At 47.2% G+C, this 144,179-nt stretch overlaps 1 protein-coding gene and 1 non-coding gene across 3 annotated transcripts; both read right to left on the reverse strand.

The window, feature by feature from the left end:
* Window positions 1–8,707: 8,707 nt before the first annotated feature.
* LOC126522250 (uncharacterized) lies at window positions 8,708–93,383 on the reverse strand. Of its 2 annotated transcripts, none has more exons than XM_050170976.3 (14): window positions 92,155–93,383; window positions 89,814–89,943; window positions 87,467–87,628; window positions 69,944–70,038; window positions 66,246–66,294; window positions 60,399–60,511; window positions 59,105–59,188; window positions 53,264–53,408; window positions 47,770–47,858; window positions 44,981–45,028; window positions 35,231–35,455; window positions 24,048–24,299; window positions 19,488–19,667; window positions 8,708–9,057 (listed from the first exon to the last, which is right to left on the reverse strand). In XM_050170976.3, the coding sequence occupies exons 1-14, from the start codon at window positions 93,295–93,297 to the stop codon at window positions 8,848–8,850; spliced, it is 2,925 nt and encodes a 974-aa protein (XP_050026933.1). In that variant the 5' UTR covers window positions 93,298–93,383; the 3' UTR covers window positions 8,708–8,847. The 2 variants fall into 2 exon arrangements, with proteins under 2 accessions (XP_050026933.1, XP_050026932.1); XM_050170975.3 differs by having other exon boundaries at window positions 60,399–60,517.
* Window positions 89,037–89,109, reverse strand: TRNAS-UGA (transfer RNA serine (anticodon UGA)). The gene has a single exon. It is a non-coding gene; the product is annotated as a tRNA-Ser (tRNA).
* Window positions 93,384–144,179: the final 50,796 nt, after the last annotated feature.

A 144,179-nucleotide genomic window follows, 5' to 3' on the forward strand; every position in this document is an offset into this window, starting at 1 on the left:
CATATAATGGTGTCCTTTCTACTCTGGATATTTCAATAGACTAAGTAAGAACAAATAAGTTGTCATCCAGACGCCTACCAATTCTGCGGTCATTGTGAACCTGATTCTCTGAATAGTTCTCCGAATATGCCTTTATTCTTGTCCATGCTTGCAGTTTTAATTTAATCACCTGCATTGCAAACCTGCATATTACCGATGTAATGGTTCACGTTCTATATGAGCTAATTGTATTCTTTTCCCCCTTTCATTCATAAATTAAATTCATTCTACCTTGTCGCCAACTGTCTGGTATTCGCGTATCTTGTAAGCATTTTTCTACTAGCTAGTCGTGCAAGCTCGCATGAGGTCACCAGTCAAAGTACGCCACCCTTGTGCTATCTAGGAGGCGTTGGCGAAGCGTCTGAACGCACTCGCTTGCCCGCGACGAATTCATAACTCGAAGGACCGTTCAGCGGCGTTCAAATGGAAATTAATGATTTCGCATTCACAACTCACAAGAAGTGCTTAGCTGTCCTCGATTTCTTTTTTTTAACTGATGAGTGAGATTCTCGCCTCCTCGTTCGTGTTTTGTGGTGTCAATACGGAGTGCGGCATTCACGCACCGCTGCAACCACTTTATTTCGTTAAAACGAAGGAAAGCGTTTTCTGTGGTTTACTCGAAACACAAAGCACGGTACAAATTACGTTGTATGCTTACAACTTTCTAAGAATGTGGAGGCGAAAGCTTTCGCCGTCGCCAGGAGCCTCCTGATCGCCCCCGTCGGTTCCTTCACCTCTCAAGGCGGGTCACCTTGAACGAGCGGCAGCCGCCTCTCTCCACGAATTCTGCATTCCTAGAAGGACTGCGTCGCATTGGGGCAGTATGTTTCACTCGTCGAGCCGCTGCCGCAGCTTCATCCATACCCGCTTCCTTCCGACGGCGGTTACGACGAGCGGCATTTGGAGCGCTTCTTCCGTTGTGGCGTACGGTCTCGGTCTTCCCAGCCCTCGTCTTCCCTGCCCTCGGTCTTCCCCGCCCTATGGCTGACCACGCTGTGCGTGGTCAGCCATAGCCATGTGGAATAAAGCTGAGAGCACACACAGCGACGAACACAAGGCGCGCGAGTGCAATGCGAAGGTGCTAACGCCGTTTTCGGAATGGTCTACGGGCGCCGCCACTGACATTTACCTCCTCCATCGCACTTTCCGATAACCCTCCTCCGGCGTCACTGCTCCCCTTTCACAGCAAGCGCCGTTTTTCTGTACCTCACAACGCGACCTTGAAACCCAGAGATCTAAGTTTGTCGCCTTAAAAATGTCACGATTCTGGCAAACGGAGGGTTCGACAGTCACACATCGCACACTGGACAAGGGCAGTCGCTGACCTTACTTTAGGGCAAAAACGGCTGCGCAAGGCTGAATGCTTCTGTACATCGTGAAACAATGCATGCCAGCTTTAGAGACCGTGCTACAAACCACAGAATAAATGGGCTTTAAACACATGCACGCACATGTAAACACGCAGAGTGCTGCAGGTGACGTGCGGCGCAATTCACACTACGCGTGGTTCCGCCAGTGCCCGCCAGGCGGCGACTCTGCTCGGCCTCGTGGCCTACAACAATGGGAAGAGAAATGAAATTTGAGCTTGTCCCATAGGAACAACAAGTCCATTGATAGGTTGAGGACTCACCGCGTGCTCCACGTGCGGCACCAGAAGCGGTCATCATAGTTTTCAGAGCTGTCGTACAGGAGTGATCCTGTCTGTAGATTAAGAGGAAACGAAGGAGGTAGAATTTCTGTATGTTTTAATTAATAAACACACGTGTGCAGAAACCGTCGAAAATGATTGTTGAGGATCGTTAGCACCTTGGAAATCAACTGGAATTCTGTTCAGCGGCATTGTTTATAAACACTCCCAGAGGATGAAGCAAGGGCAAAGCGTGCCACACGTCCGGCGACAGTGGCGTGACAAGCAGTGACTCCACCAGGTGACCTAAGCGACCGTCAGATTGTTTCTCTTCCCTTGGAGGCAACCCGACCCTGCGGACGCGCCAAATCGTGGTGAGGAAGGCAATGAAAGCGTTCCTTTAATAAATAAATGTGCACCTGAGGGCATATATTCCCGCATATATACAACAGTTTTATTGCACCTGGTGCTGCTTCCCTTCTCTTCTCACCCATACTGTAACTCTAATGGTCCACAGGTTACCTGCGTTACGCATTACATGACCTGTCCAGCTCATTTTTTTCTCCTAATGTCCACTAAAATGTCGGTTATCCCCGTTTGCTCTCTGATCCATACCGTTCTCCTTCTGTCTCTTAACGTTACGCCTTACATTTTTATTGCGCCAGGCGCAGTTTTTCTGCCGGTATCACCGTGATGTTCTGTATGAAGCCCAACCGCAAAAACACCGTCGCCGCGCGTCGTATGCTGCATGTGCGAGTGAAAGCGCGCGAGGGAAGCCGAAGATCCCGGCTCAATCTGCCGCGCGCGAAGGAGAAAGCGGACAGCAATCGTGCCGTCTTTCGTCGTGCGAAAGGTCGTGGGCAGATGGGAGGGAGGGAGGGAGAGAAGGAAGGGGGTGGCGTCGTGCTCCGGCAGCAACTGGGCATTTCGCGAGCGGGCGCAAGGGGAACTGACGATCGTGGCTCACTCTCGAGCGCCATACATGGAGGAAAGTGGGAGGCAGCGCGGCAGGGTGGGCGGAGGCGGCTTCGACTGCGCCAACAAGTGCGTACTTAGCCAACGCCTCCTAGATAACACAAGGCCGGTGCACTTCGATCTGTGACGTCATGCTACCTTGCCCGACTGCCATAGTATCTAATGGGGACGCTCCCGATCGAGCCGCGGTGGTTTTGGCGTCATCGTCTTCGTCACGCTGGGCTTGGCAATGGAAATTTCGGTCCAAGTAGCATGATGTCACAAATCGAAGTGCACCGGCCTTGTGTTATCTAGGAGGCGTTGACTTAGCACGGTCGCGTGCGCCGTCTCTTCAAAGGGATCTGTAGACGGCTCATACCTTTACGGGCGCTGTGCTAGCCGCTCTTGCGTTGAAGCGATAGACTGCAGGAAGGTCACTTCGCTCGCTGCTGCTGCCGCGCTTGCTCGCACCAGCGCTTTGACAGCGAGTGTCCGCGCTCATCGAGTGTGATATGTTCCTGCTTGCTTGTGCGCGCTGACACCGTGCTTATTAATTCAGCTGGTAAGCGAATGTTTCCGAGTTTATAGGGCCGGTAAAACTGCTATCCTTACTTCGCATAGCTGTCTGCTGATTTGCTATCGCAATCGATGCTTGGCATTTCGGGCGAAACTGACACTTTTTTTTTGTTTCATCGCTATCTTTAATTTGTTCTCGATCTTATTTGTTAACCTCCAAGTTTCGGTTCTATATGTTAGCACCGGCAGAATGCAAAGATTGTACAGCTTTCTTTTCAAAGACAGTGGTAAGCTGCCTGTCAGGATTTGGTAGCGCCTACCGTACGCAGTCAACCCCATATTTTATACTTCTGTAAATTTTCTTCTCATGATCATGGTCCCTTGCGAGTAATTTACCTAGATAAACGTACTTCTGTACAAACCCTGGAGTATGATTGCCAATCATGAAGTCTTGTTTCTTTGCCAGGCTATTGAAGATTACCTTTGTCTTCTGCATATTAATCTTTAACCCTACTCTTACACTTTCTCGGTTAAAGTCCTCAACCATTTGTTGCAAATCTGCCTAGGTGTTGTTGAAAAAGACAATGTAATCTGCAAACCAAAGGTTTTTGAGATATTCGCCGTTGATACTCGCTCCTAAGCTTTCCTAGTCTAATAGCTTGAATACTTTGTCTAAGCATGCAGTGAATAGCATTCAAGAGATTGTCCCCTTGCCTGACCCCTTTCTTGATAGGTATTTTTCCACTCTTTTTGCGAAGAATTAGAGTAGCTGTGATTTCTGTTTATATTTCCCAAGATATTTACATATGCCTCCAGTACTCCTTCAATACGCAATGCCTCCATGACTGCTGGTATCTCTACTGAATCAAATACATTTTCATATTCCATGAAGCCCATATGGAGAGGTTCACTGTACTCCGTATATTTTTCAATTGCCTGATTGATGACAGGGGCGTGATCCATTGTAATATATACCTTCCTGAAGGCAGCCTTTTCCCTTGGTTGATTTATGTCACTTGTTGTCATGATTCTATTTGAAATCCTCTTGGTGAACATTTTATAAGATATTGAAAGCAAGCTAATGGGCCCACAGTTATTCAATTATTTAACATCTCCCTTCTTATGGATTAGCACAACTTTGGCATTCTTCCACCTCTCTGCTACACTTGAGGCCGTAAGTGATCGCTTATAAAGGGCCGCAAGCTTTCCAAGCATATCTCCTCCATCTTTGAACAAATCGACTGCTATTCCATTCTCCTGCCGCATTTTCCCCAGACCTGTCTTGAAAGGCCTTTCTAACCTGATCTCTAGTAAAAGAAGGAACCGCTGTATTCTGTTCATCACTACTTCCAATGGCTTTGGCGTGGCTGTTCTTGGTACTATACAAGTCAGTATGGAATTATTCTGCTATAGTTACTATATCATCGAAATGGCTGAAGACATTACCCTGCTTATAATTCACTGCGTACATGTTGCTTTGTCCTATTTCTAGCTTCCTTCTGACAGATTTCATGATTGGGACATATTTAAACCGCTTCCTCAATCTTGCCTACGTTATACTTTCGAATATCGCTTACTTTCTTCTCTTTAATTAGTTTTTACTGTTCAGCGAATTCTGTGATGTGTCGAGTAAGACACTTTCATGTTTTGTCGTTTCTTCAGCAGGTCCTTTGTTACTCGGGAGAGCTTACATACTGGTTGCCTTGGTGCCCTAGCTACCTCGCACTTCAACTGCTGCTTCTAAAATCAGCCTAGTCATGGTTTCATTCTTTGTTAGGGGTGCCTGAATATCGAAAACTTGCGAATAGCAAATCGAATAGTGCCTGCCCTCTTTGATTCGGTCTTTGAATCGAAAAGTCACTATTCATAAATGCGAATATTTTTCTAATGCTTTCAAAATATTATAAAACGTCAGCTGCGCCCAAAAAACATAAAATTGGAGCAAAAGTACAGTAAATTTTCACCCCCGTGGGCATAGCATAGACATAAATAATGAGAACATGCGTAATATGGCTATTTAACAGGCTTCACCAGTTAAGTAGCCGTACTTTACAGGCTGTACAGCGATCATTCGCACTATCTGAAGGGCACTGTGCATGCGAAAAAACTACTTGTTTGCTCCTAATACTTCATTTCTGTTTTAATAAACAAGACTTCATAATGTAGTATGTAATGACAGGAACTTGATAACTTTAAGAATACCGGAATGTGAACATCGTTTTATATTATTTGTGACAACGGCTATTCCTTATTCGAACGCTATTCGAAACGGATTCAATATTCGATTCGCTTATGGCCCTATTCGATTCACATTGGATTTGGTCTCCGAAATCACTACGCGCACGCCCCTATTCATTATCTGCAGGTATCTTCATCTTCCTGTTCTAAAGTTGCATGTTTGTTTGCGAGCACTAGCCTGAATTCGTCTATTCTTACTTAGTGTGTCTAAGTTGGTCTGTTACTTCTTTGTTAATTGTGCCCTTTCTCTATTCAAGTTGACAGCAATCCTAGACGTCACTAACCCATGATCACTGCCCCTTTACCCTACCTAACATTTCTACATCCTGACTATGCTGGGATCGGCAGAGAGTACGAAATCATTTACGAAATCAAACAATTTTATTTCTTGTTTCTACAAATGCGTTCAATAAATGCGTATCCAAATAGAACACCAATATACAGGCTGATCAATTTTAAATTTTGTGTCATTTTTAAACATAGCCTGTTCCAAATAAGATCACTTTAGTCCTGGAGCTGTATTATTTAGAGAGGTGGACATTACTTGCACGAGAAATCGAAACATATTCAACTAATTAACAGAACTTCACTAATTACCTTCTGAATTATTTTATGGCACCTATGCAATTTACGAATTGTAGCCCGTTAGTTGGCGAGGTGCGTCCACTTGGAATGAATTTCCAGAATAATTGTAGTTTGGAGATATGTGCCATCAAACTTGCCCTAAAAATGCACTGTTGTCCACTCACTTTTCTAACAAAATGCTCTTTTATGCATTGAAGCACTAAAGTAACTGGAGGGCCCATGTATTTCGTCCCACACTTCGGGAAATGATCCTATGAAGCACGGTTCAGACGCCAATAATCTCCCTCCAGCATTCACCTCCAAAGACAGATTACTTACATACCACGACATTTGCGGGCATTACCGCCTAGGTCGCCTAACCCTCCCTCCTTTAATGATTCGGTCATCACGCATACACGAGGTACTATGGCGTAAACTACAGACTCGCACTTTTCTATCTCCTGCCTTACGTCACAAAATTCACCCGGGAATATACCCTACTTCAGCCTGCAAGTTTTGTCCTGCTAGCAGAGCGGACCTTAACCACATTATGTGGCAATGCAAGAACCACTCCCCTCCTCCTAATCTTTGTAGAGTTTTAAGTAGTAGGGTGCTGTGGGAGGCTGCCATGCGCAGCTACAACCCCGAACTTCAGGAAGCTATCCTGAGGTGGGCTGAGGTGGTAGAGGAGGCCTACCGCGAGTAGGATAACCTCCCTCGCCTTCTTCCCGCACTTCCTTTCCCTTTAAGATGGGATAAATAAAGTTGTCTCTCTCTCTCTCTCGGGAAATGATATGTCGAAACTGGTGTCATCCTGGAAAGGCACTTCAAGTGGATACATCTTGCAAGCTCACGGGATACTGTTCATAAATTGCAATTTCTGCCCTAAAGTAATTAAGAAGTTGATTATTGAATTTTAATTAGTTAAATATGTGTTTCTATTTCCCGCGCTAGTAATATCCGCCTCTTCGAATAATACAGCTCAAGGACAAGAATTATGCTACCTGCCACAGGCGATTTTTAAGAATTCTGTAGAATTTAAAAATAATCACCCTGTATAGCCCGGTCTCATACCTTACTTCAGTGTATTGGACTGCACGACAGACAAAAGCGGGGGGGGCATTACGTCACTCGATCGGCACCACTCCGCACATGTCGACCGTGGTCGGCGCCGACGGTAGAGTTCTCAAATCGGGAGACCCACGGCAGTTTAGTGCGATGTGTCCCACTCCCCCCCCCCCCCCCCCCCCTACCCGCTCCCTTTTCGTTTGTCTGTGTAAATCTGTCTGCAGCCGCGGGGTCAGCGCACTGTCAAAAGTTATTTCCAAACCCGTCATGTAAATTCATAGCTAGCCTTGTCTCAAAGCTACGAACAGGCCATCATGCACCTACACACGAATGGCGTTAGGAGCGATGGGCCAACGCACGGCATTTCGCAAGGATGGCCGCGAACCTCCAACTGACGGTCATCCCGCGCACCCACTTTTGTTGGTGAGGCAGTTTTGTCGGCTTCCTGAGGGTCGCGTGACCGCTGTGAATAGACCTGCGCTGATTTGGTAACCGTTGCTTTGGTCGCAGACACCCGACGAAGCAGCTCCAAATAAGCCTACTGGGCTAGACTGCGGCCAATGGTGTGGCCGATGCGATAACGGCTCCCAAAACGTAGCGAATGTTCCTATAGGTGGATCGTCAGTGATCTGGCAAGAAATGACGCGTAAGGGTTAGATGATGGCCGTTGAAGCTGCGTTCGGGTTCACCGTCCGCGGTCGACCAGCTGGCAACTACTGCGAGCACGCATGCCAAGCTCGCCTGCGTGCTCGCGTTCCGGTACATATACACACACATGTATGTACGTATATATGTATATATATATATATATATATATATATATATATATATATATATATATATACACGCGCGTGCGCACACACACACACATTACAGGGCGTTTCAGCTAACTTTAGCTGGAGTTTAAAAATACACCGATGCGCTCCAAGACGACGAGCCCTAATGCCGGTTGCTCACTTAGTAGCGTGTCACGCTATATTTTGTATTTTGCTTAATTCCGTAATTAGTCCTGATTAATTAACCAACTTCTGAAGCAATGAAGCTAAGAAAAAAATTCCAATTAGAAAGTTGCAGAACAGCTTGTCAACAAGTTCCAGTCACTCGCGGCTGTGGGTAGTTTCAATTTATGCAGAACTACTTCACAGATCTGTGATGATCGTGTAAATCAGCAGCACACACAATTTTCCACCAAAAAGCAGGTACACTGAACTCTCATTTTCGATGGCATCAGCATCAAACATGCAAGATTCTGGTGGCTAATCAGACCGTTCTTTGCACATGCTCACATGCTTTCCATAAACGCTGGTGTTGTAGTTCCCCCTCTCCACATCCCGTTATTTGCTTCGATCGGTATCGTCAACCTGGATGAACTTGTACCGACTGAGATCGTGTGCCGTGGGAACCTTGCACGTGTCAAGGCACCGACCACAGCAAGGTCATTCACCGAAGGTACCGATATGCAAAAAAAAATCAAATATTCTATATTTGATCAGCAAATAGAATTATTCAAACATTCATGCTCGATTCGAAATAGAATGTTTGCATACCTCCAATGCATAGTCCTGTTGCAACATCAGCCTGTAATTTTTTTTATTTTTTCCCAAGATGGTGACCAAACTGGTGGACTGACCACTCTGGACATAGTATGGCTCACACAACATCACCACTCCACAATTGTTCAGAAACACGCTTACCACTGGATGCACACCACAAGGCCTTTATTGAGGTGATGTCTATATGTACAGCAGGTGAGAGCAAAGAGAAAGCAATGTTTCTAGCCATGGGGAAAGGAGGAGATGCTGTGCATAGGCCGGAGACAAAGGTCTGGGCGACAGCACTGCTCAGTAGCGACTGGCGCCACCGCCGCTTCCGCGCATGTGGCTCAGAGGTGGCAGGCCGAAGCCCGTCGGCCTTGGTGCAGTGGGGCCCAGACTGCTTTTGCGATACTCGTTCATCCGTGGACCACCACTGCCACCAGGACCGCCACCTCCAAAGGAACCGCCCATGCCGTAGGAGCCCTTCCGGTCATCTCCACCAGGTGAATAGGAATCCTGGGAAAGACAAACAACAGGAACATGCGGCAACTTGTCCTCGTCTAATCCTGAAAAAGAACTATGCATGGTCACCTTCCATTATATCACTATACTGATTGTCTTCATCTTCATTTGTCCTTGTGTCATTGTTTTGTTGTGCTGTACTTTTCCATTATATCGACCATCACAGGACCAAAGAAACTGATCCAAGTTATTCGGTGGGTTGAATTAAACAAGATACAGAAAAAGAACCGCCGATTCATTTCACCACTGATTCATTTGGCAGTATTGCCAGATTCTAATGCACCCCCAAATCAAATGTGCCCTTTCTATGTGCCCAAGTTGAAAACTAATGCAGTAATGCCATTAAAGCTCCCAAACTAAGGATAAATCTAACACACACCCAATCTTTTAGCAAAAGAAACTGTTTAGAATGGTGGCGGGTTTTTCTGAAGGCAGCTTCACTGCAGGGTCTTTAAATTAAGCTTTGCCGCAATACATCCGTGTCATACGGCAAAGCATACGATCGTTGCGACGGCTGTTTAGGTATAGTGTCCGATTGCCCCACCAGGCAATTTACCACCCGATTCTCCCCCCTCCACCCCCCCCCCCAATATAAGGTGCACGTTAGAATCGGGTAAATACCGCAATGAGACACTGGTGCACCACAGCTAATGCTTTAAAATTTTCCTAGGGCAGGTTGGACATAGGCGTTTTCTACAAGAGATGACATGTTTAATGCAATCACTGTCTTCCAGGCTCTGCTGGGAAAGACGCTGCCACTGAAGGGGTTGCTATTGAGGACAGGCACATGCATGCTCACTGGACAAATTAAATTATACAGCAAAGGGCAATTTTATGATTGAAATAACAAAGACTTCGTTCCATAGAAATGCATGGGCATTGGCTGGAACATTCTGCCAAGATGGAATAAACCGAAACATTCAATTAACCAGACCCAAATTAATAGAAGTCTACTCTGCGTTTGTACAGCTCTCAGAGACAAGTTCAAGGATATGTATTCAAGGACTTTTAAGACCCTGTAACTTTTTTCAAGGGTGCAGAGTGGCATGTCATGTAGCAATTTCTTACAATCACATTTCTAAAACACTATACCTACACTTACACAGTCGCTGAGCGATAATTCGGACACTGATATTCTGGACAGCTTCACGATACCACCAATGGCCTCACAGACATGACGTGTAAAGACGACCGATATTTCTGACAACCGCCAGCTCCACATTTGATTATCCGGACTCCGTCCATGGCTATAGCGTATGCTGACTCAGCCCCCATTTACTCCGCTGGCAACCTCGACGAGGCGTTAAGTATGGCCTCAGGGATCACATGCTAGATGGTAATCCCCAAGGCCTTGCCTTGGTCACAGTACTCAGCCTCAGAGATTTAACTGCAAAAGCCAATCTTGGAGGCTTTGCCTGAATTGTGAGGTTGCACCAAGATTGTGATCCATCATATCCTATTCTGGCACCAATGTGCATGGCCTGCTCTTGTTCACTGAATTTGCCTTCTGGATAGAATTCAGACATTCTGTGTTGTTTCATTTAGTGCTGGCTCCAAGAAGTTTTTTCATGAAGTTCTTGAAAGTTCGTGTCAAATGGCACCAACAGTGTCCTCGCAGTCTGACTGAATTAGTATAGAGTCGCAGTTCGAATGAGCCCGGCTCCGAAACTGAAGAGCCTGAACTGCTGCCTACCACAACGAGGTTAAATGCGGACATCATTGATAACCTGCTAGACTGCAGTGTGCCAATTCCTTCACAGACTTCACAGACATTGACAGCGCGGTGTCGTCGTGTGCCAAACTGAACTAACATGAAACAATTGAGCAAGTTCTCCCACTGTCAAAGTGCAACTCTGACTCGGAAGATGATGTGTGGTGTGCTCCGGAGCCATCCACATGCGAATCCGACTCGAGCCTTTGCAGTCCTTCCTTGCATTGGCGAACAGAGACAACACAAAACTGGCAGAAATACAGGTGGACTTGGTCGCATGTAAGCGGAAGTACGTGCTGCACTGAATCGCCCACTTCTTCCTTGCACAGGAGCCTTAAGACGTAAATATCTCATTTGGATACATTCATTTTTCAGACATTCGCTAGTTCGGACTTATTTACCTCCTCCGTAGAGTCCGAATTATCGGTCGTCTACTGTATTAACGAAGTCAGTAAAATGGGCACTTTACTTTGTTATATCAAAATGTTGTTATATTAGAATTGGACGTTTTACGCATGTAACTAATATTTTTTTGCATTGGGGTCACACTTTTACACGAGGTCACAACGCCTAACACTTTGAGAATTATCGCACAAACAGAAAATAATTTCACTGAGGAAGAATAGTTTTGTTGAATTTGAGGATCTGCTACTGAAGATATGGTTTCATGCCATGTCGATATCTTACATAGATGGTACAAAGCCTGCAAAGTTTTTGTGTTCATTCCAGCGGCTGATACCATCACCCACTGTGAGATGGCGCTATACAGTGACGCTACAGTGGATGGCGCTATACAACCGTCTTGGCTTACAGTCTTTGTATCCGCTGCCAACTGCCTTCAAGATAAAACACAGACTCATGAAAAAGAAAAAAGGTACAGAGGCACTATATCGACTCCTTATCTGCATTGACTCCTATCTATAGACTCCTAATATCGACCCCTTACCTGCATTGAATGCAAAAGCATTCAGACTCTTACACATGATACTTTTCACTTGGTCACATGCTCTAAATTGGGCAAAGTCTATTTTGGGAGTGGGCCAGGTTGTTTTTGAACGGGGGTCAACTCAACTATCAAATTGGCCAAATTCAATTTTCTCGGGGTGGGCCATGGCATCCGTCCCAACACCGTGGCTGTTCGCCATACGATTTTTCAGTGCGAGCTGCAGCAGGTCCAGCGCCAAGAATGTGACGTCATCCCTTGGTCGCATGGGTTTTGCAACCATCGGATGTTAATGCCGGACGCTCGCCAGATTTTCCGCTTCACGGGGCATATGCTTTCACATTAAGGGGGGACACGGGTCTTAAAAGGCTGAAAATCGCGAAAATATTGACTTTTTGAAGCTGACATTTTCGGAATCTAGAACCATTTTTTGCACTAATTTGCGAAGTTTCTAGCTTCACTTATCATTATTTTTGCCACAAATTCAATTTGTAGCACACCTGTGAGGTGAATCTGAGTGCAAATTTAATCAAAAATGGCACTTCTTCCGTGTCGAACGGTTGCCGTCGCACAAGGGTTATCATGGCCGCCTTGGTCTCGTTTGAAAGAGCCGCCCTTCACCTTCAATGTCCCGCCGTCACTGGCTGTCCTTGCTCATTGGCTTTCTAGAAAAAATGCGTCATCGAGCCGTACCAACGCGCGATTGTATTGACTGCTTGGCGCACATGACAAAGTCTAGGCACCCGATTGGCCTGGCAGCCTTCCCGTCGTCTGCTTCACGCTGTCGAGACGCGCACAAATACGCGCCATTTTGTCTTGGTGTTGTCGACTGACTGCAGCTACGGTTCGGCCGATCAAGAAGTTCAGCACCAAGAACAAATTTGGGAAGCGAGTGAGGCGATCGCTATTGGAGAACTTCAAGAAGTGTCCCACGACGACTCGGGACAATGAGGATGACGACTTCGCTGTGACTGGCAGTGCAGACGCTGAAGCGGTCGCCACTGCCGCCACGGTAGGCCTAACGGACGCTAGACCTACGAGCTGGTAAGCTGCAGACAGCATCGCGGAGAGCGGCCGTGTGCGTCTTGACACGCAAATTTTGCTGCCACAACAGTTGGAGGATGAGAAGAAGGAAGCAGAAGAGAAACTTCGGGAAATGTCATCCGTCGCGGCGACAGAGCGGAAGCGAAATCTTATCGCTAAAAGCGCCGACGCCGTGGTTCCCTCTCCTGACGAAACGGCCTTCACCATCGTGCACTTGGAGGTGGTGAACGCATTGATATCGCGTTTACAGTGCAAGATTTGTAAGGGAGATGCGCAAATCATGAGAGGTCAGCGGGAATACAGTCTTGCCATCAAGATTCAGCTCGTGTGTACGAACTGCGATGGCGTATCGTCAAAGTGGAATTCGCCGCACGTCGATGGAGATCAAAAGATCAACCTGCCAAAACCAAAAGCGCACCTTGAAGAAAAGGCACACGGGCACAAACAGTGAATCTGACTACATGCCTGGTGCATATTAGCCCATTAGGAGTGTACATACCATGATATTTTTAGATGTATAAAGCTAAATAAAGTATCAACCATTTTTTCTCGTTTTCTCAGAACACAGATTTTGGCCACTTTCTTTGTTTGCTGCTTTGATATCTTTGGACCTAGGACAGCTAGGGCTATAATTTTTTTTGCAGCATGAAGCTAAATGTGCAGATAAAGCAGCGCTTCATTCAGAGCTGGAAAAAAATTTTTTTAGTTTAGAAATTTCTTGTTTTTCATTAAGTCTATGCAGTTTCATCTAATTTGGTTAAGAAATACGTGACGTTATCTTTATAACCCATGTCCCCCGTTAATTGAGGCATCGTGATGAACTGAGCGAGTTTCGCAGTCGGCACTTCCATGCAAACAGAGGAAACGCATAAAATTGGAAGAGAGATGGTGAACTAACCTAAGCACAAGTACTGCAGCAAGTGGAGGAAGCTACGGCAGCTAGGCTCGAAGCGCGTACGAGGCAGCCATATTGAAATGCCAATGGCGATATGGTAACACAGATTTAGGGCTGCACTTGATTCTAACGTGCACACAATTTTTCGGGCGGTCTTTGTGAAAAAGAATGTGCCCATTAGATTGAAGTAAATATGATGCATCCATTATGTAATGCCCCCAACACCGGTGCCCTTAAGAGGAAGCTTTAGCTTGGGTGCTCCTATCTAAATACATGTAAAAGGAGAATTCGTTTTTCTCGGCAACCACTGCACCAAATTTGACGAGGTTTGTTGCATTTAAGGGGGGATGAGGGGATCGGAACTAACTTTTTCATTTTTTATCTTAGAGTGATGAAATTTGGCATACAGGTTCGAAATAGCATCAAACAGACAGCTGCAAAGTTTCACAATCATATCTTCAGTAGTTTTTATTTTATCATTATTTATATATTGCTCACATGTTGCTTGCTCGTGGAAAGCCTAGCGTGACAGCAAAATGGGTTATGGGTCTGTAAATATTTTTAATACCGTAAAAACCGGACTATAGGTCGGACCGGAATATAGGTCGATCCCCCAACTAACGAATCCTCAAAATGAAAAAAAAAAATATCCTTTTCAATGGCAAAAGTACCGAAAGACATGACACCCTTACCTTGAAACAAATGCGGACTCGGGGGGTTGCACAATGGTGACAGTATTTATTTAAATGCTGCTCGCATGTGCACCCGGCCAAGTTTTTAGCGGTTTCGCGCGATCATCGACACGCGTGCTTGTCAACACCTTATTAATGGCGCTGAGCAGCGAAACAAACGAGATACGCGCATGTGTACACATGCCCTTACTTTCGCTATTTCGCCGCTCCGTGCCGTGATGATAAGGTGCTGACAAACACGCGGGTCGATGGTCGCGCGATACTGTTAAAAGTTCGTCGGGTGTACAGTACACAGAAGGGCACGAAGTGCGCAAGCGCTACTCCGAATCAGAGCAACGCCTTTGATCAGAGTCGGATGACGAGTGCTTCTCGCTGCCCAGTCCATAGGCGCGTGCGATCTCTACCGCTTTCAAACGGATGCATTCGGCAGTCACAGGCAGCGATCTTACACGCAGCTCGCGGACGGACTCCGCAACCTTGCCTTCCAGTTCTGCAGTCCACTGCGATCCGGCACGAAATGACGTTTTCTTTTGGTTGCTGCAAGTTGTAATACGTTGCTTTTGCCTCCGCCACTACCGAATGCTCTTTTCGGATACTTCAAGTTCGCGCTGTGCCGCCAGGTTGCCGTGGGCTTCCGCGTACTCAATCGCCTTTTTCTTGAAGGCGACGGTGAATTGACGTCGGCTTCCGCTCCCGCTCATTTTGAAACAAAATGAAAGTGCAGCCTTTAATTAATATAACTTTGCGACAATGGAAACGCAAAATGCCGGTGTGCCACAGCGTCGCCACGCCGCCATGCTGCTGATGGCGATGGCGAAGGCGGCTGTTTACTTTATCCGCCCATTGTTGCAAGACTTCCGTAGTTTTTCCGCCAATGTCCGGTATATAAGTCGAGGGTCGACTTTTCGCGATGGGTTTTTGAAAAAAAGTTCGACCTATATTCCGGTTTTTACGGTAGTTACTAAGAAGTATAGTCTAAGTCAAGATTCTCTTAATTTCTTTTTAAATTTCTCTGCTCTTCTTCTAAACGATATAGTATGCACCTTCTCTTTATGTTTAGAATGTATCATGCTCCAATTATTGTGTAATAAAAAAATGGTGAGCCTAAATGGTAAATCTGAGACTGTCTTGACATAAGGCACACTTCACCAATTGCAGCAAAACAAACAGGATTAAAATCCGTGCTCCCATTGCCGTGCTATGCTTTCCACGAGCGAGGTGATAAGCTCAAAACAAACTTTTGAGAAAACAAGCCTCAAAGTTCCATACTGGCACACACTGTCTAGAATGCTCCTGCATTGTAGAATTTGGTGTCCTTGGCAGCAGGTGACTTCTTAGCCCTCTGTCCTTTCAGGAGATGGACTTTGTGTGCCTTCTTCATTCGCTGGGAGTCTTTCTCGACAGCCCGCTGAAGAGAGAGGGCACCAGGGCGCAGGCCCAATGTTGTGCACAGGTCTGAATAAGCTTTCAGACTGCCCGAGTTGTACTTTGAAATTGCCTCGTGCACTGCTGTTTCCACAGCAAACAGTGAGGCATGCTGGTCTTTTGATACTAGTGACCATATCACTGAATGGAGACTCTCAGCCGCGTTTTGAGTTTTGCCTCCTCTGCACCGGGCCAGCAACTGAGGGTCTGAGAGGCGCTGGTACACAGGCAGGAGTGCTTCAGCAACTTTAGCTGAAAGCTTGTACTTGTGAGCTGGTGCTGGCTGCCCTTCTGCCTCAGCTGACCGGTGGTTGCACCAGCTAAGGGGGCCAGGGGGACACAGCTCATGATGGGGCTCATCATCTGTTGATGTGATGTGGTAGTACGTTGCCATTACTGCCCTTTGCATTTCCTCGACTTCCGAGTGGTTCCGCAGAGCAAGGCCATAGTAGTTTGTCAGTTTTTTGATGAGCTGCTGTGTCAGGCCCCCCTTTCCACCGAGTGGCTCTCCTTTCTTTGCCTTGGCCACCAAAGAGCGAAGTGCAGCCCCCATTCGTTTTTTAACATGATTTATGCAGTCCTCTTTAGATAGCTGCACAAAACCATAAACTTCTTCATCACATAGAGTGCGAAACATGCGGCTGTTCCCGTCACAAACTATGTTTGTGTAACGTAGATCATTTCTGCTCAAGGAGCGCCTGAAGAGCTGTAGTGCAGCCTCAACCTCCATTCTTCCAGAATTCACATCAGTGTTTTTCTGGCACTGGTGTTGCTGCTTCCATTCAGCATAGTTGGGGTCACTTTCTGCTGGCTGTCGGCTGCACCCAAGGCAGAAGTTGGACAGAACTATGCAGTCCAACACAAGCCCTGTATGGAAATCAATTATACAGCCTACGCCGGTATGGGAGCTGTGGCCGCGTGTCAACCATGTGCCATCATACACTACTGTAATGTTCTTTGAAAATGTTGTCTCCATTTCAGTGTACACCTTTTTCACTGCCTCTACAGCATCTGTGAAGATGTTGTGTGCAGCTGCCGCTGCGGCAGGCTTGAAAGTCTTTTTGAGGTGCCCATCATATGTTTTGTGGTGTAACCCACGATGCGAGACATTCATGGTGGCCCAGAAGTCATTAAGAGCAGTTGGTCCTTTCCCAATGCTCTTTATTGCTTGCATAGCTCTGATGTTGACCTCGAAAGCTCTAGAGCCGCTCTTCCTTTGTGAGGACCACTCAGACTGTAGGGTACTACCACAGGAAATGCATGAAAGTACCATCTTCACAGCTAGTCCCAGTTCAGTCTCGCGGTGCACTGCTAGGCCGGGCTGCTGACAAGTTGGGCAAAGCGGGGAACCAATCAGCGAGTTCAAAGCAGCAACTTGAACAAGCATAAACTCCTCTTCTGGAGGTGCGGGAATGGCATTTTCCTGTGAGCCAGTCAGCCCGAACTTGCGCTCCGTTGCTGAAACCGCGCGAAGCGATTCGCGAACTCTCGACGCTTGCAGTTCTGCAGTTTCCGCGGACACAAATCGTGTTTCCAGGTGAGCTTGAATAGTGCGACGTTCACTGGGCGAACAGTCAACACTGCGATGAGCGGCAAGGTCGGCCGCCGGCGCATCCGCGGCAGCGAGCGTGCGCCCGCGTTGCAGCTCCGTCGAAGCGCCGGAACTCGTCGATGGCATGGGACTGCCTTCACTGGCGGTTGCTGGCTGCGGAGACATCTCGGCGTTGAACGACACACCGCGGAAGCGCGTCTCCGATGCTCTGCAGTCGGGCGGCGATGACCGCTGCAAGCTCACTCCGTAATCTGTGCTGGACGAACTTGCGACGGGACGCTCGCGTACGGCGAGACTCACTGGCATGTCGATCGTCACCGGTGAAGTAACACTGCGCCCGCGCTTCGACGGCAAAAGATCATGGTTCGTCTCACTATCGCTGGCTGGTGCTCGACTCGGCGCAAGATCCCGCAGCACGTTGGGCGAGAGATCGCACAGCACGTTGGGCGCGTACTCCGCCGATTCTGAACGGACGCTCGGCTCGGCCGAACCACCTGCTGACAATCGCCGCTTCTTCCTTGCTGTGACGGGCTTGCGTTTCCGCTTCCCGTAGGCATGCTTCGTCCGGTACTTCTTTTCGAACGTGCGCGGATCCATTGCACGTGGCCGACGTCCTCGAAACACAAGAGAAGGAAAGTCCAGAAAGGCTTCCCAGCAGCGGACAAAAGCAGACGCTCCTTGCGCTCCTTGCCTCGGCCGCCATTATGGCGCGGCGTCGACCAATGAGGAGGCGCCTTACAACGAGCCGCGGCGCAGAGCCAATCGGGGCGCGGCAGCCATTGGCTGCTCCGTGCTGCCACTCTCCTGTTTTTCTTTTTTTGTGCGCTTGCTGGCTGGCAGGGAAGGAAGGGAAGGGCTGGGACAAAGAGTCAAAGAGTCGGGCTTTCCAACGATACCAAAATGGCGGCGCTCCGTGGCGGGAAAGCCGAGCAGTCGCGCGTTGAACTTCGCGGCTTTTTCGCGATTTCGGGCGGATTTGTGGACGCCGGCACCGACAAATATATTTATTTTAAGTGCTTAGAGTTTGTTTTTCGGTGAAATATTTCAGTACAAGATAGAAATGATGCTGTAGATTCTGAAAAGCGTACTTTTCAAAAATCGATTTTTTTCGCGAAAATCGCGATCTGATCCCCGCTTCTCCCCTTAAAAGACAAACCTAAAATCTAGTGACTGTTGGTTTTGAATTTTTGAGTTAGGTCGTCAATTTTTTATTAAAAATTGGCAAAAATCGAAAATTTTCAAGAAATGAAACTATCAAGTTTACAACTCTGTAACTCAACAACTAAAAATGATAATACAATTCTGTGAATTGCATCTAATAGTACATCTAAAGCGGACAAAATTGATATGTTACACATGAATATAAAAAAATTTAATCATACGAAAATACAACTTTTGCAAAACCGTTGTAACCAACGTAACAAATTCACGTAAGATGTAAAATGACGTATTGAATTTGTCCGCTTTGAATGATCTAATGGATGCCGTTTAGAGAACCGCGATATCAGTTCTTGATGCAGAGCTATGAATTTGTAAACTTCGTGCTTCTATTTTTTTCAAACGGTCAAATATTTGAAAATCGTTTTAAGAAAATTCAAGCCCTAAATCGAAATTCGGCTTCCAACAGTCACTAGAATTTAACTTTCTCTTTCAAATACAACACATTTCATCAAAATCTGTCCAGGGGTTATCTCAAAAACGTTTTTGCGTTTTACATGTATTTGAATAGGCCGCGTCGGAGTTGGGCCCGAGCTAAAGCTTCCTCTTAAGGAAAAAAACTACAACTGCCACAAGGTAAACCAAATGCTCCAAATCAGCTACTGAGATTTCTTGCTGTTCGGTATAGTATGATAAAGGTTTATGCAAGTTCAATTAGTGAATCTGCAGCAGGTAATCTGTACATAAAGGACATACACCAGAGGCAACGGCACTCCTTATGTTTCCCCTCTTGTTCCTGAGTAGGAATAATTAGAGAAACTAATTAGAGCAAGCAAAAGGTTTGTGCACTTTCAAGCACTGACTGCCAGCTATGAATTTTGTTTAGCCGTGTCCGTTGTCAACCGACACCCGTCCTGTTGACACTGTGCCCTAGCCGAGGGCCCTTCTCACGGAAAATGCATAGACAGTGCTGCACAGAGGGGAGCTGTACTGGGGCCACTCACAACTCCTCCGCCGTACGGTCCCCTTTTGCCAGCAAAGCCGTCCCCCATGCCTCCCTGGTAGCTGGAGCCACTTTCACGGAAAGGCGGTGGGGAGCTGTCCATGTAGGGCCCCGACTGCATGCTGCGTGAAGTGCCCGTGGGTGTGCTGCCGCCCCCATACGGCGGTGGGGAGGGACCAACCTGCGGCCAAGAGGGCGAAACAAACATGAGAAGAAAAAAAAGAGGGGGGGGGGGAGAGAGGAATCAGCTACACACAAAGTACTTAAGCTTAAGTAGCATCCAGCGAGAAAGACAGTGCAGAATACCAAACAAGTGCTGAATCTGTCTTGTTTTCCACTGAAGCCTGTATGGCCATGCTTCTTAGTAGAAGGGACACAGTGCTGATCCCAAAATTTGGGACTGGAGAAGCTATGTAGTAGACTCGCGATAATTCAAAATCTGATAATTTGTACTTTCGATCAATTCAAACAAAATTCAAATTTTTGGTTGGTGCGCTATGTTTTCAACGTAATTAAAAGCCACTTAATTCAAACTCCGTCATTCGGTTAATTCATACTCATTGCGTGTCCATACCGGAAAACATCCGCAAATAGAATAGCCTTCAGAATTAGACTAAAGCTGATTGTCTGCCTGCACTTGACAAAGCGGTCAACACCACGCAGGCCACTGGCACAAAAACAAGGCGCACCATACCGCACGATCGTGCGTCAACATGCCGCGGTGCGGCGAAAACATGGAGGGGGGGGGGAGGGGGGAGTTGGCGGATCAGAGGCACTTTCCACAGCGTCTTTCAAGTGGAGCCTCATCTGCGCTATGTTATAGGTAATGATTGCTTCGTTCGTAGCGTAAGGACACTTGTGTGGCTTGTGTGCCTGTGCCTTCGAAAGCGCTCTGAGAAATGAAAGTCCTTTCGAAATGGCGCAGAGGAAGTTCCGCGGTTCCGCTTGAAAGACGCTATAGAAAGCGCTTCCCTGGCAGATACGAAAGTGATGCGCACGGCATTCGGCTTACTCTGCCTTCCTGGCATGCCGGCCGACTCCGGACCACGTGACCTGCCTTCCCACCTGCTACATGCTGCTACGCCTAGCACGCTGCACATTCCACGACCGACCATGTCGCAGCTAGGGAAGTACCAAACGCTATCCCTCAAAGAGAAATTGGCTGCTATTGAAGAAGTCTACGCTGGAGTTAAGGGGGGACACGGGTTTTAGAGACCAAAAAATCGAAAAAAAAAATTTAGATTTCGAAAATAGTATTTCCAGAATTTCCAACTATTATTCTACCACTTCAGAAAATTTTGCGCATTCTAAATCGACATTTCAGTCGTAATATAAGTTTTTGACACCAGTGTCAGCTAAATACAAGCCAAAGTTTCTGTAAAGAAGCGCTTTTTCCAAGGCGCGTGACAGCCCCCACAGTCGTTCGGTCCCGCCAACCCGTATATTGTTTCGAAGAGCAGTCTCTCGTCTTCATTTTCCCACCATCACTGGCTCCGTCCGCACACTGGCAGTGAAGAAATTCCACCTTAAAAAGAAGTCCCAATGAGTGCTGTAATTGGTCAACGAAGGCACATGACCCTCAGCTAGCCGCACCATTGGCTAGACTGGCGTCTGTATCGCTCCGCGGCCGCTGCGCATGCCAACGAGTTTTCCCACGCTCACAGCGATGTCGACCTCGACTTCAATGTTCGCTACGAGGTATAAATTTGGAAAATGAAGGAAGAGGAACTTGCCCTACAACTTCAAGAAACGACTCTCCGCCACGCCGCTTCCCGATGACAGCGATAACAGGCCGCTCCCGCAATCGAGTGACGCCGGAGGCGTGTTAGGCCTAGTTTCACGAAGCACTCCTGACAGCGGCCGCGTTTCATCGACGTTTCAGCACGATACGACTATGCTGCAGTCAGAAGTAATGCGGTGTATGGACAGTGAAGCCCAACGAAAACTTCAAGCATTAGCATCAACACCTGCTACTGACCAAAAATCGGAACTGCTAGATCGCGTTAACGACACTGCCGGAGGGTCAAACAAGCTGCTTTTTCATCGCAAGTTTCGACAGTTTGAATGCGCTACTGGCATCTGTGAATTGTAAGTGCGCGGATTGTGCTGGTCGCGTCACAGTGCGAAAAAGTGAGCGGGATTTCGGCCTTGCCGTGAATTTAGCTGCTGTGTGTGCACGGACTGCGGCGATGTTGTGGAAGGGTGGAACTCGCCGCGTGTAAGCAGCAAAGCAAAGGTCAGGCCGTTTGTGATAAACATACTTGCTGTGCGCGCAATGCAGAGTACTGGGAACCTACAAACCGCCCTAAATTATATTTTTGCGGCCATGAACGTATCGCACAGCGACATGCACAACAAAATGTGGCAGGGGCATCTGAAAACAAAGCTCGCGCCCGCGGCGACTGAAGCTACAAAAAAGTTGATGAGGACATGTGCACAGTCAGTCCGCGATTTATATTGTGAACTGCAGATCAGCAGCACAAATAATATTGCCATGTCATACGATGGCTCCTGGATGACACAGGGCCATTCGTCCCATATAGGCGTTGGGACAGTGAGAGAGCTGTTCACAGGCTTTGTCCTAGATTTTGTCGTGCTCAGCAACTTTTGTGCTGGGTGCGCACGGGCACTAAAGGATGATGACCCGACCTACCAGGCCTGGAAGGAAGACCCATGTAGGCAAAAAAAAACACTGATAAGAAAGCTGGTGAGATGGAAGTTGAGGCTGCATTGATCCTTTTTCAAAGGTCACTGCAAAAGCATGGGCTGCGGTACACAACTTTGTTATCAGATGGTGACAGCCGCACTTTTCTTGCCATAAAAGAAGCCAGAGTATATGGGTTCATACCAGTTGAGAAAGAAGACTGTGAACCACGTCCACAAGAGAATGGGTACGGCACTGCGCACTCTAATTTCAAAACAGAAGACCTCCGAGACCAAGAACCTTGGTGGCAAGGGTAAACTAACTGGCGACTCAATTACCAAGCTGAGTAGCTACTATGGCTGGGCCTTAAAGTCGCATAAAGGTGATGTAAAGGCCATGCATAGAGCAGTCATGGCAACATACTACCATGTTACTTCGAATGATGTGATTTCAAATCACACTCTGTGTCCAGAAGGCGCAAACTAATGGTGTCGCCGAAATGCCGCGAAGGCCAAAGGGGAGCCAACTCCAAAGCACCGTTACAATCTGCCACCCCATGTATGTGAGGCGCTTCTTCCTTTGTATGAACGTTTGTCTAATGAAGAACTACTCCTGCGATGCACAAGAGGAAAAACCCAGAATAATAATGAGTGCCTTCATTCAATGATATGGAACCTTGCCCCAAAGGAAAAGCATGTGTCACTGTTTGCTGCGCAAGCGGCAGAGGCGGAGGCCGTCATGAAGTTCAATGTGGGAAATGAAAAAGCCTCCACAGCGATACTTAAAGAACTGCAGCTAAGCTCTGGCCACCAGATGACCAAGCGCATGATGGAAAAAGATCGCCGCCGAGCTCAGGCATGTGCACGCAAGCGTGCATCTGCTGAAAATTTGCAGCAGGTGCTCAGAAGGCCTCACTATAGTGACTTTAGCCAGACTGACTATATTCCTGGAGGGTACTAATGCAACACTACTTCTAAATATTCGAATATTTTGTGGTATTCTGTAATAAAAATGAGCTCATTTTGTATTTTCAAGTTTTCTCAGAATCTCATTTTTGGCGTTTCTTAAACTTGCCAAAGCGGTATCTCGGTCTTCAGGGCAGATAGAACCACAATTTTAACAGCGGCATGTAGCTACATGTGTGTACTACACGGAGCAAATTTTTAATTTTGCTTTTGTAAAGTTTTAAATCGGGCTACTAATTGGATCACATGATAGTCATGTCTGGAAATCGGACTTCAAATTGCTGTAAAATTGGTAATGCCTGCAATATAAAAAAAGGTAGTCCTACACTTGTGCGCCTTACACTTTGCAGTATCCAGCCATGTCTTTATAAACATTCTGGCTGATACTCATCTTACTATTGTTCAGATAAACAATAGGCCATTAATTTTAATTACATCTGGAAGCAATCAGTCAATTTAAAAAGTAATTATATTTTCGAAATCAGCATCAAAAGCTCTGTCTAGGTGACAATTTTTATTACATTTAGTCAAGAAATTAAAAAGAAGTTTCAATATCCCTCTTCCCCCTTAACTCACACACGCACAGGGCGCTTGGAGGCCGTTGTGGTGATTTCTGAGGCTTGTAGTACTGCCAGGCCGCCCGATGGAGACGATGCAATGCCATGTTTACGTGACAAAAAGTGGAAACACTACGTGTTAACCGATACGTATGCAATAAGCTGGCACGGTTTATGCGGATACAAAACACACTATGTTCAATGGCCACTGAGTCGGAGATTTGACTTTTCTATTTTTAAAACGAAACTAATGTTTAAGCAGGTACGGTTTGACTAGGTTTCACTGTACATGCGCTAACCATAATTTCCGTGGAAGCCGAACGATCGCAGCACCAGACGTCCGAGTGATCCCTGCAGGAAGCCCTACGGCATGCAGTACACGCTGCACTACTCACATTGTATCGCTGGCTCTGCCTGAGCTGCTGCAGGCTCTTCTGCAGGTCCATGTCCTGGAGGTTCCGTGCAACGGCCTTGAACTCCTCGTCGTGGTAGCCGCCCGAGTCCTGCGGCCCCGTCATGTTCAGCAGCCGCTGCTGCAGCTGGATCATGGTCTCCAAGGTGGCAGCCACGGATGAGGGATCGGGCATTTCCGAGCCCCCACCACCTCTGGGGCCACGACGCTCACCGTAGTCCTCGAGCATGCCAGCCTGCAGTGGCAGCAGAAAGACTTGCATCAACCGACAGCGATCCACCTTTGCTGATGGAAGCAAGTTCAATGGGAGGAAAGCTGTACGTGTGGAGTTGGGAGAGTTGAATAGTCGTATGAAAATTTGTGACAGCATGCTCATGAAACTACCGCGCTTAGCCGAATCTAGGCCAGAATCTATTCTAAGCCAAAAGAAAAAAAAAAGCTCACCTCGAATGTAGGCTGAATAAAAAAGTGAGGACAGTGGTCACAAAATGAAAACAGCACTTATTGAATGTGAACATCCCGAGCACACTCTATATAGTCGCTGGTAGCCTCGTCGCTATCTTTCTTATCGCTGTGATCTCCTCGTTGCGGCGCACGCAGGAAGCGTTTGCCGCTGCCCCCTCCAACGACGGACGTTTCTCTCGTCGATGCCGAAGTCCTGCCCGGCTTGAGAGTCTGACGATGTCTCTGCGGCTAGCACAACCTTTAGTTTGAAAGTGACACTGTAATGGTATCGCCTGCTTGGTGCCATTACGATAACGCCACACCGCACGGCGATACGACACAGGTCGTAATGGCGACGTCACTCAATTACTTCAGTTGGCAACTGGCCCGGCTAGTAGCGGCTGCGATACTGACTTTTCTAGATTGCGTTAGCTGTGCACCATATTTATTGATTACTGTTAGAAACTGGCACATTTCTTTTAAAACCTTCAATTCTAAGCCGACCTTAGAGTTTGGTACCGTAAAAACCGGAATATAGGTCGAACTTTTTTTCAAAAACCCATCGCGAAAAGTCGACCCTCGACTTATATACCGCACATTGGCGGAAAAATTACGGAAGTCTTGCAACAATGGGCGGATAAAGTAAACAGCCGCCTTCGCCATCGCCATCAGCAGCATGGCGGCGTGGCGACGCTGTGGCACCTGTGACACCGGCATTTTGCGTTTCCATTGTCGCAAAGTTATATTAATTAAAGGCTGCACTTTCATTTTGTTTCAAAATGAGCGGGAGCGGAAGCCGACGTCAATTCACCGTCGCCTTCAAGAAAAAGGCGATTGAGTACGCGGAAGCCCACGGCAACCTGGCGGCACAGCGCGAACTTGGAAGTATCCGAAAAGAGCATTCGGTAGTGGCGGAGGCAAAAGCAACGTATTACAACTTGCAGCACCCAAAAGAAAACGTCATTTCGTGCCGGATCGCAGTGGACTGCAGAACTGGAAGGCAAGGTTGCGGAGTCCGTCCGCGAGCAGCGTGTAAGATCGCTGCCTGTGACTGCCGAATGCATCTGTTTGAAAGCGGTAGAGATCGCACGCGCCTATGGACTGGGCAGCGAGAAGCACTCGTCATCCGACTCTGATCAAAGGCGTTGCTCTGATTCGGAGTAGCGCTTGCGCACTTCGTGCCCTTCTGTGTACTGTACAGCCGACGAACTTTTAACAGTATCGCGCGACCATCAACCCGCGTGTTTGTCAGCACCTTATCATCACGGCACGGAGCGGCGAAATAGCGAAAGTAAGGGCATGTGTACACATGCGCGTATCTCGTTTGTTTCGCCGCTCAGCGCCATTAATAAGGTGTTGACAAGCACGCGTGTCGATGATCGCGCGAAACCGCTAAAACTTGGCCGGGTGCACATGCGAGCAGCATTTAAATAAATACTGTCACCATTGTGCAACCCCCCGAGTCGCATTTGTTTCAAGGTAAGGGTGTCATGTCTTTCGGTACTTTTGCCATTGAAAACGATATTTTTTTTTTTCATTTTGAGGATTCGTTAGTTGGGGAATCGACCTATATTCCGGTCCGACCTATAGTCCGGCTTTTACGGTATATGATCATATTTGAAAAAAAAACTATCAGCCCAGATTAAAATAATACAGCAAGAAAGCCAAGGGTCACCCACAAAGCACTAGCGAGCTATAATACCATTGAACTTTGCAATAATGAAATCGGCAGAGAAAGCAAAATTCGCTATCGTGAGAATTTCAATGCTGCGAATGACAGTACGGATAGGAAATGCATCATAGAATTAAATTTAACTGTTAAAATTCAGCTAGCCTACAGCGGAAAAGCGACTGCCTACCTCTCGTACCCTCTGGCTGGTGACACAATCATTTTTGTGTATCCCTGTGGCTTTGCCAAGATTACATTGATAGTACAGTCGAACCTTGATATAACAAAGCTGTACTTGAAAGGAAAAACCTTGTTAACACAAATTTAATTATACCGAGATTTTAAAGTTTAATTGGTAGAAATACGTTCACAAATTCCCAGAATATTCCTGGTGGATAATACATTGTCAGTAATCACTCCTGAACAAATCGCAAGAAGGTCGGACCATAATAGCGCAGTTACGAGCACTACTGCACGTGGCGCACATTGCACCGAGAGCTATGCATCGGTGTGGCTCACCGCGTCCAAGATTAGCGAGCGGCGTCACGTGGTGTAAATCGTAGTTGCCATAGCTGACTGCGCCTACTGCCCCGCAGCAGTGATCGGATGGCGCCCTCAGTTTAAAAATGTTGCAGTTTCTCCAAAAAGGGAAGAAGCGTTCATTCCACTAACAAATTATTTGACATAGAATAGTGGTTCTGTCAGCCGTATAAACTAGTTACCATTTGTTTAGTATCTAAATTAACAAGCATGGCGCCACACGTGCACACGATGACACGAAAACATCTCATTTGATGACTGCACACACTCGCTGTCAAGGTAGCAGCAGCGAGCAAATTGACCACTAAGCGGCGAGAACACAGCACACTCAAAGCCATCAGCCCTCGGCGCACCTATACTCCGTTACACACGTAGTAGTCAACGTTCTGGAAGCTACGCAAGAAGTTCGGTCAAGAAACATTATTACCCCACGTGTTCCGTCTATGCTTCGCTGGGCGTTTCATCCATACTTCGCAGCTCACCATCAGCGTTCGCTCCCGCGAGCATGCACGTGAGGCATGCTATTTTAGTGTAAAGCTTTGAGCAAATTTTAGAACCTAGTAGCCTTGCACATGTAGGCATTACAGTCGCCGACCAATAAATCGGACACCGATAATCCGGACATGCTCGGTAATTCGGACAGCTTCGCGGCACTGCCAATGGCCCCACAGACGACGTGTAAAGACGAATGATATTTTGGACAGCCGCAACCTCTACATTGGAGTATCCACACTCAGTCTGTGGGTGTCGCATTCGCCAACTCTGCCGCCATTATTTCCTCTGGCAACCTCGCCGATACCTTAAGTATGGCCTCGGAGATTACACACCACATGGTAATCTCAGAGGCTTTGCATTAACCACCACTCTATGCCTCTGAGATTTACCGTATTTACTCGCATAATGATCGCACTCACGTAATGATTGCACCCCTGAATTTTGTCGTCAAAATTCGATTTTTAAAAAATGTCCTGTGTAATCATTGCACCCCGAACTTGCCGCAGCAATATGTCGTGTCCCAAGTCTAGCTAATATTGATTGCGCTTACCATCTGTCGAATGCTATGCGAACAACTCTTCAAGACAAACTAAGCGGTCTGCACGCACCAAACATTCTTAAGTAGATGCCTCATTTAATTACTTTCATCACTTTACGCACTTCCATGACTAAAAAAAAGTTGCAACCAAACTTGCCTTTATTATGTGTAGGCTTTATAATGGTTGTGGTCAACAACAAAAAAGGTGCCTTTCGATTCTTCTCGTCTGCACTCGTGGGCACGCAACAAATCGCGAGCAGCAACGATAGTGGCCACGTTTACACTGATACGTTAAGGGGGGATGAGGGGATCGGAACTAACTTTTTCATTTTTTATCTTAGAGTGATGAAATTTGGCATACAGGTTCGAAATAGCATCAAACAGACAGCTGCAAAGTTTCACAATCATATCTTCAGTAGTTTTTATTTTATCATTATTTATATATTGCTCACATGTTGCTTGCTCGTGGAAAGCCTAGCGTGACAGCAAAATGGGTTATGGGTCTGTAAATGTTTTTAATAGTTACTAAGAAGTATAGTCTAAGTCAAGATTCTCTTAATTTCTTTTTAAATTTCTCTGCTCTTCTTCTAAACGATATAGTATGCACCTTCTCTTTATGTTTAGAATGTATCATGCTCCAATTATTGTGTAATAAAAAAATGGTGAGCCTAAATGGTAAATCTGAGACTGTCTTGACATAAGGCACACTTCACCAATTGCAGCAAAACAAACAGGATTAAAATCCGTGCTCCCATTGCCGTGCTATGCTTTCCACGAGCGAGGTGATAAGCTCAAAACAAACTTTTGAGAAAACAAGCCTCAAAGTTCCATACTGGCACACACTGTCTAGAATGCTCCTGCATTGTAGAATTTGGTGTCCTTGGCAGCAGGTGACTTCTTAGCCCTCTGTCCTTTCAGGAGATGGACTTTGTGTGCCTTCTTCATTCGCTGGGAGTCTTTCTCGACAGCCCGCTGAAGAGAGAGGGCACCAGGGCGCAGGCCCAATGTTGTGCACAGGTCTGAATAAGCTTTCAGACTGCCCGAGTTGTACTTTGAAATTGCCTCGTGCACTGCTGTTTCCACAGCAAACAGTGAGGCATGCTGGTCTTTTGATACTAGTGACCATATCACTGAATGGAGACTCTCAGCCGCGTTTTGAGTTTTGCCTCCTCTGCACCGGGCCAGCAACTGAGGGTCTGAGAGGCGCTGGTACACAGGCAGGAGTGCTTCAGCAACTTTAGCTGAAAGCTTGTACTTGTGAGCTGGTGCTGGCTGCCCTTCTGCCTCAGCTGACCGGTGGTTGCACCAGCTAAGGGGGCCAGGGGGACACAGCTCATGATGGGGCTCATCATCTGTTGATGTGATGTGGTAGTACGTTGCCATTACTGCCCTTTGCATTTCCTCGACTTCCGAGTGGTTCCGCAGAGCAAGGCCATAGTAGTTTGTCAGTTTTTTGATGAGCTGCTGTGTCAGGCCCCCCTTTCCACCTAGTGGCTCTCCTTTCTTTGCCTTGGCCACCAAAGAGCGAAGTGCAGCCCCCATTCGTTTTTTAACATGATTTATGCAGTCCTCTTTAGATAGCTGCACAAAACCATAAACTTCTTCATCACATAGAGTGCGAAACATGCGGCTGTCCCCGTCACAAACTATGTTTGTGTAACGTAGATCATTTCTGCTCAAGGAGCGCCTGAAGAGCTGTAGTGCAGCCTCAACCTCCATTCTTCCAGAATTCACATCAGTGTTTTTCTGGCACTGGTGTTGCTGCTTCCATTCAGCATAGTTGGGGTCACTTTCTGCTGGCTGTCGGCTGCACCCAAGGCAGAAGTTGGACAGAACTATGCAGTCCAACACAAGCCCTGTATGGAAATCAATTATACAGCCTACGCCGGTATGGGAGCTGTGGCCGCGTGTCAACCATGTGCCATCATACACTACTGTAATGTTCTTTGAAAATGTTGTCTCCATTTCAGTGTACACCTTTTTCACTGCCTCTACAGCATCTGTGAAGATGTTGTGTGCAGCTGCCGCTGCGGCAGGCTTGAAAGTCTTTTTGAGGTGCCCATCATATGTTTTGTGGTGTAACCCACGATGCGAGACATTCATGGTGGCCCAGAAGTCATTAAGAGCAGTTGGTCCTTTCCCAATGCTCTTTATTGCTTGCATAGCTCTGATGTTGACCTCGAAAGCTCTAGAGCCGCTCTTCCTTTGTGAGGACCACTCAGACTGTAGGGTACTACCACAGGAAATGCATGAAAGTACCATCTTCACAGCTAGTCCCAGTTCAGTCTCGCGGTGCACTGCTAGGCCGGGCTGCTGACAAGTTGGGCAAAGCGGGGAACCAATCAGCGAGTTCAAAGCAGCAACTTGAACAAGCATAAACTCCTCTTCTGGAGGTGCGGGAATGGCATTTTCCTGTGAGCCAGTCAGCCCGAACTTGCGCTCCGTTGCTGAAACCGCGCGAAGCGATTCGCGAACTCTCGACGCTTGCAGTTCTGCAGTTTCCGCGGACACAAATCGTGTTTCCAGGTGAGCTTGAATAGTGCGACGTTCACTGGGCGAACAGTCAACACTGCGATGAGCGGCAAGGTCGGCCGCCGGCGCATCCGCGGCAGCGAGCGTGCGCCCGCGTTGCAGCTCCGTCGAAGCGCCGGAACTCGTCGATGGCATGGGACTGCCTTCACTGGCGGTTGTTGGCTGCGGAGACATCTCGGCGTTGAACGACACACCGCGGAAGCGCGTCTCCGATGCTCTGCAGTCGGGCGGCGATGACCGCTGCAAGCTCACTCCGTAATCTGTGCTGGACGAACTTGCGACGGGACGCTCGCGTACGGCGAGACTCACTGGCATGTCGATCGTCACCGGTGAAGTAACACTGCGCCCGCGCTTCGACGGCAAAAGATCATGGTTCGTCTCACTATCGCTGGCTGGTGCTCGACTCGGCGCAAGATCCCGCAGCACGTTGGGCGAGAGATCGCACAACACGTTGGGCGCGTACTCCGCCGATTCTGAACGGACGCTCGGCTCGGCCGAACCACCTGCTGACAATCGCCGCTTCTTCCTTGCTGCGACGGGCTTGCGTTTCCGCTTCCCGTAGGCATGCTTCGTCCGGTACTTCTTTTCGAACGTGCGCGGATCCATTGCACGTGGCCGACGTCCTCGAAACACAAGAGAAGGAAAGTCCAGAAAGGCTTCCCAGCAGCGGACAAAAGCAGACGCTCCTTGCGCTCCTTGCCTCGGCCGCCATTATGGCGCGGCGTCGACCAATGAGGAGGCGCCTTACAACGAGCCGCGGCGCAGAGCCAATCGGGGCGCGGCAGCCATTGGCTGCTCCGTGCTGCCACTCTCCTGTTTTTCTTTTTTTGTGCGCTTGCTGGCTGGCAGGGAAGGAAGGGAAGGGCTGGGACAAAGAGTCAAAGAGTCGGGCTTTCCAACGATACCAAAATGGCGGCGCTCCGTGGCGGGAAAGCCGAGCAGTCGCGCGTTGAACTTCGCGGCTTTTTCGCGATTTCGGGCGGATTTGTGGACGCCGGCACCGACAAATATATTTATTTTAAGTGCTTAGAGTTTGTTTTTCGGTGAAATATTTCAGTACAAGATAGAAATGATGCTGTAGATTCTGAAAAGCGTACTTTTCAAAAATCGATTTTTTTCGCGAAAATCGCGATCTGATCCCTGCTTCCCCCCTTAAAAGTGTACCCTATTCATACGCCGACGCTTGTAACGCAGCTAAGATATTCAACCACCCTTAGCGGAAACATGCCGTATTAGGATAGCAGTGAAGACAGATGCTACAGTTTCCGCAGCATGCCGGCCATGTGTTTCTATGTCACTGGCAGCTAAGCGTGCCCATGTGTTTCTGTCCGCTTAAAGTGGACATGGCTACGTTATTGCCACAAACTTGCCGATATTAACAATATTATTCATTACTGATACGGAAGAAACTGTTTCAATGCACGTAATGTACTCACGAGAAGAAACACAGAATCGCGTTCGGCACGTTCAGCTTGCTCCGCCAGCCGCCATTTTTGTTTTGGTGTCCCGCAGTAAATGCGGGACGAAAAATTGTTTTTTTCTTTTCGCGGGAAATTTCATCCGCGTAATGATCGCACCCCTGATTTTGCATCTATTTTTCTGACAAAAAGTGCGATCATTATGCAAGTAAATACAGTAACTGCAAGTGCCGATCTTGGAGGCTTTTGCCTGAATTGTAAGGTCATATTGTAGCAAGCATGTGACGCTCCCTCAGGCATAATGTTTGTTCGCCGCTAGGCTCGGTGGCCTGCTAAGCTCGGCAGGCAACATTGGTCACCGCACCGCAATAAACACTGATGAGCACGGCTGCTCGGCGGTCAGTCATCGCTCAGCACCACCACGCTGCGGAGCATCCGTCTAACGGAGTGTGCCTCAAGCCCTCCCTTGTTCACGAACCCGGGTGGATCGTGACACATATCAACAACGCGAACACCACATCCTTCTCCGACACCCCCGCGCATGGCCCGATATCACCATTATGTTTGTTGAGTTTGCCTTGCACACAGCGTTCTGCCATGCTGTGCTTGTTTGTTTAGTTTGCGTTCTAGACAGCGCTCTGCCGGCTCCAGCAAGTCTTTTTTGTGATGTTATAATGACACCAAGGGTGTCCTCGCAGTCAGATTCCAAACACGTCTCGAGTCACAGTCCTAATGAGCCAGACTCCGAAACTGCAGAGGCTGAACTGCCGCTTACCATAACGAGCTTAAATGCAGATATCATTAATGACCTGCTGGGCTGTGGTGTGCCGAGTCCTGCCGCCGCTAGATTTGAAGACTTTGCAGACGTCGACAGCGTGGTTTTGTCGTGTGGCGAACTGAATGATGACAAAATAATTAAGCAACTTCTCCCACCATCAAACAGCGACTCTGACGATGATGTGACGTTTGCTCCGGAGCCTTCCACATGCGAATGTGACTCAAGCCTTTGCTGTCCTTGCATTGGCGTACAACGAAACTCAAAACTGACAGAAAAAATTGGCTGCGGCTTAGCTAAGGTTAAGCCTGGATATCTCGAAGCGAAAAGGTTCGGTGATGCTTATGGTTTAGCTTATGGTTATGCTTTGTTTTAGCCTATGGATATGCTTACGGTTTAACTTACAGATATGCTTATGGCTTAAGTTATGGACATGCTTACGGTTTAGCTTATGGTTATGCTTTATGATTTAGCCTATGGTTATGCTTACGGTTTCACTTATGGATGTGCTTTGGTTTGCTTATGGTTATGCTATACGGGGGCTTTCAGTAGTTATGCAAATTGCTTATCAATGATATATACCATAAGTTATGCAAGATTATTAAACTTCTTTATTCATCATTGTTGGGCACATTATCTTGCGATTTCTGTACAGCCATAAACACAGCTCTCTGTATCGGTAGTATCACTCTCTTCACCTTCCATGTTGAATGCGCACGCCTTTTCTCTGGCAAGCGCTTATACAGTCGAACCCGACTATATCGAACCCGTTTACATCGAATTATTCTATATATCGAACAATTTCTGGTCACGGTATAGTTACAATGAGTATATATAGCAAAAATTACGCTTACATCGAACAAATATTGCAGTGACTCCCGATATATCGAACGTCAAGCGGCGGAAAAGTGCCCCCAGAAGTTGGCTTTCCCTCGCGGTAGCGGGGAAACCCGGCGGCGCGGCTCCATCCAACCGCTCTCCCTACCGTGACCGCGCTGCCTCGGGCTGTTCGGGCGAGCCGTCGACACTCCCCCTGTCGCGCATAGTGGAGTCTATTAGGCCACATCCTCCCTCTTTCTCTATCATCTTTGACTTCCCACTCCCTCTCCCCTGACGACGCTTCGCCGTGCTCCCTCACGGGTTGCAGAATCAAGCGTCCTTCCTTTCTTTAGATCACTATCTATCGACACTCCCCAGCAAAAAATGATCCTGGCCCGCCTACAGCGCTTGCTCAGACAGCCAATCAGAGGCTCTCGTGCGCTCTTCGTGCAAGATGGCCAAAGTGCGAGTTGTCTGGCTGCTTCTCTGGTTTATCGTGTTTGCGCCTTGTGGGCCTTCTCCCGCAGTGTTGCCGTGATGAAGCGGCAGAATTCGCCTTTCGTCGTGAAGATCTAAATCATAAATCGCGTCGAACGCGATGTCCCCGCAACGTGCAAGATTCCGCGGAGCACTCTCAGCGCGATTAGGGCTAAAGTGGCCAGACTCGCAACCCGGTGCCCATGGCGCCCGATGCGTACGCACGGCCGTGTACGAGGCGTTCTTCATACGTGCCGGTTTCCGCGTGCTCGGTGATGACTGTAAATTCTGATGAATGTGACGAAGCCGTTGCTGGTGTTGCCGAAGTATGGAGCGAGCTGTCAAAATTTCCGGGACATTCGAATCACCGGTGGACGAGTTTGTGAGTGCAGACGATGGTGTCGCGACAACGGTAGATCCCGAAACGAACACTACATCGCCGACATCGTACCGAGCACAAATGTAGGCACGTTGAGGAAAGCAACTACGGTCCTTTGCCCACATCCTCCGAAGTGATTGGTGCACTCGCATTAGTCCGGTGCTTCTGCGCGAATGCGGAAGGTTGCGGCCTCAGCTGCTCGGACTCCTTAGACAACGTGGGGAAGTGCGTGCGTCGCAGGCAGCGAAATTGCCCAAGCAGAAGAAAATGCAGGACTAATTAATGCGAAACTAAGCTAGTTTCGTCAATAAAGTGATTTTATAAATGGTATGTGCTTTTATGACATCCAAATATTTAGCAGGCTTATATCGAATTATGCTCTATATCGAACTGATAGGCGTTTTTTTGCGAGTTCGATATAGCCGGGTTTGACTGTATAGTCGGCCTCCGCGATAAACACGCACTTGCGACGAACGTCAAACGATGACGCATAGAGCGCGGCAGTGGCCACCTACGCCGACTCCGAACACACCTACGGAGCCAATTCAGACATACGCCGGCTCGCGCGAAGCGCGGTGTTCACTAGTGTAGTGAAGCTTTTCGCTTCAATACAGGCAGACTTGGTTGCACGTAAGCGGAAGTGGGTGCAGCAGCGCATCGACCACTTGTTTTGTGCACAGGGGCCTTAAAACGTAAATAAAGTGATCTTTTTTGGATAGATATATTTTTTTCGGACATGCGATAGTTTGGACTTACTTATGTTTCCCACGGAGTCCGAACTATCAGTCGTCGACTGTATGCGGGGTTACGTTCCGTCTAATTTCGTTGATGGAAGGCTGTAGAACAGTGACATTTCGTTGACCAGAGGTGTTTGTCGCAAGAATTTCGTTGTTGCGGGATTTCGCCACAGTGGGTTTCGACAGTAGACTGAACGGAAGGCTCGTGGGCTGACAAGAACATTTTTCTCAACAACTTTTTCCCTGTAAAGCCTGATGCAACACTTGTTAAATAGTAAAAAAAAAAAAAAATCATGAACTTTACAAAGAAATTTGGCAGACTTGAGAGGTGTGAAGGACAGACCTGAGGGCCTCGAAAGCCAGGCTCAAAGGAGCCGCCTGGGCCAGACGGAGGTGCAAAGAGGTCTCGGGCCATGGGGTCGAGGAAGGGCTCGGGGGAACGTTTCCGTTGCGGTGGGCCACCCGACCAGAATTCTCGTGGCGGAGACTGCATGCGTGGTGGTGACCACGCCGGTGGCCGTGAAAATGGTGATGGAGAGCGTGGCCGCTTGCGGTCAAATGGTGGGCCCTGGTCAAGAAAGAGGGAACGAGGGTTTTGTGCAGAAGGCAACCACACTTCGTCCCAAAATCAGCACAGCACCGCCGCTGCAACACGCACGAAATACTCCGCATTACACTTCCCACTGGAGTAATACATTTCATATACACTTCTGCCGTAGCAGTAGAGGGTATACATCGTAGCTTGCACACAGTTAAACCTCAATATAACGAAATTCTCGATATAACAAAGAATTGAACTTTTTATAACCTCTTGTCGATAGAACACCATGTATTTAGAACCTCAATATAATCAAGCGTGTTTGTACGCGATTTCAATATGGTTAAACTTCGATAGAACGAAGTAGGTAAAATCAACAATTTGCTTCATTACATTGAAATTTTGTTGAATTGAAATGTAACCTTTTATGGAAATAAGTAGAGTCGCCGATCGATTTTTCTTGCATGGAAAGGGCCGCAGAATTTTTCGAATTATCGCGCAATCGAAAAAGCGAGTTTCAATGAGAAAACAACTTTAATTAATTTGGGAGTTGGCGACAAACGATACCATTTCATGCCACGTCGACAATATCTTCACATCGACGGTACGAATAAGTGAAGCCAGCCACGCCTTCGCGTACACTCCGGCCCCGTGGCTGATATTGTCACCCGCACAGAGTTGACACCGTCATGAAAAGCACCGGCAGCATACTGCATCGGCCTCTCGCTCCAACGAGTCACCGAAACTCGAGATCACGCAACCTCCAAGATTACATGTGCGGGAAGACAGCTTGCATGATGGCACGCCATGTCGGCATGCCCACTCTTTCTACACGTGGCAGATTACCTCTAAAGCAGTGTGCACAGCTGCGTGCGTGTTCAGCCGCGCTTACAGCCATGACCAAGATGCGTGCCAGAAATTGCGAGCCCGCCAACTTACCCCCTCCACCGCACTCGCATGCACTTCATCGCATTATTGTGAGCTCGCTGCCCTCCCCCTCTTTCCCTTTGCTCGCACGAGAAGGCGGCTCTTGTGAAGCCACCATCTTTCTTGTCTCACCCTCGCAGACTTTCATTCGCACTTTAAAGCATGAAGTGAGCAGGGCACGATAGGATCTTATCACGCTTGGGCTTTTTACGAAACATGCAGCTTCACTTCGATGGTTGCTCTTATCGTGTAGCGTGCGATCTGAGAGGTGCGTTTCTAAACAGCCTCTTATAATTCCACAATTTGACCATGTGTGTCCGACAATTCCACAATTTGACCATGTTTACGCCGAGCTCAGGTGCCCCGCGTAAACATCAACACACCGTCATCCTTCGGCCTAAGCAGCCGTGCCGCATTATGGATGAGCAGCTCATACAGTTAGACAAAGTCATAACGCGCCACATTTCGGCTCATCTCTGTCTCTCTAAGGAAGACCAAATACCAGAGTTCTCGGTTCGCTACTTAAGTCAGAGCAATCAGTTCACTGTCAACGCGTCCGCACCCGAGGTGCGCTACGTACTTCTCGCAATAGCGTCCCTGCCAATCCGTGGACAGGATGTGCCCTTTCAAGCATACGAAGCCATTGGTCCTAATCAAATCAGAAGCATTATTAGAAATGCTGGGAACATGACTTCTGAGGAACTAATGAACTCCTTGCATTGCCACAAGTGCAAAATCCTGCATGCACGCCAACTTGGTGACAAAGGTACTGCCATGGTCACATTTGAAGGTAACAGCCTACCCTACAAGGTCGGCCTGCAGTCATTTACTATCAGTGTCTTTCCGTACCGTGCACAAGTGGCAGTTTGTGACATATGTCACAAGATCGGGCACCACAAGGAGCAATGCCCCAACACTCTGGCAGCGAGATGCTCTACATGCGGTCTGCGGCAACACGAAGCGGGAACACAGTGCCCGAACGCAGAACCGAAGTGCCGTAGCTGTCGTGGTTCTCACTAGGCCACAGCCACAAACTGTCCAAAAAGACGACAAGTCAACAAGAGAATTGAACAAAAACGCAAGCCGGTTGCCCAAAAGGCCACGTAGGAAATGGCAGACAGAAGGGCGTCAGCACCGCTGTCCCGAGAGCGGAACAGAACAAAATTCATCTAGACCCATGCTAAAGGCAACGCGCCACAATTTCTACACCGGGCCACCGGTATCCCCAGCTACACAGTCAGAAGCCAGCGGAAAAGCCACTTTCGCGGATGTAGTTAGACAAGCGAACGCGCACCTAACAATCAGTTCCAGCAAATAGTACAGCGCTTCCCTTTAGCTCAACACTCTCGTCCTCGTATGGACGAGTGTTAGCGTATGGCGCAAATAAATCGTATGGCGCAAATAGAGAAGTCCATCCATCAAAGCGTCCAACAGCTTATTAACAGGGCCATAGAAACATGCGTCCACACCATCATGGGACGTATCATTCTTTCCGGCACTCTCCCTTTTGGCACAACCTCTCCGACACCCGCAGGAGCACCAGCAATGCGTACGCCTTGGGTACCACCAAGCTTCATTGCTGATGAAACAACACAGCCTCACCATGTCTAGCCCTTCAAATTCATCACCATGGGCAACTGTCCTGCAATGGAATTGTCGTTCTCTTCATAACAAGAGGGCTGACATGATCACCCGGTTTTCCAGCAAGCGAGACAACACCAGTCCCTTGGTCAATGCCTTTCAAGAAGTCAACAGCCCTGTGCTGAGCATAATCGGCTATGACGGCTACGCCCCACGCTAGCCAGAGCCTCCGATAATCCTTATCCTCTTCTAGCTACCACACCTGAGGTAACAGACCCAATGGCAGACAAGCATGCGACCAAACAACGACGTGCCGCCTACCTCGCAGCAGTGAGCAATCCACTCTCTATACCGTCGCTTCCACCGAAGGTATTCACACGGTGAGAGTCAGTCTTGCTTCGGAGAATTCAGACAAGCACCTCCTTACTCCTCACTTGTTGAACCGTTTCCACAGGGGTGGCACACCCATAAGTGGGTTCTGTTCCATGTGCACATGTCGTGCTGATCTCAACCACCTTTGTTGGGAGTGCCCCCTCTACATCCCACCAAGGCTTCGTGCTCTGGCCACCATACAGCGGGGACCCTGGCCTTCTCTCCGGACTTGGGCTTGCACGAATACCACGTCTCCGGACCATGCCATCGAGCTCTGGCGAGCACTGCTGCTGTTCCTCCAGGACCCTGCGGCACCACCCGTCGGCGATCGGCTCCGCGACAGCCACAAGCGTCATGCGGCCCCCACTTAGCTGCCTCCAGGACGTTCGTTAATAAAACTGAGGCAGCCTTACCCTTCCCCTTTTGCAATAACACCCCTCCCCTTTCCACCGCAGCGTCTTCGGCGCATTTTAATGTGGAATAAACGTAGTTTCATTCATTCATTCATTAATTCGTCAGCATTAAATATGTCGCGCGGTGCATAGTCCGAAATCAGCGCCGCTGACAGCTGACTGGTCCACTTTTTTTTCCTTCACCGCAAACGACTCTGTAGACAAGTCCACGTCTCTCCTTAAAACAATGCAGCCATCCCCTGGAAGCGTGGAAATTTTCAATTTCCAGGGCAAAGCGCAATGTTGTCCGCCTTCTCGCATAGCACCTTGCCGTCTACGTTGACGCCAGCCACTGTAACTTCGCCAGACCATGTCAGCAGGACCTCTTCCAGCGTCACGTGTGTAGCCGTCTTCGCCTGTTTGACGTTCACGCCGAAGTGCTGGGCATTCTTCATCACAATGTCTCGCTGCCCAACAATGGTGCACAACGTCAACGGTGCTATGCCTAGCTCCTTTGCCAACTCGACACGTTTCTTCTTTGGGTTGTCGTCGACCTTCTTGAGTGTTTCAATTTTCTCCTTAAACGAAAGGGCCTTCCATTTTCGCAACATGTCGAACAGCAAACACTTCAGTCTTTCCGCGCTCACTAAACTTCCGTCCGTCACGTTCAGGTAGTCCATGTTCCAGCGCTGTTACAGTTACCCGAAACACACAGGGCAGCAGCAGCAGCGAACACCGAACAGACGTATGCAGCAGCAGCTTCCTGTGATGGCGATGGCGATTCAGCTTTTCCTTTCACATCGGGTTGCCCTGCGCGAAAGAGCGGCGTAGAGGGAAAAAAAAAAAAAGAGAGAGAAAGCTAGCGTACGCCAATGAGCTGCCAGGATATGGGCGACGCAGAGTTGTCAGGCACGTGACTTGCCCTGGCTTGGCAGGTTTCGTGCCGAGCCATGTGCCGAGCGCACTATGCATGTTATGCTACGGCGGCGGCGTGGAGGTGAAGGGAGGCGTGTGGAGACGAGGGCCTGTGGCCGCTGCCGCTCGGCCGGCAGAGGGTGAAGGGAAGCGGGCATGAAAAGACGTGGAGGTGAAGGGAGACCGGTGTGGAGAGGAGGGCCGGTGGCCGCTCAGCCAGCAGAGACTGGAGGTGAAGGGAAACGGGCGTGAAAAGGGCCAGCAGCCGCGCATCAGCCATGGTGGCTATTCTCCCCCTCCGAGACCAGCCGCGTCGCCCCGCACGCGTGCGCCGGTCATTGGCGCGTTCGTATCATCTGCGAAGGCTTGAGAAACTTCATGTAATCCCAAATCGTAGCGTATTCTATATAACGTGGACCCTCCAAAACACTTTTGAAATTCGTATCATCGCGAAATTCGGATCAACTGTAATCTTATCATCGAGATTATACTGTACGGCACGTTTCTGCTGAGGGTGGGTGAATATCTTAGCTGCGTTACAAGCGTCGGCGTATGAATAGGGTACACTTCTAATGCATCAGTGTAAAGGCGGCCACTATCGTTGCCACTCGCGATTTGTTGTGTGTCCACAACTGCTGACGAGAAGAATCGAAAGGCGCCCTTTTATGTTGTTGTTGACCAAAACTACCGTATTTACTCGCGTAATGAACCCACCTTTTTTCCAGATAAGTTGACATAAATTTGGGGGGAGGGTTCATTACGCGGGGAAAAAAAATTTAGATATTTTTTAGGTCGAAATTTCATGTCACAATGAAGATAGGAAAATCGCAATCCCAACCTTACCTTTATAGTAAAAACACGTACGCGATGAATGTGAATTAAAAATTCATTTTTATTTTCATGCTGCTGGCTGCTTATGGTCTGTCTCACTCGGGCTCGCTATCTGAATCCACGCTTCCACTCATATCGCTTGCGACTTCGTCGGCGTCGTCGTCTTCCCACAGCGCGTCGTCTTCACTGCCGTCGAGGCTGTTGGAGATGCCAGTCTTTTTGAAGCTGCGGACGACCATCTCGCTGGGAATCGCACTCCATGCTTCTAGAATCCATCGACAGAGCATGTCGATGGTGGGCCTTCTAATCTTACCTGCGGGAGTCAGGTCGTGGTTTCCCGCGGCCATCCACTCTGTATAGAGCCGGCGCACGTTGTCCTTAAAGGGCTTATTAATGGAAACATCAAGGGGCTGCAGCACTGATGTCAAGCCACCTGGGATGATAGCGAGGTCCGTGCGTAACTCGCTCATTCGGCAGCGGACATTTTTTTCCAGATGGCCGCGGAAGCTGTCCATAACAAGCAGCGATGGCAGGAGAAGAGCCCCGGGCCGCCGTCCCCAGACTGTTTTCAGCCAGTCGGACACCAGCTCGGCCGACATCCACCCTTTCTCCTGGGCGCGAATGTGGATACCGGCAGGAAGAGTTCCCTTTGGCAGAGTCTTTCTTTTGAAGACGACGAACGGCGGCAGCTTCCTGCCGTCCGCTGTTACAGCTAACATCACGGTGCACCGCTGCTTCTCGGCGCCCGTCGTCTTAACCTGCACACTTTTCGCACCTTTCATATCGACAGTGCTGTTTCTTGGCATGTCAAAGTTTATAGGCGTCTGGTCCGCGTTCCCGATTTGCGACAGCAGGAACTTTTTGTCCTCACGGATCCGAATGACAAAGCGGTGGAAATCACGCACTTTGTCCCCACAGTCTGCCGGCAGCCGCTGGCATAACGTAGTACGCCTTCTCAGGCACAACACGTTCCGGCGCATGAAACGAGTCGTCCAACCACTGCTCGCCTTAAATTCACTCGCGGCAATGCCGTGACTTCTTGCAGTGGCCCGCGCGTGATTCTGTATCAGCTCGTGGGATACGGCACATCCTTCGTTGCGGAGCCTCTTCACATAGCTCAGAACTTCTTCCTCGACGCGAGGAAACTTGCCCTGCTTCGGCCCGCGAAAGGCCCGGCGATCTTTCTTCGTCGCTCTGAGTTCCTCTTGTTGATTCCTCCAGTAGCGCACACGCACGGGGTCTACACTAAAATGCCGTCCAGCCGCGCGATTGCCATGCTCCAAAGCATGCTCCACGACTTTGAGCTTAAAACCGGCCGTGTAGCTAGCGTAACGCCCCATCGCACAACGCGCAGAAAATGCACAGCACGCACGAAATAATGCAAAGGTCGTAGCGAAGCACTTAAACAGCAACAAAATAGGACTGGCGAAATGGCGACCGACGCTGTCCAAGTGCGTTGTCTTTACTTCGTTCTGCCGCCGCCGCGCATGCATGGCGCTATAAGCAGAGGTTTGCTTTGCATTTAATAGATGGCACTCGGCAACCTGCATCATCATCATCATCATTGTAAAAAAAAAGAATCTAGAGAAGTTTGACAAATTGGTTCGAGAAATACAAAGAAAATAGCCGAGCGTGGTGGAAACTGCCGTCACCCCATTTCAAAGAGGACGCCCCAGTAAAGCCCTTTGCACATCCACCAACGAATCATGCAAGGTCAATGAACGATCAACGAAAGCGTGCAGTCGACGCCCGCGTCACCCGCGTTCGCGTCGCCGGTGTTCAGCATCGTTGGCTTCAAATGATGTTTATTTTATCACTGCGCGATCAGACAATTTTATGATCGTCGACAGTCGACAGCGCCGGCCAATTGAGCCGAGATAACGCGAACATGCTGAACACCGACCCTGCGGGCGGGTGCGCGTTATTTACGCTACGTAAAAAAAAAAAAAAATTCAATTTTCGACGACAAAAGTGGGGGGTGGGTTCATTACGCGAGTGGGTTCATTACGCGAGTAAATACGGTATTATGAAGCCTAGAAATAATAAAGCCGAGGCAAGTTTGGTTGTAGCTTTCTTTTTTTTTCATGGAAGTGCGGAAAGTGATGACAGAAATGAAATGGGGCATCTGCTTAAGAATGTTGGGTGCGTGCAGACCGCTTGGTACGTCTTCAAGAGTCGTTCGTGTAGCATTCGACAGGTGGTAAGCGCGAGCATCATTAGCTAGACTTGGAACGCGACATATTGCTGCGATAAGTTCAGGGTGCGATCGTTACAGGGGAAAGAAAAAAGATCGAATTTTGACGACAGAATTCAGGGGTGAGATCATTATGCGAGTAAATACGGTAACGCAATCGCATACAAACACCATTACATTGAGGTTCTAAATAAATGGTGTTCTATGGACACGAGATTATGAAAAGCATCATTTCGTATTAGTTTTTTGTATCATTTACGGCAAACCTGGTTGGTAAAATTGTTCTAGCGTACACGGCAAAAGTGTTGAAAATCTCTGGGTTTCCATTTAATGCACTTTTGCTACGCACCATTACCATTTCTTGCCCGCTAAATTTAGCAGACTAACATCAGAGGGTGAAACCGGAAGCGGTTCAGGGTGTACATTTGTAAACAGCAAAACGGTCTATAGCGATTGTAAAGTGCAGCTTTCATTTCTGAATGCTCCTTCACTAAATCGAGAGAAACAATGATCTACATTCCAAGGAGGAGTTCTAGGAAGATTACAAAAGTTAGGTACAACTGCAAACATTGAAAATGAAGATTTATTAAGGGGGCACACGGCTCCTTGCGGCGAAAAAAATCGCGAAAAATAATCGCGAATAAAAATCGATTTTTCGAAAATGAGATTTTCGATATCTAGAGCTAACATTCCTTTAATTCACCAAGTTTCGAATCTCAGGGAAGAGTATTTCGTCCGCAATATCAATTTATAACATCACTGAGCGGAATTCCACGCACGAACAGCCCTTTCTATCGCGGCGCGTAGCTCTTTTTCTAAGCGGGCAATCGCAGCCATCTTGGTCTCGTTGGAAAGAGGAGCCTTCCTTCTTTAATTTCCCGCCAAATCCAGGGGAGAAAAAAAGGCCCGTACGCGCGATCCAATTCGTTGACTAGCGCACGTGACCAAAAACAAGGGCTGTGGTTGGCTGCGCGAGGTTCCCATCGCCTGCTCCACTCCTCAGGTGACGCAACGGCGCGTCTCGTAGGTTTGTTGGCACATGCCCAACTATGTCCAATCCACCGGGGAAGTTCGCCACAAGGCACAAGTTCGGCAAAAAGAAGCGATCAGCTTATAACTTCCAAGAGCGCTCCATTCCTTCTGAAAGCATCGAGAGTAGCGCGCCGCCAACCGCACATGATGCCGAAGCCGCGGACGATGCCGAAGTAGGCCTAGCCAGCTCACAAATGAGTGAAATCGTTACGGACAGTGGCTGCATTCGGCGTGACACTGCAATGTTGCAGCGTGTGGATTTGAAGCAGAGGGAGACGAATGCTAAAAAGAACTTCCAAGTTCTAGCGTCAACGCCGGCAACAAAGCGGGTGTTGGATTTGCTCACTCGCGCCGACAGCGTTGCAGCCACGCCAGTCGATGCCGAGGCAGACTTTGCTATGTTCAGTAGGACTCCGTGAACGCACTGTTGTCATTTGTCAAGTGCAAGGTGTGCGGCGGCAGCGTCGCAGTAAGCAAAAGCGAACGGTAATCTGGCCTCGCCATAAAGATCGTTATCATGTGCGCGTGTTGCGGCTATATTGTGTCGGCGTGGAGCTCGACCCGCGTGAATGACAACCTTGACACGCGCGCGATGCAAGCCACTGGGAATCGGCGAACGGCGCTAAATTATGTTTTTGCCACATTTGGGTGGCCGTGGTCAGAACCGACTACATTCCTGGTGGCTTTTAGCCACTTTCACTGCAAAATTATTTCTGTACTTTTGATTAAAAGTGAATGCATTCCTTTTTTCTCGTTTTCTAAAAACACCGACTTTTGACTTGTTGCTGATTTGCCACGGCGATATGTCTGCCTTCAAGGCAGATAGAGCCATAATTTTTGTTGTGGCTTGTAGCTGAGTGTGCAAAGTACACAATGGTAGGGTCAGATTTTGGAATTTATGCTTTAAAAATTTTCTATTCTGCTTTAGATCACACAGTAGGGTAGCCACGATTCGAACAGTAAAGACTGAATAGCTATAAAATTACTAATAGTTGATGTATCAAAATAGTATTCCTACCAATGTGTTCCTTATGTTTTCTAGTAGCCAGGCATATGTGCCTATATGAATTTCGTAGCGCACTTTTTTCCTATTGTTTCTGCAAATTATGAACAATGAAATTCATTTATCTTCAGAACTAAATTACCTATTGGAAAAATAATTACATATTTGAAATCAGCACAAAAGTTTTAACAAGAATGGAAAGTTTCATGAATATTGATGGAAAACATCATGAACATTATTTCAATAGCAGTGTCCCCCCTTATACCAAAGTTCCACTAGAATACGCTGAACTTGCCAGGGTAACTCACCGATGACTGTAGACCTGTGGCCATGCGATGCGCCCGGGTGGTGAAGTGCTGCACGCAGACAGGAAACAGTAATGATCAGGGTGAGAACACTTTCTCTCACTTTTTCTGTAAGGACAACCTTTTACTGTTTGAAAGCAACGCTTTCTTGACCGCTTCTTCTTCCCCCACCCCTCCCCCTCCTTCTGCGACAATTCAAGTTCTTTGCTTGAGCAGACGCAGTGTGTATGGTCTCACACAAGTTGTTCTCAACAAAATAAAAACATGGGGTGTATGAATATTTGAAATTTTGAATGCAGATAGAATAGTCCTTGCTATTCGCTTTGTACTCGATTTGAGTATTTACTACTCAAGTGTTGAATATTCCTTCCTTTTGAATATTTATGGGACATCAACACTTCTTATGAAAGAACCCTGTTGACACATTCCTCATTGTTGCATTTTCCTGGCTACAACACCACATTTTCGAAGTCCCAACCTTAATCCAATCGCCTCTTATGTATTACGTTCTTATTTGATATGTCAACATTCTGTTATGTTCCCACATCTTACGTTGTACTTAAATGCGGTGGTCGCGTAAACTTAGCTGTGCAGAAGATTTGCTCTCATACATAGCAATGTCGGTATACCCCCGCATTCGTGCACATCATCCTATCTGCATTCATTTTTCCCACGTACAGCGAGAGACTGGAATGATCTGCCTGAAGAAGAGGTGCACCACTCCAGTGCAACTGAGTTCAAGGCTGCCATCGAGCACCTTCTTTGAAGCTGCCCACCCCTCATGTAATATCCCTCTCCAGGGGCATTTGAGGAATAAATAAATAATAAAAAAAAAACATGGGATCAGTACTTTGCGACCATGTTTGCAACAAGCCGGGCGCAGGGCTACGCTAATTTTGAGGTCTGCAATGGTTCTATCTGTATTGCAGAATCGCAGGCTTTTTTTTTTTTTCTTTAACCAGTTTTGCCACAATAGAGCCGTGTTTCATGGTGAAGCATATAACGACCAGAAAGGGGGCGAGGTCACAGAACATCGTACGTGTCCCTTAATTATACGCGCAGGCACGCGCAATGTCCGATCACAGTACGAGTGCCAAGACGTCCGACAACTGTACTGGCAGCCATTTACTGTATTACAGTGAAATTTCAATATAACGAACTCCCAGGGACCGTGGCAAATTGTTCGTTATTCTGAAAGGTCATTATAGCGAAAGCCCAAAAATTAACCATTCCACCCATCAACCCATCAGTTCATTAGTTGTCACCTCGTGAGCTATCCACAAGAACATCGCTGTTGGCTCTCAGCTCACGCTGTTGCTATTTTACACAGATTCTGCTGCCACACAGCACCAAAGCGCCGCATAGTAAGAGTGGCATGTGCAAAAGAGGCGCTGAAGCAGAGAAAACCACCAACAGAAAAGAAGCTCTATGTTGCCTCCCAAAGAACGATGTTTCTTTTTTGTTCGTTTTTCACGTTCCTTGCTGTGTACACTGCAACTGTCACGCTTGCTCGAGGCACACGTATCTGATTTCATTGAAAACACTAACGTCATGCACAAGGCTGCAGCTGCCAAGAGCAAGGTTCTCCGTTCAGAATGCTATGCATCACGACAACGTATAGCTGTGATGGGACACAAGAGCCTCGAAAAGTGTTCACATTTTAAGGTAAATTTGGACTATTTGTTGCAAGTGCTGTTTATATTTTTACTTATACGCTGTACAGGAGGTCCCATTCCAGTCTTTGAACTCGGGACCTCCTCCTGTGTAATATTCCCTTGTATTGTGTATCTTGTCCATTAATAATAAAACCTAATTCAAGTCTAAGAAAGATTTTCTTTATAGGTATCAAATTAGTCTCTCATAAGGAAGAGCACCTCCACATATAAAACATTCGCTAAGTTTCGAACGAGGCACGTAAGTCATTCCACGTGACACTATTCAAGTAATAAGCATGCTGAAGAAGATTAGAGAGATCGTGCTGGCGTCTGCACTCCGTGATCGCAGCCAAGAAAATGGAATGTTCGTTGTGCACTGCAGAAAAGAAGGCCTCGTCGGCTATGATAAACAAAGAAATGCCCAAGTAAGTTTTCTGCTTGTACTTTCTAAGACTAGAAGAAAACTATTCAATAGTTGGCAGAAAGAATGCACATCAATGACTTTAGCAGCACCCATATCACTAAAAGCCAAAAGGTCAACACCATCGCCCTGCCGCGAATCCCACCGTAACCCCCCCCCCCCCCCCCTACTGTAAACGTGTGGAGAGCAGTGCCACCTGATGGGGTTTAGAGAACCAAGCCTTGCATAACGTCGACTGCGATCTGTACAGTTGCTGGCGGAATCGCGTGTGGCGTCACGACGCGGGACAATTTTTCATGCCCAGGACAGAAACTAGGAGCAATGTAATTTTCCCACCACGTTCACCGAAACAACGGCTGCAACCCACCGTCGCTCAGTACCACAAAATGCCAAGTCGTGCAGTTTCAACTTAACATGACTCGGCCGTTCTGTTGCCAACCAAGCGCAGGTTTACTTCACCACGGCGGCACACGGCGCAATACACCCTTCTCTTCCCAACATCCCTCCGCCCTCTCACCAGCACCCCTCCCATCTCCAAGTTGCTTTCCCCACAGCCCAACCACACCATCAAATTTACCGTACCACAGCAAAGACAGCTTCACACAATAAAAAAATCGCTAGTCTAGGCTGCAAGTCTCTTGGCAAGAAGAGACCACGGAAACTGCCAACCAAAAAACCCCGCAGGTGGCCAACAAAGCCAGTCACGGTGTGCTCACCTGGCTGTAGTCCCGAGTGGAGTGCAGCACCACGTTGCACACGTAGCACGTGTAGGTGGGTCCACCACCACCACCACCGAACTTGGGCCCTGCAAGGAAAGCCTACGTTAAGGGGGGACATGGGGATCAAAGCAAACTTTTTTATTTACCAGCCAATTTTGATGAAATTTTGCACAGGTGTTAATAATATCACATAAACAAAACTGTGAAAATATGGCTGCAATATCTGAAGTACTTTTCTGTTGACAAAATTTTTCTGCTTTCGTTTTTGCAAAATGCCTGTACACCTGTATATTGATGGTAGGAGTTCAAGCAAACATTGATAGCACTCCTATATGTATCCTCCACACAGTGACATTCCTGGAATTTTTTCAGCCTACCAGATTTTTTTTATATTCTCATTCCTTGGTAGCTATTTCAGTTGCATGAAAATCTCGACAGTGAAAACAAAAGATAACAAATTATTGAAGCAACTATTTTGAAAACAAAACATGTCACTGTGTGCAGCGGTGCACAATGAGTGTAACAAAACAAACGGTGTAAAAATATTCATAACAGTGGCTGAGATATTGGCTTTGCAAGCTGACCTTGGTGGTAGAAAAAAGTTTTGAAAAAAAGGTGTTCGAACTTTTGAGCCATGCTTATTCGAGTAGAAACCACCGGCCTTGTAGGTGCAGGTGTCAGGTTGATCCCTTGGCTTCTTGGATCTTTTATGCTTGCTTTCATGTGCTTTTTGTGCCCTCTTCTTGCTCAAGGCATCTTTCTCAGCCGCTCGACTCGCTTGAGTCCGTCACCACCGAGTATGCTCCTCCCGCCGTAAACCCTATCTTCCGTTCGGTTGCCGGCACAGAACCAAGTGACGCGCGGACAGTGGCGGCGGTCATATTCAACACCTCCGACAAGATGAATTGTGACTCAAGATGCGACTGTATGGTGCGACGGTTGCCGATGCACGGTTCGTTTTCACGGCCGGCAGACGCACGCGCTTGGACCGCACTTTCGTCGTTCATCTCGGTGACGGCGGTGGCACAATCGGGGTACGTCGCGGAGTATTTGCGGGACGTCGCAGGCCCGGAAGCATCGGAAACGGCCGTTATTAGTTCGGTATCGCCACCATTGGAGCTCAAGGCTGCAACAGCCTGCGAACTGCCCGGCAATGCGTCGACAGTCTCTCTTGCAAGCTAGCGCGCGGACACATCTCTGCTAGAACTACTTATCGTTCGGATGTTCGGCGGCTTGCGCTTGCGGCTGCCGAAGCGGTGCTTGGTCACGTATTTCGTCGTCTACGTGCGCCCAGTCATGCTCGAAACCACAAAATGAAATAGAAAACTCAAATCGGAATAAAGCGATGAAGCGGCGGTGTACCTCGAATATCTAACACGTAAACAAAGTCGCAGCAGCCAGCGCGCGAAGAAACGGGAGAAGCAGACGCCGCAGCAGCTCGCTTCCAGACCCGGCCAACGGGGCGGCTCATAGAACGCACGTGACGGAGCAAGCCAATCGGCGGCCGTAACAAGCAGCTCCGCGACCTTCAGACTTTTTATGTTTTTATGCTTGCTCTTCTCTCTATCGGGAAATGAAAGAGGGGCGTCAAAAGGCGAAGAGGCACGCTTTTCAACGGTACCAGCATGGCCGCGCCGCGTACTGCCGTTCCGGAGCTAGGGGCGCTCGAAAAGCGCGACTTTTCCACCGATTTTCACGAAATTTTCGCTGTATTGCCTGGTGTATATATTTATTTATGGTACTTAGCAGTCGTTTTCAGCGGAAATACTTGGAAAACTTATAGAAAAGGGGTCAAAGATTCGGAATCTGCAACTTTCTAAAAAGTGATTTTTGGGTCGTTTTTTCATAGTTGATCCCCGCGTCCCCCCTTAACAGCCACCCGACCGCCGCGAGTACGTCAATGCAGACGGAAGGCACGCCAGCTGGGAAGTGAGCATGCACCTTTTATTTTGGTGACGGGCTCAGTGAAACTGCAGACAAAGGACGGCAAGGAACGTCGGATGCAAGCACCAACTTCCAAGTGAACTTTATTAATGCATTAGCATTGTTAGGGTACTTCACGCACTTTCTGGGGGCTACCTATTAGTCTATCTATCTGTTTTCCTGTCTAGCTTGGTCTCTGGGCAGTCCATGGTCAAATGGGTAGTGCATCAGGGTGGTGTGCTGAGGAAACAGGTCTCGAGACCAACCGTCGGACCAACCTGGGTCCCCGAGTACGTGACAATGTACACACATTCACATCATGCCGACACGGGTCGCTGTAGATGTGGGACTGGGTAGACACCGCTGTTCAACGCAACTTTGACGCTGACTTTGAGCACTGCGTAAGTGCTAATCGGTCTGTACTGGTCTTCAATGAACCTTTTTGATGACATCTTGGGTCAGTGGGTGTGGGCCAGTATGTGTGTGTGCGGCTCTTCAATGTTTTCCTTCCTTCCTTCCTTCTATGGATGCTTTTGACACCGATTCGGGTAACTGCATATTTGCCGCTGGGAATGTCCCGCTCTACAATGACAGAAAAAGAAGATACCCTAAATTTCTCCAATGCTCCTTCACCAAACCCACGTCACAGGGGTTCCTCAAGGATAGCAACTCGATGCTTTCGCAGGCTGCGCCACAAATGCACTGGGTATGCGCCGCTTTTCAAACCAATGCTTTAACGAGATGCACCATGAATGCACTGGTTGTGTAACGCTTTTCAATGAACTTCTCACCAACTTTTCGGTCACCGAGTATGTGCCACTGGGTTCCGGCAAGTGAAGGAACAATTCTCGGCAATCGCATGGACCGGCGCGTCATGCTTTTGGTCTCAGAGGCCATACGTGAACTTCTCGGCAGCGTCACTAGATGGCGCAGCGTGTCCAGAAAGAAGCGCGAGACAGGAGCCCGGTAGCTGCACGATGCGTTTCTTGGCGTTTGCACACACCGGCACGCCATTCATTTCGGAGGCCGTGCGCAGGCTTTGCGGCGCTGCCGCTAGTGGCACGGAGTGTTCTTAGAGAAGTTTGAAAGAGGAGTCCCGTTGCAGTACACTCCTCATACACAACTCGTTTCGACAATGGCGATACAGTCAAACCTCGATATATCAAACCAGGATGCATAGAATTATTGTATATATCGAACACTTTCGATACCACCTGGAAAATCCCACGTAATTTGAATTTTTTATTTTTAATGGGTTTGGATGTAAAATGAATATATTAAACTCCGCCACCCCAGACATGCGCTCTGTAGGGATGGGCGAACGGTGAATCCGAGGCTCGAAGCGAATTCGAAGTGAATAGTTATTTGGTTGAGTACGGTAATATCGAATCAAATAGTTCGAATAATATATCGAATATTTTTTAAAATGAGCATTTTTATCATGACCCGACTAATTTACACAACTTGTTTAACGAATTAGAACACGCGTAGGCACAGCATTTTGTGAAATTGACAACCATTAACCGTTGGATGTTATTCAGAAATCCCACATTGCTTTTCTTTACTGCATTCATTTCTTTACTTCTCATAAATCCTTCAGCTAACACTCTGTGGAGTGTTAGCTGAAGGCTTCTCGATGTCCGGGCACAATCGTTTTGGGCTGGCATGAGCTCATTTGCTGCAGTTGAAAGCGTGGCTTTTGCCCGCTTCTTGTGGCTCTCTCCAGTGTAGCAGATGTCTTTGTAGCGAGGGTCAACTGGCATTGCATTTACTGGAACATGCGCCATTTTTAAGCCAGGGAACCTTGTTGCAAGACTGCGCAGAAGGCTCCTTGCGAATGCTGCTTCCTCACCTTCACACGCAACGCCACTTGTGTACAATGCATTAGAGGTATCACTTGGGAAGGTGTATGTAGGGTACCGGTCTGCGCACAGCTCAGTCGTTGCTAGGCCTAGGGGCTGCAAGACTTTCGCAGCTGAAGCCATTAATTTCCATTCTTTGGAGTTCAAGTTGCCCACATCACATTTGCAAAGTTCACATGGAAATAGGGGCACGGAGTGTGACGAGTCTCTCCATCGTGGCGTACTCGCTGCTCCAGCGTGTGCGCACGTCCTGAATACCTTCATGCTGGACCGCGTGCATGTCCTTTTGAATGTCCATAAGCCGTGCACGTGCATGCGCGCTTCTCTCGTAGCGACCCACAATCGCTCGACACTTCGCACAAAGCTGGGAAAAACTTGCCACTTCCCTTCCGGCATCCTTTATACACAGCTGCAAGGTATGCGCAAAACAGAGAAGTCCCGACCACTGCAATTTGGCGACAGCTGAAACGAAGTTCCTGCCGTTGTCAATAATGACGAAAGTCGGGATGTTATCGGGCAGACGCCACTCTTTGATCACGTCTTGGAGAAACTGAATTATATTTTCTCCAGTATGCTCCTGTGGCATTGGTTTGGAAGCGAGGGCGTATGCGTGCTGTTTGAAGTCACAACCCACCATGTGGGCCCCAACACACACGTAGCTGTTGCCAGCCCTCGATTTCTACCCATCCGTTGTCAAAGTGAAGCACTCAGCACCACTGTTGTCAAATACATCCCCAACGCGCTTCTTCAGGTCATTTTTCTTTGTTGCGTACAAGTTCGGAATGACCTTTCATGAAAAGGTGTTCCACAATGGAACGACATACTTCAGAATAGCACAGCGCATCATCTCGATGACGCTCTCTTCTTCGACCACGCTGTACAGCTGCAGGCCGCGTGCAATGAATGCTGCTATCTTCTCAGTCATTTCTTGCACTTTTATCGATGACGACTGAAGTTTAGGCTTAAACAAACTGGCCATGGATAGCTGTGATGATAGCCCCTTTCAGTCTCTCTTCTTTTTCGGCAAACTGTAAAGTTGGTGTATTTCCGAGTATTCTTTGTACTTGCCTGGGTGTTTCTTTAAGTGGGTGACAAGCGCTTGCCGAATTTTGCCCAATTTTTATTGAGAGGAAAGCGCTGTATGGTGACTCAACATTTATTGAAGTAATGAGACACCAATCTGTATTACATATCGACTGTATGAATTTAACAGCACTGAACATATTCATAACAAAACTTGTGTTATTGACTTGTGTGTTATTCTTCCTTGAGTTGCAAAGTTTTGCTGAACAGTTCCTTATACTGAGGAGTAAGGTGGTCATTGACAAAACCAGGTTTGCCATGGGCATAACTGAAACCAGTTTCATTTGCATGCCAATGTGCTTTATAGTCACTGCTGATGAACTCTGTCTTTAATGCTCAGGAGTGAAGTTGAACCAGCAAATTTTTTATCATACACACACACATATACAAACAACCCTAGCACATGTGATCCCAACCTAAACTGCTGATGCGCTAGTATTCGTCACACCTTTCTCTTCAGTACTCTGTCCGCAATTGTGCTGGGCACATACCATAATTACTCGACTGTAATGCGATTTTTACATAATTTTGTTGCCCGAACTCGACCCTCGCATTACAATTGCGGTCGCGTACATTCATATAAATAGGGTAATCACGGATTATCAACTAGCCAAGTCTCGCACCTTGTTTCATTCTGAACTGCTGTTGCTGTGGCCTGCTGACCGGTCCCTTCTTGTTGGGACCTGGGCCCTTGGCAGGACCCTTGGCAGCACCCTTGGGGCTTTCCTTAGTCGCCTGGGAACCGCTGCCATCTCCTTTTGCAGGTGCCTAAAAGAGCAAAGTACATTACCAGTCAACACTTGACCATGGGGCTGGTCAACAAGGAAGCTTGAGAAGCTTTCCAGTCAACATGAAGGCCAACTAGCCCTTCCAAAGTACAGTGAAACCTCGTTAAACCGTAGTTGGCCGGAGCTTGGAAAATGTACGTACTAAGTACGGTAGAACTGCTTAACCGAAATAGCATGAGATCGCCCACTTACCTGTTGAAAACGGAACTCAGAGAGAGTGCGATGAAAGGGGGAAAAGACATGCAGCATTTATTCACTTCGCGTGACAAAAGTGTTATGTTCGTTTGATGCCACGGCGGCCTAGCAGCGACAACAGCGGCCTCAAACTTACTGAATCAGTGAGCCAGCTTTTCAAGCCAGCCTCCTCTTGGCAAACTCTCGCATGACAGATTCCTCGTTGGCGTTGCATGTTCTCCGTGCACGGGCGCGGTAGCATTGCAGAAGTCGCGGGGCACCTTTTTCATTGCAGGGTGCTGTTCTAGTCGCGACAATTGCATTCATGACGTGATGTAAAGCGCAGCTTCTGCCACTGTCGGGCCTGAATCACCCGTGTCATCCTTATCACTGTCGCTAGGCGACACTTCGGCAACAACAGAGGCACATTGTGGTGTCGTCTCCCTTCCGTCCTTGTTTGCTGGCGCTAAATATGCTTTCAGTATTTAGTGCCAATTAAAATTTAGCCGGCAACTTTAGAAATAAATAAATAGCATCACCGGCTAGATCCATTCGACACAAATATATTGATGCCAAACATTTTGCTGGTACTTCGAAAGAACATATGAAGATCCCCCGTAAAGCAGTGTGCGGTGTCCTAAAGTTCAAGACATATATATGGCCATTGTGCAAAAATAACAGTTAGATATTGGCTGCAAAATCATGCATAGTCATTGAAAGCAATGCCAGAAAGCTAGTACCATGAGCTTCACATTCCTATTTTAGTTCGTCGTTAACAGAAAGCACACAAACGGCATCCCTATGCAAATAAAGTTGCACAGAGTTCATGGCCACGACAAAATATGTCCTTTCCACAAAGATTATGGCTACAACAAAAAATTTGGATCAAATCCCAGTGGTGGTCGCCACATTTCAATGGAGCCGAAATGCAAAAAAGTTCATGTGCTTGTGTTGTGGGGCTTCTCAAGTGGTCAAAATTGATCCAGAATCATCATGGTTTTGGAACGTAAAATCCCAGAATTCAAATTTTAAAAAAATTTATATCTCTTGCACACTCTCACAATTGTGCCTTCAGCAAAAGGTCACACCTATACCTATAAAAGCAGAGGACTGTAGGCAGTCTGTTGCTGGCTCGTGCCACTTCGCAAGCTTGTTTGTCAAAGCATTTCTGTTTGTGTGATCCTGATTGGACATGTGAAGCCTCCGACAATCTTTTTCATCCTCCGACGATCCTTTCAGGCATGCCACACGTGGAGCACTCTAGGACAATCTTGGCACAGAGCCCGTACTCCTTGGCGGGTCCTTCGAAAGCATCAGCGTTTTCTTGCCGCACACAGGACACGGCATAAGTCTAAAAAAGTCTTGACCACGGATAAATCCACGATCGCAAGTTCTGTTCCGCTGTCGATGACATCCTCTTTCGTGTCAACACCCAACAGCCCAAACTTTCGCTCTGTTGCAGAAACGCCAGGCGCGTTTTCGCCTTATTGGCGATTGCTGCGCGCTTGCTTCTTTCTTCGGTCGTGAAGGAAACGGTATCTACACGGTCTGCGCCAACCCGCGAGGCTTGGGTGGACGAAGTGTTGATGCTAGACGTACCGGGTTGCAGCTCGGAACTCGATCTGGCAGAAACTTCAGGCAGACCAGCAGCCGGCAACTCCGGGTGCACGACAGGCTTATCCGTCTTCTGTCGCGCATTCCACGGCCGCCTTCACACCTTGCCGAACGCTTGACACGTAGTAGTCTTCCGATGACGATCTCCTCCAGCCATTCGGGCAGCGAAAAAGACACTTTATCGAACGTTGTCGAGAAGCGAGCGGCTGAACGTTCACAGTGGCGTGATAAAACCACGGAGACAAACGCGCAGCGCGCACGAGAGCAACCAGCCTGTCAGGCACGCGCGAATCGGCACTCAAACGGCGCCAGACCAATAGGAGCGAGGCACGCGGGCGGCGTGCGTGCTTTGGCCAATCAGCGGCACGGGGGCATCCTTCAGAAATGACGCGATAGCATCGGTTCCTCCTCACCTACACCATTTTGAACCGGTGCAAAATACGCACAAAGAAAGCAGCTTCCAAACAAGCTCAAAATGGCGCCTGCCGGCCAACGCATTCGCAAATGACGACGGCGCGAAGTTCGAACATTTTTGGCAATTTTTTGCTCGAAGGAACAAGGAGAGTCGGCTAAGTCGTGTACAGTCGCCGAACGTTTATTCGGCCCTCACGGGGACTGCGGAAATGTCCATAAACAGGTGTCCGAAAAAGCAGATTAAGCAAAAAAAAAAATATCCTTTATTTCCACTACTTATTCAGGCTCGGCAGTAGGCTTGAAGAAATCGTGAATGCGCCATTGCACGCTGTTCCGTTCACGCGCAATCAGATAAGCCTGAATCTTGGAGAGGGTCGTACGGTCACTATAGGCGGCTGAAAGCACAGTCACTGCTTGTACACGCTCCGCATACGACACCAGCGTAGCACATGGTGCGTCATCTTCCAACTCGGAGTCATCGTCCGACGGTGTAGCGGAAACCTGATGAATGATGTTGCCGTCGTCGAGTTCTGCGCTTGTCAGTACAGCACCAGCCAAACTGTCAAATCAGACAGTGTCCGAAAATGCAATGCAACCACTGCGCAGGTCTCGGCAGAACATTTTCGGAACAAATCCTAGGCCTCCCAGCACCCGCTTGCCGGCATTCCCCAGTGCAGTCTACGCAGGCACTGTCAGCACAATTAGACACTTGACGCAATTTTTCTGTAAGCCACGTTGGATCACCGCCACCTCGACACAGCACAAAAAGCAAACAGCACCACAGCGTCACGCCGACACCAGACACACAAATGAAAAAACGTGGCCTACTCGCAGCGTCGTGCACAAAGAAAGAAACAAATCAGCTGCTGGATTGTCTTGACATGGCTTACTAAGCTGAGACCGGAACTGCTGTAGCCACTTTATCAAACTAGGCAGAAACGATGATGACGAGTGGTGATTTGCAGTAGCGCCACTTCGGGGCGCAGCAAGGAGGCTCCATTCAAAACAAAAATGGCGTTCAGCAAGTCGAACCCTGCACCGGTCAGAGTCGGTGAATGGGGCTCTTGACCGAGTTTGCTCAAGGAGTGTCCGAAAAATCAGACGAGAGGTTGCAAGGTGTCCGAACTTTCGGGAGTTGCTATACATTATGGTGTATGGGAAGAATGGCGGTGCCACGATGCAGACCGAATAATTGAGCATGTCCGAATTTTCGGAGTCCGAAAAATCAGTCGGCAACTGTATTCGTACTCGTGTGTGGCTTATCCGGACTGCATCTTTCGCACTATCATCTGCTCGCATCAGCTCTCGTTCGCGCTTGTTTTGGTTGGCTTGGTTGGTCTCGTTTGCTCATTTTTTTTTTTACTATGATGTTTCTAAACCGAGACGTCCCGATGGAAAGGTTGTTGGAGACAGTGCACCGTATCCGATTCTGTGCGACAAGACAGACCCTGAATGCAAGGACAAGAAGGCGACACCCAGTATCTCATTCTCCTTGTCTTTTGAATATGGCAACGCCGCAACAGAACAGAGCACACAAACATGACTATCATCAGCAGCAACGGCTTTGTCATCTTGATAAGACATGACTCGCGTTAAGAACGCAGGACAAAAGGTAAACACAGCACCGATCTGTCAGCAGGCGAAGGAAAAAACATGCGAGCACGCAGAAGGAAGCAGCCGCGAAGGTCCAGTCCTGGCCTCGGCAACTCCGCTACTTCGATGGCAGCAGGTGGCAGAGGTAATTAGCGCCATCCAGGAAGCTGGCAGGAAAGCGAATCTGCTTCCCTCCCGCCCTTCCTCGCAGCTACGCTCCCCTCGCCCTCCCCCTCAACTCCCTCGTTACTCCCTTGATTTCGACAGCATCCACATGCACGCGCCTCCGTGCCGGCACCAGCTTAGCCCGCTCCTTGCCATTACCGAGAAGCGAGCGTTGGCTGGCGTGGGCAGTTTCGTGGTCCTTGCTTGCTGTGTCTTGCGCGCCGCAATATTTCACGACTCGAACCGTTTGTGCATCATGCTATGGTGCACGAAAAATTCAAAAACATGCCCTTCTTTCAATACAAACTTCTTTTAGTTCGAACAAGCATTTGGGCCCCTTCGAGTTCTAATTATGGAGATTTGACTTTAAATGCAGGGGCCAGAATTTAACCCTTTGAGGGTCGATCTTTTTTTGCCATATGCGACCGCCCAGGGTCAATATTTTTTATGGCACGTTCCAATTCTTCTTGGGAAGTTATTTTGAAAAAAGAACTATCGTAATTTTTCGAGGGTGACTGTAAAGTGAGAAAAAAATATTTTGCGTTGGTATATATGTACTCTTCATTCATGAACAACAGTAAAAAAGGAAATAAACTTACAAGAATTGAAAATCTGATGCATTGTTATAGTTCAAGGCTTTGAAAATGCACACACGAGAATATTTCACAAGACTCAAATGTTCCTGCTCTTACACTAATATGTACATCCATAGCATAATCAAACTGCATAGGTGCGCACACTCAAGAAAACTGTGTGGTTGTGTCCCCATCAAAAAAGCAAAACGTGTGACAACCTTTCGCTAATCTTCATCTTATGACCAACCAGAGGCAATTAGTTTTCACGAGTCTCAAAAAAAAAGAAAAGCAACGAAAACACATGCATGGCAGCATCGTTCCTATGCGCACCCCCGTGAGCATTAAATGAGCGAGAAACAAGCGGTAGCCCCTTTGAGCGATTAGTAACGAGATAGCCACCAGTTTTGCAAGTGCAAGAAGCCGAAACCGCACGTGGAACAAAGCACGAACTGCCATCCAACCACGCGCGCGCCAATGCACCAGTGGTACTATGTAGACGCGCAGGAGCGAACTAGCGCTAAACCAAACCACGCAACAAAAACCGAGAGAGGGAGGCGCGTGAAAAAAATTCCCTGTATTCCCACATAGTGACAGCACAAGAGACAAAAGAAGAAGTTAGAAAATTGGTGCGCTTTTTAAGCATACAGACGGCGGCGCAAATATACGGCATCGACAATTTCGGACTTCGTTCACGGCGCCGTACATTTACATCATTGACCCTCAAAGGGTTAAGTGGCACTAACTTTATTCCTGGCCACCATACTCAGTGACACCGCACAATGCCCAAAAGACTGGGAAGCAGAGCACAGCACGAGCTGCCATCATGTGTTGGTTTTATGGAGGAAGAGACAGCATCACGGGAAGTCTGCATAATCGGGCAGGTAGGAAAATATTGTCAATCATATGTTTCAGCTGTCCTGCTTCGCACTGCAGATGGGAAACAGCAAGCTGTACCCGGAAGATGCTGAAGAGTGAAAAAATTGTAAAAATTCCATTATTGTGCCGAAACAGACTAGTTGGCAGCCCTGAGAATACCGAACAAATGAACATTTACCACAAGCACTGGCCCATTGAGTAAGGAGGAGCCATATGCTGCTGTTGCAGTTAACAATTCACTCAACACTGTGGAGAGAGTCCTCACCTTTTTCGTGGTGTCCTGCTTCTTGTTGGACAGCTTCTCCAGCTCTTCGGCCATCTTGGCTCGGTGCTTCTTGCCCCGGTAGTGCTGTCACAGACAAGGCAGGCAAATGCAAGTGAGAACAGATATCAATGTCGCATTTCGAGAAGGGAGAGGCAAATGATCACACTTTATTTCTGACAACACTGCTATGGAAGTGGCCCAAAACACAAGCCATTTTTGATAAAAGAAAAGTGAGAGCTCACCTTAACCCTAATTGATTAGAAAATGCGTAAACAAGCTTAACATATGTTAAAGTTTGTGCAGCACTCACAGCTGGACAAAGAAAGTACACTGGATATGCAGATTTTTTTTCTCAACTGACTTTTATTTGAAAACACATGAAGAAAGTAAAATAACGCATAGTTAGAACTCATCAGAAAAAAACACTGTGTCCTTCGTCCAACTGTGAGTGCTTACCAAACTTCAAGACGAACACGTACCAGGTCACTCAGTTTTCCCGAGCTTAAGCGGTGGTATTCGCATAAGGGAGAAACCCACTCCCAGCGGAACAGAGAGTGCACCACGTCACCATTAAGTCACGCTGCACCGCCCTCCTTCACCGGGGAGGTCGAAGTGCCTAGCCTTCACGCGTGCATCTCCTCAGTGGCGACACGCAACCTAGATGCTTGCCAGGGAGGGAGAAGCAGCTCACTAGAAACAACATCATAGGTGGGCCCCACCCATCATCGCTGCAAGGAGTCCCCAGTGTGATAACCGTCTAAGGGGGGACACGGGTCTTGGAGACGAAAAAAGATCGACAAGTAGATTTTTCAGTTTTGTTATTTTCACAATCTAGACGTCGATCACGCGCTTGTCGATAAAAAAATTAACGCTATATAACGCGTCTTTGGGCAAAAGAACGCCGTATTTATCACGCGAGACGCTCACTTTCATCTGCAAGACGCACCGAAAATGCCCCACCTTGCGCCGCTCACAGTTTCGAAAACCGATCAACGGAGGGTCGCCATTTTGGTCCCGTAAAAGAACGTGTCCTTCCCGCTCCCTTTCCCGCCGAAAAATGAGCATTCAAGGTTGCTTCAGGAAGCAGCAACCAGGCAAGAACAAGAGAGACAATCTGTTACTGCGATTGTCAACTGCAGCGGCAATCACACCAAAATAAGGTGAATAGATATTACACACAAACTTCTGAAATAGGGTGCTGCACCCCCACCGCCACACACACACACACACACACACACACACACCAAATTATGCGAGCAAATATGGTACGTCACAATGGTGCCCTTTCTCTCACCTCCTGAATCTGGTCTTCATTGTATCCGATCACCTCGCACACCTCGCAATGGAAGATGAAGTTGGAGTTGATGGGCGGCGGCGACTGCTCCCTCTTGGCCTGCTGTCCACTGCCTGTTCCTACCACGAGACGCAAAACGCGCCAACCCCGTTAAGGACCACGTGACTCACAAGTAATGCAGATCAACCACACTGAGCTTGATAATGGGGTACCAATCAAGGGCAAGGCACTAAATTAGGCTAGAATGGCACAACACTGCAAAGGCAAGCCCATAATGGATTCATTTTTCCACAGCGATAGCAGTTATGCTTTCCTTGAGCAATCGGGGCTTATGTTCCATCCCATACACAACAGGAAGCACTGCAGAAGCTACGCAGGTAGGGCAGCCACAAAAGCCTCCCTCCACACGTTTTTCAGTGCAGTTATTTTGGGTAAGACTGCTCTCTTCAGAATAGCTACTTCACATATTACAACTACGACTTGCGGACGCAAGTTCATGTCAAATCACATATTAGCATGTACAGTGGAACCCCGGTTATATGTCCACCAGTATTGCGACGGCCCGGATTTTGCGACGGATTAGCGCAGTCCCGGCGAAGTCCCCATAGAAGCAATGTATTAAAAACCCCAGTTATCCAACGCAATTTTATGCCTGACCCTCGTTATACGACGACCCTGGCGAAGCGCAGGACAGAACGGCAGACGAAAGAAAAGTGCCGCGGGTCTCTTTCCTCGCTCTGTCTCTCCACATGCGGAGCGCTTGACACTGCTCGACCGGTTAGCTCCGGCGCAGCTTTCTTCCCTGCCTCGTCTCATCATTCGTTTCTCCCTCCCCACCACCAGCAGCCCGCGATGCTAGCTGTGCTGAAATAGCGCCTTTTCTTCTCCACAATCACTCTCTCCCTCTCTTCTTGGTGGCGTCGCCTCTCATCGCATTGGGGAAGCGTTTCTCTTCTTCCAGTTTCCCAGCAGGACATCGCCGACAAGGTAGCGTGAAGAAGCCTAGGTTTATCGCACGTGTTCTTTGTTGTAATCCTAGCGACCTGCGTTCAGCAGAGGTTTTGAGTTGTGTGGAGCAACACGATGCATGATGTCCCGAAAGTGGACGGTTTTGTCACTCGGTGATGAGCTGAATATTATCGAGGAAGCGGAAAAGCGGCAGGGAGCCACGAAATCCAGCATTTCCCGGGACCTTAAGATACCCAAATCTTCGCTTAAGACGATCCTGGCAAACAAAGCGGTGATATTGCACAATGCCAACAAGTTCGGGCTCAAGCGGAAGGCGCCAAAAAAAGGACAGCATGAGAAGTTAGAAAAAGTTCTCGTCAAGTGGCTGCATAAAGTGTGGAGCTCTGCGATCAACGTTGATAGCGCCATTCTAAAAGAAAAGGCAGACCTTGTGGCATTGCATCTGGGCATCGACGACTTTCAGGCATAGAATGGGTGGCTGCATCGCTTTAAAAAACGAAACAGGATTGTGTACAGCCGCTTCTGCGGAGAAAGCACTTCCGTGGACGTTTCGACGGTGAACAAGTGGATAGAGTCACTGCCGGAGATGGTTGCTGCATACAAGCCCTGCGAAGTTTTCAACACCGATGAGAACGGTATTTTTTACCATATGCAGCCCGAGCAAACCCTTGCGTTTAAGGGTGACAGCTGTCATGGTGGCAAGCATAGTAAAGAGCGTGTGACGGCACTATCCTGCGCTAACGAGGACCGTTCCGAGAGGCTACCCGTGCTCGTTGTTGGGAAGTTTGCAAAGCCACGGTGCTTTAAGAACTTGAAGACGCTGCCATACAGCTACAACTTTGACAAAAAGGCGTGGATGATGTCTGTGCTCTTCAGCAATTTTTTGCAGCAGCTGGATAACAAAATGGGTGCTAAGGCGAGGAAAATATTGCTTTTTGTGGACAACGCACCGTGCCACCCACCCGATACGTCCAGCCTGAGGAACATAAAGGTTGTTTTTTTTTATGCCCAACTGCACAAGCCGGCTGCAGCAGCTGGATGCCGGCATCATTAAGTGCGTCATGCAAGGGTACCGGAAGCGGGCAGTGCAGCGTCAGCTGGCGGCTGTGGAGCGCAGCGAGTCGGAAAGAAAGATCACTGTGCTCGACGCCATGCATTTTATTTTATTGCCAGTTCGTCGAACGCAGTGTAGCAAACCACAATCGCTAACTCGTTCAAGCACCGTGGCTTTAAGCGAGAGACTGCCTTCTCTGCTGGGGACGCAACAACCTCAATGCTGCTCGAGGTCGATGCAGGCTTCGCTAACTATGATTTCGAGGGTTTAAACCTCACCACGACCTTCGCCGAGTATGCGGAGGCCGACGACAATGTTGCGATCTGTGGCGAGGTGTCGCTGGATGACGCCATCGAGGAGGCTTTGCCTAGTGCTCAAACCGCTGCGACATCGGACGAGGACAACGACGACGCCACAGATGCCGTGCCTGTGCCTACCACGTTCATCGAGGTGCTACGGCACATTGACGGCATCCGAAACTTCATCTCTTCACGCAACGCCGCAGAGAACCTTCTTTTGGATGTTGCCCAACTCAAGCGAAAGCTCTTAGTTCACGGATCAAACAAGGTCCAAAAGAAACTTCCTGACTTTCTTTAACATTCGCGCCGGCTGGCAGCAATCGCGGCAGTGGGCAGTGGAGTGCCGTAAAGGTTTGTTTGAATAAAGCGTGATTGGTACCTGAACTGCAGCATTCATTCTTATCGCATTTACTTTTTTGGTAATTTGGGTTTCCAAGCCCTGCAGAGTACGTGAGTAGTTTACATTGAAGTTGCTCGTAAATCTGTCTTGCGAAATAAGCGGTATATTTATAGGCATAATTTATGTTCGGATTTTACGACGCCCGCATTTTACTATGCTTTTTCGCGGTCCCAAGAAAGTCGTAATCGGGGCTCCACTGTACTTGTGCACGTTTGTACTACAACTAGCAGACAACACACTATGTGCTGGTTGGGACTGCAAGAGATGCACTTAAAGGCTGAAAATTGGCCCAGGAATTGTACTTTCAGTTATCATTTTTGCGCTTCCAAGGCTCTTTATTTCCACAAGATACATTCCACAATAATCCAAGGCGGTGCATTTCGGCAAGATTTTCTACGTTTTGTCCCAATAAAAATGCTTTGGAATGCTTTTCCTTGATTTACCAAAACAAGAATATTGAGGCTTCAAATTTTGTAGAGAAAATAGCTTTCCTGTTCTATTTCAGCTATTGTAATAAATTTTCTAGAGGTGTGCGAATACCAAAATTTTTGAATATGAATCGGAATACAAATACTTAGCATCGAATATTGAATAATGTCATGCACATGCATTCATTAGCTGTTTTACATGTTGGAACATTATAATTGCATTGTCATAGGTAAAAAAGTTAAACTAGTAAGCCGTTATACTAAAAGATTGTGTATTATTAGGCTCATGTTAGCTTTGGAAAATTTTGAATAATTTCTGCTAGTTGTCTGTTCTTGCCAACATGTGGCTTATTATACTGCATCAGTTTCCCAAAAGCTCAGAGGCATTTGACCCTGTGCCAGTTGGCACTCATCGCATTTGTTGTGGAACCTGCAAATGAGTGCACCCTCGCTGTTTGCACACCTGTGCTCCGTGCTACTGAGAGGCTGGCTTTCCTGCATAGGTTACGCGTCCAGTGGCTAAGCGTGTTTTACATGCAAAATTTCACCAGAAGCATGAAATTGTTGCAAAATTCTGCACATCACACACACTTTCTCAGATTAGATAGAAATAAACGCTAAGAACCATGCTTGCTTCGACACAGACAGCAATATATTCGATTCGTTTTGAATATTTTTGAACACCTAGTTTTCAAATCAAATACGAATATTAAGAACATACTATTTGACATTTGAAATTTTGGAATATTTGCACACCCCTATATTTTTTTACCTAAAAGATACCACATGGAGTGTGTCCTCAGCCCAACTTTAGTGGAAACCTTTTTTTTTTTTTTGAAGATTTCTTTTTAATGAGTCAAATGTTTCACATGTCAAAATAGCACTTTTTCTTCAGCATCTTTGATGGGCTCTAACCCGTTCAATTTGACCTAGGGCATTGGTTTATACCTTAGCGCACACCTTAGACTGTGCGTGCGCATGTGCGTGTGCCAATTTTTCTCCATACAAGAGAGCTCAGTTTCTACAGTACATCAGCCCAAGGTATGGAAATCTGGTTAAGGTCTATCCATAAATAGGTAAGTTGGCTTTTATATGTGGCCTCCCGCCTAACTTAGACATTTATAACAACCACTTCCGCTACGAGGCGCAAATGTTTAAAGACATTTTTAATGCATCCACAGAGAAAACAAGCATCAACAATCAAGTGCAATTTGGTTATTTCTTTCAAAGGGCCCCTCACCAGGCCTCTTGGTGGCATCGCCAAGGGGCTCAAGTTTTGGCTAAACATTGGAAGTAGTGAAAGCACCATCAAGAAAGTATTGTATAGAACTTACAAGAATGGTTTAGAAAGACAGGAGACAGACGAAAATGAAAGGTTTTCAATGCGATGGTGCAAGGAGATGAACTACCCTCCTCTCCCTGCAGCAGATGCTCTCTCACCCACTGCGTAGGCCAGCACCAGCAAGAGAAATTCTTCTACTGCGTCAGCCCATAGGGAGGGCTGCCCACATGACTTGCACAAAGTCAACAGTTTGGCGAGTTGGTGGCCAATCTTTTTTAAAACAAGGAAAGCAGCACACAGTGCAAGGGCACAGAAAAAAAAGGAGAATGAACAAACAAGACAACCCTGTCTGTTTACCACACGCTCAGATGATAGGTCCACATGACATTTACATCATGAACCCGGCACCGTCTCGCCTTGTTTTGTCCCTTGCTGCCACACAGATCACTTTTGGTGGCAGTTATGTGCACTCCGTATTTCGCGGGGATAACAGTGTCTCGCGTCGCTGCTGGTGATTCGTGTGCCGGAGGCAGCACAGATGACGCAGAGACGACACCTGTGATGTGTCTGCTGTAGGGGAAGGGCGTCCCCCGTCTAATGCCCCGTTCACACTGAGACATTCGGCGTCTTGAGCGGCGCCCAGTTCGGCGGAACCCAGTTCGGCGGCGGCGAGATCCGCCGGAATAGCCCTTTCCGCGCCGATCGCTCCCGTACCGATTTTTGCGGCAGCTGCCGCCGGATTGCCTCGCCGCCGCGCGGCGCTGACCAATCGGGGACCGCGAAACAGAACTTCCAAAGATGGCGGCCGAGTCGCGCTCTTGGAGAGCTGGGCGAACCCACCAACGCCGCTGCCGCCGTCTCTTCGGCGAATGCTTCTGCGCGTCATGCATCGCCAGAAAGGTGCTTGCCAACAGGCCGAGCAGTACTGCCTCTTCTTGCTCGGGGTTCATCATTGTCTTGGCGCAACGTAAACACACGAACTCGACGCGAGCGGAGACAACTGCGCAATTTCAAGCCGCGCGAACATCCGGGATATTCGGAGCTTGATTGGAAGTTAGCACTTTATGGGGCAGATGGCGCTGTATGTCTTTCCGGCGGCGCGGTCCGCAAGCAGTGTGAACTACGCGATTTTCGGCGGCAGGAGAATTCCATTCGCTGTAGACGCCGGATTCCTCAGTGTGAACGTACCATAAGGAGGGTACGCCGGCTTTCGTTTCAATCGACTGCTACTGCGACGAATATTATAATCTGTGAAATACTTTGCAGACAATTGTCATGGCACAATCTGCATGCCCACACTTGTCTGCCTGCAATACCCAAACCTGGTGAGGTGTCTTTATTATAAGTGAAAAACTTCAGCCATTCGAGGTTTTTAAAGTCTGGCTGAAGAAAGACAGCGAAGCACTGCGACTCACCTGCGTTTGCCTTGCCTTTGTCAGGACGCTTATCCGCACCTTTCTGCTCCTGGTATCAGAAGGGAGTAGACAAGAGGGGAGTTATTAACAAGAAGAGGCAGGCTAATGTGTGCCTCCACTGTCATACACACCTTTCCCGTGAATACGCATCAAACTGCGAGTGCCAAGAAATGGAATACGCTGCTTGCAGGAACTGCAGATGGCCTCTTACACGAACCCCAACAGACATCACTGCAATGCCTTAATTACACCTTTCACTGCATGTTCTTTACAGGAACTAAAGATGACCTTTTATGCCCTTGTCACACGGGTACCCACAAACTCCTTTTAACTTCACTGTCTTTATATCGAGGGAGATGCACTAGATGTCACACGGTCACCCTTCCGCTAACGGAGTTTAATGGAGCCTTTGGTCAAGGGACACTGACAATCTCTCTTGGCGGCTGAAGGGAGTACTATCATGCCCACAGTGGTTTTAAAACTGATAATTATTGTTTGCATTAAAATTAATGTGTGCGCTAAGGATGTTTCTAGTGAATTAAATAATGTTTAAGCACAACTCAGGAAAAGCTATGCTTGCTGCTGCACAATACTCTTAGCCTATGCCGCTTGGCGCCACGTTTTTCTCGTCTTTCAGGGTGTTTACACGAACCTGACAATCTGTTCAAGCCAGCTTGTCGGGCTCAAACATGCCTGTAGAGTTCGTGTAAACACTAGCCGATCAGACTGAACAAGTGTCGAGTCAGGATGAGCCAGTCCGACTGCATGGGGTAGGCTGACCCAGCCTGACCCGTTGTGCAGCGTGCATGTAAATGCGGACAGTTCCAGCCCACCGGCGGGAATGGTGTCGGGACAAGGCGCTGCGCAGAGCAACCTCCTCGTAGGAATAAGATCCATGAAATAAAGCTGTTGCAGATGGCAGCGGGAACCGCAAGCCCAGTTGGACTGCGTTCACATGTCGGCTCGACACTGCGTGCCATACTATTTTGATGGAAGGAACATTAATTATAGCTACAAGTGCAATTAGAAGTTACACTCTCGTACTTGAACCAAAACCAAACACCACTGAATGGGTCTCTGGCGGCTTCTCGTTACTGGCCATGTGACACAAGCACAACTTCCTTGAGGTCTAATAACCCTGTCACACGGGAACCTGCGAACTTCATTGAACTCCGTCTTTACGCCAATGGAGTTGCGCTCCGTGTCACACGGTCTCCCTCACGGTTGGATGGAGTACTCTCGTTCCCAGGTAGCTACAGTTCCACAGAAAACCACGCTAGTAAAATCGTCGTAACTAGTTCATTTACAAATTTTAGCATTACTATTTATTTTGCCTTGGGATATATGCCACATAATGGCAGTTTTAATTTGTTTTTCAGGGCATCAGCGCCTGTACCCTCTACAACAATACTTCGCCACGCCGCATCGGGAAACGTTGTTCCGCCATTTCGTTTGTTTTTATACGCACACGAGCCGCACGTGTCGTTCAAGCCGAGTTTCGTCACTCATCTAGAAGCAGTTGAGCTCACCGCGAACACACAGACACGCACGATTACACAGCGGAATCACAAGTCGAAGCGCACCGGCCCAAAAACGTGACCCGCGCTGCCCACGCACGAAAGCAAGAGCGCAGTGTGGCCAGCATCGCTTCCAACTTCGCTATGCTTGGAAAACAAAAGTCTTACGGTAACGTACCGCAAAGTTTCTCGCTCTGATTTTATATTATTACATACTGCGTTAAAAAGAATGCACATAGATTACTTTAACGGCGCCCGTCGAAAGCTCGCACTGTGCCGTGTAGCGCGGCCGCAACCCCATTGCCGTCAATCCCCGTGAGGGAGTTTCATGCTCAACGGAGTTCGCGGGTGCCCATGTGACAGGGGTATAACTCCCTTAGGCGCTCCCTTATCCTAAAGGAGTTTGTAGGTGCCCGAGTGGCCCAGGTACTACACAAACCCTAACAGATGTTTATGCAATTCCTTGCCCATACGGTGCACCATGTTCTTCACAGGAATTGCAGACAACCTCTCTCTCTTACTAGACGTTTATGCAATGCACTGCCTATACTTTACAGTATACGTTCTTTGCAGGAACTGCAGCTAACCTTTTATACAAACCCCAATAGACGTTGCTGTAATGCCTTGCCTATTCTTTACGCTAACAGACCTTTTCGTGAGCCCCTACTGGACAGTCTCAGTGAAACACACAGCCAGAAAATGCCTGTCCGACACTGTGACGAAGAGTGACAGGGCTGACTCGTAGGTCTCGACAGGCCCTCAAAGCGAGCAGACAGGAAATGCCATCAATGTGAGCTTTCGTGGGACGCATTCTCGGACGCTCTCTTTCGGCAATATCACCCTTGCATGACATAGTGTTCAACCAGCCAATAAGCTCATCCCATTTTGTTCAGCCTGCCAATAAGCATGCACCGAAAGCGATATCGCCGAAAGCGGTCGTCCGAGGATACGTCCTCTGCTGAATGCTGCCCGATGCTGGCATGTGCTGTGCGACGCATCAGCACTCATGAGGATGCGAGCATATGCAGCTTATTTAACACAACTCCAATGCTGCTGCCACTACAACCTCTTCCGGGCACTTTGCAAGGAAGACTGGGAAGGAAAACCCCGCTTGTCACATCACATGCAATGTCGTTACCCTCATCCAGAAACTCATAAAAATTAGAACGACAGAAAGCTGAGAGAGTGCGTAGGTTCATGGTTTGCGAGGTTATGCATAAAAGACAGACATTTTTCAGCTGCAAAAAAAAAGAAAAAGAAAGGCAAGGCTCTATGTCCTACGCTCCACTCAGAGATCCCGGCCTTTGAATGACAAAACACATTTCATTCTTTATTCACCCTTGCAAAAAACTTTGGCAATGCACTATGCTTTAAGCAAACGCACTCGCATAACACTCTAGCTATAGGCTCAACATTCTAAGCAGAATGTAGAACAAAAATAAACTAGGTTACGCTAGAAACTAAATAAAAGCTAACACAGTGTACACTAGAAAAATTGTTAGTAGCCAAGCAGAAATGAGGCAATAGCTGCAGACACCATGCAAACAACGGCACTCTTCAGGAACCTGTCTTATTTAGTTAGGATGCAAATGTGGTGCTATCATTTAGTCACGATACAAATGCACTGTATAAGGCCTTCCTTCTAACGCGAATGTAAGTGGTAATGGCTGTAGAAAGCACTAAAGAAAATGAAGTTCATATATACCCGTGAAATTTTTCGACGAGAATAATATACCCACAGTATTTGTCATTGCATGACCATTCCCTTCAAACGGCTTGTGAAAAACAACACCCGGCTGTCATGAATGGTAAGCATATTGTGTCATTCCTAACAATGCAGCCACAGTAAAACCCGAATTGCTGAAACCTGGGCAAGAAACAAAAAACAAAAGGTAACACCCTGGACCTTACCTAGCTCACAGCGTAGGCCGAGAATAAGTAAAAACTGCCCGCACCAATGCACTACCCAAATTAGAGAGGCAGTGATGAACTGGACGTATTGTTCTGCGAGCACACTCCCTTGCGGCAACGGGATGCAAGGTGAAGTACGCACGAATAATGTGTTTTCGACTTGGCTCGTGTGTCGTCGGAGTGCACTGTGGACACACTTGGTACCCGAAGGCCGCAGGTGACGGTGCGCGCCCCCTGCAACCCCAGAAAAGCACGAGTGGCGAGCTTTACCTTCCCTTTACCGGTGGCCGACGGCTGACTTGCGGTTGCAGATGGCTGCTGCTGCTGCTGTTGCTGCTGTGACTGGAGCAAGCTTTTCACCTTGGCTGTCAAGCAGAAGAAAAGCGAGAAGACCATGAGCATCTCGGAAGATAGGCACAGCCCGGGCGCCGTCAGGGAGGTCAGGCGTGCTTGCTCCCATTGCGAGGGTCTCTGCACCCCTAACCGCAGAGCCCAGGTCCAGGGAGCAACACTGTGGGTCCTGACCACAGAACTCTAAGCGCCCACCGCTGCCCCCTAGGAGCCCCTGCGAATGTCGCAGGACGGCACTCCTATGCCCACACGCTACAGCCCGCCCGCAGTTCGGCAGCTGAGAATGCTATCTGCAACAGCGTTCGAGATGGCTTTCAAGTGCTACGAAAAACCTTAAGCTGCCTGGGCATTGTACGGTTGCCATCACGTCGGCTTCCGAACAATCACGGTGACCCTCAGCTGCCAGCAGGGAACGAGCCCTTTGCTGTAGTATTCCTCTACTCTCCAAGCTGTGCTGCTCACAGCTGGGAAGCTGCTGCATTGTTCTGCGGGCAGACAGACAAGCATCGACTAATACAACTGCGAACACCATTACCAGTGCTTCAGGACGCTACATCAAAGACAAATGTTTGCAGACTGGCCTTCGGGCAACCAATCACACTACAACTATGAACCCTGTCCTCTCCTCCATGCAGCAAGCCCTCCTCAGACAGTCACCATCCACACCCAAGCACTAAAGTTTGCCAGCACAGAGATCTGGCACTCTTGTGACGCCCTCTGAATCTCCAGAGTGGTGCGCGCAGCCCCAGAACGGTGGTGTCTTCCCCAACTCAAACTTGTCAACATCAACCGTTGAAAAGTACACGCAATGTCACACGCTACCCACGATCACTGCGAAGTGCTTTCAACCTCTCTCACATGCGTGTAATAAAGAATGAGAGGACAGACTTGGCAACTCTTTCAACAATGAGCCCTTCCCTTGTGAAACCATGCCACTTTCCAACACGAGGAGAAGTGCATGGTTCTACAGTCACCCTCCCCAAGTCTTCAGAGGGATCGCTGCATGGTGGTCATCGCTTTTTCCGGAGGCCAGTGACACCCTGATATGTGACTGCCAATCCTTTGAAGGACCTAGCAGCGCATGAAGTTTGAAAAGTTCCAGAGAAGGCAGGACACTAGGTCATTGTGCTGTCATTGCTCCACAACAGAAACAGTATATGGCTGAGTGGTGCCAGCCTGCGAACAGGACAAGTCTGTTGACATGCCCTACCCAGCAATTTTATATGCCTGGAGATCACTCAGACATTAGTGCACCCAAGCATTTGTTTTCAATTTAAAAACCTTTGACTGTGCATGACGCATTACCGCAAACTCTTTCGCATATCATGCCCAGATGTTGGCAGAGCAACTACGATGCCACAGTGCCTAAAATACCTCAATGGTGCCAAACGTGGCAAACAGATGCGAGAATGACCTTTGCCACTCCTGAACTGATCATAAACGGCTATTCACATCTCCGCAAACCAGTACAGAGCGAGGTTATCGATACTGAAGGTCTAGCATCCTAAAACTGTGCATTATCTTACAAGGGAAGCTGCGGTGGACAAAATTGCCAGGGTTCATTTAATGGGCACCTACAACTACGCACGTGAGAATTTTCATGCGCTGCCTCCACTAGAATGCACCCATAAAAGCTCAAGATCACGCCAGTAATCTCTCACTCAGCAGCAAAACACTATAGCTGCTGAGCCACCACAACAGGTAGTTAAGGTTGTTGCCTCCGCCCATCACAGGCAGGGTAAAAACAATGAATTTCACAGCTTCCTCTTCTTCCCGTAGCATCGATGGTGTACAAACAAGAGAAAGCTACTTTTCCCCAAACAGCTACCTGCACAAATAAAAAACCACGTTGCAACAAGCCTACGCGCACGCCATACCACATGGCACTTCAATGCACAAGCTTGGCCTTTCAAGCACCATGGCCAGTGCAAGATAAAAAAAAAAGAACAGTATAAACGGTCACACACCACCCTAGGAATCCCAGACAAGCTCAAATACCAATGCATCTGGCCCACCACCCACGACCACCTTCACACAGCACCCTCTAAGCTGGTAGCAAGTAAGTGGGAATAATGCAGAGCTGTCATCAACGCTAAGTAGGCACCTCCTGCTCCAATTTCCAAATCATCAACTGCTGGCAGTGGGTAGCGACGACGTCTGCCTACATTTTACCGAGGACCATGTCACGGAAACGGGTGCGGCACACGAGGCGACCAGCGGTACCACTGCTGAATACAGCCTATAACTTGAATTTAAATGATCGGTCATTATTGATACTCCCGTCAACAGCGTGGCTGCTGAAGAGGGTTTTTGACAGGTCACTTCCTCCAACCACCACAGGACTCTTCCCGACTGGCATGCACCATTGCTGCAGAATAACACTACAGCTGCAAGAAGGTCAGCAGCAATGTCACACCTAATCGTATTCACACATGTTCAGCATCTCGCAACTTTGGCAGCAAGGGTAGTACACTACTTAGCCCTATGTCAAACGTGATCAAAGGTAATAGCTATGACCCACACCCACACGTCTACCCACACACAATCTACCCACACGTCTACAAATTGTGGCATGACCGGTCACTGCTCGCACACTATTAGGCCCATATCAAGCACTTCAAAGTGTTATACACATGTAACATGGGCACATTTAAATGGCTATCGAGTCAACTGCCTCCAATATTCCCCAATGGACTCGTGCATTCACACTGGTGATTGACACACGTAGCGCGACTGCCCACAACTCGCGACCAAGGAGAGACTCGAGGCAACCGGTGTACACATAGGCGTATGCAACCTGCCTGTCATCACACCACAACATCTCACTGACATCTGCTCACACTGCGATTGTTGCATCAGATAACCGTCAGCCTATTCGAAGGTCCTGCTCCTATACCTCCGATTGGTTCAGCAGTGTTGCGATGCCAGTTGCGGAGCTGAGAACTTGTGCGGCATGCGACAGACCGTGAGATGATAGGATTTTCCACCAAGCAACCATTTGCAAACGTCGCCAACTTAGTTGCACGACATCTGCGGCTCATAAGTGTGACTGTATCTTAATTTTGCAGACTTGCACGAGTTGTATCGCTGCTACCTGGGAGACTCAAGGGCCGCTGCTGTCTTTAAAAAATATGACACCAAACGATCGTAGTGCCACCATCATGAGCAAAAGCTCAGCATTCGTGAAAGTTAACAGAAGAAAAATCAATTTAAATAATATCTAAAATGAACGTTACTATAGCAGTAGGCTTTCTTGTGCACCAGTCACATAGGGCACTTTCGACTGTGACCGAATTCAATCGAAATCAGATTTCTCGATCACGATTGGCTTCATTGTGCAAGCTGTATAAGCGAGCCAATCATGATAGACAAATTCAATCCTGATTGGGCTCAACCATTCAACGTGCCCCATGTAGGCAGGGTAGTAAAGAATACTGAACAAACATTAAATAGATGAAGACCACATCGGAATTGCATCGGGAAGGCGCAATCACTCCGAAACACAGTGATCATATCCCATATTTTGTGAACGCATGGCTATCCTATTCAAAGGTTTACGGGCTCGCATTGGCTGCAAGTCAACCCGCACAGGGCTGCACGCCAACAGGCATGATGTCACGCCTACCAGAGGCAACAACATACAGACGCGGACAGCCAGCGTTTGATATAGCTTGGCTGATGTTCGCATGCCTTGTGCTGCGCTCTGTGAGCACATAAGTATGCAAAGTGCTAGTGAATGTGACTGCACGAGCGGTGATTGCGACTCCGACGGAAGTAGGAACCACACGGCATAAACCGGCACGAAATCCAGCGTCGGACTTCTCTTACCAACAGCCGCACACCAGTTATTTCCAGCAAGTTCCAACGAAATGCAGCGTAGAACAGGATGCCGGACAAACAACAAACTGCCTGGACAGTTGTACGACAGTCGGAGTTATCAGACGCTCGCACTCAAAGACAGAACAGATTTCGCATCTAGTTGCCACCCACATACCCAGTGCCGTCATCAGGCCTGTTCCTTGCAAGTCTGATCACCCACCCCCCCTTGCCTGGTTAAGGTGTTCACCTTTATCACTGCTCACAGCAGCAGCACAAAAATACACAACGATTTCCTCCCGAGATGAAATAGTATCAACTAATGGAATAGTGCACAGAATGCACTCTAAAATACCTGAAGGCTGTGCTACTCTCGTGTGACATAGTTATTCTCAAGAGCGTGTTAAGCAAAAGTAAGGAAGTGTTACCTGCATGGCGAGTTACGAAGAGATAAAGGCAGTCAAATGATGCAAACCGCTTTTCCGTGAGTTGGTTAGGCGCACCCGAAACCATCAGAACAAGGAGAGATCCGTAGAAGCTTACACATGCAAGTTGAATCAAAGGAAGTTCAGTATGAATCGTCGTCTCGGTAAACAAGGCTATTGCTTTCCACCTCTCAAATACACGCTATGGACTACAGCTGCAAGGAAACTCATTAACGGCTCCCGAGGCAAGACAACTTTTGTAGATAAGATGCAGTTTATGATTGGGCGACAACCAATTTTCCTCATGTCCTACTTGTCAAACCTAAATTATTAGAAATTTCCTGTACCATAGTTACCGAGTAGCGGCGATCGGAGATTTGAATGCAATATGGCACTCCATTACATTTTTGAGATGCAAACAACGTCGCAAAAATAAGGGCTGTGAACAAAGCTACCGCCACTCAGGCTGTAACGTGTACCCTTGATTTCAACGGCAGGGATATTTTTCTGCATTCAAAGTGTCGTCCAGCTGCTGTGAAGAAACCCTGCATCGACTATGCACCAAACGGCCACTTTCAGCCACCAACTCTTGAGGAATGCTTTGGCCTAGCAATGTAGTCAGTACGACTATAGAGTGTACTGATGCTGGTGCGAGTTGAAAGAAGGTCCTAACCACCTGTTGTGAACAAAGCTGGTAAAGTGGTCACTGAACGGAAGGAAAGCATAGGTGGATGTAGCTAAACATCGATATGCCATACTTATTCGAACCTAAGCTGATAGTTTTTTTTTTTAATAATCCTATACCAAACTCTAGGATCGGCTTAGGTTCGAGGATTTTAAAAAATGCGACAGTTTTTAATCGCAAATTATAAATATGGTGCATAGCTAACGCAATCTAGAAAAGTCAGTACCGCAGCCGCTACGAGCCGCACCAGTAGCCAACTGAAGTACACGAGCAACGTCACCATTTTTACATGTGTCGTATCGGCACGCAGCGTGGCATTATCGTAGTGGCACCAAACAGGCACTTTTAAACGAAAAGTTGTGCTAGCCACAGAGGCATCGTCAAACGTTCAAGCCGGGTGGGACTTTGGTATTGATGAGAAAAATGTCTGTCGTTGGAGGGGGCAATGGGAGATTCTTTTTGAATGTGCCGCAACGAGGATGGCATTTACTGTTTGAAGATGACAGCAACGAAGCAAGCAGCAATCATGACGTAGAATGAGCTCAGCATGTTTATTACTCAATAAGTGCCATTTTCACTTTGTGACTGCAGTCCTCACTTCTTTATTCAGCCTACATTCGAGGTAAGTTTTTCTTTTTTCTTTTTTTTTTTTGCCTTCGGACATTCAGGAGTCGGCTTAGAATAGGAGCTGGCCTAGATTCAAGTGTATCTAGGGTAACAATGAACTGCAACATAATAATTTGCTCAATATAACAAATATAGCCCTGTCGCCTCAGAGTTGCAAAAAATGACAAAAATTCTGAGACAAGCTGGTGCTTATACACGTCAGGCCTCTACGGGCAACAGGGATCCTTGAACAAGGCCAAGCACAGGCTGTTGCATGTATACCATATAAGTAATCGGCCAGGAACACCGCGCCAGGGCTGCGATTTGGCAGCCATGCCTTCCGCTCGATTACATGCCACTCTTTAATCCGGCATTCTCGGCTGGCTTTATCCCACTGATAATGCAGGCGGAGCGTCGCTATGACCCATGACGAAGTGCGATAAGAAACAGCATCAAAAATTCCTCCCTTCGACTAGTGTAGCGCACGAATTCACAAACACAGAAACGCAGAGCATGGCAAATAAGCAAACTGACGACGCTCCACGCACACTTCAGCATGCATGTTTCAGAGGTCACGTACGTTCTTGCACTTATCACGCTTTGTCAGGGGGTCAGAGTGACGTGCCGCCCGCATTGTGAATGAGATTTTGGCCGGCCAATACAAGAGCGGAATACAAGTGTCTAGCATATATCCATCTATTTCTCTGACCACAAAGCTACCTTCATGACAATGAAGAATTGGGAGTGGAGTGTTTCTTGAAGTGAAAAATAAAAGGTTAGAACTGTACATACCTGTCTTGCTCAAATTATTTGCCTCAGTATTATAGAAAAGCCGAAACAGCTGAAGAGCTGTGCTCAAATTTTGTATTAGGAAGTAACGTAATCGTCGGCAATTTTTTTTTTCCCACAACGTGCATTTACTGACCACCAGGGTACCCGTCAGGTTAATGTCTTAAAGCGCGCGATGTTCGCGTATCCCGGCCTCCCCTTTCCCGTGGAACTGGTGGACCCGCCCGCTCTTTCACGGCATGCGTGGGGCAATGCCAACTGCAGTTTTGTTGTTGCTTGTCGTTGCCTCCGTGCGCATCAACGATATCAGTGTTTCTATCGGTTCGTTTCTGCGAGTTCCCACTGCCAGAAAGGAGATGGACGTTGGCAAACGGAAGTTCAAAACAATATCAATCGAGCAGAAGGTGGCTATGCTGAAAGCTGTTGAGCTCAGCGTGAAGAAGAAAAAAGTGGGGGAAGATTTTGGCACAGCGTTGAGCACACTGTCGACGATTTTGAGCAGCAAAGAAGCTGCCACCAGTGCTGCCGCACGTGGCGTAAAAGGCGACATAAAGAAGCTGCGAACCCCCGCTTTCGAAGCTGCAAAGAAGGCGGTCTTCAAGTGGTTCTTGGACGCAAGAGCAAGGAGCACTCCTGTGCGTGGGGCACTGTGGCAGTGCAAAGCGAGGGACTTCGCGTGCACCATGGGGCATGACGATTTTGTGGCGAGTGTCGGCTGGCTGCAGCGTTTCAAGGAGTGCCACGACATCGTCTGCAGGGCTGTCAGCGGGGAAGCGCAGTCTGTTGACCCCAAAGCTGCAGTGGTATGGTGGAGACAAACGTTGAACAGCTGCTAGAAAAATACAGTGCCAAGGATATGTTCAACGCAGATGAGACAGCCCTGTTCTACCAGATGCTGCAGCCAAATAACCTTGGCCCTCAAAGGTGAACGCTGCCAGGGGGGTAAGAAGAACAAGGTCCACGTGTGTTGCTTTGTGCCAACATGGATGGGTCGGAAAAGGTGCCAGCCCTCGTGGTTGGCAAAAATGCGTCACCACAATGCTTCAAAGACAAACGAAAGCGCCAAGTGAATTGTGTGTCCAACCGTAAGGCTTGGATAGCGAGAGAAATTTTCGCACAATGGCTGCGGGAGTGGGAAGAGCGGCTGGGCAAGTTGAACCGGAAGGTATGCCTCGTGCTGGACAACTGCACGGCCCACCATGCTGCCGCTGTGCTCGAAAACATTCAGCTCAGGCTTCTTGCCGCCAAACTGCCCTACAGTTGTGCAACCACTCGACCAAGGAGTTATCATGAACTTTAAGTTGGGCTACCGCAAGCGTGTGATCGACCGGATTCTGCTTAATATGAGTATGAAATGAGAGTCCACGGTTGACTTGTACATGGCGATCGAGATGCTACAGGCTGCTTGGATGGCTGTACGAGCAAGCACGACTGCCAATTGCTTCCGGCATGCCTCATTTCGCGTCAGCAGTGGCGGTTACAGTGAAGATCTCAGTGCCACGGGCAACCAAGCCCTAGCGTCGTCAGACGCTCTTTTTGACGCTGGCATTGTGCCTGACTGCGACACCTTCTGCATGTACGTCAGTGCCGATGCTGACGCGTTGACAATGGAAGAGCTAATGAAGGTGGAAATTGTGTACGCAGTGACGGGGGTGCCTAATGACAACATTGACGAAGGTGTCAATGACAGCCCGGAGCCTAATCTTGGCAAACCCGACGTACCGATGCCCGCAGAAGCACTGGATGCGGCAGACCTGCTGCGCCACTTCTTTGGCGCTCACGCTGATGGCTAGGACGGACTCGAAATAGTGGCTGCAGCTGAAAAAGCCATCATTCGCCTGAAGAAGACCCGGCAAATATCTATCAAGGACTCTTTTTCTGCGAAGTAAGCCGCGAGCTGGTGTGCTGTTGAACGATCAGTGATGAGCCGTTAGGCCTAAATAAAGTACCAATTCCTTGCAGTTTTTTTCGCTTGTTCTTTTCCGTGCGATGGCCATTTTCTTTTTCACGTGGTGGGCTGCTGTGAGCTTTGGTGCCGAGTACATGCTCTATTGCTTGCTAATTGTGGATAGAAATAGATAGTGGCTGTAACGAACTAGTGGTTATAACGGAATAATTACGACCCCCCCCCCTTCAACTTCGTTACAACGAGGTTTTACTGTATAGCAAAATTTAACAGCTCTCGCAAAGGAATGCTGCGGCAATAACAGAAACTACCGTGGGTGCCAGTGGTCAAATGAATAATTTACATGCAGTTCTTTGCAAACGCACCTTTCAAATTGCGTGCCGAGTGCCAGAGGGGAATCACTAAAGAGGAGCAGCCTCCGCTTTGGCATCACCAAACATAGCTAGTCATGGCCTTCGAGACATGCCGCCAGATGCCAAAGGCCATAACTTGGCAAGTCCATCAGAGGCACCACAGGGAACAAGTGTCGGTGGATTGTGCAGCAGCACAGTTGCGTACTTTGCGCAAGCCTTCCACCAGTGCCCGATTTGGTGTTTTTATTGTTAACAATGCTCCCTTCCCTGCCTTGTGTAGCAAGTGACAAGCACGAGTAGCGGTAGGACTAAATGCAATGCCCTATTGCTCGAGGACAAGGCGAGTGTCTTGCAAGAGATCTTGACAAGCGGGGAAAAAGGATGTTGCCACTCGTTTCGAGATACCACAGAACTCCCTCTTCAAAATCTGGAAGTCGAAAGAAGCTGAAAGAACCTATCCTTGACTCGAAAAAAGAAGGACAAATTAAGCAAGTGAAACTACGATAGATACTTTTAGCATAAATAAGAGGATTCTAAGTGAGTACAGTGCCTCTGAAAATAATTTTGGACATACCGAAGTACCCGACTGATATTGTTACTCGCACATGCTTGCAGCACCAGTATTCCGCAGAACCATATGGGTGTTGTGCGAGAAAACGGGCTAACAAGACTTCATTAAGAGGAAGCTTTAGCTCGGGTGCTCCTATCTAAATACATGTAAACGGAGAATTCGTTTTTCTCGGCAACCACAGCACCAAATTTGACGGGGTTTGTTGCATTTAAAAGAAAAACTTAAAATCTAGTGACTGTTGGTTTCGAACTTTCGATTTAGGTCGTCAATTTTTTATTAAAAATTGGCAAAAATCACAAATTTTCAGAAAACGAAACTATCAAGTTTACAACTCTGTAACTCTGCAAGAATAGGTGATATCGCAATTCTGTGAATTGTACCTAATAGCACATCTAAAGCGGACAAATTTGACATCTTATACATGAATCTCAAAAAATTTATTAATATGTAATTACAACTTTTGCAGAACCCTCGTAAACAACGTAACAAACTCACGTAAGATGTAAAATGACATATGAAATTTGTCCGCTTTGAATGATCTAATGGATGCCGTTTACAGAACCGCGATATCTGTTCTTGATGCAGAGCTATTAGTTTGTAAACTTCGTGCTTCTATTTTTTTCATACTTCTGAAATTTTGTAAATCTCTTTAACAAAATTCAAGCCCTAAATCAAAATTCCGCTTCCAACAGTCACTAGAATTTATCTTTCTCTCTCAAATGCAACAAATTTCATTAAAATCGGTCCAGGGGTTATCTCAGAAAAACGTTTTTGCGTTTTTACATGTATTTGAATAGGCCGCGTCGGAGTTGGGCCCGAGCTAAAGCTTCCTCTTAAATGCATGGCTACAGACTTCAGCACCACATGGCTTCTTCCTCAACTTTCTGGACATGATGCACACATGATGTTGCAAAACAGAAAACAAAGTTGTCACAATTCAGTTTGTCACCTTGCCTCCATGCAATGTTAAAGTGAAGATTTCTTGCAGCATCCAACGACTGTTGATGCTGCGTTCATCGGACTATGTGGAGAGCAGCGGTGCGGTGAACAGAGCATTGGTGTCGTATCACTGTGAGCAACACCCACAGTTATCTTGGCACGCCACCGAGGGTGGAATGGACATGAAAGCTTCAACCCACCAGCAAAGCTTACACGAAACAGAAAACTGGTCCTTGGTGCAACAAGCTGACTCAACCTAGCTTTATCAGGTTCATATAAGTGTAGCTTAAAGGTCACCGCAAGAACATCGTAAACAAGGGAGAACCGTGCTTTGCATTAGGGCAAGGACAGCCAACAGTAACAGATGAAGTGTGCACCCACCTCGCACCTGTACAGCCGACAAGTACGTGGCACGTATGACGCACTTTGTGTGCCGAGAGCTGTGCATCTGATGCGTTCTTTATGCACCTGGCATCTGTACATCACTGCACAGTGTTGCTGGCTCCTGCACCAGCAGTTGGTGTTATGAAGTGGCAAGCAGATCTGCCACACAGATGAGCGGCGACTTCGAATGGTGGGCTGCCAAACAACTGCAGCCCGTCGCGAGGAAAGCCCCCAGTTTGGACCCTGTGCCATAATCCTGCTGAAGTGCCAGAGGTTTGCAACAATCATTACAAGGGTGTTCACACAAGGGAGAAATCCACCTCCTCGCACCACGTGGTGATGACGCTTCTGTCAATCAGCACAGCCGAAGGGATCTCTCCGTGGAGCCAAGAAGTACTTCTTCCCAAGCTACAAACGCTCCCCGACATCCGGGGAGGAGCAAGTGCCCAGCCTTGGTGCATGCATCTGCTCAGTGGCGGCTGGCAACCTTGCTGCTCGCAGGCGAGAGTAGGAGGCTTCGAAAACAACGTCGGTGATGATCCCTCTTCTCATCTTCGGCAGAAGTTCCCTTGTGAACACCCCTTGCAGTTCTTGCAAGCAGCCGTCGTCTTCGTCATCAGCCTGTGTAGGTCCCTTGCAGAGCCATGGCCTTTCACGGCAGCAGTGGTGCCCTGTCTTGCTGGGAAACTGAACAAAACGCTACAAAGCCATGCATTGCGACATCTTGCGTTAACAGACTGCATGCTATGTAGATATATTTTCTATTCTGAAAACAATTAGTCACTTTGTGTAACTATTACTCTCTGAAGGACAGTTGTCCTATCTTGATAACGTGTGGATATACAGTAAAACCTCATTAATTCCGATTTCATGGGACCGAAAAAAAAAATGCCAGAATTAACCGAATGTCAAATTATTGAGGGTATCTAGGAAAGAAACAAATGCTTACGATGTCAACATCCTTTTATTTGCTGAACGAATCGGCAAATCCGATTTCTATTTTGCACAAAATCAGCATGGAAGCTGCAACTCGGGTCTTCTCGTGACTGATTAGCGCACGCCGTGAGGAAGGCCTCACAACTTTCTTCCCAGCACGGCCGCAGCGCGCGTCTGTCTTCCGAGACATGCTTTTCATTAGCACGCAAACATCCCGATTATTTTTACGCCAGTGTCGCCGTCCATTGTGATGCAGACCGTGTTCTTCATCCTCGACAACCTTGCACTGAGTAAAACCAAAACTGCTGTTTGCTTCAGCCGCTGTGAACAAAACGGCGGCCGCTGTCGATGCGATCAAGGGCGGCGACCTTGCGGTTCTGAAGGCATGCAACCGACGCACGTGAACGAAACTACAGTCTTCTGCAACTGCAGACGAAACTGTGGCTGCTTTCAACACCATCATTGATGGCGACTACGCAGCCATGAAGGCACGTGGGCAACACGGTACTATGCGCGGCTGTAAACACAAAAGTAAAGGCTTTAAACGGCACATATAGACAGGAAGCGTTCTGGCATCACTGTAAATCACGCATGCACGTACAATTTCCACTGATGACCATGGCGATGCGAACTCCACTGTTTCATTCTGGTGGATGCTAACGCCGTTTCTGCGTTGCACATTTACAGCGCTCCACGCTCGCCAAGCTCCGAGAGTTGTCCGAATTAACTGATATGTAGTCAAATACGTCCAAATTACAGAGAACTCATGTTAAGACTGTGGGGATGCGCAACTCTCGCGCGTCCCCTGATGTTTTTCCCGCATAGCGCATCCCCTGATATGCTGTTTTCCCGCACGGCTCGCGTGGCCTGGCGCCCGCGGCGGTCGGGTGGTACAAGCGCGGTGCTAGAGATGGCGCGACTGTCGCGGCGGGGTTACTCGGGCGCCGAAAGGGAAGGCGCTTGGTCTCTTTGGGTTCGGGAAGCGAGCGCGACGGACGTGCCGCGCGGACCATGCTTCTGCGAGACCGTCTCGCGTGGCCGCCTTGGACACCGTTGGCGTGACTGTACACGCGAACGACCAGGCGTAGGGATCCAGCATGGGGCGAACATATTCGCTCGCTTTACGGTCGCGGTAAGTCGGACTTCTAGATTTGTCGCGCGCCCATCGGCATGTTTTGGGGATATGAACTCGGCTAGCAGGCATTGATCCATGAAAGGTGCAATAAATGCCCTTGTGACTGTTTGCACTACTGTGTTGGCGTTCCTTTGTCCCCAAGAGTGGAGGAGGAACCGCATATCTCAACACATCTGGCTGCCCAACGTGGGGCTCTTGGGGCATCGGACGATAGATTTAACAGTTTTGCTTCGTTCGAGACCATTGTTTGAACCGAAGCGTAGGCCTAGCGTGGAGTTTGATCGCTAGCGTCGGCGGCGTGCTTTCCTGAGCGAGGCGACGGTGGCTGTAGTGTGTTTGAACTTAACAACATGCTAAGCCTTTTCGCAAGTGTTTTTTTTAATGACATTCGTCAGTACGAGAGCCACGTGGTCTGCATCCTGGGAGAGCGAGGCTGAGCGCCCGCGGAGCAGTGGCAAGCCTGAAGCGAGTGAGTACGGAAGCCTCGTGGGTGGTCCGAATTTCTTATGTAAATAGCTTCTTCTATCTCTTTGACTCGGATGAAGTCGCGGCTCTAGGAGCCGGGTGGCCGCGGGCCACGGGTGCCACGACGGGTTGACTGGTATTGCGGCCTGGCACCGGGCGCTCCGACACCGTCTGGGACGGTGGGCGCCGTCAACTCGGATGCTGTGTGCACCGAGCGGAGTAGGACCACCCCACAGAGCTAACGTCTCCTCGCGGCTGCCTGTTTTGCGCCCATTTTGGGTGCTGTTTTTGGATGCCGGTTGTTGTCAGGGTAGCGACGATTTAGGCCTAAGGCTTTACGAAGCTGCCTGTCGCACGTGGAGGGACACAACCTGGTGGACCGTGGCGTTGAGGCGTTGCAATTTGCTTCTCTCATTCTATTTAGCCTCGCACGAATTGAAATTACTCGTTCGGCTCAAGAAAGCGAGCTTCGTTCACGTGAACTTAGCATCTGAGTAGCTGCCCGATCTTTTGCTAGCCGAGTTGAACATCGTACCACGTGGGCGATGCGCATGCAGAATTCCTCTCCCTTGCACTACTGTAGTGTTTGCCGAGTGTGTTGAGTCTACGCAGCGTGATTGGAGTCACCCCTGGCTTGCTGTCACCTGCACATCGTCTGCGCTGCTGCCCCGGACTACGATCGAGTCACCCCGGGCGATGGTGATGCTGTGGCCAGTTACTTCGGCGGCCTCCTGCATCCAGCTCACAACCCTCGGCGGCGGACAAAGGAGCCAGCGGTCACCGACAGCTACGGCGGCTCTTGCCAGCTGGGCGCGTCGGCGCGAGCGACGCTTGCTCGTACCGACTACTGCGTCGTCGTCTCCGGAGTTCTGGCCGGGGATCGTGCCGTCGAGTCGCAAAGCTGCTGCGGTGACCGGCGGACGCCAGCGGTGTACCCCAAGGACAGTCGGCTCGCATGTTATGGACAGCGTGTTTACATTTCCCCGGCGCGGCCACTGTTGCATGTACCACATTGTTCGCGAAGCACGTGTTGATGTTAGACTGTGTGAAATGTTTCGCCGGAATATGTAGTGATTTAAGGTTGGGGGGATGTGGGGATGCGCGACTCTCGCGCGTCCCCTGATGTTTTTCCCGCATAGCGCATCCCCTGATATGCTGTTTTCCCGCACGGCTCGCGTGGCCTGGCGCCCGCGGCGGTCGGGTGGTACAAGCACGGTGCTAGAGGTGGCGCGACTGTCGCGGCGGGGTTACTCAGGCGCCGAAAGGGAAGGCGCTTGGTCTCTTTGGGTTCGGGAAGCGAGCGCGACGGACGTGCCGCGCGGACCATGCTTCTGCGAGACCGTCTCGCGTGGCCGCCTTGGACACCGTTGGCGTGACTGTACACGCGAACGACCAGGCGTTGGGATCCAGCATGGGGCGAACATATTCGCTCGCTTTGCGGTCGCGGTAAGTCGGACTTCTAGATTTGTCGCGCGCCCATCGGCATGTTTTGGGGATATGAACTCTGCTAGCAGGCATTGATCCATGAAAGGTGCAATAAATGCCCTTGTGACTGTTTGCACTACTGTGTTGTCGTTCCTTTGTCCTAAGAGTACGGAGGAGACAACCCGTATCTCCCACAAGACGAACTCAGTCAAGTCGAATTCTCGTATATAACGAACATGAAAACGTTTGTTTGGTTTTCCATAGCCTCAATGCAAAAAAAAATCCGCTTAGGACAAACTGCCTCAGACGTGCTCTTCTGTTAAGACGAACATTCGGAGTGACCACCACCGCTACCAAAGGCTGTGGTGCCTCGATGAGCCATGCCTGGGGGCGGGCACATCAAGGCAACCTACTGGAGGCCTGCAGCGCACATCATCCATGGACAGAGGCGAAAACAAGAGGAGGAAACAAAAAGACAGTGACGTTTCACTCCATGCATGTGGGTGATGCACAAGCGTACAAGTGCTGCTAGTGCATACAAAGCTATCGACCCTCGGTGCGCCTAGACTGTCCGCATCGCAGATCGTAATCAAGACCGGGCTTGCACAGCCGTGCCATACGCAGCAGTTGCTTAAATATAACGCCTTCGTTTACTAACTAAATTAACAAGCCTGGTGTCAGCGTGCACAGGCAAACATGAACACATCACACTCGATGACCGCGGACACGCTCTGTCAAAATGCTGGCGTGAGGAATCGCTGCAGCAGCAGCAAGTGAAGTAACTTCACACTGTCTATTGCTTCGACAAAAAATGGGTGGCGAGAACACAGCGCACACAAAGCTATGAGCCACTGGTCCACCTGACTGCCCCTAAAGCAGATCGTACGCCGCACGACCGAGGTGCAACAGCCCTCTCCTTCCCTCCCCTCACAGTGCCATGCACACGACGAAAGACGGCGGACTACCCCCCCCTCCACCTTTCCTCCTTTGCGCACGCAATATTGAGCGCTATTGTTGGCTCACCATCACACGCTTTCACTCACGCAGCGTACGGCAAGCACGGATGATGTTATCATGAGATCAATCTTTCACTGTGCACAAGACGAACCTGGTAACGTCCGTATCGGAAACGAAACCTGTAGCAACTGCCGGAGGATCTCAACCCAGTGCACGTCTGCCTGCCTTCCTCCTTCACGACGCCTTCTTTTCTCCTTCCCCACTTCGCTCAATGTCATCTAGACTTTCATCTAGGTTGCGCTGCTGTGCCGCGCGCTCCTTCATACTTTTGCTAGCTCAAAGCCTGCACCGACGACCTGTGAGGCGGCAAATGCCTGCTTTGGCTCCCTAGTGAACTTTTGTAGCCTGAGCTACACTGGCCGAGGTTGAGCAGTTTTGCGTGTGTCCTAGAGAGCCGTGCTGCGCATGCGCGAGGAGCAGTGACGTCACATGGCGCACAGCTGGCGCGCCGGAGCCGCCGCTCGCGCCTCGCCGGTCTGTGCATTCCAGAGGAGTGACATCATAACCACGTCAGACGCACTGGTGTCGGGGCGTGCCCAGCTGTGCGCCTCCGTTACGCAGTAGCCAAGTCTGATGCTGCACCGGAGCCACTTGATGGTGCCTCTCATTTTGTGCACATGGGCAGAGGTATCAGTGGGGGTATACATATAGCGGGGCGTTTGCCAGTGTGGTATAGCCATGGAGAAGGAGAGCGAGCTTGCTGCACAGGGGCGCAGAAGAGTGGAGAAGCTTAACTCATCAGATCCCGAAGTAGTAGCCTGGCAATTAGCGGTTGAGCGTAGGAAGAACGAACAGAAGGCTAAGCGTGCTGCGGAGACACCGGAGCAACGTCTAGCAAAGCAGCGTCGCCAGGACGCTGAGCGACATGCCTCAGCTCGCGCTACGTATGTGCTGGCATAGCCGAGCTAAGCCACTGCGAATTTTTTCCAGCAGCACGAAGGCACAGAACAGTTTTTAAGGTCATTAGGTGAGATGACATCATTTGTGGCTACTCGCCGATTTGCACAGAAGCGCCAAATGTCCATCACGGACTGGATGAAACGAAGCGAGAGTACCACTTGAAAACAGTTTTCTATTTAAGTTCAGCTAAAGGTTTCTTCGATTCAGAAAAAGGTGCACGGCACCACAAACGAAAAGGTGCAGGGGCTGCCAGTTATGGTGTGCCAGGCTACACCCACTCGCTGCAGGGTTCAAGGGTGCACTGCACCGTGGCGGCACCTTGCCTTGCACCCCATTCAATCGTGCACGGGGGTGCAGGGTGCACCACTGCACCTCAGGCAACCGAAGGCCTAGGTGCGGCATACCGTGAATAGGTGCAGAAGGTGCAAAGAAACTTGGCTGAATCAAATAGACCTTGAATAAATGCGCTTTATGTCATTTCCCCCCCGATTTAGGTCTATTTCATTTACCGTTTTGAAGCGAGATATTTGGGTGCACCTGGTTGTGTTGCCAATTATTCTTCTGATAAGACGAACAAATTTTCATGGTCCCTTCGAGTTCATTTTAAAGAAAGTCTACTGTAATTAGTTCCATGGCATTAAATAAACCCTAAGCCTGACGGAACCAAAAGACGAGTCCGACTTAACAAGGTTTTACTGTACTACGTTTTCCACTAGCTGCGTGACGCTGATTCATTTATTGCATGCGTGCAGAAGTTTTCTATGCAATGTGTGTGTGCGTGTGTAACCCTGTAACTGGCTGATCATTTACAAAACACTCTTTTCAGCTAAGCTTCGGAGTTACGGGCTAGTGCACCTCCCATGCCCACTTCACCATAAGCACTCTTCACCATAAAGCGCTGTATTCATGTCAATCCATCCTCCGCTGCCCCCGACTCCATCGTCATTCAGCTGGGACCTTATTCTCAGTTTTAAAAGTTTATCATTGGTGACCACAAGCCCGCGAGAGCGATAGTGCGCAGCCACCTACACCCATGCATCCAAAAGGACGACAAGAAATGGCGGGTCGAGTCTGGTTTGGCACAACTCACCCTTGGGGAAGTGCTGGGACAGCAGGTGTTCGGAGTACTTGGGATGCACATTCAGGGACTTGCTGAGGCAGACGTGGCGGTCACTGCGTAGGTGGCCCACCAGGTGGTCCTTGCACGGCACTGAGATATGGCACACCCGGCAGTGGAACTTACTCAGCTCCTCTGTGGCAGGGAAAGACAAAAAGTATATATATATCAGACGGATAAACAAGGCTCCACAATTCCCTATAGCCTTCACATAAGAGCTTTCTACCACTAATAGAATTTAATTCTAGGGTTTTACGTGCCAAAACCACAATTTGGTTATGAGGCACACTGTAGTGGGGGGACTCCAGATTAATTCTGGCCACCAGGGGTCGTGCTGCCAATGCATGGGACACGCGTGTTTTGACATTTCGCCCGTATCGAAATGTGGCCACGATTTGATCCCGCAACTTCGTGCTTAGCAACGTAACGCTGTAGCTGCTAAGCCACCGCAGCAGGGCCTTCTATAACATTATTGGAGGGAAATCTGGCACGGCTGTCATGTAATCACCACAAGAATAAGTTTTCTTTTTTTTTGAATGCAGCTTCAAATGAGTAGTAGGAGAATTTGGCATGGTTCCGTTGAGAAAGCGAACTAGAGTTCCTTTTAATCTTCTTTGTTGTCCAGCTGCATTGCGTGCTGGTCCCACAACATTTCCTTTGAGCAGCAGGGTGCTTTACAATGACTACTACTCCATTTTGTTGAGTAATATTGTAAGGATAAGTAAGGGCCAACACTCAGTACGTGTGCTTCAACATAAGGATGGATATTAGACAGTGACACCACTCGTGGACAATTAATTTAGGTATTTTGAAGTGGCTTTTGAATTTAAAGTTCTGAAAAGAATACTGTGGTAGAAATTAAACATTAAGTTAGGCCAATCATGCTCACATGTCACACCTGAGATGGCAATGCTAGGATAAAACAAGCAACCATTAGGTTGTTCAAAGCCGAAGTTCAAGCAGAAGTACGAAGTTAAATACATAACAGCCGGGAAAGTAAAAGTGAAGGTCACACATTGCAAAAGCAACCTAATAAATAAGGGACACATACTATGTTCTGTGAGAATGGCCCCTTTCCAGTGCTTCCTATGCTTCACAAGATAACACAACTGTACTGTGACGAAGCTGACTACACGGAGCTGGCAAAACTACAACCACGCCGTGACACTCTTATCGGGACTGACGATTGCACACCTCCTGGCATTTCATACTCCCAAATTTGCCTCTGCACCACTAACTTTAAATGACCAACACATGCAAAGGCAACTTAAGATGCGGGAACATTACAGAACGGCGACACACCCAATGGGAAAATCATTTGGCGGAGCAAAACCTCTGCCAAAACACTGGACTCATCTTTTCTGGGCCATAAAGGTACGTGTCCAGCCTTGTAATGTGAGAAGAGAGGGGGTTAACCGAGGGGCCGATTTTTATTAGTCATATCATAAAAAGCCAACAAACACCGACACCAAGGACAACATAGGGGAAATTACATGTGCTTGAAATAACATTCATGGAGATGAAAGATGATGAAAAAACAACTTGCCGCAGGTGGGGAACAATCCCACAACCATCGCATTTCACGTGCGATGCTCTACCAATTGAGCTACCGCAGCACCGTTTCCCCATCCACTTTCTTGGGTATGCGAAGGTTGTGGAATCGTTCCCCACCTGTGGCAAGTTGTTTTTTCACCCACTTTCATTTCCATTAATTTATCGTTTCTTTATTTCATTTATTAGCCACATGTAATTTCACGTATTTTGTCCCTGGTGTCAGTGTTTGTTGGCTTCTGATGATCTGCCTTGTAATGTGGAAGTCTAGTAGTTGTTTAGGATATTATTACCTTATAACAGGTCTGACATATCACCACAATACTGAGTGGTGGCATAAATTAGTGACACAAAACTATAGGTAAACTGAATATTCTTTGCAACTACTTTGATAGTGTAAAATATACAAGCTATAGTATTATTTCCAATACCACTATAATTACAGTATTTTGCTACAGAACTATCAATAGCATAAAAAAAAATCAATTTGGAAGTTCTTGGACCCGAAATTTTCTCACAGCTGACCACCAGCAACACCCGATTCACGCAAGTAGCAACCGGAAAACTTTACAAATATGTGTTGCAGTGTTCACATGCGGCATGTGCCACATCACGTGATCATATAGCATTATCGGTAGAATGCCTGATAGTACTATAAATAATTTTGTTACTGTCAACAGTATTGTAATGGCTTAGATGTCGATAGTTTTACATCACTAATATAAATGCTCACAAATGTGAAGAAAACCACAGTAACAAGTTGACTGACTGTTCATGCCCATGAAGTACATCCAGCGGAGGCGCTTGACGTGGCGCTGGCTTTCCACATGGCAGTCGAACAGCTCCGGCTGGTCCATCTGGACATTGCAGAGGTTGCAGCCATACACTGGCTTCCCATCCTGCGAGACAGACACCAGAGAGGGACAAATGAGGGGCCTGAGATACAATCAAGTTACAAGGCTTAACATTCTACAGCAACACAAGGGCTATTGGCAACACTGTCGTTTGGAGCTCTAGATATTTATTGACAACTTGGACATTTTATAAAAAGCACCTAGACCTACGTATATGGGTGCTTTTGCATCCTGACCCCGTCGGAATTCTGCTGGGGTTTGTGCCCATTTCCTCTATTCAACTGCACAACTCCAGGAGCAGGTCTTTGATATTTGCATGCACATGGCCCATCAACCAACAGCTTGTTTTGGAATTAATATAAACGAACACTCCCACACAACTCATTTTACCCTGTGTACACACCACCCAGGCTCGAAGCCTGGTGCCTCACACAAGGCCACTAACCAGCACATGGAGCAGTTGTTGAAACGAAATGCCACACAGGCAAGCTCAAGTTCAGCAAGCACCGATGAATCAGAACGTGGCTACATTCTCAATCCACCTTTTTTCATTTTCCTGTGCTGGCCTCTGCCGTACGCCACTAGAAACATTTTGGCAGGGTGCGGAGACTTTCCCCGGTTGATTTGTGTACCTGCGCCCAAGTTTGGTGCGTGTTGGTAGTGCATTTTGTGGATGACGAATAATTATTAATGGCTTCTCCCATGCAGCGTGTCGTTCCTGGAAGCCATGTAGCGCTCACCAACTGCCAACACCAGCAAGTAAGGGCCGACACTGCAAGAAGACTTAATTAGCAATGTGATGTTTTTAAGTGTCGCCCAAGTGCACACAAAGGTCTTGTTAAATTTCGTAGCCAACAATGAAAGGCAGCAACTACATGATTCACGGTGCAGTCTGGATCATTCAGTGGCTGGATGGAACCCTGGCTGCTTTCTGTTTTAAAGTGGAGTTGCAAGATCGCACTAAGCAAGTTTTCAGCACCGCAATGGCATCGAGCTACCAGTCAAGTTTCAACGCAGTACACGGTGCTATGCCTCAATACGTCGATGAGCATTCCTTAGACGTTTCCCACGAGGCTGTCCTTTGATCAGCATGCACCCAGACGGTGACGAGGTTCAACATAGACGGCGACGCACAAACAAAGGAGCTCACTTCGACGCAGCCACTACCACCCTCCGTGGAGGGGGTAACTATGGCAAAGATCAAAGAACCTGACCTCGACATGCTGAATTAATTGATGAAAGGGAGCCAACGTCGAAGGCTACCATGGGAACAGTGTCAACCTCAGATTCCCCAATTGCTACATACTTGTGCCATATGCCGGGGCAAAGACAAAACATAGGAGGCAGAGTCCGGTGATAGTGGGCAAAGCGGGCAAGTTGGCATATCATAGGAGGGATCTTGTGACAGATTCGAAGATTGCGATCAGCCGAGATATAGTAGTCAGATTCCCTAGTCTATTCTTCTAGGGAAGACTACTATTTAAGAAGTGGAGAGTTCTGGCACAGTGAGGGGATTGCTGACGCGTCCTGATGTGAACTCAGTTGTTTATTATGCTCCTACATGGAGTGGGCTTCTTTATCTGGAGCCAGTGTCAATAATGTGAAATAAATCCTTTTTCTTTCACTCCTACTACCGCACGAACTCATCCTTCCGTCGAGTAGATTCCTGGCCTAAACCCTGCCTCGAGCGCAAGAAAGGCACAGATGTTTGCAGCAGCATGCGCTTGAACGCGTTTCTTTTTATGGGGGGCCTTCCCTTGGGATCAGGCCTCGTGGCTGCGCGCAAGGCCTTTCCAAAACGTCTCGCAACTAATTTGCTAGCGCAGGAAGCATGTGCCATCACACTGTAAAAACGATTAACTAACTTGCTCATATCAAAATTAGTGTGTGCAGAGTGTTATTACTGTATAAGGTGGACAAAATAGAAATTCGTAGGGAGTCAACACACACCAGCACTACTTTTTGCCCCCAGTCAATGGACACACTAACAGCATGGCACATCATGATGCCAATGCTTTTTTAGCATTCGTTACAGTTCACTTGTTAGTGACTGAGTGGCGTGATGAGAGTTCTGCGCAAATAAGACCACTTTCCCTCTATTGGATAATCTTAATGTCTAAGCAGGTTGCTAAAGTCACTACATTTAGCTATTGAGTCATTGGTCTAATTAGCCGGGGATCAGAGTGAATCTCTGCCAGTTTCTTTTGAGCTGCTGTTATTCAAGGCACAAGCAGATTTAATCGACGCTGCTCTCACCTGTGCGGCGGCGCTCGAATCATCGGGAACCATGCCCGTTTCCTTGGCGTCCCGCAGAAGTCTCTCGATGAACTGGCGTACCGACCGCTGAATGGTATCGTGAACCGATGCCGTGATGGTCTCGGCACTGTCGAGCTCCACGTCGGGGCACAGGTCCCACAGGCGAGTAACCTCGGTCGTCGGCTCATCTTTGATCTCTTCAACCTCGGCCATCACAAAGTCGCGCTCCGAAGGCGCCAGATCGCCCACGATCGTCTCGCCTTCGCCCTCGCCACTTCCGGTAGCCGCTGCAGCAACATCTCCAGATTCTTCGTGTTCTGGATCAGCAGAGACGCCGTTTTCGAGAGCCTCCGCTCCGTCGTCAGCTCCTGCTTCCGTAGCATCGTTCGCTGCATCTGCACCCAGAGCGTCGTCACCTGCGGCGTCACCTTCCAGCTCGTCTTCTGCCGGATGCTCGGCATCCCCAATCTCGTCGCCTTCTGCGTATTCCGCCTCACCACTTTCTCCTTCTGCGCCTTCTTCGTTAGGATCTACTTCCGCGGCACCGTCGTCTTCGTAGTCGGCACCGTCGGCGTCCCCTTCCGCACCTTCTTCAGGCTCGCCGGCGTAGTCCCCGTTCCCTTCCTCGGCAACCACGTCATCGCCCGCCCCTGCGTCTCCTCCCTCGGCGTCTTGGTCGGCACTTTCTGCGACGCCTTCCTCGTTACCAGCGGACACCGAGTCGTCGCCGACGCCTGTCTCCCCGTCCCCGGCGTTCTCGGCAAGGACCTCGTCATCGTCGTCCGCATCGAGAACAAGCGCCTCGAAGGCGCCGTCGTCTTCCGCATCGGCCTCGGAAGCGTCGCTGATAGTTCGTGCCGTCGGATCCTCCTTTTTGGCTGCCGGCTTGGCGGCGACGGCGCGCTTCTTAGCGGCGGGCTCAATGGCGGCTGCCCGAGGCTTGGCAGGGCTGGGCTTGGGCGCAGCCCCCTTGCGCGGTGGCACAGCCGGCTTCTTAGCTTGGAGCGAGGGCTTCTCTGTAGCATCGGAAGAAGCGACGGCCGCTACATCCGAGGGAGCGTCGTCCTGCGACGCAGTCCTATCACCGCCTTCTCCGAACTTGAATGGCCGACCACGGCGCGCCGTGTTTTTGCGCGGGGGCATTGTCGTGTTATCTCGCCTGAAAACGATTGGATACGGTCCACAACGTGGCCCTCACTTACTTGGACGCACAAGGGGAGTCGCGGACTCCGAGTAGCTGAGGCACACGAGGGCTGGAGTTCAACTTTCCGTATCTCAACGCTACGGGACACGCCAACGACAAAATGGAACGCGAACGCTTTGTTGGCGTCGTTTGCTCCACGGATTGGATTGACTACGCGCGTGCGGGAATGCAAACGTGGCGGCTCATAGCGGCTCCTAGATGGATGGATGATTCAATGAATAATGACGCTCCCACCGCACACAGCGCCCCCTAAGAAGGTCCCTGAAACGGTATGGACAAATTTGTTGGACAAACGGTTTGGACGCGTAACTTATAGCGTCCTCGATCACCCGCACCGGTGCGCACCGGGGCGCCTTGGTGCGCACTTTCATCCTCGATCAATCGCACCGGTGCGCACTGACCATCCTCGATCACCGGAAGCGCACCCTGTTGGAGCGGTTTTCCGTTGCCCCGTCTCGCACCGAGAAAATCGGCGGTGCGCGGAGTGCAATCCCAGCAAGCACTGCGGGACGCGCGACGTGCGCGCGTACTGCCGACTGCAGAACCGCGGACGCTCTGGCCCGATAGCTGCGGTACGTTGCAACGGAGTTGACGTAGTTAGCTAGTGGATTTGTCGGCAATGAGAAAGGAAGCGCTGCTAGTTGCCGCAATCGATGAGTATTCTTCAAGTTCGCCTGACAGCGAAGACGACATTCTGCTCGACCTCGTCCAAAAACAGTGTGGTGAAGAGCGGCCGAAAGTGGACAGGTTCATTGAACGGGTCGTCAGGATTAATTATAAAATTCGTTGGTGTTTGCTTGCGACCAGGTATGTCGGAGCACGCAGTTTGACAAGGTTCGAGCGCTTGCCGCAGATGCTCAGCATCTGTAAACAATAAAATATGCGCGTGCGCGTGTTCGCGCACGTTTTGCGCGCCAGGGGCAAAGTAGCGCTGCATGCAAACACTCTGCGCAGGGTGCAGTTTTGTCCTCGATGTTGACCCTCCGCAGTGCGGCACCACGGCGGGGCAAAGCGCACCATTCTGGTTTCGGGGCAACCCCGGGGCAAGGTGATCGAGGACGCTATTAAAGATTAATATGCAGACGACAAAGATAATGTTGAATAGCCGGGCAAGGAAACAAGAGTTGACGATCACCAGGGAGCCTCTAGAGTCTGTGAAGGAGTACGTTTACCTACACTCTTAGGCAAAGTTACACCCTTTGGCTTGCCCCTTCTGCCACACAACAATAATCGTTATCTGCCTTGATGCGTTTCCTTTCTTTAACGCTGCTAGGGTGGCTAGAAGGAGAGGTGTGAATACCGGCGGCGCAAACGTGACCCCACAGCGCACCGATGCCGCGGGGCGGCGCTGTTGACCAAGGCGGGGTAAAAGGCGGGTAAGCACGCAGCCGAAATGAGCGCTCCGCCAGCCTCGCGTCGGCTGCATCTCTACCAGCGAAGTGAAAGTGAGCCCGTTTCGGGTATCGCGCGCTTTCTGCGAGCGTCAAAGAATGAATCTTTATCATGAAAACAATGTTATGTCAGCCCAAATCATTACTCCTGTGAAATTTTACGGGCCAAGTTCGCACTGTATCGCGATTAAAACGCGTTTTGTCTGTGCGCATTTCGTGAGCTGGCTTTGGGTGTTAGGAGCTAGTGGGGGCTTCGAAATAATTTCGACCACTTCGGGTTCTTTAACGCGCACTGACATCATACGGCACACGGGCGCCTTGCATATCACCTCCCTGAAAATGCGGTCGTCGTCCTCGAGATCAGCAGTCAATCACCCTATGCGTGCCGTAAGACCTGTAAACTGCAGACATTACCTGATAAAGTCTGGACGTACTTACAAACCACTTTTTGTCTGCGCTTGCAGACCCGTAGCATGTCATTTTGATGCTCATATAAGGAACTTACTATGATTGCAGACAGTGAAGCAACAGATCTGGTCATGAAATCGTTTATTAACAAGTGAGCAAAAAAATATACAACACACAATGTTTCAGTGTTTTCCGTTTCTTCTCACTGCTCTGCTGATTGACACCTTTAAGCACAAAGTGAATCCTTGTGAGGCAATAAAAACGTATAACTGAGGCTGTCAGGGTAGCAGAATGGTCTAGGCAACCAATCTTTAACATTTAACCAATTGACTGCAAAATCTCGGCCACAGCTTTGGCATGCTAGCGTGTTACACTGAATTAAAAATTATGGGGTTCTACGTGCCAAAACCACTTTCTGATTATGAGGCACGCCGTAGTGGAGGGCTCCGGAAATTTTGACCACCTGGGCTTCTTTAACGTGCACCTAGATCTAAGTACACGGGTGTTTTCACATTTCGCCCCCATGGAGATGCGGCCGCCGTGGCCTGGATTCGATCCCACGACCTCGTGCTCAGCAGCCCAACACCATAGCCACTGAGCAACCACGGCGGGTGTTACACTGAATAAACGAGTGAGTTTGTTTTCAAGGGCATTGTCCAGCTTATAGAACGATTCTGACGGATATAAAAGGCCCTCAAGGTCCCACTCTTTGGTTGCCTCTGGTGGAAGCTCTCTGGGGATATTGCCTTTATGGTGCTTCGCAGTCTTCACAATGTGTGGGCAAAACAAGTCTTCTCGCCACATAACCTGCAATGTAATAAACTAGCCGTGCGTCGCTGTGGTGCTCAACATAACTTTGGTGGTCCACAGCATCTCGCCCTCGAATGACGGAATATCGGGAGGAACACTCCAAAGCAGGCGACGAGACCAATTCATTGACCAACTGACAGCGGAGGGCGCAGGCCAGCGCGGGAGTACCACGCCGTAATACCACGCCGCGAGCAGCAGCGCCACGTTCCCCTGGTGGCATCGGTGCGCAAGGGGGTCACGCGCGCCCGAAGGAAAGCGCCGCCGGTATTCACACCTCCCCTTCTAGCCACCCTAACGCTGCGAGCCCGGAACTTTCCATTAACGAACGGCACGCGCATTATCAGAAGGGGCACTCCAAAGGGTGTAAACTGTTCTATGCTGATAACGCGCGTGCCGTTCGTTACTGGAAAGTTCCGGGCTCGCAGCGTTAAAGAAAGGAAACGCATCAAGGCAGATAACAATTGTTGTTGTGTGGCAGAAGGGGCAAGCCAAAGGGTGTAACTTTGCCTAAGAGTGTAGGTCATTTACTCACAGGGAACCCTGATCAAGATAAGGAAGTTTACAGAAAAATAAAAATGGGTTGGAACGCATACGACAGACATTCTCAGATCCTGACTGGAAGCTTACCATTATCATTAAAAAGAAAGGTGTACAATCAGTGCATTCTACCATTGCTAACATATGGGGCAGAAACTTGGAGACTAGCTGACAAAGAAGTTATCACTCCGGAATCATTCCACATTTTCGATTCCCCGGAACATAATGGGAATGGAATGGCGACAACGCTTGGAGGAAAGAAACTAGCGCATTTTGCCCGAAATGGAATTGGCATGGAATTACGCCTTTATCCGAAAATAGAGCGCTTTTTCGTCTACGCGCTGTTTTTTGTCAAAATATGCCGAGGAATCAACGAGCGCACGTTCAAACATTAGTAAGTCATAGCCTCGAATTTAACAATAAATCAGTATCTTTGAAATTGCTTGTCTGTTTACAAACACGGTTTATAAGCAACGTGCATACTTTAATTCTGTCGTTATAGACTGAGTCGCTCCGAAGTTTGTCTCGATTTTTCGCGTAACCGCGGTTCTATGCCGTTGATATCCGTCGTGCGGAACTACGGCGGCGCCTTAACACCCCCCCCCCCCCCCCCCCCTTACGCCTTGTGTTTTTCTTTACCTCGACGGGCGCCCATGGGGCGCCTTCGTTACAATGTACTATAGTACCTTCGTCCCGGCCGCGCAGTCCCGGCCGCCTATACTGTATCTCCGCCCTTCACTTCTCTGTTTTTCCTTCTGTCGCCGTCGGTGACTCGGACGCATATTCGAAAAAGCGCTCTTATAAGTTGTGATCCGCAGTGACGCGACGCTTGTGTTCACTGCAAGCTTTCGCACAAGCTTGCGCGCCATCTCACCTAATACTCCTACCCTCCACCCCACACCCAGTTCCTTTTGCAATACTGTCACTTTCTCTCCCTCTGCTTTCATTCCCTACCCCCTGTGCAGCGCGGTTGAGGTGTCCTCTGCTGAGAGACAGTTACTGCGCTTTACCCCAACCCTTCCTTCCCATCAACAAGAATCTCCTTCTCTCCCCCCTGTAGAGACATACCGACGCCTTTGCCTGAAACTCTGTCGACGAAGGTCTGCAGGTCAGCGCAGCACATAGTCGTGCACGAGGAATTGTGCGCCCTCTCCCTCCATACAGAGAGAGAAGGAGAATAAACTTTTGAAAGCATTGGTTCGGGAAACCAGCCGAAGCAAAAGAGCCCACGTAAGTGCGGCCACGGTGGCGCATCCCCGAGCCCCGATTCGCTCCGAAGAAAACGCGTGCCTCTATTTGTCATACAAAAATCCCTCACGTGACCTGATCCTAGGCGCCTAGAGACAGCATCATTTAGGGATTTTTGAGAAGGCGCGATGCTGGCGCCGAGCGACGCCGTGGCGAGTTCGTCCTCGGCGTGATCGTTCTCTGGACCGCGCGTTGTTCAACATTGCTCATGTAATCGTGCATGCGTTGCTTGTGTGTTGGTTGTAGGTTCTGTGTTACTTGGCGGAAAGCCGTGAGTAGTGGCGGTGCGGCAGTGCGGCTTTGGCCTCGATGAGCTCTGGCACTACAGAATCTACGTTGTGTGACCCGTGCTTTCTTGAGAACCCGGTGGTGGTGACAATTGAAATATCGAAGTGGCCTAGCGCCTCGGCAGCGAAGTTCTGCGAACCGCGATGTGGCGTCGCCGTGTCCGACTTTGCTTAACGGACATCGAGGGATGTACTGCTCGCTGCAAGTCATGTAAATGCAACTGCGTCGACCGCCCACTGTTCAGCGCTGAATGTGTGTTTGGTGTGCTGTGCTTGAAACGAGTGGTACAGCCGTGCAGCGGGGGTGGCAGAGGAGCAGAGTGGCTTAGGGGCTCCGTTTGCGCGTTCACAGACATGTCCCGTCTTGGTCTCATTAGCGCCTGTCGCGGGACTGTCGTGTGCTAGCTCCTTGCCTAGTATGAAGTTTACGACGCTAACACACAGCATGTTCACGTTTTTCCGCGCTATATGTCATTTGCATGACGGCCGAGTTGAAAACGAGACATATAAAATTACTTTCTATTGTGGAAGTTCTGGAAGTCTTATTACGCAAGGAGTGCGAACGTAAACATAAACACATATATTTGTGTCTAAAATTTTGAATTACCTATAATACCCTTTACGACTGATAAGTGGGCTACACGGCCTGTGTGAATCAGCTACCATATGTTGCGACACTCTTCCGTGTGGTAGACTGATGCATGGTGCGCGTTTATTTCTGTACTGTTGTAAAAACCATTTGTTTATTCACTCAATACAAATGTACGGCTTCTTCGCCGCAGTACATTTTAGTTACGCGGTGAAGCATACTAAAAGTGGGAGGGGGCCACTATCAGCCAGCATAGTATGTCCACTTAGGCGACCTGAGAGGCGGCGGGTTCGCGAGCGTATGATTAAAGAACTCTTATTATGTCCAGTGACAGTGGCCCTTTTTCACTTTTAGTATGCTTCACCGTACATTGCTTAGGCTTCACCGCGAAATATTAGTGTATTGCGAGAAAGATAATCCTAAAAAGCCTAATTATGCAAAGTTTCTATTGTAGCTTGCTACACCGCAATACAGGGGTGAAAATTAGCGTCATGCAGTAAAGCATACTAAGAGTGGAAAGGGCACATAGGTTTACACTGTGCTCATTATTTTCAATTGTGACCTAATTTGCAAGTGCATCTGTGCTCGTGCTAAGCTTCATTGACAATTCTTTGTACATCACAAATTCATATTGCAGGGAAGCTTACTAAAGCACATTCGCCATTATGGTACGTGTTATTCACCTTCAATGCAGGAGCACAATGCGGATTCTTGCCCCTGCTTTTGGCTGGACTGCACATGCTCATTGAGAATTGATTCATTGTTCATAAGTGCACTGGTACTTTACTCTAAACTGGAGGGCTCAAGTTAATATGGAAGCACAATTTTTATTAAAGGGACAAGATGTTGCCGAGATGGTTGCAGCACAGCTTTTTTTTTCTTCCAGGCACCTTTTCTACTTGAAGCTTCCATTGCAGTGTTTCGAACCTCTTTGAACCAGCACATAGTGTATATAAAAATTGGACACTGATTGGGAATATCACCTAAGTTCATGCTTATATATAGTAAAAAGATGTAGCACGACCAGACAAAATAAAAGAAGGGGGTGGGCTGTAGCAATACTAAGTGTTAAATGGTGCTTTATTCTTTCCCTTGAGTTTTCTTTCTGTTTTTGTGCTTTTTATGGATCCTCCGCAGTAACCATGCGAGTGCTGAGCTTGAGCTTGTTGGTTTCAAGTCTCATGGTTGTTACTAACAGAACAGTGTGATAAACGAACAAGGGCTTGGAGGCATCGGTTCACCTTGCTTGCCTCATGGTGCTGCTTCATAAGCACCGTGAGCATCCAGGCCAACTAGGAAGGCATGTTTGTTGCAATCGCTTCTGAACTGTATTGCCACCAAACCAACAGTGCTCTCAATGACAGCTTTTGGACAGTAGAAAGCTTGCACCCAGCAAAGTCGTAATAAGGAAGCATTCAGGATGTGCAAAATGGGCTTTTGAAGCTGGCAGCATTACTGAAGGGGCTTTGCCCATCTGCCCTCTTTATGGATACACAGATGATTTCCTCTTTAAGAGGGATTGTTTCAGAGGTTGTTACATGGCAACAGTGTTGGGTGTTTAGTAGCTTGTCTTTGCCCACTGTTAATAACCTGTTCCTTCTCCAGTGCCCCTGTGAAGTGCCTACTTTTTGGACACAATGTGCTCTCCATGCATGCATGCATTTTTAGCTTGTAAAGACGTCTATTAACCCCTTGCCTCAAGCTGGTCCTTGCTGATGTCGCCCAAGAAGGCATTGGGGAGTATGGCAATGTACACTTACAAAACACTGTTGATACCAGTGAAACCAAATTAATGGAGCTGCTGTTCTTTTTTTGTCCACTCCATCCTTGTTAGTTACAATGAGCAATGTCCGAACAGAAGGCATATGTAGTTGGTCGTGCATAGCCTGCACACTAAGACTTGTTGGCATGTTATGACCTTAGCAGTGTTTATATGTAAAAACCTTCTGATGTGTTGATGACTCCCTTTTCTTTATCATACTTTGCCTGATGGAGCCAGCAAATGGGTGAACCAGATGTTCAACAGGCTTCCCACTAGTTTTCCCAGAGTCCCCTTTACCAGGGTGCTGCTCATAGATATCTGTTTTCTTGACCTTGCACTGCACTTCAACCATAGCCACACCTGCTAAACCTATAGCATGCGATCAAAAAAGTGCTATACATCATGTTGCTCCAAACTCGTGACATGTGCTACAAGGCCTTGAGGAACACCCTCATTTATTTACGCCCTAATCATACTGTACGAAGCTTCGCATGATAAGTGCGACAATTAACATCTGCTGGTTTTTCAGTGTTATTCCTGTCCAGCTTGCTGAAAGCTATCCTGAGTGTTTCAAAAGCAAACGACCGCTGCTGGACAAGAAGTGCTTAAAACAAGGGTCGCTATAACCACATATGTCACACGAAATGAAGGCCACTGAGTATACAGGTGGTTTACTTCATATCCGAGAAGCTTGGTTCTCCCTTTGCTAGTGAGTGAACTCAACTTGCACCGAATACATGGCCTGTGACAAACTATGTGCCAGATGCTGTGTCCCCTGCAAAGCTGAAGATGTGTATGAGATCCTGACACCCTGCAGCGGCTTCTACACTGGGCAAACAGGCTACTATGAAAACGACTGCCTTTACTAATATGCTAATAACATGAAAACAGGCAGAAACTTGGCTATTCATTGGACCCAACTGCAGGTGCAAGCTACTCTTCCACCAGATGTGTGTTGTTCACAGAAACTGGAGCTATACAAATGCAGATAAAAACAATGATGTTTGAAAGTAGTAGAGTTGAACTACATTCTGCACAAGCAGTGCTATCTGCAGCGCTGGTACCTTATAGCCACAATTCATGGCTGCACCACCATGCAAAGGCACTATTCTTGAATTATGAACTTCTATTATATTTATGGTGGCCATATATTGCAATTACATATCCACATTGTGTGCAATATGGTTAAATGTCAATTATGATAGCCATTCCTAATCTGAAATGCAACAAAAGAGCAAATGTAGGCAACAAATTGCAATTCAAAGACACAAAAGACAACCAGTGCACAGGATAAGTGATAGACTTCCTTTTATTGAAGAAGAAACGCGACATGTGTCATGCCACCACCAGTGGGTAGCCATCTTTCAAGCTTGGATGACAGAGGCAAAACTTAGCAAAATGCTACAATCACGCTGTAAAACGGCCTTGGACACAAAAAACCGACATCATATTGTACAGAATGAAAGGGCAAGACTCCATCTAAGAACAGTCTATGGCACCACATACTTGAAATGGTGTAAAATATGTTGAGATGCCCTACCCGTAAAGAAAAAGCAACAAACACAGAAAGCACGCCTTAAAATGCAATGTGAAGAGTCTGAAACCAAGAAAAAACAACCCGAAAAAGGTTTCGCTAAGTCTTTCAATGGTTAAAATTGTCAAACTGTATCATCACTTCTTAATGAACCTGCAGAGCTGAAAAGGAAGGAAGGAAAGCCCAATAGCAGGGCTGCAGAAAATGTCACCGAATAAATATACTTTGCTTACCAACGATACCCGTGGTTTAGTTGTGGTCTGTGTATAAACTAATTGTGTATAAACTTTTCTTGTTTAGAATGGTTTAGCGGATAGGGAAAAAATGACCATAAGAACACCAGGTGTATGCATAGTCTACGCACAAGAAGCCACTGCTTTCTTACTTTATTTTCTCTGTACTACTATTCATAAGTATTTAAGTGCCTTAATAGCACTGCTAACATCCTACTGCAAAACACAAAATTGGGCAAGTTGTGGCATAAAGAAAATTGCAGTTTCACTCATAATGTGAAACAATGATGCAGTAGCTGGTGAAATATGCGCAGGAAGCTTACTTCATGCAGTGTTTGTTGAAGCGAACACTTGCCAATGCAAGTCAGTAATCTCCTTAAAAAAGTAAAATAAGTAAGAGTCGTATTTATTTGTGGGAGTTGTGCCTCAGCGTTGAAGTGGAAATACTTGGCTTTTCTTCCTCCTCTTTCATATCCGGACTTAGCCACTGATCCACACCAAAACAACCCTTTAGCTTCTTACTGCTGAATTCGTTTTGGTTTTCTCAAATCTATATTTGGGCTACCCATTGCTAGGCCTCTCGCTTTGCTTGAGGAAAACAAGACACCAACAGCTCCATCCAGTAAATCTGAGAAGCCAAGCACTAGAAGAAGATTAATGAAGCAGATGCACTCAATCATTGTCATCACATGCAAGAAGAAAACCTAACATAGGACTGCCTTCACAAGTGGGAAGGTCATGTGTAAGAACTTGAAGGTGTGGATGCCAGCTCTATATACAGTACGCAGACATTGAGCAGTTTAGCCAATCTAGGCACCTGTTGGCTAGATCACGCTCTCCGGTATCAGTATTCACCACGATTGTACCTTCAGCAGAGTGGCTGAAATGCAGAATTGTGGACTGCCACTCTTTTGATCGTATGTTTGAACCCTCGCAGTACAATGAGAACTTTATTTGCAATATTCTAGCAAGAAATTCGGGAATTCCAGTGACAACACCAGTAGACATCGGAACAACCAGGGGAGTTAGCCCATAGCAGCTATTGCTGTAAAAAAGAAGACTGGCATAAGCACAGGAATTGAGATGGGCATACTACATGCCTTTGTTCTGGTAGTGGTCCACTACTATGGTGCTACAGTTAATGATCTCCACTGTCACTGGACATAATAAGACTTCTTAAATTATACACTCGCGCACCCGCCGCCTCTGAGGTCGCCTAAGTGGACATACTATGCTGGCTGATAGCGGCCCCCTCCCACTTTTAGTATGCTTCGCCGCACAACTAAGCTGTACTGCGGCGAAGAAGCCGTACATTTGTATTGAGTGAATAAACAAATGGTTTTTACAACAGTACAGAAATAAACGCGCACCATGCATCATTCTACCACACGAAAGAGCGTCGCAACATACGGTAGCTGATTCACACAGGCCGTGTAGCCCACTTATCAGTCGTAAAGGGCATTATGGGTAATTCAAAATTTCAGACACACATATGTGTTTATGTTTACGTTCGCACTCCTTGCGTAATAAGACTCCCAGAACTTCCACAATAGAAAGTAATTTACAACACACAAACGCAAAGAACACTATATGTCTCGTTTTCAACTCGGCCGTCATGCAAATGACATATAGCGCGGAAAAACGTGAACATGCTGTGTGTTAGCGTTGTAAACTTCATACTAGGCAAGGAGCTAGCACACCACAATCCCGCGACAGCCACTAATGAGACCAAGACGGGAGCACATGTCTGTGAACGCGCAAACCCTAAGCCACTCTGCTCCTCCGCCACCCCCGCTGCACGGCTGCATCAATCGTTTCATGCACAGCACACCAAACACACATTCAGCGCTGAACAGTGGGCGGTCGACGCAGTTGCATTTACATGACTTGCAGCGAGCAGCACATGCCTCGATGTCCGTTAAGCAAAGTCGGACACGGCGACGCCACATCGCGGTTCGCAGAACTTCGCTGCCGAGGCGCTAGGCCACTTCGATATGGTGGCTAGATAACTTCGATATTTCAATTGTCACCACCGCCGGGTTCTCAAGAAAGCATGGGTCACACAACGCAGATTCTGTAGTGCCAGAGCTCATCGAGGCCAAAGCCGCATTGCCGCAACGCCACTACTCACGGCTTTCCGCCAAGTAACACAGAACCTACAACCAACACACAAGCAACGCACGCACGATTACATGAGCAATGTTGAACAACGCGCGGTCCAGAGAACGATCACGCCGAGGACGAACACGCCACGGCGTCGCTCGGCGCCAGCATCGCGCCTTCTCAAAAATCCCTAAATGATGCTGTCCCTAGGCACCTAGGATCAGGTCACGTGAGGGATTTTTGTACGACAAATAGACGCACGCAAGAAAACCCACGTTCGCTTTACGTTCGCTTAAAACCCCTCAATCTCCCAAAGTAGCGCCATTCGCTTCCCTCCTCCTCCGCTCGGCGCGGCCTCGACGGTGGCGCCGCCGGTGGTGGGCCTGCCGTAGCAGACGACGGCTAACACGCTACGGGAGGAAATCCGCAGAAAAGTTCGTTCGAGCCCTGCGGAGCAGTTTTTTCAATCGAGATCTTTCTACGTCAGTAGGTAAATGACCTTTAGAATTTCGTGTTAGAATTGCGAAGGAAATAGAGAAAATGACCACTATCCAAGGCGTATTTAAGGCGTAAAGCGCGCGACGTTGAGAGTTCGTGTTGCTGAAACACGACGCAAGCACGCGGTGTACTCAAACACGCGCGTAATTACCAAAGTTTCAGGTGTTGACAGCGTGAAAGTATGTGTACGTGGTTTCGTAGGTTCATTCACGTACCTGCAGGACACTTTTGTTCGGTCGGCGCGTGAGAGATTCCGGCTGTGTGCGGTCAGCAATGCCTGGCAACAGGGCCGTTTTTTCATTGCGGGGTGTTTTGGTAATCGTGACGATATATTGTTTTTTTTTTACAAGTACTGCTCCAGGAGGGCACATGTAATGACTAACAGAGGCCTCTGAAGAGCGCGTAACATTACACTAATGCAGGCGTCGCAGGGAGTGTTCGCATACAAAATTGGCTGCCCGCGATCTTATACCCCCTTGGCATGCACAGGCTTCGGCGAGCCCCATCCAGCGCTGGTTCTAGCTTTGGCGTTCCCGTTGCCGCTTTGGTGCCCTGGAGGCGCCGTCAATAATACGAAATAATGACAAGTTGTTACACTAGTAAATAAAATTTATTGAAGAAATACAATCGCGCCGAGGCGCCAACTTCTAAAGCAGCGCTAGCGCACGGGTATTATGAAACGCCAACGAGGAATTTACCGGCCCTTACGACTCTACGATCAAAGTGCACGTTAAACATCCCCAGGCGAGCTAGATAAAGTTATCCGGAACCATACACTACGACCTCCATCCTAGCTTTAGTCGCTTCGGAACGTTAAAAACATTAATCACCACAAACCAAATCTATACATGCGGGCGTACATTCGAAGCTCAAAGACTGCATCGTAAGTCATAGTGAGCCTTGCAATAGCGTCGAGAATGTGCTAACTTCTGGTGGAGCTCAAAACACACCCTGAATAAAGTCGCTTTTATCTCACAGGCCAGCTGCAGATGCGTGCATATCACCGCAAGACGATACTACATGAAACAAAGAGAGCACATTCGAAAAAGGAAGTCAAACGACGCGCTAAAAACCACGCAGAGCATGAACACCCACTTTTTCGAAGCGGAAGGCGTGAACTAGGCTCAAAAGAAGAGGTTGTGAGTAGCCGTGGCCTTTACTTCAAAAAGCCGTGCGTTCTTTGCCACTTCCTCGAAGTCAGCCCGCCCGATCCTGCGAATCCACACTTCTTTTTGCGTTGCGCCCGCCGGACGGCAAAGCAAAAGGCTTTTTGCCCTCGCTGTGTCTGTTGCGGCAACCGAAGGCGCAGCAGCATGGCATTCATGCATGGCCCTGCACATTCTATTACGCTAACGCACTCCGTCAGTCCGCCTGCCGTACTTTCGTCGCGCAGGCCCAACAATGGAGGTCGGCGCGCGCTGGAAAGAAAAAATATACAAAAGCGCGGCGCCTGCTCCGCGCTGGAAAGAAAAAAATATACAAAAGCGCGGCGCCCGCTTCCACGTGACACAGATTGGCCAATGGGGGAGCGGAGGAGGCTGGGGCGACAGGAGGCGTGGAGGAGGAGGCGCCAGGGTGAGCGGGGTAGCGGAAAGATCTAATGGCGCTACTTTTGGAAAATTGAGGGGCTTTACCGTGGGCTTTACGTTCGCTCTGTCTCCTTGTCCACCTAGCGGGCGCTTTCAGCAATACGCGCGGGAGCAGTAGCAGACGACAAGCCTTTGCAAGCAACGATGCCTGAAGTTCGGGGCTGCGATTTCTCCTTTGTTCGGGCGCCAGACTGCTTCTTCTGCGGTAACAGGTGTAGGGAAGAAGGTGACCTCTGTGGGAGCGGGTATGAACACGATGTTACCGGTGTTTGCGGCAACATGGTCCACATACGTGCCAAGTGCGTCCCGCAGACAAACGCAATGAACCCCATTTACGTGAAGTCGAGCTCTGTCAACTAGTCGATAAATTTTGTCGAGTAATTCGATGTCTCCATCGTTCTTTTTAGATTATACCCTTGCCGTAATGCTGCTTATATACCTCAATAATAAGCACTCGTCGTTAGTGCAGACGTATATCAAACAAATCCGCACGGTGCGATGTCTGCATACGCTGTTGTGATTTTTCTGCCGATGAATACATGTGACATCGCCGAATAAGTGCAGTCAAAGTTGCCTCAAGAAGAGTAATTGCGAATTTATTGATGGAAACGCGTACACTAGTCAACGAAGTCACCAAACGCACGGGTAAATAAACGCGCGTGCTAGCGCTGTACCGCCGATGCAATTCTGCTGCATACGCCGATGAACTGCCGTCCCCGCTGCAGCTTTTGCCATTTTAAATTACCCAAGGGAGCTGGTTGGAAACGTACAAAGCTAAAGACTGACTAACTTTTCAGTACTTTTTTATGTTACTGTAGAGAGGTGCCACGTGATATTGTTACGCATGAAGAAAATGACGACCGGTGAACGTGCTTGCGGTCCCGAATAGAAGAAGGAAGAAGAGAACGACGCTGAGTTGATTAACCAGCTGGCCGCTCTTGCGCTCACCTTCGCGACCTAACGTAAACGGTCCCCTTCATCCGTAAGGGTTAAAAAACGGTCTCCTTCGCGCGTAACAATATATTTAAAGGCAGGGCAGCGCCAGCCAAAGTAGATGAGCGCTGGCGGCAAGGCCGGGCTTAGTCCTCTGTGGTATAAGCATAATAAGAAAGAATTCAGTTGAGTAAAAAATTCACATGCAAGAAGGGACTACGTAGTGAAATAAGCAATTCACTCGGCGTGTTAAGTCTGCTCAGACAGCATCGGTGGTGTGATGACTTCCCAAACGTGACGCGAACTTTTCAGCGAAAAATGGAACAAGAATACCATATGCAGCAACTACTAGCAATTCTCGCCCCATTGAACTACCTATTTTCTAAACACATCTCTAAAAAAAAAAAAACCCAATATCTAAGATGCCCTCGGGCGAATAGAATAAAGTTGTTAAAGAAGCACTTGCTTGGTATCATTCCTATAACAAACAGCGTGAGTTATACCCTTTACGAACGAGACAGGGTGAAAACCTCGCAGCTCAAAAGAATCAACAAGAGTTATGCATGGAGCAACTATATATATCGCAACAGTTAAACATGTGCGAACCCACACCCAATATTGATGTGAAAACATGAAGTGCGCGACAGCTGGTGCGAGGATTTACCGGGCCACATAAAACCAACAATTTCAGTTCTTGCAAACTTCAGCAGCTTTAACATACAACACAATGCGCTCGTGCAGTCCTGCTGCCTAGCTAGCGCAACGCGGTAAGGAAGCGGAAAACAGCATAAGCGTCAAACAGCATTCCGAACTTTAGCGAGATGCCTTTAAACCGCATGCTGCACTGCAGACGAACTTCGTCGCTTACGTGTCTAACTATGATCTAGTGAAAAAAAAAAAAACACCGGCGCGACAAAGGAAAGGAGAGAACAAGAAATTTCCCGCCGAAGCGACGATGCATTCTACCGTTGCTCCCGCTGATGAGTTTGCGGGGAATGATCAGAACCGTATCGCCGGCACGTTTTCGCTGGCATTTGAGCCCCCCCCCCCCCCCCCACCCTGCAACAATTCTTCTCCGACATTCCTTGAAGCTTTAGCCACCCCACACATGCGAAGGGTGTTGTCCATTTTGCTCTGAAAACGTGAATAAGACAGAGAGGCACTGTTTAGAGTATGACGGAAGCCCGTCTGGTCGAGATGCCAACTGCCGTTCTTGGACACCCTTGTGCAGCGAGAAGGGCCAAAGCTGTTATTCAAGGTGTTTAGGAAGCACACTCACACTGGCCGCTACCTAAACTGCACATCGGTGCACTCTGCTTCGCAAAAGAGGTCTGTTGTCGGCTCTCTTCTTTGTCGGGCAAAAAACGTGTGCACAACAGCGGAAGACCGCATGGCGGACAATGCACTTGTGCGGAGGGAATTAATGGCTTGTGAATGCCCTGAGTACTTCATTGACTCAGTAGGGCGCCAGCTGGCTCGCACAGTACCTACACAACCTGGACCCCCCAAAAGACGGGCTTAGATTCCGTACATCCCCGGCATAAGCGAGACTCTTGCACGCGTCCTGCGGTCATATGACTTGCAGGCTGCGCACGTGCCCTCCGGGAAACTTAGACACGAGCTCGTGCATGTGAAAGACCCTTTAGAAAAGGACAAGTTCCCAGGCGTGGTGTATGTCATTCCATGTGCGGACTGCCGGTATGTCTACGTCGGGGAAACCGGCAACTTCAAGACAAGACTTCAGCAACACATGAATGACGTCCAGAAACGACACGTTGCATCGAATGCCTTGGCCGAACACTGCGCAACCACATCACATAAGATTAACTGGGAGAAATCTCGCGTGATTGCCAAGTAACGAAATCATTCTTTGCGCCTTTATCTTGAGTCCCTAATCATCCAAACCACGGCGCACACGCTTAATCGCAACGAAGGCAATCTGCCGCCTTGTGCGGCAATCTGGCGCCTTCATTGTGAACAAGGCTCCCGTGGGGGAGCCGAAACGTAAATAACTATTTAAAAACATTTGGTCGGTGTTCACAGCTCTTCCTTTTAAGAAGCACTGTCAACGGCACAACAAACTACGGCGCGCGGCTGCCTCCTCTCCCGTATCCGTGTCTGTCCGTTCTTCACGAGGCTTACCCGGACGTGTATCGCGACGACGCCTGCCCCTCCTGCGGGCAGACCTCCACTCTAGCGCACATGCTGTGGGAGTGCGGGTCGACATACCCCAAGTTCATCAAGGAGGAGTGGGACTCGCTTCTGCGTAGCCCCGCTCTAGAAAAACAAATCCTGGCTGTCCGGCGTGCCCGCGACCGGGCCGGTGGGCTACACCTGCCGGTCCCGACGGGGGACTAGCCAGGTGCGCGACGAGTTCGCGTCCTCGCCGGACCTGCAATAAAAGTTTCTTCACTCACTCTCCCGTGTGTTCTGCTGCGCAAGGCCGCCACCAGTGGCGCGTCCATCAGCGCGCACTACGCGTATAATAGGATACAACTTAAAAAAAAAAAAAAACGGCAGTTAATTGGCAACGAAGGCACACGGACGCGCAGGATTGTTACTCCGCCAGCCAATCAGAGAAGTAGAAAAAGTCGTCGTCATGCGACCATTTCAAAATGGCGTCGTATTGATTCCTCCGGAGCGTCTGCTGTTTATGAAGAGCCTTTCATCAGCGTAAGCAATGAGGTGTGCAAAAGGAATGAAGAGACACGAACAAAGTGTATGGAGCCTGAGCATTTCACTCTTCAAAAGTCCGCGGTACAGTTAATTTCACTGCTGACACCGTTTTAGTCGTGAAACTTCACTGCCAACTGAAATTAAAATTCACCGAAATAGTTGCAGCGAAGCAAGCGTTTTATTTCAGCACAATAAAATAATTAGGCTTTCACTCTTTTACTAGAATAGACGAGTGAAAACGTATAAAATTAAGCGCTTATAACTTTATTTGTGTGGTTACCGCTTTATTGAGGTAACAGGGAAAGTTTGAAGTACGAACTATTTGCAGCCTCGCGGAAGAACACTGGCTGGCAGTTATGGGGGCGTGGGCGGAGTTTCACACGAGCCGTTCATTTGAGTGATCGCCAGTCGTTTGTGCGCAGGCGCGAGTAAGAGCGGGCGCGAGAGAGAAAATCTGGGTACTTTTGCTCCTTGAATATACGACTCTGCCTAGGCACTACGGAGGAGGTTTCTTAGCGCGTGTTGTATGCGTTTGGCCGCTAGACATGCAGTGCGGTCAGGGCCCGCACACTTTCAAGTTCAACAAACGGCCACAGAGGGTGAAAAAATCGCCGCGCGCCGCTGCTAGTAAAACCAGCATATTACAATCTCTTCAGGATGCTTACGTTAGTTCTAATATTTCCCGCTAAAGGCGCCGTAATAAGCGCAATTTTGGAGGAAAAGAACTAGGAAAAGTGGAGGAAAAGAACTAGGAAGCTTACCAGCAAGTATGCGGTCTGTGGGGTGGGCAACACAGCAACAAGGAAGGTCAAGCGGAAAGTCAGAGAGGCTGAATTAATCTCATGGGTGGCGGCAATGGAAAAGAAACCTGCCATGAGTAACTACTTAAGAGGAAAAAACGAAATCAGGAAAGAAACCATTTATGATAACTCAAAGGGAAGCTCATTACTTTTCGAAGCGAGATCGGGATGCCTTAGAACACGCAGCTATAAAGCGAGATATAAGAAGGAAGAAGAAGCATGTGCTTGCTGCGGTAAAGCTAGGGAAACGACGGAGCATATTTTATTAGAATGTGAAGACGTCTACCCAGCGGTCGATTTAGGCACCACTGGCCTCCTTGAAGCCCTTGGGTTCAGCGGGAGCAGTGGTAAAGCAAACAGGTCCGCAATAGACATTAGTAAGAGGCGATTGGAGGATTGGTGGAAGAAAAGCAGGGAAACGACAAAAGACGGAGACGTACAAAAGCACAATTCGCAATAGGGGATCAGAAAGTTTGGACGCGGTAGTTCATAGTGTTTTTTTTCTTTTTTCATTGGTTAACCTAGGTAGGATATTAGGCAGCATAGTAGAAAGAGCTTGGTGGCGCAACCCACCGCCCCGTTCCAAAGGGGACGCTCATAACATCCATCCATCCATCCATCCATCCATCCATCCATCCATCCATCCATCCATCCATCCATCCATCCATCCATCCATCCATCCATCCATCCATCCATCCATTCATCCATCCATCCATCCATCCATCCATCCATCCATCCATCCATCCATCCATCCATCCATCCATCCATCCATCCATCCATCCATCCATCCATACATCCATCCATCCATCCATTTTATTTTACAAACTTTCTCTCACAATTACCGAAGCATTTTTATTACGTAAAAAGAGGACAAAATTATAATTGATAATTAGATATTGACTATTTATTAGTAAGTTTATTGTTTCTTTCACTATAAACGCAAATAGCGTTCAGCATCAGCGATCTTTCACGTGATCTCTCGCCTGGATTTAAAATTTTTACCGGTATTTTCGCGTGCACTGGTGTGGTTGAGTTTACAGTTTACGCTCCGCCACTGGCTGCCCGCGCGGTGAGCCAGTGGGCACGGGTCGCGTTTGGTGATCGCTGTGTGTGAAGGGGCAAGGTTCAGCTGGTGTTGCATAAGTCGTGGGTCGCTTTTTTCGTCGCGACAATAGATTGCATATTTTACAAGCCCTGCTCCAGGAGGGCACATGTAACCGGCAAACGGAGGCCCCACGAGAGCACCTGAGGTTATAGTAAAGCAGGCGGTGCAGGATTTCAGGGCACACAAGGGGGTAGCGGGGTGATCAAAGCTGGAAGCAGGGTGGCCCGTGGGTTGAGGCCGCGGAGGCCGAAGCGTGCCAAGGGGTGTTCGCAAAAACAATTGGCTATCCGCGATAGCGGAAAGCCGATCTTTTACATCCCAGGCACGCGCAGGCCTCGGCGAGCCTCAACCAGTCCGGGTTCTAGCTTTGGTGTCCCCGTTGCCGCTTTGGTGTCCTGGAGACGCCGCCAATAATGCGAAATAATAACACGTTGTTACAATTAGCAAAAAAAAACAATTGAATAAATATAATTAGGTCTAGCCGCCAACTTGGGACGCTACGTCCAGCACTACCGCGCGTCGCGACTTCTGCAAAACCAGTCAGAATTTTGCGTCTGAAGGTACGCCGGACAGACTTTCTCGCGCCTGCGGCGCTCGTGCTGGGTCAGTCACAGCAGCCTTTCAGCCCCCTGCGTTCAACCGCGGTTGCTAAGGTGCTCTGGCTTCTAGATTTTCAATACATCGCCGTAAGGCGCGAGAAAGCTACGATCCGGCTGCTTCACCTACTTTACCGCGCCGGCAGCCAGCGTCCGAGCGCATACGAACTCGACCACGAGCACATCATAATTAGATTTCTCCGCTCTTTCTGCGCATGCGCGAGGAGCAGTGGTTGCGAAGTTGCGAGAGAGAAATGTGGGGACTTTCGGTCCTTGAGATTTCTCTTCGCCTAGGTACTACGGGGAAGGAAGTTGTTAGCTCCGTTTCTCTATCAAGCTGGCAGACAGAATGTGTGGCCGGCAAGGCGAAGAAGCCATGTCCGAGGTGAGTTTGTTGGTATTTTCTTGCGACGGTAGCATATTAAATTTTTATAATCACAGGGGGATACGTTTGGAAGTGAGGTGTCTTCTCGGATGACTTTAGTGGCAAAGCATTACATCGTGCCGATGCATTGTTCATTAGTGTCATTGAGCGAGGTCAGCATACCGCACACTTCAGGATGAATGAATGAACGTTATTTTGAGATTACAGTTTACAGAAACAGATTACGAATTCAACTGCCGTGCCGATGCATTAGTTCTTAATCTAACTGAACATGCAACACACTTGGAGATTCGTGGGAATGGAACATCTTGTATTCTGTATGTGAAAGTACTAAAACTTGCGTCGCCATGCAATCTGAGCCGTAGATCGTTGTGAGAGCTGAACAGCCACACTGGCAAAACACTACGCCCTGCTGATGAATACGGAACATATGTATGCTAAAGAACAATGGTCGTCATGCAATTTCATAGCAGTAGACTGTTGTGAAAACTGTACAGTAACAGCGATATTGGCTACGTGGTGCAGATTCGTAGCGATTCTGAGGTGCTTGTGCGCAAGGGTAATTAATGATGGAGCGCGTATTACTAATCCCGGCTGTTACGATGTCTAGCTCATATACGGGGCGCTCCATGTGGGCGAAACAGGGGCTCAGATCGCTACAACCGCGTGCGAAATAGCTCTGAAGGCCTGCCAGTACACTTGTTCGGCGTCTCCGTGCTTGTACTGCGACAGGAGACGTGACGGCAGGTGCGCATGTATATCACGCTATATCCTTTGAAAGTGGCCGCTTTCTACTCTTGGTATACTTCGCCGCAATACAGTGCGCATGCTTGATTGCGCGACACTAATGCCTTGCGGCGAAGCTGACTTTAGGCAAACGGAATTATGCAATGCTCGACCCATCTTGTCCGTCACTGCGCATAGAAAACGTTCAAGCTATTTCAGCTGCATCATTTTGCCGATGATTACCTCTCTTTACTAAATGAATAGGATAACGTGCGCCTGTGTGGGTGATCTAAAAGATTGATAAAAAGCCTGGTAACCTATGTGCAGTCAGTCAAAAAACACTGTTTATGCAGGTGTCCATGCTCCTGCAAAAAAAAAAAAAAAAAAATCAGTGATGAAATGCTGGAGGTGGATCCGCACCTATGTAAGCACAGCCGGCTCATCAGTCACAAAGTAGGAGCTGAAGAGAACTTTTTAATGCTCATTATACGACATTGATAGCGATTAATTTGTGGCCAGCCAGTGACAAACGCATTGCGCTAAACAGTGAGACTTCGTCTTAATCCGCAGTGCTTTATGTGGCGAACAGGAGAGCAAAAGGTGAAAACAATGTTTTCACACAAGGCAAGTCATCCATGTAGTGGAATTGCGTTTATCGTTGGTGTAATGTTGACGTACTTACTTTCTGGAGTGCAACTTTTACTGCAACCTAGTTTCCGTTGGTGCAGCTGCTTCTACTGGAAACATTCAAACTATGATTTACCTCATCAGTTTGCGGTCTTGTAGTTTTAGAAATTTTCCTCTGGTCTTAAGTCTTTCCTGAATCTGGAAGAGCTGGCTAATTGCACATTTCATCTTGAAATAGCTCACACACTTCCAGCAGTACAGGTTACCACACTTTGTTGAGTGCAGATGAGCACTGCGAATTCAATCATTTTGTTGAGGCACCGATCTAATGCCGCTCACTCTTGCCACAACACTTTTTCGACTTGTACTGTACTTGTTTCTTCCACCTTCCATTTGCAGCACCAGGGCTAAGGCACAACAGCAATAACATTTCTAGCAAAAAATGCTTGCGCCTTGGCATCTGATCTCCCCGTTCATTTGCTACTTTCTTCCAATTTTTTTTATGTGATGTTCTTGCCTTCACACTGTCAGACTGTTCTCCTTCATGCGCTTCCTTGTACTCTTTCTGTCCGCTTCTTCCTCGACATACCGCACATGCCTTCAGTTATGTCCAATTGATCGATGCAGTCTTGTCCTTTTGTCTCTCTGCTCCAGAACCTGCAACTTTCGACAACCACTCCTCAGCATTATTTTACATTTTTTTTGATAGTGCGTGGCTATCTGTTGCAGATGCCACACATTCACTTTGCAATGGTTGATTAGACCACATACATAAATTATTAAGTGCTGTATAACACCTTGACCCTCCCGCACTTCCACAAAATTCATGCAGAAGTGCAAACAAAGATTACACTTCATTCCTCACCACAGCTTACTATGTCTGCATCAAAGCTTGATATTACCAACACGTCTGCAGTGTTGTTGCCTGTGCTTCCTGAAGAGGAAAGCCAGTTGCTCCAGATCACAAGGCTAGAAGAACTGCGAAGTGATGGAGCTATCTGCTTGTGCTGCATATTGTTGCCACAGGCTGTGCAAGGTCATGGCTTGTGTTAACGGCTGCAGAAACCGCATCTATTTGCCTGCTGCATTCCTTTGTCATGCATTGAACGTGTCTGCTTCCGTTTCCTTTGCTATTCTTACAGCGAAGCTGTATATGGCTAGGTTCTGAGCAAAAGTGCATACATCAACAGGGTGTATAGAAAAAAAAAGTTGCGTCGGCAAAATTGAATCCACAGTAGCCTGCTGTGCGCCGGCGGTGCTCAGTGGCTCCGGAGTGGATGGCGGAATAATAAGACGTCATTGTGTACCCACCAATGTCTGTGCCTCGTTTTCTTGTGACGTCGACATCGCCCTAGCGATGTTATCAGCAGTTTTACTTTGGTCCTGCTATGGCCAGGACACACGTAGTCCATATTGAAGAAGAAAAATGTGCATGTAAAGAGCACCGGTGTGAGCAACAGCGTGAATGGGCGTGAAGGTGACGGGCAGCTGCTATAGCCGGACGCGCCTTGTCCGCAGATCCGTAATGTCGGATGGCTGCTCTGTGACTGATGAAGAACAGCGTGCCCGTGACGATCACCTTTGCGAACAGAAGCGGGAGTGGGCGCGAAAGCATCGGCGACCAATTGCAGTGTATCACATTGACCACAAAGCAATGGTTACCATGGTGACAAAGTAAGTAGAAAATAAAAGATAACAACGAAGTTGTGTGTATGTGTCTTTATTCAATCAATACAGCAATTAACCATATATAACTCAATATACTATCAACAAATATACCTGCAGCTGGTCTTCCATCTTCACATAGTGGAAGGGCTCTGAATTGTATTTTTTTATCATTTGTCATCAAACTTGTGCATTTTATTTTTGTAATGCTACCGCCTGCTTCGTGCCATTACTGTTTTCTCTGCTTTCGCCTATTCTTCAGCAGTTGCTGGCATTGCCTCTTGCCTAGGTGCTGGTCTGCATGACATGCTAGAGATTCCACAGACAGATTAATCATAGGGAGTTCAATGTAAGAGCACGTCAAAATTACTGGTGTTTTTCATTTTTAGGCAGGCTTTCTTGAACTCTTGTCTGATAATATCTCGCTTTGTTGATAAACAAGTGATTATCTTTGACAAGTTGTTTCCAATGACATTTTTTCTACGTCAAAAGTTCACACATTTGCCAACAAGGTGCACACACGACTCAAAGCACTTTGAAACTTTATAGTTCTTGCTTCATACTTTGTCACTTTGTTTGGCATTTTATCCCCATTTTTGATCTCATAAACTGGCTGCATTGCGGGTATACCGCACTTGCTACTTAGTACTCAGCACGAAACAATGCTTTAAAACCCCTGTGTTATCCACTCGCCTCACCATGCCACTGTGTGGTCTTGATCAGAATTTTCCATCATAAGTACACTGTTACAAACTTACATATGACAAGTACATTACCCTATATGCAAGCAATGCACTGTTGAAAGCCGAGTTAAATACTTCACAAAAAGAACTACTTTCACCTCCAGTCCAGTATTTTTAGTCTGTTGTCTAAACATCCTGCCAAATACTGTTAATTATTGCTATCGTTTCCTGTGGCAAATGTTCATTGTCAGTAAACCTGAATTGTTATGTCTGCAAGCGCATGTAAAATGCCTGAAAATGTACTATGGTGATGTCCTGTCCTCTTAAGGATGACCAATTTTCCTCTAAACCATAGTAGCCTGGAGAATGGCATTTAAACTGTGCATTACCAAGGTCCTGCAGAAGAGCAGAGCTCAGTGTTTGATCCTTGACATCACTCCATAGAATACCTGCGTATCATTTGTGCTCAATTAACCTTGCTATTAACCTTGCTGCAAGACTTTTTCCAATGGCAAAGCCTAGAATGTTGGTCAATTTTTAATGCTCTGACCTAGTTTGATGTGATTTTCTGTTACATTTTTCTCTATTGCTCTTTCTTGATTATATTGGATAGTGGCCTTCTTAGGAGCTATTGCTTCATATTTAGGCTACATATTTTATCAGGACATTACTGAACAAACGCTGCAAGCATTTCAGGCAGAATTAAGTGAGGTAAGCTGGGATAATATCCTTCAGGAAAATAATGCGGAAGTGGCTTACACTAAGTTTATCACTATGTTTGTTGATGTGTATTCAAAACACTTCGTTCGCAAAAAAAAGTAAACATAAAAATTTCAGAAAGCCTTGGCTAACAAAATACCTGTTTAAGAAAATAAGGAAGCGTGACCAGCTTTATGGTAAATTTGTAAAATACCGTGACCCTGCTGACCTGAAGGCTTTTAAAGAGTATAGAAATAAACTAACCAAAGAGTTACGAAAAGCAAAAGATGCATATTATTTCCAGATGTTTTCTTCTTGCTCTCAGAGCCATAAACTTTGGAATAACCTGAATTTTGTATTGGGGCGACAAAGAAGGAGCGAGTCTATAGAACAAATTGCTTACAAAGGACAGAAGTTATCACAGCAGGAAATGGTCAAATAGTTTAATAAACATTTTGTGTATCGCGATACCTATGTTACTTCTGCAAAACTTCCTGACCTTACTTTCCCTCCAAATCAAAACACGCTCTTTTTCCAGCCTACAGATGTTCATGAAGTGCATACAGTATTTTCTAGCTTTAAAAACTCGTCATGCATTGATCCTGATGGGATACAAATAACACCCGTAAAATTTGTGCTACATAAAATCACTGGGCTACTTGCACACATATACAACTTATGCATCTCAACTGGTGTTTTTCCTGCAAAGATGAAGAGTGCGAGAGTAACAGTACTCCATAAGAAAGGCAACAAGCTAGATATAAATAATTACCGGCCCATATCTGTTCTCCTTATCTTTTCCAAAGCTTTAGAGAAAATAATATTTGTACGTTTAAACTCATTCTGTAATAAACACAACTTAATTAGCGAATCTCAGTATGGGTTTCAAAAAGACAAGTCTACAGAGTTAGCCCTACTTCATCATAAAGAATATATCCTTACCGATTTCGAAAACAAGCTCATAACTGTCGGTTTATTTGTAGATTTTAGTAAAGCGTTCGATTATATTAGCCACAATATTCTTTTTCATAAGCTCAATCGTTATGGAGTTAGAGGACTTCCTCTTGAATTTATTAAGTCGTATTTTCAAAATAGACGCCAATATGTACAGATAAACAATTTCAGATCCCAAGAGAGGTTTATACTTTCTGGAGTACCTCAAGGCAGCATTCTAGGTCCTTTGCTTTTTAATCTATATGTTAACGATATTGTAAATATTCATTTCAATGTAAAATTATTAATTTACGCAGACGACACCAGTATATTTCTAACATCACGTTCTTATATACCGAGCTTATCACAACATCAAATGAAGTGCTCCTGAAACTTAGTACATGGTCTAAGCAAAACTGTTTATGTGTCAACCCAACCAAAACTAAAGCTATAATTTTTCGTCCAAAGGGAAGCACCTCCCCTTTACTACATGGCATAGCCTATAATAATGCTCCGATTGAATTTGTAGAACGCATCAAAATTCTAGGCGTGTATTTTTCTTCATCGCTGCTATGGAATGCTCATGTTAACTTTGTAACCTTAAGACTGAGTCAGATAACAGGTATAATAAGCCGTAACCGTTACCTTCTTCCTACATCAGTTAAAGTACTATTATACAACGCCTTATTCGCCTCTCATCTCAATTATTGTCACCTCGTATGGGGCACTACAACTGATACGAATTTAAACAAATTATTCTTATTACAGAAAAGGATAGTACGCGTCCTAGCAAGTGTTCCGTACGATTCACACACCGAGCATTTATTTGACAAGTTTAAAATTATCACAGCTCACGAAATCTATAGGCGTCGACTTTTGCAGAAGTTTTATTACATGAACAGGAAAAACGATCTATCCCTTGTTAAATTATCATGTTTAGAAGAACGTGTCCCCTCACGTTTCACAAGAAACACAGAACCCTGAACTGTGCACCATTTTAGGACTAATTACAGCTCACAAATGCTAAAAAACATCTTACCAAGGCTTTTAAATGTTTACAACAAATCTGGCATTGATATATATGCCCTTACCCCATCAGAATTTTCTCGACTAATTCAGTGTGACTAATATTAATGTTTATATGGCCAGCAATTTCAGAAGTGCAGCTTAGATGAGTTTACAGCTTTTTGTTCACATTTATATTACATATATATATATATATATGTATATATGTTTTTTTTCGCCTGTCATATGTGAAACGTTTTGTAACTTCATTACGCGCAACTACTCACTTTTCACTTAGCGCTTCTCATGCATTCTTGCAAAACTGTGTATTTTTGTATTGTTAAAAACACGCGGCAGCTCTGCGCTGCCTATGTCTTGTGGTCATAGGGGGCAGGGTGTTTTTTCAAGCTGCACCTGCAACTTTTCTTCCCTGTCTCCCCCAATTTGTTGGAAATAAAGATATATTCAATTCAATTCAATTCATTAGATGTTGCCTAGGAAGGAAAATCTTGGATGCCTTTATACCACACTAGTGCGTATCATCTGTATGGAAACAAAGCGCTGAATGAGCGGAAGTCTGTCTGCGGCAGCTGCTGTGAATTGCGCAACGCATCACCCATGTGCTGCTCTCGTGGTCTTCCAATTAGCAAGGCAGTCGCGCCACACTTCGCTTCGTTTGCGAAGTGCCACATGAGACAGATCGTCCACGCCAGCCAATGTGTTTCAAAATGAAAATATGTATACACCAGAACACCGTGAATTCTAAGCGCGCCGCCATATTGATGAGCGCCGGTCGCGCCATCTATCCCAAGCGCCGCGAAGTAGCAGGCCTGGGCTGCCACGCTGGGAGATGCGACCCGGCGCGAAAGCGAAACTTGGGCTCTTTAGCTGGGCGGAAGGCGTGTTTCGCGTTTGTTAAAAATATATTAAAAAATTTGAGAGTTTGGAATAAAAATACAGAAGCGCGAATTTTATAAATTGATAGCTCTGCATCAAGAACAGATGTAGCGGTTCTCTAAACGGCATCTATTAGATCATTAAAAGCGTACAAATTCGATATGTCGTTTCATATCTTACGTGAATTTGTTACGTTACTTACAAGGGTTCTGCGAAAGCTGTATTTGGATATTACTAAATTTTTGGGTATTCATGTCATCATCATCATCATCAGCCTGGTTGCGCCCACTGCAAGGCAAAGGCCTCTCCCATGCTTCTCCAAAAACCCCGGTCATGTACAAATTGCGGCCATACCGTCCCAGCAAACTTCTTAATCTCATCCGCCCACCTAACTTTCTGCCGTCCCCTGCTACGCTTCCCTTCCCTTGGGATCCAGTCCGTAACCCTTAATGACCATCGGTTATCTTCCCTTCTCATTACATGTCCTGCCCATGCCCATTTCTTTTTCTTGATTTCAACTAAGATGTCATTAACTCGCATTTGTTCCCTTACCCAATCTGTTCTTTTCTTATCCCTTAACGTTACACCTATCATTCTTCTTTCCATAGCTCGTTGCGTCGTCCTCAATTTGAGTAGAACCCTTTTCGTAAGCCTCCAGGTTTCAGCCCCGTAGGTGAGTACTGGTAAGACACAGCTATTATACACTTTTCTCTTGAGGGATAATGGCAACCTGCTGTTCATGATCTGAGAATGCCTGCCAAACGCACCCCAGCCCAATCTTATTCTTCTGATTATTTCCGTCTCATGATCCGGATCCGCCGTCACTACCTGCTCTAAGTAGATGTATTCCCTTACGACTTCCAGTGCCTCGCTGCCTATGGTAAATTGCTGTTCTCTTCTGAGACTGTTAAACATTACTTTAATTTTCTGCAGATTAATTTTTAGACCCACTCTTCTGCTTTGCCTCTCCAGGTCAGTGAGCATGCATTGCAATTGGTCCCCTGAGTTACTAAGCAAGGCAATATCATCAGCGAATCGCAAGTTACTAAGGTATTCTCCATTAATTTTAATCCCCAATTCTTCCCAATCCAGGTCTCTGAATACCTCCTGTAAACACGCTGTGAATAGCATTGGAGAGATCGTATCTCCCTACCTGACGCCTTTCTTTATTGGGATTTTTTTGCTTCTTTATGGAGGACTGCGGTGGCTGTGGAGCCGCTATAGATATCTTTCAGTATTTTTACATACGGCTCATCTACACCCTGATTCCGTAATGCCTCCATGACTGCTGAGATTTGGACAGAATCACACGCTTTCTCGTAATCAATGAAAGCTATGTATAAGAGTTGGTTATATTCCGCACATTTCTCTATCACCTGATTGATAGTGTGAATATGATCTATTGTTGAGTAGCCTTTACGTAATCCTGCCTGGTCCTTTGCTTGACAGAAGTCTAAGGTGTTCCTGATTCTATTTGCAATTGCCTTAGTAAATACTTTGTAGGCAACGGACAGTAAGTTGATCGGTCTATAATTTTTCAGGTCTTTGGCGTCCCCTTTCTTATGGATTAGGATTTTGTTAGCGTTCTTCCACGATTCCGGTACGCTCGAGGTCATGAGGCATTGCGTATACAGGGTGGCCAGTTTTTCTATAACAATCTGCCCAGCATCCTTCAATAAATCTGCTGTTACCTGATCCTCCCCAGCTGCCTTCCCACTTTGCATATCTTCCAAAGCTTTCTTTACTTCTTCCGGCGTTACTTGTGGGATTTCGAAATATTCGAGACAATTCTCTCTACCATTATCGTTGGGGTTGCCACTGGTACTGTATAAATCTCTATAGAACTCCTCAGCACACTTGATCTATCTCATCTATGTTAGTAATGATATTGCCGGCTTTGTCTCTTAACGCATACATCTGATTCTTGCCAATTCCTAGTTTCTTCTTCACTGTTTTTAGGCTTCCTCTGTTCCTGAGAGCATGTTCAATTCTATCCATATTATTGTTCCTCATGTCAGCTGTCTTACGCTTGTTGATTAACTTCGAAAGTTCTGCCAGTTCTATTCTAGCTGTAGGGTTAGAAGCTTTCATACATTAGCGTTTCTTGATCAGATGTTTCGGCTCCTGCGATAGCTTGCTAGGATCCTGTCTAACGGAGTTACCACTGACATCTATTGCACATTCCTTAATGATGCCCATAAGATTATCGTTCATATGTTCAACACTAAGGTCCTCTTCCTGAGTTAAGGCCGAATAATTGTTCTGTAGCTTGATTCGGAATTCCTGTATTTTCCCTCTTACCGCTAACTCATTGATCCGCTTCTTATGTACCAGTTTCTTCCGTTCCCTCCTCAGGTCTAGGCTAATTCGGGTTCTTACCATCTTATGGTCACTGCAGCGCACCTTGCTGAGCACGTCCACAACTTGTATGATACCAGGGTTAGCCCAGAGTATGAGGTATATTTCATTTCTAGACTCGCCGTTCGGGCTCCTCTACGTCCACTTTAATTAAATAAATTATGGGGTTTTACGTGCCAAAACCACTTTCTGATTATGAGGCACGCCGTAGTGGTGGACTCCGGAAATTTCGACCACCTGGGGTTCTTTAACGTGCACCTAAATTTAAGTACATGGGTGTTTTCGCATTTCGCCCCCATCGAAATGCGGCCGCCGTGGCCGGGATTCGATCCCGCGCGTCCACTTTCGGCTATTCCGCTTGCGGAAGAAGGCATTCATTATCCGCATATTATTCTGTTCTGCAAAGGCTACTAATAACTCTCCTCTGCTATTCCTACTGCCTATGCCATATTCCCCCACTGACTTGTCTCCAGCCTGCTTCTTGCCTACCTTGGCATTGAAGTCGCCCATCAGTATAGTATATTTTGTTGTGACTTTACCCATCGCAGATTCCAAGTCTTCACAGAAGGTTTCGACTTCCCGGTCATCATGACTGGATGTAGGGGCGTAGGCCTGTACGACCTCCAATTTGTACCTCTTATTAAGTTTCACAAGACTTGCCACCCTCCCGTTAATGCTATAGAGTTCCTCTATGTTACCAGCTATATTCTTATTAATCAGGAATCCAACTCCTAGTTCTCGTCTCTCCGCTAAGCTTCGATAGCACTGGACGTGCCCGCTTTTTAGCACTGTATATGCTAGTTTTGTCTTCCTAACTTCACTCAGCCCAATTATATCCCATTTACTGCCCTCTAATTCCTCCAGTAGCACTGCTAGACTCGCCTCACTAGATAACGTTCTAGCGTTAAACGTTGCCAGCTTCAGATTCCAATGGTGGCCTGTTCGGATCCAGGGATTTTTAGCACCCTCGGCTGCTTCACAGGTCTGACCGCCGCCGTGGTCAGTTGCTTCACAGCTGCTGGGGACTGAGGGCCGGGATTTGATTGTTGTATTCATATAGGAGGTTGTGGCCACGTACTGCACCAGGGTGGCCAATCCTGCTCTGGTGAGGGAGTGGTTACCGCTTCTGATCACCGGGATCAGGCCACACTCCAGGCCTGTTTATGCAATTTTATCAACATGCGGATTTTTTTTAAATTCCGGTGGAAAATTGCGCGGCACCGGGATTCGAACCATGGTCCTCTTGCACGCGAGGCGGATACTCTACCTCTATGGCGCCGCTGACTACGGTATTGATGTATAACATATCAATTTTGTCCGCTTTAGATGTACTGTTGCATGCAATTGACAGAATTGTATTATAATTTTTCGTTGCTGAGTTACAGAGTTGTACACTTGACAGTATCGCTTCTTGAAAATTTTCGGGTTTTGCTAATTTTTCAGTAAAAATTGACGACCTAAATCAAGAATTTGAAACCAACGGTAACTAGATCTTAAGTTTTTCTTTTAAATGCAACAAACCTCGTCAAACTTGGTGCAGTGCATGTGGTTGCCGAGAAAAACGAATTCTCCTTTTACATGTATTTAGACACGATAACCCGAGCTAAAGCTTCTTCTTAAGAGGAAGCTTTAGCTCGGGTTTAGCTCGGCTTTGCCATCTGTTTTTGACAGACGTGGCCATCCCTTCAAAGTGAAGCGCTTGTCATGTCGTTCATTTAACTACGCGCATTCATTCGTTCCACGCACTATAACTCACTGGAACGCTTTGCCCCCACGTGTGGCTACCACCGCAGATCACGATACATTTTTAAATCTATTGTATGCCTGTATTACAGCGTAACCCTTGTGTAAACTGAAATCTATATGTGCAGTTGTTTTTTTGGTTTTATTCCTTATACTTCTATGATGATTCTCGTTGTTTATTTCAATACATTTGTTTGTAGGTCGTATAGATGTTAATAATTTGTATAATGTTACATAGTGTTATGACTCTATAACGAAATTCTAACTTGTTAGTATAGTGTCACATGAGTTCTTGTTGTCGTTGTAGTTGTGCCCTTCCCGTATGTGGTACCCTCGGTTGCGAGGGCCTTTAGGGGTATTTTGTACAAATAAATAAATAAATAAATAAATAAATAAATAAATAAATAAATAAATAAATAAATAAATAAATAAATAAATAAATAACGGTTCTTGATGCAGAGCTAGGAATATCTAAACTTCGTGCTTCTATTTTTTCATGCTTTCGAATTTTTGAAATTCTTTTTAACAAGATTCAGGACGGAAATCCACATTCCGCTTCCAACAGTCACTAGTTTTTAACTTTCTCTCTCAAATGCGACTACATTAAAATCGGCCTAGGGGTTATTTAAGAAAAACGTTTTTGCGTTTTGCAAGTATTTGAATAGGCCGCGTTGGTGTTGGGCCCCGAGCTAAAGCTTCCTCTTAAGTTGTATCCCACTAACGGTTCATTTAGGAATTCGCTCATACTGTGTATACTAGACCATGCTTTGAAGCATCCCCCAATTACTTATTGTGCTACCTCCTCTCTCCCTCCCTCCTTTCCAGCCGTCCGGCCTGACAGAAGCTCTGTACGCGTGTAAAAAGGCTAAATTGTTTAAATATGAACTGAGGCTGGCGACCGACTTGATTGAGCTTCTCTCCGCTGTAGAGAAAGCCACGGAGTTGCTGTAGAAAGGGCAGGAGACAGACGTGCTTTTCGCTTCGCGCGTTTTGAAATATCGAAGTTTCCCTTGCGGCAATCTTAAGCGGAGGCACACTTCTGTGGAAGGAGGCGGCTAAAGGCCTACATCGTAGCCTGGAGAAGCGGCTCGCAAGCACGTGGACTGACTCTATTTTTTGGATGGGTGCCCTCCTAGACTCACGTTTTATGTCTTCGTGTTCAGCTCTAACAGCCGAGCAGATGCGTCCTGCTGTGCAGGAGATGGGGGCCTCTTTTGGTAGGGCAGGAGAGCGCCCGCACCGTCGCGAATGCGGACCCTGAGGCAGGGCCAAGCAGACTGACGTTTAAAAACATCAGGCAAAATGCATATGCCCACCAAGACAACATGCCTGGATCTATTGCAGGGAAAATTTCTCTTTACCTTACAGAGGGAACTTGCGCAGACACGGTTAAGCCCCTCACCTATTGGAAAGCGACCGCTAGCCGCTTTCCCTTGCTTTTCCGCCTCGCAAGGGCAGGTTTCACTTTGAATGCGACGTCAGCTGACGGGGAACGCGTTTTTTCTACGGCGTCCCTGATAATGGCAGCAAAGCGAAATCAGCTGTTAAGCACCTCTTTCAAGCAGCTCATGTTTGTGAAGCGCAACACAGAAAGGAATTGTTTCTGCTCATTTCTTTTTGTTTTAGTAACTAACCGTTGAAGCAGCCGTCTTTACACTTCGAGCCTTCAAAATTAAATGGCGAAGCGCCCATTTAGCTCATTACAAGTTGTTGCAAAATTTAGATGAGTAAAACCAAAATAAAGCTTCTTTTTGCACCTTGCACTGTTTGTGACCTTTATTGCACAACTTGAATATCACGAGGACACTTTAACAAAAATACGCTATGTCGTCACTTTAACAATAACACATTTAAGCTTAAACAATAATAAAGCATCACAAGCAGTTAAAATAAATTGGAGAACACTTTAGCTTCGCCTTCAAGAGTGGAACGCGATAGCAATTAAAAATCCATAACTGCTTCTCACGCTTTCTGGCAAATGGAGCGTATGTAACCGTAATGTTTACCAGGAAACGCTGGCCGCGAACGCTATGCGCACAGGCGGGCTTTGTGGTAGAAACGTCGTCTCTTGCGTGGGCCGCGAAATTTGGCTAGAAATTTCTTTTGCCGAGGCGGCGTCCAACGCAGGACACCCGACTTTCTGCGACACGGGCTGCCTAAGAGGAAGCTTTAGCTCGGGTGCTCCTACCTAAATACATGTAAAAGGAGAATGTGCTTTGCTCAGTAACCACGGCACCAAATTTCGTAAGGTTCGTTGCATTCAAAACAACTTAACATCTAGTGACTATTGGTTTGAAATTTTCGGTTTAGAACGTCAATTTTTTATTAAAGATTGGCAGAAATCGCATATTTTCTGAAAACAAAAACTAGCACGTTTACAACTCCGTAACTCAGCAATGAAAAATGATATCACAATTCTGTGAATTGCGTCTAATAGCACATTTATAACTGATAAAGTTGATACGCCACACATGATCCTCAAGAAATTTAGTAATATGGAAATGCAACTTTTGCAGAACCTTTGTACACAACGTAACAAATTCACGTCAGATATCAGTTAGCAAATCGAATTTATCCGCTTTGAATGATCTAATAAATGCAGTTTACAGAATCACGATATCTGTTCTTGATACGATATTAATTCTGCTCTTGAGTTATTAATTTGTAAACTTGCTGCTTCTATTTTCTTCCTAATTTTTGAAAATCTTTGTGACAAATTAAAGCTCTAAATAGAAATTGCGCTACAACCATTCCCCAGAATTTAACTTTCTCTCTCAAATACAACATATTTCATTAAAATCGGCCCAGTGGTTATCTCAGAAAAGCGTTTCTGCGTTTTACATGTATTTGAATTGGCCGCATGGGAGTTGGGCACGAGCTAAAGCTTCCGGGCCCGAACGAAAGCCCTCCCCTCAACGAGAGCCGATCTTATACACCCCTGGCACGCGCAGGCCTTGGCGAACCCCAACCCACGGACCATACCGGGTTCTAGCTTTGGGATCCCCACTTTCGCTTTGGCGTCCAGGAGGCGCCGCCAATAATGCGAAATAATGACACGTTGTTTCAATAATTAAAAAAACAGGATTCAATAAATATAATTACGTCCACCGAGAACTTGCGACGCTAAGCTCGGCACTACCGAGCCCCGCGACTTCTGCCGGCACGCCTAGGGACAAACGCATACAACACGCGCTAAGGAACTCCTCCGTACTGTGCCTAGGCAGAGTCATAAGTTCAAGGAGCAAAAAGTTTCCAGATTTCCGCACTCAGACCCGCTCTTACTCGCGCATGCGCGCAAACGTTCATCGTCTCCGCAAGTGCCACACCCCGCTGTACCTACTAGCAAGTGTAAATACACCGCCCAGTTGCCTCCTTTATTAGACCGGAAAATGGTAGGACTATGAGGAAAAAGAGGCAGCTCAAGTAAAATTTGAAGGAGAATAGAAGCAATAGAAACATTAGGAGGGCAATAGCGCACATGAACGGTGAAATCGAAGAATACGCACGCCAACTCACGAAACGAAATTGGAACAATATGCGAACGGATGGATGACCAAATCGGTAAATGAAACGCGCGGCAATTATTGCGGCGTCTATTAGATTCCCAAAGCAGCAAGTCAGAGACGCATAGAAACATGCAGAAACTAGTGCATAAATACGAGGGTAATATAATGGACAACTGTTTGCCGAACTTAAGGATAGACATTCTAAACGCGACCCGCAACAAACACTACTCAAATACAAAGGCAAAGAGAACCCTTTCTTGGACAGCCCCATAACGATAGGAGAGGTTAGGGCCGAGCAGAATCGACTAAGAACAAAAACAGCTGCAGGACCAGGCAGAATCAGCAATCGGAAGAACCTAGATGACAAGTCAATAGTAAACGTAACCAAGTTTATGCAAGAGTGTTGGGAGAAAGAAGAAATACCCATAGATTGGAAGGAGGATAAATTAGTCCTATTTCCAAAAACGCGAAACAACTCAGTCTCTAAAACCTCAGACTATTATCGCCAACATCATGCGTCGGCAAAATCATGGAACATATTATACAATCTACTATCAACAGGTACTTGGAAAACCAAGATATGTACCCGACACGAAGATAGGCTTCAGAGCACACCTATCAGCGTGCGACTCGTCTACGCTTCCTTCCATGGGAGTGCACGGAGAAAGCGCCTGACCAATCCGGCTGCTGCTGATCCTGCCGAATTGGAACCTCGCGCGTGGATTATCGACAACCTCGACACCAGGAACCATGGTGAAACCAGTGCTCACGGCGGCAACGCATGGCCAATGTGCTCAAACAAGTTTCTGCTTTTTCTACAGGCGCTTCTCATCTGCGCTTGCCTCCGTGGGAGTGCACGGAGCATGCGCCTGACCGATCCGGCTGCTGCTGCTGATCCTGCCGAATTGGAACCTCGCCCGTGAATAAATGACAACCTCGACACCAGGAACCATGGTGAAACAACGCCGTGGGAAGATCACATAAAGGGAGCACCCTTGCCTGCAGCATCCAGTGGCGAAGGCGGCAACGCATGGGCGATGTGCTCAAACAAGTTTCTGCTTTTCAACAGGCGCTTCTCATCTGCACTTCCCTCCGCGGGAGTGCACGGAGCATGCGTCCGACCGATCCGGCTGCTGCTGCTGATCCTGCGGAAGTGGAACCTCGCCCATTGATTATCGACAACCTCGACACCAGGAACCATGGTGAAACAAAGCCGTAGGACGATCACATAAAGTGAGCACCGTTGCCGCAGCATCCAATGCGCACGGCGGCAACGCATGCGCGATGTGCTCAAACAAGTTTTTGCTTTTTCTACAGGCGCTTCTCATCAGCGCTTCCTTACATGGGTGTGCACGGAGCATGCGCCTGAGCTGCTGCTGTCGATTCTGCCGAATTGGAACCTCGCCCGTTGGTTATTCACAACCTCGACACAAGGAACCATGTTGAAACACGCCGTGGGAAGACCGTATAAAGCAAGCACCCTTGCTAGCAGAATTTTATGTTCACGGGTGCAACGCATGGGCGAAGTGCTCATACAAGTTTCTGCTTTTTTATCAGGTTAGTTCACACTAGTGCTATAGGAGCGGCAATCACTTTCTCGTAGTGCTGCCGCAACGGTTGTTGTTTTGTGCTTTTGCATCACTGTCTGCTGTTGTCGGGGGACGTTGAGATGAATCCTGGACCCGAATTAAAAGCACTTGCTCAAGGGTTGTGTGAAGACCAAAAGGCAATTTAGGCCAACATAAGCGACCTAAGCGAGAAACCTAAGGCCCCGGAAGACATTGCACAGCTTTGCAGTGACCAAGCGGCAACTCTTGCAGAGTTATAAAAGAGACAAACGAGAGGCTGAATTCAGCTTTGGAAAAAACATCAAGAAAAACTTGCCGGTTTAGAAGATAGAATGCGGCGAAACAATCCAATGGTGTGTGAAATATCAGACATTGACAATGAAACTTCACAAGAACCTAAAAAAAAGAGTGGTTGTAGAGATATTGAAGAAAAAGCTTGGTCTCAACTTGAAAACAATAGAGCGTATGCACAGAATCGGAAAGCCGCATAAGAACAAATCCGCAGAAGAAAGCTTGAGGCTCGTCTAATACTGAAGCTTTATGATTATAAGGTAAAAGAAAAGGTTTTTCAAAACTGCGCAAAACTGAAAGGAAGTGGTATATCTGTTAGCGACAGCTATTAAAAAAAACACTGTATAAGCACTGGCTACTCTGTAAGTCTGCGTTGAAAGAAAAATAAGGCTCGTACGTGCGCCTGAACCGCGACAGGCTTACTGTAGATAAGAATGTCTACGTATGGGATTATTCCAAGAATAGCCGTGTCAGGATACGGCCATTCCCTAAAACCAAATTGACTCAGTCAAAGACTATACCGACAGATAGTGACCATTGAACCAATACCGTCTTCCATGAAACAATACTTTCGACTTATAAACCTTAATGCTCGAAGCATCGGGAATAAAGTTGGCCGTATGGAACATGTGCTAACCAGTTATGACCCCAATGTAGTTATTGTTATCGAAACGTGTCTGCGTCCAGAAGTACAAGCTACCGAGTTGTTACCTCAAGGTTTTAGGATAATAGGTAATGATAGAGAAACTAGAGGAGGAGGAGTTGCAATCATAATACAGGAAGATATATAATGTGTAAGGATGAACGGTATCCCTGACCACGAGAGCACTTGGTACCAAGTCAAACTGGGAACTACTTTGGTCGTAATAGGAACAATCTATAGATCCCCTAACGCATTGATCGAATACTAGAGGCCATGCAACGCTACTTGGAAAAACAGAAGGCGCGAAACCAAAGGCTAATAATTGCCGGGGATTTTAACTGGCCGCGGGTTGACTGGAACTCGATGACCATAGAGTCATGGGAATGAGCTCACTGCGAAGTGCTACTCGATATTGCTTTCGCTAACGATTTCAGACAGGTGGTAGAGGAAAGCACTCCAAAAATGGGAGCAGTGCAGTTCACATTGGAGTTGACATTTCTTGATGAACGGTTAGCAAATTATCAGGTAGCAGTTGAAACTGGCATATCAGACCATCAACTTGTATTTGTACAAATCAAAACCAAGGTTCCCACAACAAATGTTAAAGAATGCACTGCGCACGTCCCCAATATTGATAAAGTTGACCACACGAACATCATTATTTGTCGTTTCATCTAGACAGTCTGAGCTCTGAAGAGGACGTCAATGCGTTGTGGGCAAGATTCAAAACTATTATCTTGCACTGTGTAAACTCAATCGTACCATTATGGAAAAAAAAAGAAGAAATAAACGTAATCCCTGGATAACGCGAGAGGTAGTTCCTGTGAAGCAAAAAATAGGAAGACAAAGGAAAACAAAGAATCGTGAAAAGATATCTCGCCAATCTGCACAGCTACGAATAAAGCTTAGGCAAGCAAAAAACAAATATTTCGAGGAAACACTCCCGAACTTCCTGGCATCTTCTCCGCAAAAGTTTGGGCGTCACTTATCGCAAACAACTCAAAGCCAATACAGAACTGTAGTTCACGACGAAATCATAACTAACTGTTAATAAAAATACGCCTACCATAATAAGTTCTTCCAGTCTGTCTTTTCAATTGTTTCAAATTGTACTGCTCCAACTACAGTAACATCACTTTCACACGTGTCAGATATGCCAGAAGTACGAGTTAGCTATGAAGTAATACTATCGCTGCTGCTAAACATCAAAGAAGAAGAATCTGTTGCTCCGGATGGGAGTCCAAATGCCTTTTTGCAAATATATACGCTAATGGGTTGCTAGATACTTAGAAATTATCTTTAATGCATTCTTGCAACAATAACGGGTCCCAGATGACTGGCTTCATGATTAATCATGATTCATGATTATATTGGGCTACGTACGTCCACGTCCTGCCTTTCACTTAAGATCGTCAGTGTAACACTAAGCGCAATATAATCATGAACATCCACTAACTAGACCCCTTCATTGCTATACTAGATGACTGGCTTGTTGCAAAATTTATTTCGATATGCAAAACCGGTGACAAGCAGAAAATTGAAAATTATTGACCAATTTCTTTAACCTGCGTCTGTTGCAAACTCCTCAAACATACAATATCGAAAGCAATATATGAGTACCTACAAAAAAAAAAGAAAGCACTACATTCGAACCAACCTGACTTCAGGCAACAACTTCAAACTGTCGCGAAGCTCGTTGAAACCATCCACGACTTTCCAAAAGCAAGAGATAACGAAATACGGGTTGATGCAATATGCCTTGATTTCTCAAAAACTCTTGATAGGGTTCATCATAATGAATTAATTATCAAATTGAAACAGTTTGGAATAAATAAGAATACAGAGGAATGGGTCAGGTCATATCTATCACGTCGGACGCAGTACGTGGACATAAACGGCTAGCAGTGCGATCCTTAATTTTTTATTTATTTATTTTATTTATTCATACTGTCGATCCCATCACGGATCATAACAGGAAGGACATACATAGTCATCTTGCAATGTAACAATAATAATTAGCGCAATATTAAGATAAACATAATAGACATGCAATTAGTAAAGGCAAACAATATAGTAGACAGAAAAATAACGCAATACATTGTAATAATGTTACGAAAAACCAAGAGGTAATCAAAAAGGTAGAAAATTTACAAAGGTGAACAAAACGGTAGGCAATGACACAATAACACATAGCTTTAAATTTAAGAGTATCAAGGGGTAATGAGGTAGTCGGTCAAATACCAATGGTGGTAGGCAATAATAAGTTGTAACTTCAGGCGTAATAAGTTGTAACTTCAGGCGTCCCTCAAGGGTCTGTTCTTGTACTGGTATTATTTCTCGTTTATATTGCTACGCGAACAAAGGACTAAGACTGGAGACTATTTACAAGGTATATCTACAAAAGGTAACTGCAGCGCTGGCCAGTTGAGCCGACAGTTCGAGAGCCAGAGAGCGTTCGTCGTCTTCGTCGGGGCACCGGCTTGCATCGGCCACAAGAAACACGCAATATGCATGTATCATTACCCCCGGCGGCAGAAGCACCGTCCCGAGGCGTATAAATATCGGTCATAATAGGAGAGTAATATGGCTTGAGGCGTGCGACATGCACAACGTCAGTGGAATTTGGGCCAGATGAGGCACTGGCACTGACTGGGGCGATTTCGAGGGTAACTGTAGTCACGGCCCGCAGCACTCAATTTGTGCCTGTGCACCGAGACAGGAGTTTGTCTGAGAGGCGAACGTGACCAGTCGGGGATCACAGGAGTACCAGAGACCCAGGCGAAAAGCGGACGTCTCTGTGTTGGCGATCGTAGAAGCGCCGTTGCTTGCCTCGAGAGGTCAGGAGGCGAGCGCGGGCAATTTCGCGTGCTTGGGCTGCCCTGGTGATGGCGTCAAATGCATACTCACTGGTCTGCTGGCGGATGGAAGGGATGCGTCCATTGGCAATGTGGGTTCTCGGCCGAACAGCAGAAAGCACGGGGTATAACCGGCAGTGTCGTGACGCGAAGAATTATATGCGAAAGTTACATAAGGTAGGGCAAGGTCCCAATCAGTATGGTCGGACAAGACGTACTTTGCGAGCATGTCTTTTGGGGTGCGATTCAGACGCTCAGTGAGACCATTTTTCTGTGGATGGTAAGACGTAGTGAGCTTGTACTTGGTGGAGCAGGACTGCAGGATATCGGCGATTACTTGAGAAAGAAATGTCCGACCACGGTCTGTGAGCAGTTGGTGTAGAGCACCATGCTGCAGGATCACGTCGCGTAAAAGAATATCGGCGACATCTGTGGCGCATCTCGTTGGAAGCGCTGTGTTGATGGCGTAGCGCGTGGCGTAATCTGTCGCCAAAGCGAAACACTTTTTGCCAGACGTGGATACAGGGATAGGGCCAAGTAAGTCCAAGCCAACGCGAAAGAACGGCTCCGAAGGAATGTCGAGTGGTTGAAGGTACCCGGCAGAGAGCCTCGACGGTGTTCTTCGCCCGCCGCAACTTATTTCCGGACGGAGCGGGCAAGGCCTGGCCAAAAGAAGCGTCGGTGGATTAGGAGGAATGAGAAAGTAGTTTGGGTATCTCTAGGGGATGACAAACAACATTAACTTTGTTCTGTCCAGGTACATGGCATTTGCATGTTCTTAAACTCTAGCTAAATTTAGCTGGGACACCCTGTATAGGCAAAGTACATGTTGCGTAGTAATTGTGTTAAAACGTGCAAATAAATAGAACATGCTCAGTGAGCTGTGTCACATCTGCTACGTTATGGCCCGCAGCAAATTACGCAATCCTCGACACATACTTGTACTAAAATGAGAGACTCGCAACTTGCCTCGCATAGTCGTTTGGAGGATGTCGGTCTGAATTTCTCCCTCCCAGTTCATTGAACCCATATGTTTCTTCAACCAACGCGCTTACCTGGTGGTGTAGCGAAGAGCTATTTTGCTTCGCTGATCCTTTCGGCAGCCGATGGCGCAGCAGCTCATTGTAATGGAAAACGTTACGAAGTGCCGTCGCACTTGCCATAAAGCTCTGTTCAGCAAATTCACAAACAGTTTTAACAAAACGCACACCTAAGGGAAACGGCTCGAAAGTGTGCTCCGTGCCGGTCGGGTGACGCTTTTCAAGCATAAATGTCGCTGAAGCGTGACAAACTAAGCCAGCGTGAAGTCTCACTTTAGCCACTAGACTAATAGCTACGCGGCGTCGCCCTGGGCGAGGATGCACCAAGAGTGGGCGGTATTCTTCACGGAATTTCGTTACTTTACGAAGTTTCAGTGGTTTTAGCGCAGCCATCGCTATGCACGAAATACACTTACACATAGCGTTCGGTCACGTGATAGTTCGAGACGCGGAGATGCCATCTGGGGTGTCGGGCATGACGGAAGGTCGAGCATTCCTTTCTCTTCCGCCCTCAATGGCTGCTAGGATAGAGAAAGGAAATGCTCCTGTGGTACCACGCCAGCTCTGCAATGCAGCACAGCTATGTTAGCTCTGGTGCTCCGATAGAGATGGATGTAAAGAATTCATTTTTGTCAGCAATCACTGAACCAATTTTGATTAACTTTGTTGCAGTTAAAATGTGAAATATACTAAGCGCGCGAAGTAGATTTCTTATTTCCAGGGTAGATCTTATTTAGAAAAATTCTTGAAAATTCGATATTATCATGTTTACAACTTAGTGCCGCAGCAATAAGAATCGGTAACGCAAGTATCCTAAACTGCGCCTATTAAAACATTGAAGCGGACAAAATAGAGGCGGCATAGATGGCTGCGAATTATACCACTAATTTGGTAATAAAATTGTGGCAGAAGTCTTGTAACTGGTGTGATAAGTTCACATGGACTGGACAGCTATGTGTAAAATTTTACCGCTTAAGGTGCTCTAAAAGGTGCAGCTTATAGAGCTGGAATATCGGTTTTGGGGCCGAGTTATGAAATAAGAACTCTCTATATATTGTGAAAAATATTGCAAATAAATTTACAAAAAGTAACATGACAACAAATTTACAATACGCAGCGTATAACCGTAGCATTATCAACATTTTTTAATGCTTACTGTATTACGTGGTGCACCTTTACAAGGGTCGCGCTGTTGCATATACTTATGCGAAGTGAAGACGTCTTCGTGAAATGGATGGTGTCCTTCTCTCAGACATGATAGCACATCAATATTTAGCACACCTGTTTTAGCTGACGGTGTTGAACATATACGTATTTAACGTTAAAAAGCGATAGGATACACGATTGGGTCTGAAAATTTCGGATAACACGACGACGAAAAGTGTAATAAATTAGGAGTGGATCAACTTGTGATAATACCGTTGTGTACTACTTGATTTGCGCCTGACAGCACGTTTTCCGTGCAGCTCCATGTGCAGATTTAGGCAGAAGCACTATAGAAAACGATGTCCCGTGAAACAATTTGCAGTCCTTCCTATGGCAGCATTGCTTGAGGTTTAGGAAAGCGTTACCAAGTTTACCAATGTGCTTGTGTAACTTTAGTATTTGTGGTGTGACGAAGGTACAATGAACTAGAATTGACGCGACAATACGTGTGTTGACGACAGCAGCAAAACGACGACGATGGTGATGACGATTGCCTGATTTCTATGAACGCTGAAGGAGCGGCACGGAGGTGTAAGATGGGCGAGAAATGCAGAAGCCTAGATGCACATTGCTGGCTGCACATGGTATCACGTGGAGGACACAGAGGACTGACTTGACGGCCATAGTTCAGCACAACTTGCAGCCTGTGTTTATTACAGTCATTCAGATGAATGGCGTGGTGCAGCTGCTTGCCTTGGCCGAGCCGTGACGACATACTGGTAATGGATGCGGTGTTGTACTCGGAAACTATGCGCACCAGGAAAGATCTGGCCTCAATGTTTCTTATGTATGTCTACTAACGACGAGAAATGCCGTGAAAGTCTGGTACATCGGGTGGAACGAGGAGGCGGCACGCAGCTGTCTAGCGCTCCAAAATCAACGCTCGTAGGAAACTTGCTTTCCTATAGCGGGCTGCTGCCGTGATGCTGGGATTACCTGCGGGTGTGCCACACGGCTCGAGTGCAAGTAGTCCGCGAGCATGAGAGGCGACAGTCAGATTACGAAGCTCTAATGATGAGGCAACAACCATCGTGGCATCACAGACACATCTATACAGACATCAACCCAAGTTCTTAGACAACTTGGTCAGTAGTTGGCATTTCTTTCGATCTGCAATAATGTCATGCCATGCATGCATGTAAGCATTCCATGAATATATGTTCTTCTTATCATACGTGTCATGGCATCAATTCGATTAATGTCATAGTTTGACATACACACATACAATGCTATGCATTCAAGGCATTGATGCCAATTATTTTTTTGAGTTTCAGTTTATTATTCATTAAAGATATATCGTTGGTTGTTAGTAGTATACAGGCGAGGGTCCCTAAGCGAAACGACTGCAGCTAGACCCTCGGTTAACAAAAAAATTCGTACGAAATGATTGATACAGCAGTGTAAAATTATGCAATATACAATAAATAAACGTGAACGAAGTAGTGGAAATGAATACATTCGATTCTTATACAAGGAGTCATACAGGTATATTTAAACATTTTGCAGATTATCAATGCAAATTGCATAAACCTATTTAAAAATGTAGTACACACTTTATATACAAACTAAGTTGATCGGGACAACTAGTTATACAAAATGAAAATTTTCACTTCATATTTCAATGCATGCATATATGTTAGTGATTTAAGGGCATGGGGTAAGTCATTGCACAATTTAATCACCGTGTAGGAGGATGTCATTTTGCCATAGTTCGTCTTGCATTTACGCAATAGAAAGTTGTGATTTTGGGCAGACCTAGTGCTATAGCTATTTATGAGCTACCTAGAGTCTATCAATTGAAACGCGAGCTGTTTCTTAAGCAAGTTAAATAGAGTGATAAGTAAATGAAAATTAAGCAAGCTAGCTATAGAAAGAATGAAGTTAGCTTGAAGGAGCGAATAAAAAGAGTAAAAGGAACCGTTGGTAATAATGCGAATGGCCTGATTCTGAACGCGCTGTATGGACGAAAGGTGACAGTTATATTTCTCCACGAAGTAATGCCGTATGTGATGGGACCATGTATGAAGCCAAAGTATAGAGACAAAAGGCATGAACAGAAAAGAATGGACGAGATTTAATGAGAGCCCTTATACGAAAAGCAGTTTTTTTTGCTTAACATAAGGAATATGATTATTAAACTTCATGTTAGGGTCTAATTTTATGCCAAGCAAAGTTACACAATCAGCCGCTATTATAAATGATGGTGTATGTATACTTGTGGTAGATAAGGGAGAACTTTTGCAGATGTTTTAAAAATAATGAACTGACATTTAGGTGGGTGCAAAATCAGGTTGTTTAAACAATACCATCGAATACCTTCGGTCAATTCGTTGTTCAGCTTAGTGATTAACGTAGTTAAAGATTTATGTGAGATGGAAATGGTGGTATCATCAGCGTAAAGGGTAACTTTAAGAAGGTTAATGTAGTCAGGTAAATCAATGTAGGTACAAAACTATCAAGGCCCAGGTATTGAGCCCTGCGGTAGCACTTGATTAATGACCTTAACGCTTGAACAAACGCCGCCTATGCAGACTGATTGCTCGCAATCAAGTAAGTAATTTAAAAAAAAAAGCTAAAGGTGGACCAGTTATATCCAATGATTCTAGTTTAGTAAATAAAATATTAAAGTTAGCGGTGTCAAAGGGTTTAGTAAAATCAAGAAATACAGAACCGACGAAATCGCGGTTGTCGATGAAAGACTTTAAGAAATCGGTTGATGATAGAAAACCTAGATTGGTTGAACTACCTGCATAGAAACCGAATTGGCAAGACTTCAGCAACTTAAATTTGTTAAGGTACTTGTTAATACGTTTAAGAAATAGTTTTTCAATAATTTTGCGCACTGAAGGGAAAATAAAGATAGGGCGATAGGACTTTTGCTGATCTTTTTTATGCACCAGGATTAACTTGGCCTTCTTAAGTAAGCTCGGAAAGGTACCACATTTAAAAATGATATTAATATGTTACGTAACATTTCCGCAGTATATGAATCGGTGAGCTTTAAGTGATAAGCAGAATTATTATCTAGCCTGATTCTAGAGTCCTTTAGATTTAGAATTGTAGGAAACACTTCATCAGGAATGACAGGAAAGAGAAAAAAATGAATGGTTACAACGTGTACGAGGATACTATGAAGACACGGGGCGCTATTATTGTATATCTCATAGAAGTAATCACTAAATGAGTTAGCAATGCCGGATGCTTTAGTGCGGATTTGTTGTTTCTAATTTATTATATCAATTATTCTACAAAACTGTGGTTTATTTGCCCCAACCTGGGGTCTACATACATGGCTCGATATATCTTTATTGGCACACATGCAGGGGGGGGGGGGGGGTGCTCATCGCACGCATTTCTATAATATATCCAGGAAATGAAATTCATGTTTTTCATTCAATTCATTTATGTCATCGCATTTATGATATTCATTTAATGTCATGTTATCCATGTCATGCTAACATTACATTAATGTTAGATCCATTTTTTAACTTATTATGTATCAGGATATTCCTGACACATTAAATGACATGAAATGCCTCACACGGATGACATTGACGTCATGACAGGATTGCTGTGAGTGACAATAAGATGAGGTGATGGCAAAGTTGTTTCCTTGCCTGAATATTTAGCAGGGTATGAGTGACGAGACATGCGTGTATGTCTTGAGAAGAATGACATGACATGTCCACTCATGTGTTGTCATTAATGTGATGTCATGACCTGCACGGCATGTCATGCAATCTATGACATTCATGTCATCACACACATGCCCATAATTTGTTGAAATTTAAGTCGTGTCAGTCATGTCAGGTCGCGCACGTATACCATGTCATTCATATCCCCCTATACCTCGTATAGTTTTCCGAAAGAAAAATAGGAAGTTACCTAGTGGTCAGGCAAAGAGACAATCTGTATTCAAAAGAGACAGAGTATTCAAGCTATTACACTGGGAAAGCTTAGGAGTGAGAATCAACAGAGTGAGGGTCAAATAAGGGCAACCTTCGCTCTGCAGATGACATTGTGCTGTTTTGCAACAGTGGGAACGAATTACAACAGATCATTCAGAACTTTACCGAGTAAGTGTAAGAGGGGGGCGGAAGATTACAACGCAGAAGAGAAACCTAATGTTCAATAGAGATAGATTCAATAGATAATGTTCAATAGAGATAATAATGTTATTGCGTAACGCTCTGAGTTGCCATTTCCAAAGTTACTTACTTTCGTAATGTCCTCCCTACATTTTTATGCTCTTGCTATCTCCTTCCTGCTTTCCGCCTGTGAACAGTGTACTGTTGGAGGGGGGGAGGTAGACTTCGTCAAAGAGGTAAATATGCCATTAGTCTGTTATTGGCAGTCAATGTCCTTCTAAACTAGAACATTTGCTACATTGACGCAACAAATGGAACTTTTCAGTGGAAATAAGTGACTGGGTTATTTCGAAATGGGACAGCGGGGGCAAATTTAGTATTCCATCTCACAAAAGTCTTTGTGAAAACGCATGAACAGAGTATTACTCGGCAGATATTCCGAAAGTTTGGTAATATCACCGACGACAACATACTGCAGTATGTTTAATGTTATTATCCCATGTTTTATCCGAATACTAACGCTCGTAAAGTAGACAATACTACATAGTTCAGGCATTTATATTTCACACATCAAACCAATGCCAACAGTTTCGTTTGACCGGTACTTGGTGGAGCTACTAGTTTCACAAGATCTATTCAACGACGCCCTTGGAAAAAAACAGCAACATTTAGATTTCACTGGAAAATATCCTGCGAGAAACGGCGTTGTTTTGCGAAAAATGGAAAGTAGTCAGTTTCGAGAAAGAAAAGGCTTTTCGCTTGGCGACAACGTTAAATGAAACATCCAAAACCAAGATTACCGTGACTGATCCGACCGCGTAAATACTCTATGTTGCGAGCACGACGCGTTTGGTTTTTTTTTGCAACAGTAATTATATGGAGACTCCAGGCATATTTCTGCCCCGTCGGCCACGCCATGAGTGCACGAGAACACACTGATGGGTTAGCTGGTACCGCATAACTTGAAGCAAAGCGCAAGAAACAGTGCTACTAACAACTGAATTTTTATTGCACATGGTGACCATATATACCGTGGTACAATCGAAAAAAAAAGGGTCACCGTCACAACATAGATTTCTTTTTTAGGCACAATCACCCGCCATAGGCCACTACCGCAATAGGAACCAGATTTCCTCTTTTGAAGGCGAAACGGATGGGCAACTTACAGATTTATCATTTCTAATAATTTCGAATGCCTCGATGATCTCCCTAGTCACTTGAACTAGGTTTCTGGATATGACTTGTGATTTGAGAAATAACGGTTTACAGCCAAAACGCAAGCAGTGTGTGGCTAGTCGACCAGTCTTTTCCAGATTATTAACATTGTTCGAAAGTTCCCGCAAACCATCACTGTGACACCTTCCCGTCTGACCAATATATGCCTTCCCGCAGTCGAAAGGAATACGGCACACCACTCCTTCCATGCGCGAAACAAACTCTTCTCGATATCTTTTATCGCAGCCATGTTGCCTCTTCGTAGTATTGTTAACTTTCATGCACAAACCAGACAATGTCAAAGGAGCTGAAAAACGACGTTAACGCCAACACTACTCTCAAATTGTTTAGATTAGGGCCAGCTAGGTGCAAATAGGGCATCAACACCACTTTTCTGCGTCTGCTCTGATGTGTAGAGGAATCCACGTGATCATCGCGTTCTCTTAACACGCTGCCAGCAGCGGCTGCCAGCATGTGCAATCCGTAGTCAGCTGTGCCGAAGCGCGAAATTTTGTTTTCGAAGTTTCTGGGGACAAGGTGATGGCATGATTTTAGAAGAGGGTATATTAAAGCAAACGTTAATCATGCCCGCTTAACTAATTTGAATTGCGCTGATGAAATTGGTCACCATGAGGTCCCTTATGAAGTCAAAGGCGAATAAAATCGGCGCCGCGTCATATGGTGTATTTCTGAGTAAAAGCGTGTGAGGCTCAGTCGTCGATTGCGGCTCAATCTCGGGCACGCAAGGGAGGAAATCGGGGACGAAGCGCGCCGTCTTCCGTCGCCCGAAAGGCTCCTGGTAGAGGGGTAGGAACGGGAGAGAGAGAGGGGGGGGGCGGTTCTACACTGGGAGGCCGGGCTGTTGCGTGCAGCCGCCCCGGGACGCTATACGCTGAAAGCCATCAGCGACAGCAACCCACTCCATCATGCTTTGTGTTTTCGCGGCTTAGTTCCTATTTTTGCGAGAGGCAGTGCGAAGGTCAATTCGCCCGCTGGCGCTACCGCGCTTCCTCACTACAGCGTTTTTACAGCCAGTTTCTGCGGTCATCGTTTGATATGTGTTCAAGTTTGCTTATGCGCATGCGGCACCATGCCTTTTAATTTTGTTGGTATGCCTATGTTTACAAGTTCATATGGCCAGTAAAGCTACTATCCTTAGTTTATATAGCTGTTCAATAATTTGGTATCTCAATAGGTACGTCACCTTTCGAGAGAAACTGCAAGCTTTTCTTTGCTTTGTTGATTTTATTTAAATGTTACTTTCGATTGTGCAGCCTGTCACAGCTCTACGGAGTATTGAGAAAGCTATGCGGGGAATCGTTTCTAGAAAATATAGGTTATTGTCCTATACTTCAAGGTAAATTGTCATGGTGCATGTAAAAGATAATTCACGATGCTTCTAAGAAGTGGTTAAGTATCATTATTCAACTTTTGCCCGCTGAAGCTCTTTGTGATAACACAGTACATTTTTGGCCCTGGTGGTAGGAGACCATCGCAGGTACAGTGGCGGTGTCCGGGTTTGGCAGGAAAATTTCAGTTTCATCAATTAATTGTCAGTATTCCTCTGCAATATCGCAACTGGGTTTTCAAGTTCGTGCAAAATAGGTGATGAAGTATTTTCTAAATTCTCTTCATTGGACTTCTCAAGGCACTTTGCCTGTTGTTCTGGCCAGAAGTTTTCGATGAATATGTTTTTTCTGGGTGATATTAAAGTAGCACTCCAGCCACACAAGCGATGAAAAAACATCCCCTAGACGAACGGTAATTCCAGCCGCAATGAAGTGAGCACTTGTGAAGTTGCTAACATTCTAGCTCACATAAGCGACAGAATATGAGGAAGCAGCGGCAATGTTCTTCGCATTCATTGTAAAACATTTTCTCAAAAATGTGCCATGTGACCTTTACATGAGTGTAAAGGTCTCAAATGGTATGCTGGCAAACAACACTGTTTGTAGAGGCTCATGATTTCATTGCTATTTGGCGGGTGTCGTAAACTCGTGTGTACAAGTGGCTTCCACCTCTGATGTATTCTCATATTACTACGCAGGTTGCTTTCGCAAATAGGAATTGATAGCTAAGCGCAAAAAAAGCATAGAGGCTTCAGTTTCTACCAGAAGGGCAATACTCTGACCTTTAAAGCGGATTTTCACAACTGCGTGACGCCGTCATCTTCTTCGCTCGATAGCTAAAGCAACTTTTGGTCCCAATTTCGTGAATTAGCGTTCTTATTTTTCTCGACATATGAGTAACGTTTTTGCGCTTTTCTGAACAAAAGAGTTTGCAACGTTGAAAGTTTAGGTGAACTATCCTGCAGCGGAGCAGACGACATTTCTATGCCTGAGTAATGTATTTCACCACAGAACAGGAGCACCTAACGTGCTTATGCTATCTCGATCCTGTCACTATCTCCATCCCTAAGCTATCTTAACACTTTAGCGGGCGTAGAAGGTAAATACAGCACGAAATCAGTGCTTTGACAACTGTATTACTGAATTTTTAATTTGCTGACCTTCTCGCTACTGCAAGTGCCCGACCGTTATTGCATTCCGTTATTGAATTATGTTATTGGCTGGAGGATAGCAAATAGTTCACAATGATCCTGAAAATTTTCTCGCGAAAAAGTTTATAAGTTGCAGCGTTTCCCCGTGGACAGGGTAGTCCTCAGTTAGGGCGTTGGTGTACGGCATAGAGCGGCAGTCTAGCTAGCGCGGCGGCACTGAGTAGACTCGGCTACACTCGCTGGCTAGAGCCTGTACATTAGTAGCGGCGGCTAGCGCCGTCACTTCCCATTGTCTGAAGGACTGTTCTCGGCTCGTTTTCCGGCAACTAACTTCGCCTTCGTCGCCTGCAGTCGTATGTGTGTTGACGGCACATTTCACAAATTCACTAACTTGAACTTTGGTGGCACCAAGAAGCTATCGTGTATTGAAGGAGAAACACTAGCCTTCTTTCCATTCTGTTGCGGATAAGTGCAGCGGCTAGACAATATTACCCGACGTCTACCGTGCAGAGAACTTGCCCGCGTAGATGGAGCTCACTGATGTGAAAGTGGTGGAACCAGTTGCAGATATATGCGCCGTACCGACATCCCACTGGCTTTCCTGCAAAATAATTAAGCCGTTTAAAGTACAGTTCATTGACGGTCATGCAGCCTTTGCCATGTCGGGACATTATTGTTTTAGTGCTTGAGGCACCCCACTGCAGCAGCCGAGCAAGTTTTTTTCGATGCTTGGCCGCACTAGTTACACTGGTCGAGTTATGTGTAGGCGGCGCTGTACCTGCGTGACCGTTCTCATTATACACATAATTTGGGCAAAATGAGCTGTGTTTCCTTATTTTCGGTTATTAGGAAAATAGGTATCGCCATTCGTTTACATTTGCTCTTTATCACTGGAAGAGCTACCTTTCTTTTTTCTAATTTCGGATGAGTCTTCTAGAGCAGCTGACCAGAGAAAATAATCTAAAATGTGCGCGGTCGTGAGACCTCGATTTCAGTTGCAAATGTTTTAAGAAATGCAGCACATCCGCCCAGTTGGAACCTATATTTAGTGAAGCTTTGTGCGACTGCATACAGTGCCCAAACAAGACT

This window comes from Dermacentor andersoni, chromosome 6 (genome assembly GCF_023375885.2).
Source record: "Dermacentor andersoni chromosome 6, qqDerAnde1_hic_scaffold, whole genome shotgun sequence".
Classification (NCBI taxonomy): domain Eukaryota; kingdom Metazoa; phylum Arthropoda; class Arachnida; order Ixodida; family Ixodidae; genus Dermacentor; species Dermacentor andersoni.

Bases quoted from the DNA above. Each gene is read 5' to 3' on its own strand.
- LOC126522250 (XM_050170975.3), bottom strand. From the start codon at position 93,297: ATGCCCCCGCGCAAAAACACGGCGCGCCGTGGTCGGCCATTCAAGTTC. The intron at 70,039-87,466 runs GTGAGTTGTGCC...TCTGCTTGACAG, and splicing joins GTCCCAGCACTTCCCCAAGG to CCAAGGTGAAAAGCTTGCTC. The intron at 66,295-69,943 runs GTAAAGCTCGCC...TTCTGATACCAG, and splicing joins CGGCCACCGGTAAAGGGAAG to GAGCAGAAAGGTGCGGATAA.